Source organism: Pseudophryne corroboree, chromosome 8 (genome assembly GCF_028390025.1).
Source record: "Pseudophryne corroboree isolate aPseCor3 chromosome 8, aPseCor3.hap2, whole genome shotgun sequence".
NCBI lineage: Eukaryota > Metazoa > Chordata > Amphibia > Anura > Myobatrachidae > Pseudophryne > Pseudophryne corroboree.
The window spans coordinates 438,462,453-438,606,631 of NC_086451.1; the positions used below are offsets into that span (position 1 = coordinate 438,462,453).

The window sequence follows — 144,179 nt, forward strand, 5'->3', positions numbered from 1 at the left end:
ACGACAAGCACTGAACTGATCGCACAGGCAGAGTAAGTCTGAAGCTACTCTAAAACTGCTACGAGGTTTGTGATCGCAATATTGCGATTACTTCGGTCGCACTTTTAAGATGCTAAGATACACTCCCAGTAGGCGGAGGCTTAGCGTGTGTAACTCTGCTACATTCGCATTGCGACCGATCAACTCGGAATGAGGGCCAATATTCACTTACAAACATAAGTTAAAAGCGCATGATATATATCCCACTTAGGCAGAGAGCAGCAACAAGGGTGGAGAATCCTTTTTATCCCACGTTGTTATTTAGGGAAGGCTGTACCGAGCTCCGGAACCAGATAACAGCAGGATGTCCACCAAAGTAGCCCAGAGATAGGATGATGTAAAACGGGAGAGTAGTACGCTTAACGCGTTTCAGACAGCATTGTCCTTCGTCTGATTGGGCAGACATAGGTATATTGCTCCCTCCCACTCTTTGTATTGCATTAAATAAACACATATACAGCATTACAGACTCAGTCCCTCAGCACCCCACTGCAGCGCAGTACCCCAGTCATTACCTGCTGACTGACTGCTGCTCATTCTCTCAGCCCCGCACAGCCCGACTCCAACCCCAGTTTTCACCACAGCCTGCCCTACAGCGTCAGTCATTAGATCACTTTTGGAAGATGGGGAGCAATGTGGCTTATGACATCACACCACCATGCCACGTAGAAGAGTCACACCTGGGTAGTGTTTGGGTCACCTGGAAATTCCCAGCACTGCCTGGGCAACAGCTTAGCATGGTATGTGGTCTAAAGCTATGGCTGTGTCGTCCTCCTCCCTATGGACCTCCCATCCTTGCCTAATACAGCCAACACGGCCAGTGTTAGACACTGAGCCTGTGCGGGACACATCTGAGCCGGCCCGGCATGTCTTTCTTCCTGGTGGAACAATATGTGCGTCAGTGGTAGAACTAGTGAGTGATGGGCAAGGTGCAAAAACATGTTTTTTTTTCTTCCAAAAAATGTTCATTAGTTTTAACATACCAAGATAAAACAATCCAGGCAAGCAGGATAGGTTAATACAAGACAACACTTGTGCTCATCATACAGAAAGCAGAGATATACAAAGCAAACCAACATAAGCAGAGTAAATTACCTCAAGTAGCTCAGATGGAATGCCGTATAAACATCGGTGTCAACCAGTACAACATTAAATGCAAACGTATATAACAAAAAAAAAAAGGCAAGAGAAGATTCAAGACAAAGGAGAGAAGAAAAGAGAGAGGGAAGACAAAAAAGGGTAAGAAGAAGGTTTAGAGGGGGGGACGTGTCCATAAATGCTATGCAAACATTTAAGAGGATTTAAAGTCAAGCCATGGATACCATTGGATACCATGTAGCAGCAAATGTCTGAAACCTCTCCGGCGTCACTCTTAATTCTTCCATGGACATAAACTGTACATGTCAAGTCTATTACAACACTCCTTCATAGTAGGCGGAATATCAGACAGCCAGCGCACTGGGATGACCGATTTGGCAGTGCTGTTAAAGAACTTTACGAGGGATTTCTTATAAGTTGTCAAGGAGCCGGGGAAAACATTAAGAAGCCAAAACACGGGTTCAGAGGGAACCTCCAAACCCAATATCAATCTAGAAATGGAGATAACCTTATTCCAGAAAGGGCGGAATGAGCAACAGTCCTACTAAATATGCAATGGAGAGCCCGTATCACTGTTACAGCATCAGCAAGTATCGGTACTCCAATTAACATTTTGGCTAACGTGAGGGGATACCTGTACCAACGAGATAAGAATTTAAACTGAGTCTCAATCACGGAGTAGCTAATCGAACTAACAAAAGTAGCCTGGAAACTACTTTTCCAATCTGCCTCTGTTAGGTTAATCTGCCAGTCCTCTTCCCATTGAATCGTGAATTTGTGAAGATCCGAACACTGGGGGTAATTCCAAGTTGATCGCAGCAGGAATTTTGTTAGCAGTTGAGCAAAACCATGTGCACTGCAGGGGAGGCAGATATAACATGTGCAGAAAGAGTTAGATTTGGGTAGGTTATTTTGTTTCTGTGCAGGGTAAATACTGGCTGCTTTATTTTTACATTGCAAATTAGATTGCAGATTGAACACACCACACCCAAATGTAACTCTCTCTGCACATGTTAAATCTGCCTCCCCTGCAGTGCACATGGTTTTGCCCAACTGCTAACAAAATTCCTGCTTCGATCAACTTGGAATTACCCCCACTGATGTTTAATCAAATGCTTGTAGCACCTTCAGAGAAAATGTAGCGGACGTGAAGAGTCCAGGCCCGTGGTCTCAAAAATAGTCAGAGGTCTAGCAGCAGACAATCTTATTCTACACCCAGCTACAAAGTGCTTCAACTAAAAATACCTCCAAATCTCCAAAGACGGTAGAGGCCATTTAGATTACACTGTAGGGAACAGGAGCAATTCTCCTCCGTCCACCAGCTGGCCAACGCGTGTCACCCCACATAGTTTCCATAGAGCAAAACAACCCCCCAGATATTCCCAGGAGAAAGTCAGGATTGCCAAATAGCGGAGTTAAGGGGGAAAATTTTGAGGACACATACTGAAGAATCCGCAATCTATTCCAATGAGCCAATGTGGGAGCAATGGTGGGGTGGGGAATATTCGGGACCTTAGAACACCAGGGGTATTGGCCTATTGGTGATGGCAGGGATTCATTCTCTGTAAGGACCCATTGTTTATCTGTCGCCCTAGACCATTTTATAATCCTATTTAGAATGATGGCATCGTAGTACAATGAGAAATGCGGTTACTGTAACCCTCCCATATACCTGTGACGGAAAAGGATGCTATGTTGGAAGCGCAGTCTTTTATTGCCCCACACAAATTCCCTGACAACATTATGTAAATCTCGAAACCACGGTTTGGGGATGCGTATAGGTAACATCTGCATAAGGTATAAGACCCTGAGCAGAACATTCATTTTAACCACACTGAGTCTACCCAACCATGACAACCTTTTGTTGCCCCAATCTCTAAATTCAGAGAGAAGCGTCCCTTAAAGTTCTCCTCAAACAGGCGAGAAAGATCACTATGTAAAACAACCCTGAGGTACTTAAGACTGGACGGGTGCCAAGTAAATGAAAAATCTTTTTTAAGTCCTGTCAAGGATTAGGAAGGGGCCGACACATTCACTGCTATGGACTTTGAGAAGATAATCTTAAAATTTGATAGTGAGCTGAACCAACGGAATTCAGACATCAGGTTGGGGATGGAAATAACCGGGTTCAACAGGACCTCCAATAGTTCATCTGCAAATAGTACGATCTTATAATCTACACCACCCACTGTGAAGTCAGAGGTGTTTGGGTTAAGCTGAATGGAATCAGAACCGACTTAGATAGGGACCCATTAATTTTAATCCTGGCTGTGGGCAAACTGTAAAGTGCTAAAATATTATGAAGGCTGACAGGACCTAGTCCCAGGTGCCTCAAGACCCCCTCCATGAAGACACTGCTAATCCTGTCAAAAGCCTTTTTGGCATCAGTGGACAGCATCACTACTGGGTTGGGACCTATGGAGGCAAAATGTATTAAATCAATTATTTTGGGTGTGTTGTCACGTGCTTCTCTCCTGGGCACAAAGCCCACCTTGTCTGAGTGAATCAGGTTAGGGAGTAATAGTTTCAACCTATTGGTTATCAATTTGGCATACAACTTGATATCTGTGTTGAGAAGGGAGATTGGGCGATAGCTGGCATAATGAATGCTTCCAATGCCTGAGGTGAAAAACTACACACTTGGGTAACGGCATTGAAAGCAGCCAACATTTTGAATAGGAGAGAGTCTCTAAAAACTTTGTAATAGAAAATAGTGAACCCATCTGGTCCTGGACTCTTCCCAGATTTGGTTTCTTTAAGGGCCTGCTCTAACTCAGGGAGAGAAATGGGAATCTAGCCAAGCACTGTCATTGTCCGTCAACGTAGGGAACCCAGCATCTCGGAGATACTGGTCAACTACTTCACGAGGGTCCGATCGGGGGCTGTATTGCCCTGAAGATCATAATTTAGAGTAGTAAAAGAGAAATGTATCAACTATATCTCTCGTAAGGGTTTTGCGGGCCCCTGTCGAGTCTACCACCTGTTGAATGTATAGAGTGGCTCTCTGAGAGCGCAACACCCTAGCCAAGAGCTTCTCCGGCTTGTTTCCTCATTGGAAAAAATGGTTCCTACAGAGTCTATAATCTATTTTGATGTCCTCAAAAAGTAGAGCAATATGGGCAGTTATAGTCTCATTCAGCTAAGATAGTACTTGAGATGACGCTACCAACTTATGCATCGTCTCCAGAACTTTCAGATGCTGAAGCAAGGCAGCCTTTTTACCCAACTTTTCCCATTTCAAGAGGGAGCCCAATTGAATAAACTTCCCACGTAGGACACATTTATGGGCTTCCCTAACCGTGACTCTGTAAACCTCCAGCATTTCATTAAGTAAAAAGTAGTCATCAATCGTCTCAGATAACTGTGATTTAAATAGCAAATCCATTAGGATTTTTTCATTCAATTGCCACACACATTGTCTGAGGTCTGGACAGGAGGTCTCCAGAATCAAGAAAATGGGCGCGTGATTTGACCACCTCAGTGGACCGGAGTAGGTGTAGGACCCTACAGTATGGGGTAGCAGAAAGCAATCTATCCCAGAATAAACATCATGGGGTCACAAATAAAATGTATAGTCCTTGTCCCCAGGATATTGGAGTCTCCACGTGTTGACCAGCTGGTGGTCATGCAGGGCACGACGTACTCTCCGATGTGGCGCAAGAGTGGGTCTAGCAGGTGAGCCCAAAATGTCGATCTCCAGCTGGAGAGCCCAATTCAGGTCGCCACCTAGTATCGGAACACCCTCGACCAACGGGGCTATCCAATTTAAAACTTTTGCCAGAAACGCGTGCTGGGATTGATTAGGAACTTAAACATTAATAAAGGTGTGTGACTGACCAAACAGTAAATTTGACCAAGAGCGTTCTACCCTCCTCCAAGGCTATAGAAGTCACATTTTGAAATGGCAACCGTTTAAATAAAATGGCAACTCCCAGAGACTTGCTTTTACTGTTGTTATTGTAGAAGGAAAGCGCTTTTGGAGAGTCGACCAGGATAAATCTTGAAAGATCTGGATATGGTGCTCGGCAATCTTTATTACATCCAAACAATTGACTTTGCGGATGATATCCTTTTTCTGAGAGTAGTAATGTAAGCGACAAATAATATCATTTGGCCAGTCCAACAGAGCACCCCTAGGTCTGAGGGCCCGATGTGCCCTATCAAACTCAATTGCGGAAGTTAGGATCTTGATCCAGGAGGTCATTGAAGACCCTGGTAAGAAAGTCTATGAGAACTTGGGGTGGGATATCTGACATTCCTCTAATTCTCAGATCCACGATTATCCGGATCGTCAAGGCATTTCCTGTATTTGGTGAAGATCAGACGCTTGCCTAAGGACAACTGCACATGTGTTCCAAATGTTTAAAATCCTGCTTAATAGGCATGGAAAGGAGTTATTGTAGAATCTGTGAGACACCACCAGTCTCTGATGCGAAGTATAGATCCATAGTGTTCTCCCCCACACGGGAAGGGGAATAAGAGTCGGGAAACAGCCGTGGAGTATAGGGCGTAGATGTATCTCCTGCAGGGGCAGAACCCTGGAGCAGGTGAAATTGCCTCATATCCGTCGAAGACTGAGTTTACATAGTCAAAGCAGGAGTCCCCTTTTGCGATTTCCAGCCATCACCTTTGGCGTTTTTCTTGCCCCTCACAATGAGATATTACAATAGTAAAAAAAGTCCCCAACGAAATGTTATGTGAGTAGAACAGTCCGTGAGTAAGGCTGCCGAGCGTTCTCTAGAGTGTAGGCGAACCTGCAATATCCCGTCTGCGACCGTCCTCCACCGCCAGAGATCTGGGCAGCAGCAGGGAGATGGTGAGGGACCGCAAAGTGCAGCACACTGAGCCGGTGGCCACGGGAGAAGGGGGGACCTGGGTACCCGCGGTGGTGACGTCGTTCATGGCAGTCTGCAGCTGTAGCAGTGAGTGGAGGCCGCAACCCGCAGGGATCAGAGCAAGTCCCTCAGAACCGCAACCTACAACCCTCAACTGGGGGTGGTCTGAGGGATATTACCGGGCAGTTTGAGAAGTGTTGGCAGCGATTACGACCAGGAAACGAGAGGCTGTAAGCTGCGTGAAGCGGGAGCTAACAGAGAACATGGCTCTCATCTTGCCAGCCAGGCCACACCTCCCAACATGTTTTGACCCCTTCCAACTTCCCCTCTAAAGAAAAACACAATTGGGTGAGTAACTTGTGCATATTATGCATGTGCTGCAGAGATGGCTGAGGTGTCAGAGAATGTGATGCTGGAGAGATGACTGTGGGTGTCTCTTCATGTAATCCCAGACAGACTTCATGAACTTGAGATCAGGGCTCTGTGGGGGCCATATCATCACTTCCAGGACTCCTTGTTCTTCTTTAGACTGAAGATAGTTCTTAATGACATTAGCTGTATGTTTGGGGTCAGATTCCTCCCAGATGGTATTGAATGATGGATAAGTACCTGCCTGTATTTCTCAGCATTGAAGCACAAAGAAACAGGAAACATTGATGACCATAGCTGCAGTGGTCGGCCAAGGAAACGTAGTGCATCAGAAGAAAGATGCATCAAGTTTACTTCCCTTTGAAATTGGAAGATGCCCAGCAGTGCCATCAGCTCAAAACTGTCAGAAACCAGTGGGATCCAGATACACCCATCTACTGTTCAGAGAAGTCTGGCCAAAAGTGGTCTTCATTGAAAAATTGCCACCATCGATGTGGAAACAAGGCCAAGTCACTCAACTATGCAAAATGGCAGCAGGTGCTCTAGACTGATGAGTCCAAATTTTAAATATTTGGCAGAGCCCACCTGAACTTCATGCAATCCGAGAGGATCCAGGATGAGGCTTGGATGTGCCAGTCTGCCTCGGATCCCAAAATGTCCTTCTGCTGTCGGATCTCGTGGATTTTGGATTCAATTTGCTATGCCCATTGAAATAAAAGGGCTGGCCGCTGATTGGCTGAGAGCGCCATCTCTCAGCCAATAAGCGCTTCCCCATACATTTCAATGGGCATAGCAGGACAGAGGGCACCAAAGATTTTGGCCACCCCCGCACTGCCGACACCACTGGAACAGAGGACACAGCCAGCACCCCCACACTGCTGACAATGCTGGCACCCCCACACTGAGGACATCTCCGGCATCCCCTGTCACAGTAAGTGCACTATTGGTGTATCCAACCCGCACCCCATCCCTAATTCAGCATGGATCACTATTCAGAGAAATTGAGCGATTATCGAACGACTGCACATGCGGAGGGGAAATAGCGACAGAAATTGCGTACAGATCCTAAGCGCAATGTAGCTGCTGTTTGACTGACAGGAAGCCAGCGTTTCTGGCGGAAACCTGCCGTTTTCTGGATGTGTCAGAAAAAAGCAGGCGTGACCAGGCGTTTTTGGGGAGGGTCTCTGACGTCAGCGCTGACCACTTCCAGCCCGTCTCTGTCACAGATTAGTGGCAGCCTCAGACCTACTCACATGACAGCAAAGACTCTTCGATGTTCTGCGATGCATTCGCAATTTTTCATGGGGCATTTTTTCTTTCTGTCGGGGCGGCGCCTTTCTACTTGCACACAACTGCAATTTCTCACAATAACGATCAATGCTGAATTAGGCGCTGTATCCGATGTGCACTGTATTATTATTTATTACCAGTTATTTATATAGCGCACACATATTCCACAGCGCTTTACAGAGACTAATTGGCCATTCACATCAGTCCCTGCCCCAGTGGAGCTTACAGTCTATTTTCCCTATCACATGTACACGCACACACTTACACACTAGAGTTAGTTTTTAGTCAGGAGCCAATTAACGTACTAGTTTACTTTTGGATTATGGGAGGAAACTGGAGTACCCGGAGGAAACCCACGCCAGTCCGGGGAGAATATACAAACTCCACACAGTTGGGATCATGGTGGGAATTGAACCCATGACCTCAGTGCTGTGAGACAGTAATGCTAACTATTACACCATTCGCACTGCACTGTAAACTGCACTGTTTCTGACCTGCACTGTATCCGACCTGTACTGTAACCTGCACTGTATCCGACCCGCACTGTACCTGAGGTGCACTGTAGCCAACCCGCACTGTAGCCTGCACTGTATTCAACCCGCACTGTATCCAATCTGCACTGTATCTGACCCACATTGTATCCGAGGAGCACTATATCCAACCCGCACTGTAGTCTGCACTGTATTCAACCAGCACTGTATCCAATCTGCACTGTATCTGACCCACATTGTATCCGAGAAGCACTATATCCAACCCTCACTGTATCCTGCACTGTAGCAGACCAACACTGTATCCAACCTGGACTGTATCCCACACTGTATCTGACCTGCACTGTAGTCGATGCGCACTGTATTCAACCCGCACTATATCCAACCCGCACTGTATCTGACCCACATTGTATCCAAGGAGCACTATATTCAACCCTCACTGTATCCGGCACTGTAACTCACCAACACTGTATCCGACCAGCACTGTAACCTCCTGCACCATGGCCCTCATTCCGAGTTGTTCGCTCGCAAGCTGCTTTTAGTAGCTTTGCACACGCTAAGCTGCCGCCTACTGGGAGTGAATCTTAGCTTATCAAAATTGTGAACGAAAGATTAGCAGAATAGCGAATAGACACTTCTTAGCAGTTTCTGAGTAGCTCCAGACTTACTCCTACACTGCGATCAGTTCAGTCAGTTTAGTTCCTGGTTTGACGTCACAAACACACCCAGCGTTCGCCCAGACACTCCCCCGTTTCTTCAGATACTCCCGCGTTTTTCACAGAAACGGTAGCGTTATTTCACACACTCCCATAAAACGTCCAGTTTCCGCCCAGAAACACCCACTTCCTGTCAATCACATTACGATCACCAGAACGAAGAAAATTCCTCGTAATGCCGTGAGTAAAATACCAAACTTTTGAGTAAAATAACATCGCGCATGCGCAGTAAGCGACTAATCGCAATATAGCGAAATTCGGCAACGAGCGAACAACTCGGAATCACCCCCTATATCTGACCCGCACTGTATCCAACGTGCACTGTATCCAACCCGCAGTGCATCCCACACTGTATCCAACCCAAACTGTATCTGAGGTGCACTGTTTCCAACCTGCACTGCAACCCGCACTGTAGCTAACCTACACTGTATCCAACACTGTATTTGCACTGTAACCTGCACTGTATCTGACCTGCACTGTATCCAACCTGCACTGTAACCTGCACTGTATCCGACCTGCATTGTATCCAACCTGCACTGTAACCTGCACTGTATCCGACCTGCATTGTATCCAACCTGCACTGTAACCTGCACTGTATCCAACCTGCACTGTAACCTGCACTGTAACCTGCACTGTATCCGACCTGCACTGTAACCTGCACTGTATCCGACCTGCACAGTAACCTGCACTGTATCCGACCTGCATTGTATCCAACCTGCACTGTAACCTGCACTGTAACCTGCACTGTATCCAACCTGCACTGTAACCTGCACTGTATCCGACCTGCACTGTAACCTGCATGCAAAAATACTGATCCCAAACCATAATACTTGAGGTGGTTTTGGCAAAACTGAATCCAAAAACCAACGGCACATTAGAACCAAAACCAGCATATATGTAATATGTTTTCTTTTTGTATTAATTTATGTTTACTAAAAATCAATAAATATTACTCAAATAAGATAAAAGAACACATGGCTTTATTCAGAGTCATTCTTAAATGCAATAAGAGACTTTTTGCAGTCTCGACATTTGGGAACTTTCATCTTTTTTTCTTCTTTTTCAAGTCTGACTTCAGACTCGCAGCTACTAGGGGACATAGGGGGTCATTCAGACCCGATCGCTGCTGTGCGTTTTCGCACACAAGTGATCGGGTCTGAACTGTGCATGCACCGGCGTCGCAATATGCAGGCGCAAGGCCCCGCCAGCGCCGGGGAGCGCCGGACTTCGACGGGATGGACGACAAAAGCGACCGCACCGGCGATCGCAGGAAGATTGACAGGAGGAAGCCATTTTTGGGAGTCAACTGACCGTTTCCATGGAGTGTCCATGAAAACGCAGGCGTGTCCACGCGTTTGAACTTGAAGGGAGGGTTCTGGGCCAGATCATCACAGCGGCTGAGAAAGGCCTGAGCTGTGCAGAGACTGCACAAACTTTTGTCTGTGACCTGCTGGCATGCCCCAGTCCCTCTGTCTCCCATTAATAAGCAGAGCAACGAGTAACATGAGCCTCCCAAATCCCCCCCCCCCCCCCACCGCGGGAAACTGCAGCCCTCGGGTGGGACAGCAGGATAGTCCCAAAACAATGGGACTGTCCCTTGAAAATTGGGACAGTTGGGAGGTATGCCAAAGCTACATGGCTGGTAGGTCAGATGAATTCCTGAGTTAGGAGCAGACCAGAAGAAATCCTCAATAGGAAGTGGTGATCATAGGTGGGATTGTGTTAGGATATGGGCCTTAAGATTTACAGTAGGTAGGATCGGTTAGGCTGAGGGCTTTTGTAGGTGAGACAGAAGAATTTGAATTAGGCAGAAAGAAACAGTAGAGGTAGAGCTGAGAGGGAAATTAGGTTGCCAGAAGAGCTGAGGATAGACTGGAAAGGGATGAGGTTGGTGTTAGGAAGGACAGAGATGTGCAGGTTACAGTAATCAAGATGGGAAATGATGAGGGTATGAATGACAGTTTTGGTAGCTTATAGGTTGAGGAATGGCATGATTCTGAAAATATTGCGGAGATTGTGAAAAGGTCTGGATGTGAGGGGAGAATGACAGGACACCTAGATATTGTACATGGGGAACAGAGGAGAGTGAGATGTTGCCAATGCAGAGGGAGTAAACGGGTCTTGGCTGGGGAAAAGACAATGGGGGTAATACAGAGTTGAGCACAGCAGCAAATTTTTTAGCAGTTGGGCAAAACCATGTGCACTGCAGGGGGGGCAGATATAACATGTGCAGAGAGAGTTAGATTTGGGTGGGTTATTTTGTTTCTGTGCAGGGTAAATACTGGCTGCTTTATTTTTACACTGCAATTTAGATGTCAGTTTGAACTCACCCCACCCAAATCTAACTCTCTCTGCACATGTTATATCTGCCCCCACTGCAGTGTACATGGGAAGTCAGGTATGAACTGCGCATGCACCGGCGCATGCCAGTCAGCCAATGGCTGTCTTTAGCTAGCGATCGCCTCTGCCTGATTGACAGGCAGAGGCGGTTGCTGGGCAGGATGGTTGCGTTAGGCTGCCGTTTAGGGGGCGCGGTCCGGCCAATGCAGACGTGGCCGGACCGTGCTGGGTGGTGGGCCGCGTCGGCTGCATGATGTCATACGCAGCTGCTGCAACTTGGGCAGCGATGAGTAGCTCCCGGCCAGCACGCAGGAGCTGCGCTGGCCGGGAGCTACTCCTGAAGTATAAAAGCATCGCCACTGTGCGATGCTTTTGTACTTCAGCAACGGGGCAGGGACTGACATGCGGGGCGGACTAGCCCTAAATTTAGCACAGCTACGATCAACTCTGAACCACCCCCATGGTTTTTTCCAACTGCTAACAAATTTGCTGCTGCAATCAACTCTGAATTAGGCCCCATGAGTTAATGTTTTAAATAGTTGTGCCATCCAGGATGAGATGGATGACAGACAGGAAAGGACAGAGGGAGAGAGGTTCTGTAAATGTGTGTATTGTTGCATACCTCCCAACTTGTCATTAATATAAAGAGGCCTAGGAAAAGGGGGCGTGGCTTCATGGGAGGACCCGCGATCGTGAGCCACGCCCCGTTTTCGTCACTGAGGGGGCATGCCCCCTCTCCCTCTGACTACAATGAATAGACGCTGTGCGCATGTGCACAGTGTCTATTCACTGCTGCTCTGCTAAGCAGGGCAGTGAGTGCAGGAGACTCCCAATTGCCCCCCCCCCACCGCGGGACACTGCGGCCCGCAGGTGGGACAGTCCCCAAAAAACGTCCCCAGACCCCAGTGTCTTTCAGCCCCAGTCCTTAGTGTTTCTTCCAGCACCAGTGTCACTTCCAGCCCCCAGTGCCTCTTTCAGCCCTAGCCCCCAGTGTTTCTTCCAGCCCCAGCCCCATCCCCCAGTGTCTTTTTCAGCCCCAGACCCCAATGTCTCTTCCAGCACCAGTGTCACTTCCAGCCTCAGCCCCTAGTGTCTCTTCCAGCCCCAGACCCCAGTGTTTCTTCCAGCCCCAGACCCCAGTGAATTTACCAGCTCCAACACCAGTGTCACTTCCAGCCCCCAATATCTCTACCAGCACAATTGTCTCTTCCAGCCCCATGTCCAGTGTCGCTTCCAGCCCCAGTGTATTTTCCAGTCCAACCCCAGCACCCAGTCTTACATCCAGCCAGTGTCTTTCCAGTGTTTTCTGTTCCTTAGGCTCTCTGTGTACATGCAGCTCTGCAGGTGCACAGGGTTTGTAATTAGAGTTAACACTCCCAGCCTAGCTTTTTCATTGGTTAGTGTGGCTGTTATAAACCAGCCAGTTTAGCTCTCCAATGCTGGTTATATTATTATTATTTTGCTTCCAGAACTATCTGAATTGCCTACAGTAGTAGCTTTAGTCCAAGCTCCTGTTCATGTCATCCAGCAACTCCTGTCTTTGCCAGTTTGTGTTTTCAGGACTACCTTAGCTAAGTATTTGCAGACTTGCACTGTGCTTTGTGGATTCTCTAAGTATTCATTACTTGTGTTTACATATTACTGTGGACTACATCTATGCCTGCATGCATTTCGGATTAATTGTGCAACTCCTGCAATCCTAGTTCTGTGGATTATAACTCTGGACTCTTGTTCAACTATTTCATTACTTTGCCATTTACACTCTGCTGATGTTGTACCTTGGATTGTTACTGTGATTCCTCTGCTATACATTATCACACCACTTCTTCAATAAAGTACTTGCTCATCTATCCCTTTTTAATAGGATTAATTGAGCCAGGGCAGTCAGACTTAATCCCCTGATGTTTTGTTCTCTCTGTATTGTATTGCAGCTGAGAACAATAGATGAAAGTTTTATGATAATAAACCTAGGTGCAGCAGAGAAGACTAGATAACCATGGCTCCATCTGTAGTATACCCTCAAATCTGTGGACATTCATTACCTGCGACAGTGATTGTGATACATTCTGGTCCTGTATTCAAGCCCTGGCTCATAGCTGTGTAACTACTCATCTGCTATTTATCATAAAGTAAGACTAGAATGTGCACCACCATAAAGTAGAGTCCACAGTCTGCTAAACATTACATCCTGCTACACCTTGCTCAAGACACTTCAGTATTACACAGTCAATTCCAGGTTAACCATTTCTGTGCCACTCTGCATCTGCCTGCACCTCCAGTGTTAATCCTCTTCTCGTAATTCACCTGCCAAACATTTTAGGCAGGTGAATTGTAACAGTTCCAGCACCCGGTGTCTGTTCCAGCCCCAGCCGACCGTGTCTGTTTCCAGCCCCAGCGTATTTTCCAGTTTATCCCCAGCACCCAGTCTTACTTCCAGCCCTCGGTGTCTGTTCCGGCCCCAGACCCTGTATTTTCCAGTCCATCCCCAGCACCCGGTGTCTCTTCCAGTCCATCTCCAGCACCCAGTCTTCTAGCTCCAGGGATGAGGGTGAAGCTACCATAGGTGCAGGGAGTGCAGCTGCTATGGGGCCCAGAGTTGAGAGGGGCCCACCTTCCCTGTCACAGTTACATGTGTTATATACACTTTTTGTCATTGGGTGGTACATAGGGGTCCTTTCAAACTTTTTACTTGGGGCCTGCAATATATCTACATATGCCCCTGGACCAGCTGATTGTAGTGTGGTATAAAATGAACTGGAGGGCATTATAGTGTTATATAATATGAACGGGGGCACTGTAATGAGGCACAATATGAACGGGGAGCACCATATATCATAATATGAATTGGGGGTACTGTGTGGCATAATGTGTACTGGAAGCTCTGAAATGTGACATAGGGTGAACGTAAGCACTACTGCGATTCATAAAAGAAACTAGGGCACTACTATGGGTATAACATTAAATAAGGCTCTACTATGGTTCAGAAAATTAACTAGGGCAATATTATAGGGCATTAGCTTAACAACTGCTGCAAAGAAGTGTCTCCCTAGAAGCATTGTAATGGGGGCCCCTTTAGAATGTTCCTATGGGGCCCACAAAGTTCTGGCTACGCCCCTGTCCAAGGAGATCGATGCCTTTTCATAATTCAAGACTTTGTTCTGCAGCAGTTATGAGGACATGCAAAGTAATGTCTTCTACAGCAGCGATCAGGTCTGAATCGGGCCTTATGTACTAAATTTTGAATAACACTTACCATGCCTTTTTTGTTAACCTTTAAAATCTGGGAGTTTTTTTTTTTTTTGGTCTCACCCTGTCGGGCAGATATGTTAACTATTTTACTAAAATAATGTGAGTGTTTTCCCACCCTTTTTCGCATTATTTTGGTATCACCTGAATGTATTAAAGGGAAAAAATACTTAGAATGGGAAATGCAATCGGGCCGAATTTACTAAAAGAAAATTGTGAAAAAATACAGCAGTCAGCCCTGTAATAATTACACCAGTTTTACTGTAAAAAACAATAACCCAGCAGCCCTCCAGGAGCATCGTCCACTGATACCTGCCTGGTGAGTATGAGCTGCACTGGGGGGGGGGGGGGGCTTGGGAGGCTGGTGCGCTGGGGGAGGGGCTTGGAGGCTGGAGCGCTGGAGGGGAGGCTGGAGCGCTGGAGGGGTCATCACGATGGGAGGAGGGAGAATGTGGTGGCGGTAGCATCGGTGATGTCGGGCAGCGGCGCATGTGCAGCACATAAATGGGGTAATTACATGAAAAATACCCCGATTTGGCTATTGAGTGGCATCATAGGGACAGAGCTTGTATGCAAGCACTGTCCCTGCATACGAATATTGATACATCCATGCAATGTAATCAATAATTGCATTTGCGAATTGGGTCGATTTTATCACATCCGCATTCTCAGATGCGGTTGGTCCTAAAACGGCACCTGTGTGACAGAAGAGGAGAGCCCTGCCAGTGGCGTCGTGCGGGGGTTGCGGCCCGCACCCGGGTGTCACCCTTCAATGGGGCGACACCAAACATGAGCCACACTCGCACCTGCTGGGGTGGGGTGGATGCGATCATAACTGTGCCGCGGTGGAATCTTCTTGTTGCAGGCGGGGGTATATAATTTTGAGTCAGGGAGGGTGCGATCGTAACTGCAGTACTCTATTTGCCATCCGGCACCAAGCACTACACTTACAATCGCACCTCCGCCGACTCAAAATCATACTGCAACAAGAGGACTCCGCCGTGGCACAGTTATGAACGTATTCCCCCCCCCCCCGGGCTGGTTCTGTACGTCATCACTCCGCCGCTTGTACTGCTGGGACTCTAGGAGGGAGAACTGGGAGGAGGCTCTTGCGGGTTGCTATTCTCCTCACCCCCGCCAGCCACATTCTGCAAACTACCGCTGCCCACGTCCTCCGCTGCCCAGGGCTTTCAACTCCGCATCACCACCGACTACACCCCTCCTCCATTGCTCAGGTACTCTTACCCTGCTTCCCTATGTCCCTGTCCCTCTCTCTGTCACTGACCTTGCTCTCAATCTCCCTGGCCCTCAATTGTGGATCATACGGTGTGGCATATGTGAATTTTGTCTTCAGCTATGTTGCGTAATGCGAATTTCGGCTCATACTGTGTGGTGTAACGTCACCCGTCTTCATAGCAGTGCATGCTAATATGGATGAGATTGTCCATATTGGCCTGCATGCGTAAACGACCCGCAGCCAATGATAAACGAGCGCGGGGCCACGCATCGTTCATTGTTGGTGCCTACATACTGAACGATATGAACTAGTTCTCGTTCATTATTGAACGAGAACGTTCATATCGTGCAGTTATATCACCTAATTTGTAGGGCCCAATTACCTGTTTATGGACTTAATTCTGGTCGCATTTCATTTTAGCAATAATCGCAATCGAGGGATTTTTGCAAAAAATGTGTCACGGTATCAGTGCGCATGCAATCAAGGTGCACTTGCATCCCTGACTGCACTTTCATTGACAGCGGTGGGCAGTGCCGTAACTACGTGTGTGTCAGGTGTGCCTGGCACACAGCGCAGTCGCCCTGAGGGCACAACGGCCCCCATTCCCTAAAGTCAGCATCTTGTAATGAGTCAAATTGACTCATTACAAGCCACCTGTGCCAGAAGAGGAGAGGAGCAGCGGAGGAGGGAGGGGGTGGAGGAAAAGAGCCGCAGCAGCGCTATGTAATTGGTGGCAGCGCCGATGCAGCTGTCCCTCTCATTCCACATAGGCTGGCCGCCACCACAGTGAATGCTGTGATGCGCTTCCCTCATCACGGCATGCACAGCAGTGGCAGCCAGCCAATGCGGAAGGATAGGGACAGCTGCGGCTTCGCCGCCGGCAATTACAGTGCACTGCTGCGGCTCCCTCCCTCCTCCCCCTCCCTCCTTTTCCTTCTCCCCTGCCCCCTTTGCCAGCACTGAGGAGTCTGAGTGACTGAGCTAGCAGAGAAATGATAAGTATAATCTATTCTGTCTGCCATAATGTGTAAAAAGGGGGACGCTGTCTGCCATAATGTTTGAAAAGGGGGACGCCGTCTGCCGTATTGTGTAAAAAGGGGCTCTACCTGGTGTAGTGGCGCTACTGTGCGGCATAATTTGAATAATGGAGACTACTGTGCACCGTAATATGAATTGGTATTATTTTGTGGTCACACCCCCTTCCCCACGAAGCCACACCCCTATATATTTTGCACGCACTGCCCCTATTTTACATACAGGTTGGCGCCAATGCCCTATCTTGCACACAGCACTAAAATGTCTAGTAACGCCACTGGCGGCGGGCATTGGGGGGCCGGCGTAGCTGTGAAAGGGGGTCAGTTTTTTGGGGGCAGCTACGTGACATCACACGCGCCCACTGCAACCCTAGTGACTCCTCTGAGCCCTGCTCAATCATAGCAAGTTTCATTTCCATTCTACTGGGACTCGGGCTTGCATATTTTTGTATATTTCCTTTTGCTGCTTGTTTTCTTGGCGACCAGGTGATGTAGGGGATTAAAGATAGAGAAGTTGCAAGTGAGATGATTAAAACACAAAAACCTCGACCTGTGCGGCAGAACAGCGCCCCCTGCCTTGCAGTGCCCTGTGCGGTGGCACATGCCGCACCATTCTAGTTCTGGCCCAGTCCTTTTTACAGCACAATATAATATACACCAACCCCAAGATCTTCCAAATGAGGAGAGAGACATTATAACCCCTAATTTGTATACATATTTATTTTAAGTAACTGCAAGTGAATGACCAGGGATTCTTAGGACAATGACCTTCTGCAATTACGCCTATCACTTACAGCGCAGTCAGCCATTTTGTAGACTGAACTAAGATTCATCCTATCAGTTCCTGAAGACCCAGGAACATCCCGGAACCAAGAGGCACAAAGTTCCTAAGACATTGATAAGGCCACGTAATTTCCTGACATGTGGTCAAGTACAAAAAATGGCTTCCTCCACTGGAGGGGTGTGACAGATATGCTTTAATTAGAGATAAACGTTTAAATCTCGTGTGGGCTCAGAAGAGCCTGGCCACCCACAATGAAAGCAGGACGGCAATGCCGGTTACAATAGACACGGAGGGCATGGCAGCTGAATTGCAGAGGTCAGTAAAACAGCAGGACGGAGTTTCTGTCACGGTTATGCCGAGATATGTGGTTTGAGTTGACCCCACACATTTTGAGGGAGATGAACAAGACTTCTTCTTTACTGGCAATGATGCTGTAACAAAAGACACAACATGTATCCGTTTATATTTTTTCTTATAAAATGCACATTTGTATAGTACATACACAAATTGTATAGACTTTGGTAAAGACTAAACGGAAAGTATTTTGGCACAAAGACACAGACATCCTCTGAGGAATCCTTATATGGGGTAGTGTGTGATCATTCTTGTCCTGTTCAAAAATGAGGCAGCAGGTGCCCACTGTAGGTCACAGACCTCTAAGATATAACAGTCCACTTCCCGATGTACACAGACCTCAATCTACCACCCACTTCTGTAGCTGGAAGTTGGGACTGTTTAAGTATGTATGATGCTGGTGTGGCCATCTTCAGCTCTGACCCGCCAGATATGAACACTAAAAGTGAGTAATTTCATAGTCTATCAGGCTCATGGAACCTCACTAGTATTTTGATGCCCAGCCCATACATTATAAAGGAATCTGTGTCTGAAAAATGCGGTTTTCCCTTGTCCTAACCCCAATTACTGGGGAGCCAGTGTTGGGGGGACGCCTTTTCCAGGACCATTTTATTGTATGTATGTATTTATCACAGTGTCTCCAATAGGAACATACTCCTTGGTTGTCATGGCAGCTAGGGGAATCCAAAGATGGTGACTCACTTACAGCAACTGTCTCCACATCACCTCTTCTGTTACACGTCACACTAACTTTCCTCCAGCACCTAAACCAACTGTCTCCTTCACACCCCTCTTCTGTAGCACCTCACACTACCATACCTCCAGTACATACAGCGACTGTCTTCTTCACATTCCCTCTTCTGTAACATCTCACACTACCTTGCCTTCAGCCCCTACACCAACTGTCTTCTTCACATCCCTCTTCTGTAACATCTCACACTACCTTACCTCCAGCCCCTACACCAACTGTCTTCTTCACATCCCTCTTCTGTAACATCTCACACTACCTTACCTCCAGCCACTACACCAACTGTCTTCTTCACATCCCTCTTCTGTAACATCTCACACTACCTTACCTTCAGCCCCTACACCAACTGTCTTCTTCACATCCCTCTTCTGTAACATATCACACTACCTTACCTCCAACCCCTACACCAACTGTCTTCTTCACATCCCTCTTCTGTAACATCTCACACTACCTTACCTTCAGCCCCTACACCAACTGTCTTCTTCACATCCCTCTTCTATAACACTGCACACCACCTTTCCTCCAGCATCTCCACCAACTTTCTCCTTCACATCCCCTCATCTGTCATGGCAGCTACAGGGATCCAAAGATCGTAACTCACTTATAGCAACTGTCTCCACATTCCCTCTTCTGTAGCACCTCACACTACCTTTCCTCCAGATCCTACACCAACTGTCTCCTTCACATCCCCTCGTATGTAGCACCTCAAACTAACTTTCCTCCAGCCCCTACACCAACTGACTTCTTCACATTTCCTCCTCTGTAGCACCTCCCACTACCTTTCCTCCAGCACCTGCACCAACTGTCTCCTTCACACTCCTCTTCTGTAGCACCTCACACTACCTTTCCCCCAGCACCTACACCAACTGCCTCCTTCACATCTCGTCTTCTGTAACAACTGCCTTTGCTCCAGCACCTATACCAACTGCCTCCTTCACACCCTCTTCTGTAGCACCTCACACTACCTCCACCACCTACACCAACTGTCTCCTTCACATCCCCTCTTCTGTAACACGTCACACTACCTCCTGCACCTACACCAACTGTCTCCTTCACATCCCCTCTTCTGTAACACGTCACACTACCTCCTGCACCTACACCAACTGTCTCCTTCACATCCCCTCTTCTGTAACACGTCACACTACCCTTCCTCCAGCATCTACACCAAATGTCTCTTTCACAGCCCTCCTCTGTAACACCTCACATTTCCTTTCCTCCAGCACCTTCAGCATTTGTCCCCTTCACATCCACTCTTCTGTTTCATCTCACACTACCTTTCCTCCAGCAGCAGTAACTCCTCACAATATCTTTCCTCCAGCACCTACATCAAATGTCTCCTTCACACCCCTCTTCTGTAACACCTCACGCTACCTTTCCTCCAGCACCTGTAACACCTCACACTACCTTTTTCCTTGAACACCTACACCAAATTGCCCCTTCACACCCCTCTTCTATAACACCTCACAATACTTTTCTTCCAACACCTACACCAACCATCTCCTTCACATCCCCTCTCTGTAACACCTCACACTTCCTTTCCTCGAGCACCTACACCAAATGTCCCCTTCACACACCCTTTACTGCAGCACCTCACACTAGTTTTCTGCCAGCAGCTACACCAACCGTCACCCTCTTTTTCATCGAGCACCTCCACTGAGTATTTTCCCATTTGGGAATAGTGGAATAGAAATGAATGTCTATGTTGTGTTGGTCTCACAGATTAGCTGCACGGTGGCAGCATCAGCAATATGGGAACAAACGGCTCTGACAACATGGACTGTAAACCTTGGAGGCTGTCACTATACCTAGGGGTAACAGTGGACTCATTGTTATTATAAGCCTCAAGTTTCATTGCCATTAGCAGTGTTGTATCTATAATGAGTGTAGTGTTTGCAGTGCACTTGAGTCCAGGGGTTCAGTACTTACCTCTGTGGAGTCCTGCAGTAACAGGACTTCAAAATCACCAGGAAAATGGTGCAACGGCCATTTTCTCAGCATTTCCTATATGTGCTGTACAGAGATCACTGGGAAAAGTGCCACCATTTTCCTGGAGACCTACGCATGCGCAGTAGACTATAGAGCGTAGGGCCTAATTCAGGCCTGATTGCTAGCTGGCGATTTTTGCACTGCTGAGAACAGATAGTCGCCGGGGGAGTGTATTTTAGCTGTGCAAGTGTGTGAACGCATGTGTAGAAGAGCTGTACAAACAGATCTTGTGCAGTCTCGGCGCAGCCCAGGACTTACTTAGCCGTTGCAATCACATCAGCCTGTCCGGGACCGGAATTGATGTCAGGAACCCTCCCTGCAAATGCATGGACACGCCCGAGTTTTTCCAACCACTCACAGTAGACGGTCAGTTGACACCCACAAACGGCTTAATCCTGTCAATCTTCTTGCGCATGCCCGTGCGAATGGATTCTTCGCATAAACCCATCGCTGAATGGCGATCCGCTTTGTACACGTGCAAAGCGCCTGCGAATTGCGGTGCATACGCATGCGCAGTTTAGACCTGACCTAGCAATCAGGTCTGAATTAGGCCCATAGTTAGAATCCACTAGCGCTCACACAGGTTGCGCTGCTGGCTAGGGAGAAGAGAGCCCAGACAAAGACTGCACACGGCCCCCTCATCTATTAATATGCTCCCGGCCATTAGGTAAAATATTCATCAAAGACATAAAAAATATTTTTAATGATTTATAATAGATGGGAACTAGTGATACTTACCTACAGTTATTGTCTGTGTCAGGCATACTTCCAATAATCCACAGGATGTTGTGGAGGGAGTAAGACAGGTACCATATCCACACGTGTAGCAATTCATAGCATGACCTGTAGAAAGTGATCAAAATACAGAGAGTGAGAAACACATGAAATGCAAATACAGTACAGACAGCAGCAGTGCCAGTCTCCTCCTCACACTACTACACCATGACATGTATACACAGCACAGGTACAGTACAGACAGCAGCAGTGCCAGTCTCCTCCTCACACTACTACACCATGACATGTATACACAGCACAGGTACAGTACAGACAGCAGCAGTGCCAGTCTCCTCCTCACACTACTACACCATGACATGTATACACAGCACAGGTACAGTACAGACAGCAGCAGTGCCAGTCTCCTCCTCACACTACTACACCATGACATGTATACACAGCACAGGTACAGTACAGACAGCAGCAGTGCCAGTCTCCTCCTCACACAAAACTACACCATGACATGTATACACAGCACAGGTACAGTACAGACAGCAGCAGTGCCACACTCCCCTCACACACTACTACACCATGACATGTATACACAGCACAGGTACAGTACAGACAGCAGCAGTGCCAGTCTCCTCTCACACACTACTACACCAATGACATGTATACACAGCACAGGTACAGTACAGACAGCAGCAGTGCCAGTCTCCTCCTCACACACTACTACACCATGACATGTACACACAGCACAGGTACAGTACAGACAGCAGCAGTGCCAGTCTCCTCCTCACACACTACTACACCATGACATGTATACACAGCACAGGTACAGTACAGACAGCAGCAGTGCCAGTCTCTCCTCACACACTACTACAGCATGACATGTATACACAGCACAGGTACAGTACAGACAGCAGCAGTGCCAGTCTCCTCCTCACACACTACTACACCATGACATGTATACACAGCACAGGTACAGTATAAACAGCAGCAGTGCCAGTCTCCTCTCACACACTACTACACCATGACATGTATACACAGCACAGGTACAGTACACACAGCAGCAGTGCCAGTCTCTCCTCACACACTACTACAGCATGACATGTATACACAGCACAGGTACAGTACAGACAGCAGCAGTGCCAGTCTCCTCTCACACACACTACTACACCATGACATGTATACACAGCACAGGTACAGTACACACAGCAGCAGTGCCAGTCTCTCCTCACACACTACTACAGCATGACATGTACACACAGCACAGGTACAGTACAGACAGCAGCAGTGCCAGTCTCCTCTCACACACACTACTACACCATGACATGTACACTCAGCACAGGTACAGTACAGACAGCAGCAGTGCCAGTCTCCTCCTCACACACTACTACACCATGACATGTATACACAGCACAGGTACAGTACACACAGCAACAGTGCCCGTCTCCTCTCACACACTACTACACCATGACATGTACACACAGCACAGGTACAGTACAGACAGCAGCAGCGCCAGTCTCCTCCTCACACACTACTACACCATGACATGTACACACAGCACAGGTACAGTACAGACAGCAGCAGTGCCAGTCTCCCCTCACACACTACTACACCATGACATGTATACACAGCACAGGTACAGTACAGACAGCAGCAGTGCCAGTCTCCTCCTCACACACTACTACACCATGACATGTACACACAGCACAGGTACAGTACAGACAGCAGCAGTGCCAGTCTCCCCTCACACACTACTACACCATGACATGTATACACAGCACAGGTACAGTACAGACAGCAGCAGTACCAGTCTCCTCCTCCTCACACACTACTACACCATGACATGTACACACAGCACAGGTACAGTACAGACAGCAGCAGTGCCAGTCTCCTCTCACACACTACTACACCATGACATGTATACACAGCACAGGTACAGTACAGACAGCAGCAGTGCCAGTCTCCTCCTCACACACTACTACACCATGACATGTACACACAGCACAGGTACAGTACAGACAGCAGCAGTGCCAGTCTCCTCCTCACACACTACTACACCATGACATGTATACACAGCACAGGTACAGTACAGACAGCAGCAGTGCCAGTCTCCCCTCACACACTACTACACCATGACATGTATACACAGCACAGGTACAGTACAGACAGCAGCAGTGCCAGTCTCCCCTCACACACTACTACACCATGACATGTATACACAGCACAGGTACAGTACAGACAGCAGCAGTGCCAGTCTCCTCTCACACACTACTACACCATGCCATGTATACACCGCACAGGTACAGTACAGACAGCAGCAGTGCCAGTCTCCCCTCACACACTACTACACCATGACATGTATACACAGCACAGGTACAGTACAGACAGCAGCAGTGCCAGTCTCCTCCTCACACACTACTACACCATGACATGTACACACAGCACAGGTACACTACACACAGCAGCAGTGCCAGTCTCCTCTCACACACTACTACACCAAGACATGTATACACAGCACAGGTACAGTACAGACAGCAGCAGTGCCAGTCTCCTCCTCACACACTACTACACCATGACATGTACACACAGCACAGGTACAGTACAGACAGCAGCAGTGCCAGTCTCCTCACACACTACTACACCATGACATGTATACACAGCACAGGTACAGTATGGACAGCAGCAGTGCCAGTCTCCCCTCACACACTACTACACCATGACATGTATACTAGAGATGAGCGCCGGAAATTTTTCGGGTTTTGTGTTTTGGTTTTGGGTTCGGTTCCGCGGCCGTGTTTTGGGTTCGACCGCGTTTTGGCAAAACCTCACCGAATTTTTTTTGTCGGATTCGGGTGTGTTTTGGATTCGGGTGTTTTTTTCCAAAAAACCTAAAAAACAGCTTAAATCATAGAATTTGGCGGTCATTTTGATCCCAAAGTATTATTAACCTCAAAAACCATAATTTCCACTCATTTTCAGTCTATTCTGAATACCTCACACCTCACAATATTATTTTTAGTCCTAAAATTTGCACCGAGGTCGCTGTGTGAGTAAGATAAGCGACCCTAGTGGCCGACACAAACACCGGGCCCATCTAGGAGTGGCACTGCAGTGTCACGCAGGATGTCCCTTCCAAAAAACCCTCCCCAAACAGCACATGACGCAAAGAAAAAAAGAGGCGCAATGAGGTAGCTGTGTGAGTAAGATTAGCGACCCTAGTGGCCGACACAAACACCGGGCCCATCTAGGAGTGGCACTGCAGTGTCACGCAGGATGTCCCTTCCAAAAAACCCTCCCCAAACAGCACATGACGCAAAGAAAAAAAGAGGCGCAATGAGGTAGCTGTGTGAGTAAGATAAGCGACCCTAGTGGCCGACACAAACACCGGGCCCATCTAGGAGTGGCACTGCAGTGTCACGCAGGATGTCCCTTCCAAAAAACCCTCCCCAAACAGCACATGACGCAAAGAAAAAAAGAGGCGCAATGAGGTAGCTGTGTGAGTAAGATAAGCGACCCTAGTGGCCGACACAAACACCGGGCCCATCTAGGAGTGTCACTGCAGTGTCACGCAGGATGTCCCTTCCAAAAAACCCTCCCCAAACAGCACATGACGCAAAGAAAAAAAGAGGCGCAATGAGGTAGCTGTGTGAGTAAGATAAGCGACCCTAGTGGCCGACACAAACACCGAGCCCATCTAGGAGTGGCACTGCAGTGTCACGCAGGATGTCCCTTCCAAAAAACCCTCCCCAAACAGCACATGACGCAAAGAAAAAAAGAGGCGCAATGAGGTAGCTGTGTGAGTAAGATAAGCGACCCTAGTGGCCGACACAAACACCGGGCCCATCTAGGAGTGTCACTGCAGTGTCACGCAGGATGTCCCTTCCAAAAAACCCTCCCCAAACAGCACATGACGCAAAGAAAAAAAGAGGCGCAATGAGGTAGCTGTGTGAGTAAGATAAGCGACCCTAGTGGCCGACACAAACACCGGGCCCATCTAGGAGTGGCACTGCAGTGTCACGCAGGATGTCCCTTCCAAAAAACCCTCCCCAAACAGCACATGACGCAAAGAAAAAAAGAGGCGCAATGAGGTAGCTGTGTGAGTAAGATAAGCGACCCTAGTGGCCGACACAAACACCGGGCCCATCTAGGAGTGTCACTGCAGTGTCACGCAGGATGTCCCTTCCAAAAAACCCTCCCCAAACAGCACATGACGCAAAGAAAAAAAGAGGCGCAATGAGGTAGCTGTGTGAGTAAGATAAGCGACCCTAGTGGCCGACACAAACACCGGGCCCATCTAGGAGTGGCACTGCAGTGTCACGCAGGATGTCCCTTCCAAAAAACCCTCCCCAAACAGCACATGACGCAAAGAAAAAGAAAAGAAAAAAGAGGTGCAAGATGGAATTGTCCTTGGGCCCTCCCACCCACCCTTATGTTGTATAAACAGGACATGCACACTTTAACCAACCCATCATTTCAGTGACAGGGTCTGCCACACGACTGTGACTGATATGACGGGTTGGTTTGGACCCCCACCAAAAAAGAAGCAATTAATCTCTCCTTGCACAAACTGGCTCTACAGAGGCAAGATGTCCACCTCATCATCATCCTCCGATATATCACCGTGTACATCCCCCTCCTCACAGATTATCAATTCGTCCCCACTGGAATCCACCATCTCAGCTCCCTGTGTACTTTGTGGAGGCAATTGCTGCTGGTCAATGTCTCCACGGAGGAATTGATTATAATTCATTTTAATGAACATCATCTTCTCCACATTTTCTGGATGTAACCTCGTACGCCGATTGCTGACAAGGTGAGCGGCGGCACTAAACACTCTTTCGGAGTACACACTTGTGGGAGGGCAACTTAGGTAGAATAAAGCCAGTTTGTGCAAGGGCCTCCAAATTGCCTCTTTTTCCTGCCAGTATAAGTACGGACTGTGTGACGTGCCTACTTGGATGCGGTCACTCATATAATCCTCCACCATTCTTTCAATGGGGAGAGAATCATATGCAGTGACAGTAGACGACATGTCCGTAATCGTTGTCAGGTCCTTCAGTCCGGACCAGATGTCAGCATCAGCAGTCGCTCCAGACTGCCCTGCATCACCGCCAGCGGGTGGGCTCGGAATTCTGAGCCTTTTCCTCGCACCCCCAGTTGCGGGAGAATGTGAAGGAGGAGATGTTGTTGACAGGTCGCGTTCCGCTTGACTTGACAATTTACTCACCAGCAGGTGTTTGAACCCCAGCAGACTTGTGTCTGCCGGAAAGAGAGATCCAAGGTAGGCTTTAAATCTAGGATCGAGCACGGTGGCCAAAATGTAGTGCTCTGATTTCAACAGATTGACCACCCGTGAATCCTTGCTAAGCGAATTAAGGGCTCCATCCACAAGTCCCACATGCCTAGCGGAATCGCTCCGTGTTAGCTCCTCCTTCAATGTCTCCAGCTTCTTCTGCAAAAGCCTGATGAGGGGAATGACCTGACTCAGGCTGGCAGTGTCTGAACTGACTTCACGTGTGGCAAGTTCAAAGGGCATCAGAACCTTGCACAACGTTGAAATCATTCTCCACTGCGCTTGAGACAGGTGCATCCCACCTCCTATATCGTGCTCAATTGTATAGGCTTGAATGGCCTTTTGCTGCTCCTCCAACCTCTGAAGCATATACAGGGTTGAATTCCACCTCGTTACCACTTCTTGCTTCAGATGATGGCAGGGCAGGTTCAGAAGTTTTTGGTGGTGCTCCAGTTTTCTGTACGTGGTGCCTGTACGCCGAAAGTGTCCCGCAATTCTTCTGGCCACCGACAGCATCTCTTGCACGCCCCTGTCGTTTTTTAAAAAATTCTGCACCACCAAATTCATATGTGCAAAACATGGGACGTGCTGGAATTAGCCCAGATTTAATGCACACACAATATTGCTGGCGTTGTCCGATGCCACAAATCCACAGGAGAGTCCAATTGGGGTAAGCCATTCCGCGATGATCTTCCTCAGTTGCCGTAAGAGGTTTTCAGCTGTGTGCGTATTCTGGAAACCGGTGATACAAAGCGTAGCCTGCCTAGGAAAGAATTGGCGTTTGCGAGATGCTGCTACTGGTGCCGCCGCTGCTGTTCTTGCGGCGGGAGTCCATACATCTACCCAGTGGGCTGTCACAGTCATATAGTCCTGACCCTGCCCTGCTTCACTTGTCCACATGTCCGTGGTTAAGTGGACATTGGGTACAGCTGCATTTTTTAGGACACTGGTGACTCTTTTTCTGAGGTCTGTGTACATTTTCGGTATCGCCTGCCTAGAGAAATGGAACCTAGATGGTATTTGGTACCGGGGACACAGTACCTCCAACAAGTCTCTAGTTGGCTCTGCAGTAATGATGGATACCGGAACCACGTTTCTCACCACCCAGGATGTCAAGGCCTCAGTTATCCGCTTTGCAGTAGGATGACTGCTGTGATATTTCATCTTCCTCGCAAAGGACTGTTGGACAGTCAATTGCTTGGTGGAAGTAGTAAAAGTGGTCTTACGACTTCCCCTCTGGGATGACCATCGACTCCCAGCAGCAACAACAGCAGCGCCAGCAGCAGTAGGCGTTACACGCAAGGATGCATCGGAGGAATCCCAGGCAGGAGAGGAATCGTCAGAATTGCCAGTGACATGGCCTGCAGGACTATTGGCATTCCTGGGGAAGGAGGAAATTGACACTGAGGGAGTTGGTGGGGTGGTTTGCGTGAGCTTGGTTACAAGAGGAAGGGATTTACTGGTCAGTGGACTGCTTCCGCTGTCGGCCCAAGTTTTTGAACTTGTCACTGACTTATTATGAATGCGCTGCAGGTGACGTATAAGGGAGGATGTTCCGAGGTGGTTAACGTCCTTACCCCTACTTATTACAGCTTGACAAAGGGAACACACGGCTTGACACCTGTTGTCCGCATTTCTGGTGAAATACTTCCACACCGAAGAGCTGATTTTTTTGGTATTTTCACCAGGCATGTCAACGGCCATATTCCTACCACGGACAACAGGTGTCTCCCCGGGTGCCTGACTTAAACAAACCACCTCACCATCAGAATCCTCCTGGTCAATTTCCTCCCCAGCGCCAGCAACACCCATATCCTCCTCATCCTGGTGTACTTCAACACTGACATCTTCAATCTGACTATCAGGAACTGGACTGCGGGTGCTCCTTCCATCACTTGCAGGGGGCGTGCAAATGGTGGAAGGCGCATGCTCTTCACGTCCAGTGTTGGGAAGGTCAGGCATCGCAACCGACACAATTGGAGTCGGACTCTCCTTGTGGATTTGGGATTTCGAAGAACGCACAGTTCTTTGCGGTGCTACTGCTTTTGCCAGCTTTAGTCTTTTCATTTTTCTAGCGAGAGGCTGAGTGCTTCCATCCTCATGTGAAGCTGAACCACTAGCCATGAACATAGGCCAGGGCCTCAGCCGTTCCTTGCCACTCCGTGTGGTAAATGGCATATTGGCAAGTTTACGTTTCTCCTCCGACAATTTTATTTTAGGTTTTGGAGTCCTTTTTTTACTGATATTTGGTGTTTTGGATTTGACATGCTCTGTCCTATGACATTGGGCATCGGCCTTGGCAGACGACGTTGCTGGCATTTCATCGTCTCGGCCATGACTAGTGGCAGCAGCTTCAGCACGAGGTGGAAGTGGATCTTGATCTTTCCCTAATTTTGGAACATCAACATTTTTGTTCTCCATATTTTAATAGGCACAACTAAAAGGCACCTCAGGTAAACAATGGAGATGGATGGATTGGATACTAGTATACAATTATGGACGGGCTGCCGAGTGCCGACACAGAGGTAGCCACAGCCGTGAACTACCGCACTGTACTGTGTCTGCTGCTAATATATAGACTGGTTGATAAAGAGATAGTATACTCGTAACTAGTATGTATGTATAAAGAAAGAAAAAAAAACCACGGTTAGGTGGTATATACAATTATGGACGGGCTGCCGAGTGCCGACACAGAGGTAGCCACAGCCGTGAACTACCGCACTGTACTGTGTCTGCTGCTAATATATAGACTGGTTGATAAAGAGATAGTATACTCGTAACTAGTATGTATGTATAAAGAAAGAAAAAAAAACCACGGTTAGGTGGTATATACAATTATGGACGGGCTGCCGAGTGCCGACACAGAGGTAGCCACAGCCGTGAACTACCGCACTGTACTGTGTCTGCTGCTAATATAGACTGGTTGATAAAGAGATAGTATACTCGTAACTAGTATGTATGTATAAAGAAAGAAAAAAAAAACACGGTTAGGTGGTATATACAATTATGGACGGGCTGCCGAGTGCCGACACAGAGGTAGCCACAGCCGTGAACTACCGCACTGTACTGTGTCTGCTGCTAATATATAGACTGGTTGATAAAGAGATAGTATACTCGTAACTAGTATGTATGTATAAAGAAAGAAAAAAAAACCACGGTTAGGTGGTATATACAATTATGGACGGGCTGCCGAGTGCCGACACAGAGGTAGCCACAGCCGTGAACTACCGCACTGTACTGTGTCTGCTGCTAATATATAGACTGGTTGATAAAGAGATAGTATACTCGTAACTAGTATGTATGTATAAAGAAAGAAAAAAAAACCACGGTTAGGTGGTATATACAATTATGGACGGGCTGCCGAGTGCCGACACAGAGGTAGCCACAGCCGTGAACTACCGCACTGTACTGTGTCTGCTGCTAATATAGACTGGTTGATAAAGAGATAGTATACTCGTAACTAGTATGTATGTATAAAGAAAGAAAAAAAAACCACGGTTAGGTGGTATATACAATTATGGACGGGCTGCCGAGTGCCGACACAGAGGTAGCCACAGCCGTGAACTACCGCACTGTACTGTGTCTGCTGCTAATATATAGACTGGTTGATAAAGAGATAGTATACTCGTAACTAGTATGTATGTATAAAGAAAGAAAAAAAAACCACGGTTAGGTGGTATATACAATTATGGACGGGCTGCCGAGTGCCGACACAGAGGTAGCCACAGCCGTGAACTACCGCACTGTACTGTGTCTGCTGCTAATATAGACTGGTTGATAAAGAGATAGTATACTCGTAACTAGTATGTATGTATAAAGAAAGAAAAAAAAAACACGGTTAGGTGGTATATACAATTATGGACGGGCTGCCGAGTGCCGACACAGAGGTAGCCACAGCCGTGAACTACCGCACTGTACTGTGTCTGCTGCTAATATAGACTGGTTGATAAAGAGATAGTATACTCGTAACTAGTATGACTATAAAGAAAGAAAAAAAAACCACGGTTAGGTGGTATATACAATTATGGACGGGCTGCCGAGTGCCGACACAGAGGTAGCCACAGCCGTGAACTACCGCACTGTACTGTGTCTGCTGCTAATATAGACTGGTTGATAAAGAGATAGTATACTCGTAACTAGTATGACTATAAAGAAAGAAAAAAAAACCACGGTTAGGTGGTATATAAAATTATGGACGGGCTGCCGAGTGCCGACACAGAGGTAGCCACAGCCGTGAACTACCGCACTGTACTGTGTCTGCTGCTAATATAGACTGGTTGATAAAGAGATAGTATACTCGTAACTAGTATGACTATAAAGAAAGAAAAAAAAACCACGGTTAGGTGGTATATACAATTATGGACGGGCTGCCGAGTGCCGACACAGAGGTAGCCACAGCCGTGAACTACCGCACTGTACTGTGTCTGCTGCTAATATAGACTGGTTGATAAAGAGATAGTATACTCGTAACTAGTATGTATGTATAAAGAAAGAAAAAAAAACCACGGTTAGGTGGTATATACAATTATGGACGGGCTGCCGAGTGCCGACACAGAGGTAGCCACAGCCGTGAACTACCGCACTGTACTGTGTCTGCTGCTAATATATAGACTGGTTGATAAAGAGATAGTATACTCGTAACTAGTATGTATGTATAAAGAAAGAAAAAAAAACCACGGTTAGGTGGTATATACAATTATGGACGGGCTGCCGAGTGCCGACACAGAGGTAGCCACAGCCGTGAACTACCGCACTGTACTGTGTCTGCTGCTAATATATAGACTGGTTGATAAAGAGATAGTATACTCGTAACTAGTATGTATGTATAAAGAAAGAAAAAAAAACCACGGTTAGGTGGTATATACAATTATGGACGGGCTGCCGAGTGCCGACACAGAGGTAGCCACAGCCGTGAACTACCGCACTGTACTGTGTCTGCTGCTAATATAGACTGGTTGATAAAGAGATAGTATACTACTAATATTATATATACTGGTGGTCAGGTCACTGGTCACTAGTCACACTGGCAGTGGCACTCCTGCAGCAAAAGTGTGCACTGTTTAATTTTAATATAATATTATGTACTCCTGGCTCCTGCTATAACCTATAACTGGCACTGCAGTGCTCCCCAGTCTCCCCCACAATTATAAGCTGTGTGAGCTGAGCACAGTCAGATATATATATACATTGATGCAGCACACTGGGCTGAGCAGTGCACACAGATATGGTATGTGACTGAGTCACTGTGTGTATCGTTTTTTTCAGGCAGAGAACGGATATATTAAATAAAACAAACAACTGCACTGTCTGGTGGTCACTGTGGTCGTCAGTCACTAAACTCTGCACTCTCTTCTACAGTATCACAGCCTCAGGTCAATCTCTCTCTCTCTCTCTCAACCATAATCTAAATGGAGAGGACGCCAGCCACGTCCTCTCCCTATCAATCTCAATGCACGTGTGAAAATGGCGGCGACGCGCGGCTCCTTATATAGAATCCGAGTCTCGCGAGAATCCGACAGCGTCATGATGACGTTCGGGCGCGCTCGGGTTAACCGAGCAAGGCGGGAGGATCCGAGTCTGCTCGGACCCGTGAAAAAAACATGAAGTTCGTGCGGGTTCGGATTCAGAGAAACCGAACCCGCTCATCTCTAATGTATACACAGCACAGGTACAGTACAGACAGCAGCAGTGCCAGTCTCCTCCTCACACACTACTACACCATGACATGTATACACAGCACAGGTACAGTACAGACAGCAGCAGTACCAGTCTCCTCCTCCTCACACACTACTACACCATGACATGTACACACAGCACAAGTACAGTACAGACAGCAGCAGTGCCAGTCTCCTCCTCACACACTACTACACCATGACATGTACACACAGCACAGGTACAGTACAGACAGCAGCAGTGCCAGTCTCCTCCTCCTCACACACTACTACACCATGACATGTACACACAGCACAGGTACAGTACAGACAGCAGCAGTGCCAGTCTCCTCTTACACACTACTACACCATGACATGTATACACAGCACAGGTACAGTACAGACAGCAGCAGTACCAGTCTCCTCCTCCTCACACACTACTACACCATGACATGTACACACAGCACAGGTACAGTACAGACAGCAGCAGTGCCAGTCTCCTCTCACACACTACTACACCATGACATGTATACACAGCACAGGTACAGTACAGACAGCAGCAGTGCCAGTCTCCTCCTCACACACTACTACACCATGACATGTACACACAGCACAGGTACAGTACAGACAGCAGCAGTGCCAGTCTCCTCCTCACACACTACTACACCATGACATGTATACACAGCACAGGTACAGTACAGACAGCAGCAGTGCCAGTCTCCCCTCACACACTACTACACCATGACATGTATACACAGCACAGGTACAGTACAGACAGCAGCAGTGCCAGTCTCCCCTCACACACTACTACACCATGACATGTATACACAGCACAGGTACAGTACAGACAGCAGCAGTGCCAGTCTCCTCTCACACACTACTACACCATGCCATGTATACACCGCACAGGTACAGTACAGACAGCAGCAGTGCCAGTCTCCCCTCACACACTACTACACCATGACATGTATACACAGCACAGGTACAGTACAGACAGCAGCAGTGCCAGTCTCCACCTCACACACTACTACACCATGACATGTACACACAGCACAGGTACACTACACACAGCAGCAGTGCCAGTCTCCTCTCACACACTACTACACCAAGACATGTATACACAGCACAGGTACAGTACAGACAGCAGCAGTGCCAGTCTCCTCCTCACACACTACTACACCATGACATGTACACACAGCACAGGTACAGTACAGACAGCAGCAGTGCCAGTCTCCTCACACACTACTACACCATGACATGTATACACAGCACAGGTACAGTATGGACAGCAGCAGTGCCAGTCTCCCCTCACACACTACTACACCATGACATGTATAGACAGCACAGGTACAGTACAGACAGCAGCAGTGCCAGTCTCCCTCTCACACTACTTCACCATGACATGTACACACAGCACAGGTACAGTGCATACAGCAGTAGTGCCAGTCTCCCCTCACAAACTATTACACCATGACATGTATACACAGCACAGGTACAGTACAGACAGCAGTAGTGCCAGTCTCCTCACACACTACTACACCATGACATGTACAAACAGCACAGGTACAGTAGAGACAGCAGCAGTGCCAGTCTCCCCTCACACACTACTACACCATGACATGTATACACAGCTCAGGTACAGTAAAGACAGCAGCAGTGCCAGTCTCCTCCTCTCACACACTACTACACCATGACATGTACACACAGCACAGGTACAGTACAGACAGCAGCAGTGCCAGTCTCCCCTCACACACTACTACACCATGACATGTATACACAGCACAGGTACAGTACAGACAGCAGCAGTGCCAGTCTCCCCTCACACACTACTACACCATGCCATGTATACACCGCACAGGTACAGTACAGACAGCAGCAGTGCCAGTCTCCCCTCACACACTACTACACCATGACATGTATACACAGCACAGGTACAGTACAGACAGCAGCAGTGCCAGTCTCCTCCTCACACACTACTACACCATGACATGTACACACAGCACAGGTACACTACACACAGCAGCAGTGCCAGTCTCCTCTCACACACTACTACACCAAGACATGTATACACAGCACAGGTACAGTACAGACAGCAGCAGTGCCAGTCTCCTCCTCACACACTACTACACCATGACATGTACACACAGCACAGGTACAGTACAGACAGCAGCAGTGCCAGTCTCCTCACACACTACTACACCATGACATGTATACACAGCACAGGTACAGTATGGACAGCAGCAGTGCCAGTCTCCCCTCACACACTACTACACCATGACATGTATACACAGCACAGGTACAGTACAGACAGCAGCAGTGCCAGTCTCCTCCTCACACACTACTACACCATGACATGTATACACAGCACAGGTACAGTACAGACAGCAGCAGTACCAGTCTCCTCCTCCTCACACACTACTACACCATGACATGTACACACAGCACAGGTACAGTACAGACAGCAGCAGTGCCAGTCTCCTCCTCACACACTACTACACCATGACATGTATACACAGCACAGGTACAGTACAGACAGCAGCAGTACCAGTCTCCTCCTCCTCACACACTACTACACCATGACATGTACACACAGCACAGGTACAGTACAGACAGCAGCAGTGCCAGTCTCCTCTCACACACTACTACACCATGACATGTATACACAGCACAGGTACAGTACAGACAGCAGCAGTACCAGTCTCCTCCTCCTCACACACTACTACACCATGACATGTACACACAGCACAGGTACAGTACAGACAGCAGCAGTGCCAGTCTCCTCTCACACACTACTACACCATGACATGTATACACAGCACAGGTACAGTACAGACAGCAGCAGTGCCAGTCTCCTCCTCACACACTACTACACCATGACATGTACACACAGCACAGGTACAGTACAGACAGCAGCAGTGCCAGTCTCCTCCTCACACACTACTACACCATGACATGTATACACAGCACAGGTACAGTACAGACAGCAGCAGTGCCAGTCTCCCCTCACACACTACTACACCATGACATGTATACACAGCACAGGTACAGTACAGACAGCAGCAGTGCCAGTCTCCCCTCACACACTACTACACCATGACATGTATACACAGCACAGGTACAGTACAGACAGCAGCAGTGCCAGTCTCCTCTCACACACTACTACACCATGCCATGTATACACCGCACAGGTACAGTACAGACAGCAGCAGTGCCAGTCTCCCCTCACACACTACTACACCATGACATGTATACACAGCACAGGTACAGTACAGACAGCAGCAGTGCCAGTCTCCTCCTCACACACTACTACACCATGACATGTACACACAGCACAGGTACACTACACACAGCAGCAGTGCCAGTCTCCTCTCACACACTACTACACCAAGACATGTATACACAGCACAGGTACAGTACAGACAGCAGCAGTGCCAGTCTCCTCCTCACACACTACTACACCATGACATGTACACACAGCACAGGTACAGTACAGACAGCAGCAGTGCCAGTCTCCTCACACACTACTACACCATGACATGTATACACAGCACAGGTACAGTATGGACAGCAGCAGTGCCAATCTCCCCTCACACACTACTACACCATGACATGTATAGACAGCACAGGTACAGTACAGACAGCAGCAGTGCCAGTCTCCCTCTCACACTACTTCACCATGACATGTACACACAGCACAGGTACAGTACATACAGCAGCAGTGCCAGTCTCCCCTCACAAACTATTACACCATGACATGTATACACAGCACAGGTACAGTACAGACAGCAGTAGTGCCAGTCTCCTCACACACTACTACACCATGACATGTACAAACAGTACAGGTACAGTAAAGACAGCAGCAGTGCCAGTCTCCTCCTCTCACACACTACTACACCATGACATGTACACACAGCACAGGTACAGTACAGACAGCAGCAGTGCCAGTCTCCCCTCACACACTACTACACCATGACATGTATACACAGCACAGGTACAGTACAGACAGCAGCAGTGCCAGTCTCCCCTCACACACTATTACACCATGACATGTATACACAGCACAGGTACAGTACAGACAGCAGCAGTGCCAGTCTCCCCTCACACACTACTACACCATGACATGTATACACAGCACAGGTACAGTACAGACAGCAGCAGTGCCAGTCTCCTCTCACACACTACTACACCATGACATGTACACACAGCACAGGTACAGTACAGACAGCAGCAGTGCCAGTCTCCCCTCACACACTACTACACCATGACATGTATACACAGCACAGGTACAGTACAGACAGCAGCAGTGCCAGTCTCCCCTCACACACTATTACACCATGACATGTACACACAGCACATGTACAGTACAGACAGCAACAGTGCCAGTCTCCCCTCACACACTACTACACCATGACATGTACACACAGCACAGGTACAGTACAGACAGCAGCAGTGCCAATCTCCCCTCACGCACTACTACACCATCACATGTATACACAGCACAGGTACAGTACACACAGCAGCAGTGCCAGTCAACTCTCACGCACTACTACATCATGACATGTACACACAGCACAGGTACAGTACAGAAAGCAGCAGTGCCAGTCTCCTCTCACACACTACTACACCATTACATGTACACACAGCACAGGTACAGTACAGACAGCAGCAGTGCCAATCTCCCCTCACACACTACTACACCATGACATGTATACACAGCACAGGTGCAGTACAGACAGTAGCAGTGCCAATCTCCCCTCACACACTACTACACCATGACATGTATACATACTATAGCACAAGTACAGTATAGACAGCAGCAGTGCCAGTCTCCTCCTTACACACTACTATACCATGACATGTACACACAGCACAGGTACAGTACAGACAGCAGCAGTGCTAGTCTCCCCTTACACACTACTACACCATGACATGTATACACAGCACAGGTACAGTACAGACAGCAGCAGTGCCAGTCTCCTCTCACACACTACTACACCATGACATGTACACACAGCACAGGTACAGTACAGACAGCAGCAGTGCCAGTCTCCCCTCACACACTACTACACCATGACATGTATACACAGCACAGGTACAGTACAGACAGCAGCAGTGCCAGTCTCCCCTCACACACTATTACACCATGACATGTACACACAGCACATGTACAGTACAGACAGCAACAGTGCCAGTCTCCCCTCACACACTACTACACCATGACATGTACACACAGCACAGGTACAGTACAGACAGCAGCAGTGCCAATCTCCCCTCACACACTACTACACCATCACATGTATACACAGCACAGGTACAGTACACACAGCAGCAGTGCCAGTCACCTCTCACGCACTACTACATCATGACATGTACACACAGCACAGGTACAGTACAGAAAGCAGCAGTGCCAGTCTCCTCTCACACACTACTACACCATGACATGTACACACAGCACAGGTACAGTACAGACAGCAGCAGTGCCAGTCTCCCCTCACACACTACTACACCTTGACATGTATACACAGCACAGGTACAGTACAGACAGCAGCAGTGCCAGTCTCCTCCTCACACACTACTACACCATGACATGTATACACAGCACAGGTACAGTACAGACAGCAGCAGTGCCAGTCTCCCCTCACACACTACTACACCATGACATGTATACACAGCACAGGTACAGTACAGACAGCAGCAGTGCCAGTCTCACCTCACACACTACTTCACCATGACATGTACACACAGCGCAGGTACAGTACAGACAGCAGCAGTGCCAGTCTCCCCTCACACACTAGTACACCATGACATGTACACACAGCGCAGGTACAGTACAGACAGCAGCAGTGCCAGTCTCCTCTCACACACTACTACACCATGACATGTATACACAGCACAGGTACAGTACACACAGCAGCAGTGCCAGTCTCCTCTCACACACTACTACACCATGACATGTATACACAGCACAGGTACAGTACAGACAGCAGCAGTGCCAGTCTCCCTTTCACACTACTTCACCATGACATGTACACACAGCACTGGTACAGTACATACAGCAGCAGTGCCAGTCTCCCCTCACAAACTGTTACACCATGACATGTACACACAGCACAGGTACAGTACACAAAGCAGCAGTGCCAGTCTCCTCTCACACACTACTACACCATGACATGTATACACAGCACAGGTACAGTATAGACAGCAGCAGTGCCAGTCTCCCCTCACACACTACTACACCATGACATGTATACACAGCACAGGTACAGTACAGACAGCAGCAGTGCCAGTCTCCCCTCACACACTATTACACCATGACATGTATACACAGCACAGGTACAGTACAGACAGCAGCAGTGCCAGTCTCCCCTCACACACTACTATACCATGACATGTACACACAGCACAGGTACAGTACAGACAGCAACAGTGCCAGTCTCCCCTCACACACTATTACCCCATGACATGTATACACAGCACAGGTACAGTACAGACAGCAGCAGTGCCCGTCTCCTCCTCACACACTACTACACCATGACATGTATACACAGCACAGGTACAGTACAGACAGCAGCAGTGCCAGTCTCCTCCTCACACACTACTACACCATGACATGCAGGGCCGTAACTACGTGTGTGCCAAGGGGGCTTGGCACACAGCGCAGTTGCCCTGGGGGCGCATGGCCAGCGGCATATAATGAGTCAAATTGACTCATTACATGCCGCCTCTGAACTGCGCCGTGCGCCGCACTGTGAAGAGAGAAGACAGGAGCGCCGGGCAGCGGAGGAGGAGGGAGGGAGAGCAGGAAGCCGCAGCAGCGCTATTTGATTGGTAGTAAGCGCCGCTGCAGCATCCCCCTTACTACCAATCAAATAGCGCTGCTGCGGCTCCCTGTTCCCCCTCCCTCCTCCTCCTTCTCATCTCACTGCACTGAGGGAGCTGCACGAAGAGCCTGTCAGCGGGGAGAAGGTAAGTATGTCTCTCTCTCTCTCTCTCTCTCTCTCTCTCTCTCTCTCTTTCTCTCTCTCTTTCTCTCTCTCTCTTTCTCTCTCTCTCTTCTCTCTCTCTCTCTCTCTCTCTCTCTCGGACACCGTCTGCCGCAATGTGTAAAAAGGGGTCCCATCTGCCGCAATGTGTAAAAAGGGGTCCTGGCTGCCACAATGTGTATAAAGGGGTCCCGTCTGCCGCAATGTGTAAAAAGGGGTCCCGTCTGCCGCAATGTGTAAAAAGTGGTCCTGTCTGCCGCAATGTGTAAAAAGGGGGACTGGCTGCCGCAATGTGTAAAAAGGGGTCCCGGCTGCCGCAATGTGTAAACAGGGGGACTGGCTGACGTAATGTGTAAAAAGGGGTCCCGGCTGCCACAATGCGTAAAAAGTGGTCCCATCTGCCGCAATGTGTAAAAAGGGGTCCCGTCTGCCGCAATGTGTTAAAAGTGGTCCTGGCTGCCGCAATGTGTAAAAAGGGGTCCCATCTGCCGCAATGTGTAAAAAGGGGTCCTGGCTGCCGCAATGTGTATAAAGGGGGCCTGGCTGCCGCAATGTGTAAAAAGGGGTCCCGTCTGCCGCAATGTGTAAAAAGTGGTCCTGTCTGCCGCAATGTGTAAAAAGGGGGACTGGCTGCCGCAATGTGTAAAAAGGGGTCCCGGCTGCCGCAATGCGTAAAAAGTGGTCCCATCTGCCGCAATGTGTAAAAAGGGGTCCCGTCTGCCGCAATGGGTAAAAAGTGGTCCTGGCTGCCGCAATGTGTAAAAAGGGGGACTGGCTGCCGTAATGTGTAAAAAGGGGTCCCGTCTGCCGCAATGGGTAAAAAGTGGTCCTGGCTGCCGCAATGTGTAAAAAGGGGGACTGGCTGCCGTAATGTGTAAAAAGGGGTCCCGGCTGCCGCAATGTATAAAAAGTGGTCCTGTCTGCCGCAATGTGTAAAAAGTGGTCCTGGCTGCCGTAATGTGTAAAAAGGGGGACTGGCTGCCGCAATGTGTAAAAAGGGGGATGCTGTCTGCTGTAATGTATAAAAGGGGCTCTACCTGGTGTAGTGGCGCTACTGTGCAGCATAATTTGAATAATGGAGACTACTGTGCACCGTAGTATGAATTGCTATTATTTTGTTGCCACGCCCCTTCCCGTGAAGCCACGCCCCTATATATTTTTCACGCGCCTACGACGCGCACTGCGCCTATTTTGTACGGGGGGGGGACGCCAATGTCGGTTCTTGCACACAGCGCTAAAATGCCTAGTTACGGCACTGATGACATGTACACAGCACAGGTAAAGTACAGACAGCAGCAGTGCCAGTCTCCCCTCACACACTACTACTCCATGACATGTATACACAGCACACGTACAGTACAGACAGCAGCAGTGCCAGTCTCCCCTCACACACTACTACACCATGACATGTATACACAGCACAGGTACAGTACAGACAGCAGCAGTGCCAGTCTCCCCTCACATACTACTACACCATGACATGTACACTCAGCACAGGTACAGTACAGACAGCAACAGTGCCAGTTTCCCCTCACACACTACTACACCATGACATGTACACACAGCACAGGTACAGTACAGACAGCAGCAGTGCCAATTAGAGATGAGCGGGTTCGGTTCCTCTGAATCCGAACCCGCCCGAACTTCAGTTTTTTCTTCACGGGTCCGAGCGACTCGGATCTTCCCGCCTTGCTCGGTTAACCCGAGCGCGCCCGAACGTCATCATCCCGCTGTCGGATTCTCGCGAGGCTCGGATTCTATCGCGAGACTCGGATTCTATATAAGGAGCCGCGCGTCGCCGCCATTTTCACACGTGCATTGAGAGTCATAGGGAGAGGACGTGGCTGGCGTCCTCTCCGTTTAGAGAAGAGAGAGACACAGTAGAGATGAGAGAGACACAGTAGTAGTAATTTTGGGGAGCATTATTAGGAGGAGTACTACTATACTACTATACTACTTGCTGAAGTGATATAGATTAGATAGTGTGACTGTAAGTGTATTGTATTAATTATCTGACTTGTGGGGGAGACACTGACAGTGGGGAGCAGTCTGAGAGCAGGACTCAGGAGTACATATAACGTACAGTGCACACTTTTGCTGCCAGAGTCAGTGCCACACTGCCATTGTTGACCACACTGACCACCAGTATAATAATATATTTTGTGATTGTCTGCTTAGGACTCGGAGTACTAGTTGCAAGTTGCAATGTGACCTGACCACCAGTTTAATAATCAATCACCACCAGTTTAATATATATATATATATATATATATATATATATATATATATAATTGTATATAATATATATATATATATAATATTGTATACCACCTACCCGTGTTTTTTTTTTTTTTTTCATTCTTCTTTATACATATTACTATAGTAGCTTACTGTAGCAGTCTGCGGTGCTGCTGACCTGACAGTGTCCAGCAGGTCCGTCATCAGTCATTACATAATAAATATATATAGTACCTGTCCGGCTGCAGTACTAGTGATATTATATTGATTTCATCTCATTATCAATAATTTATCATCCAGTCTAGACTCTATATTAGCAGCAGACACAGTACGTTAGTCCACGGCTGTAGCTACCTCTGTGTCGGCACTCGGCAGTCCATCCATAATTGTATACCACCTACCCGTGGTTTTTTTTTTCTCTTTCTTCTTTGTACATACTACTATAGTATAGTAGCTTACTGTAGCAGTCTGCGGTGCTGCTGAGCTGACAGTGTCCAGCAGGTCCGTCATCAGTCATCATTACCTAATAAATATATTATCTACCTGTCCGGCTGCAGTACTAGTGATATTATATATACATACATATATATATTGATTTCATCTCATTATCATCCAGTCTATATTAGCAGCAGACACAGTACGGTAGTCCACGGCTGTAGCTACCTCTGTGTCGGCACTCGGCAGTCCATCCATAATTGTATACCACCTACCCGTGGTTTTTTTCTTTTCTTTCTTCTTTGTACATACTACTATAGTATAGTAGCTTACTGTAGCAGTCTGCGGTGCTGCTGAGCTGACAGTGTCCAGCAGGTCCGTCATCAGTCATCATTACCTAATAAATATATTATCTACCTGTCCGGCTGCAGTACTAGTGATATTATATATACATACATATATATATTGATTTCATCTCATTATCATCCAGTCTATATTAGCAGCAGACACAGTACGTTAGTCCATGGCTGTAGCTACCTCTGTGTCGGCACTCGGCAGTCCATCCATAATTGTATACCACCTACCCGTGGTTTTTTTTTTTCTTTCTTCTTTGTACATACTACTATAGTATAGTAGCTTACTGTAGCAGTCTGCGGTGCTGCTGAGCTGACAGTGTCCAGCAGGTCCGTCATCAGTCATCATTACCTAATAAATATATTATCTACCTGTCCGGCTGCAGTACTAGTGATATTATATATACATACATATATATATTGATTTCATATCATTATCATCCAGTCTATATTAGCAGCAGACACAGTACGGTAGTCCACGGCTGTAGCTACCTCTGTGTCGGCACTCGGCAGTCCATCCATAATTGTATACCACCTACCTGTTAGGCGCCGGGGTCCGCTCGGAGGTGCGGCCCGGCGCCTAGCAACCAGGGACGCCGTGCGCGTTCAGCCGCCGGCTCCCTGGCAACGCTAGACGCCGGGCGCACTGAGCCGCTCTGACCTTAGCAACGGGGACGCCACGTTCAGCCGCGTTCCCCGTTGCTGGGTCTGGTTTTGATTACCTGATTATGTGCTGGCCGTGCAGCATACAAGCTGCACGGCATGTCAATTGATTACCCTGTCTGGATCTTGATTGGAGGGTTCCTGAATAAAGGCACCCTCAGGACTTCCTACAGACGCTGGTGATAGCTTCCTGTTTGCTTGTATCTGCTACAGAGAGTTCCAGTCCTGCTCAGTCCGGTCGTTCCTGTCCTCAGAGGTCCTTACTCTGAAGTTTGTCATCTGTTCCTGGAGACTGACCGAGCACCTTTAACATCCTGTGGTGTTCGTGAGTCGCGGCTCAGCCGTGTGTTGCGGCTTGTCCGCTTACTGCTTATTATTTTGTGTCTTGTGTTCTGGAGCTTTTGCGGAGGTTTCCGCTCCCACAGATCCACTCTGGTATCCAGCGGTGTTGGATAGGAGTAACGGATCAGGGGATCTTTGGTTGTCCTTTTCCCTGGCGGCTAGTCTGCACATACCTTTGGTTTAGTTAGTTAGCTTGTAACCCCTGGCCTGGTTGCTTAGTCAGAGGGCCCCTTGTTATCACCCTGTCTCGGATTTCCCCTTGTCTCCCATTAAGACCTGCGGGGGCATCGGGGTTGGGCAGACATAATCCGCCCTTCGAACGCGGCTGCCATGGGCTCAAGCAACCATAGTCTCGCAGGGGATTTCTGATAACACGGGCGAGACAACGGAGTTAGGGTGCCAGGGGTTACTAGGCTTTCCTGCTCCCACAACCAGCATATCTTTCTTGTACTCAGACCTCTGCCACAAGATCTCCTCTGGTCTGGAGTACAGGAATCATAACATTATCACCGGCCAGACAAAGAAAAAATTGTTATTAACAGGAGTTAATTTTTTTTCACTTATTCAGTTGGGAGATTTTTGTCGGCCTTTTGAATCCCGCCGGTGTTGGGCCAAACCCTGGCCAGCTTCTAGTTAGTCAGATTCAAGAACTTACTCAGATGGTTCAGGATCTGTCCCTCCGGGTGAGGTCACAGGAAGATCTGTTACGGACTTCCCCGAGGGTCATCCCTGAACCAAAGATGCATCTGCCTGACCGTTTTTCTGGGGATAGAAAACAGTTTTTTAATTTTAAAGAGTCTTGTAAACTTTATTTTCGGTTGAGACCAGTCTCCTCAGGTACAGAGGCTCAGCGGGTTGGAATTATTATTTCTCTGCTTCAGGGGGATCCTCAGACCTGGGCTTTTGGTTTAAAGACAGACGACCCGGCCTTATCGTCTGTAGACGCCTTTTTAAAATCTTTAGGGCTATTGTATGACGACCCTGATAGAGAGGCGTCCGCTGAGAGTCAGTTGCGTGCTCTTAGACAGGGTAGGAATCCCGCAGAGAATTATTGTACGGAGTTTCGCCGTTGGTCGAACGACTGTGGATGGAATGATCCTGCCCTGCGCAGTCAGTTTCGCCTCGGCTTATCTGAATCTATAAAAGACAGTCTCCTTCAGTATCCCGCTCCTGAGACTCTTGATAAACTCATGGAGCTCTCTATTAAGATAGATCGTCGGCTCAGAGAGCGGAGGGCTGAAAAAGGGGCATCTGTCGGGCCTGCTCCTTGTGTTCTTTCCATTCCTGTAGACATGGAGGAGCCTATGCAGATTGGTCTCTCCAAATTGTCTCCGGAGGAAAGAACCAGGAGGCAAAATTCTGGTCTCTGTTTATACTGTGGAGGTAAGGGACATTTTGCCCGTAGTTGTCCGAACAAGTCGGGAAACTTCCTGACCAAGTGAGTTGTGAGGGGGTTCACTTTGGTCTGCAGCTCATCTCCTCAAATAATTCACTGTTAGTTCCTGCTAAAGTTTCCTTTGGCAGCCTCTGTTCCTCGGTCTCTGTTTTTGTGGACAGTGGAGCTGCAGGGAACTTTATGGACTTAACGTGGGCCAAGGCCTTAGGTATTCCTCAGTTAACCTTGGGTAGGTGTGTCACCATGCATGGTTTAGATGGGAGTCCCTTGTCCAATGGGATAATTTCTCTATGTACACCTCCTGTTTTACTCTCGGTGGGAGCTCTGCATTCGGAAAAGATTGAGTTTTTCCTTACCCATTGTCCAGCAGTTCCTGTAGTTCTGGGTCACCCTTGGCTGGCCTTTCATAATCCCATCATTGATTGGCAGTCAGGGGAGATCTTACAATGGGGTACCATCTGTAGTAAAGAATGTATTACACTTCCTATCCGAGTAGCTGCCGCCGTTCCCGCACCTATTCCTGAGGAATACCAGGATTTCGTTGATGTATTTTCCAAGGGCAATGCGGATATTCTGCCTCCCCATAGGCCTTATGATTGTGCCATTGAGCTAATTCCTGGTGCCACGTTGCCTAAAGGAAGGTTATATGCATTGTCTGGTCCTGAAACTGTGGCCATGAATGAGTATGTGAAAGAAAGCCTTGAGAAAGGATTTATCAGGCCATCTAAATCCCCTTTAAGTGCAGGTTTCTTCTTCGTAGAGAAGAAGGATGGCTCTCTTAGACCCTGCATTGACTTTAGAGCTTTGAATAAAATCTCAGTAAAGAATACTTACCCTCTGCCGCTGATCTCTGTCCTCTTTGATCAGCTACGTTCGGCTGTGATTTTTTCTAAGATTGATCTTAGAGGAGCATATAACCTCATCAGAATCAAGTCAGGGGATGAGTGGAAAACGGCATTCAGTACTCAGTCAGGCCACTATGAGTATCTGGTTATGCCATTCGGCCTGTCTAACGCTCCGGCAGTTTTCCAGGATCTCATTAACGATGTGCTTCGTGAGTTTCTGGGAAGGTTCGTTGTAGTCTATTTAGACGATATTTTGATATACTCTGACTCTGTAGAACAACATGTTACCCAGGTGCGTCAGGTGCTAAAGAAATTACGTGAAAATCACCTTTATGCCAAGCTGGAGAAGTGTGAATTTCATGTCACGGAGGTATCCTTTTTAGGGTACATTATTTCCCCTCGGGGATTCCGTATGGAACCAAAGAAGCTCCAAGCCATCCTTAGTTGGGCGCAACCCACCAATTTAAAAGCAATTCAGCGCTTTTTAGGGTTTGCGAACTACTATAGAAGATTTATCCACTCTTTTTCTGACCTAGTAGCTCCCATTGTGGCTCTGACCAAAAAGGGAGCAGACCCTACCAATTGGTCACGTGAAGCTGGGTTATCTTTTCAGGCCTTGAAACAAGCCTTTGTCTCAGCCCCCGTCCTTAGACATCCTAACCCAGAATTGCCTTTCATTGTTGAGGTTGATGCCTCGGAGGTTGGAGTAGGGGCTATCCTTTCTCAGAAGGATCCTAATTCCCTCGAATTACATCCTTGTGCCTTTATGTCCAGGAAATTCTCATCTGCAGAATCCAACTACGATGTTGGTAACCGGGAATTGCTGGCTATTAAGTGGGCTTTCGAGGAGTGGAGGCATTGGCTTGAAGGAGCGACCCATACCATTTCAGTTTTGACTGATCACAAAAATCTTCAATACATTGAATCAGCTAAACGGCTGAATGCCCGGCAGGCTCGTTGGGCTTTATTTTTTACTCGTTTCAAATTCATTATCACCTTCAGGCCAGGTTCCAAAAATACTAAGGCAGATGCACTGTCACGCAGTTTTCTTCCAGTTCAAGACAGCAGTCCTGTTACTCCCATACTTCCGTCTTCAGTCATTCGGGCAGGCCTCACACAGGATGTATTTACCCAGTTAAAACTGCTTCAACATCAAGCTCCTGGAAATACTCCTGCTGGTCGTCTTTTTGTCCCTGAGTTTTTGAGAGCAACTGTGTTGACGGAGTTTCATAATAGCAAAGTTGCCGGGCATCCGGGAATCGCTAAGACTTTGGAATTAGTCTCCCGCTCAGTATGGTGGCCTGGTCTTTCCAAAGACGTTAAAGAGTTTGTTTTTTCGTGTCAGGTCTGTGCACAGCATAAAGTTCCCCGTTCTTTGCCCATAGGTCAACTTATGCCCTTGAATGTTCCTCTTAGGCCATGGTCGCATATCTCCATGGATTTTGTGGTGGACCTCCCCCTGTCAGCCGGATGCCGAGTCATATGGGTGGTAGTGGACCGTTTTAGCAAAATGGCCCATTTCATTGCTCTTCCCCGATTGCCTTCTGCCCAGGGATTGGCAGTCTTGTTCCTCCGCCATGTTTTCAGACTCCATGGCTTACCCACTGATATTGTCTCAGACCGGGGTCCACAATTCATTGCACAATTTTGGAGGTCTTTTTGTGCTTCATTGAAGATAAAATTATCATTAACCTCCGGCTATCATCCTCAATCCAATGGACAGACTGAGCGAGTTAACCAATCTCTTAAACAATATTTGCGTTTGTACTCGGCCAAACTCCAAAATGACTGGTCTGAGTTTCTTCCATTGGCGGAGTTTGCTTATAATAATGCCTGTCATTCCTCCACCAATGTGTCTCCATTTTTTACAGTTTTTGGTTTTCACCCCAGAGCTAATTCATTTTTTCAACATTCCTCTGTTTCCTCTCTGGCCCTGACCTCTCATCTCAAACTTATTTGGAAAAAAGTGCACCTGGCTCTCAGAAAAGCAGCTTTCCGGGAAAAAAAAAATTCTGACAGGCTCCGGCGGCCGTGCACTTTTAAAGTAGGAGACAAGGTGTGGTTGTCGACTCGCAACATTAAACTTCGACAAACCTCAGCCAGATTGGGTCCTAGATTTGTTGGACCATTTCTCATTATCAAAAAAGTCAATCCAGTTGCTTTCCGGTTACGTTTACCAAAAACTTTACGGATCGGAAATACCTTCCATTGCTCTTTGCTTAAACCATATGTTTCGTCCAGTAGATTTCCTCGTAAAATATCTCAGGGGAGATCACCTGTAAATGTACAGGGTCAGCAGGAGTTCTTGGTGGAGAAGGTTCTCGATTCCAAGTTGTCTCGGGGTCGGCTTTATTTTTTGGTACATTGGAGAGGTTATGGGCCAGAGGAAAGGTCTTGGGTCCTGGATGAGGATCTTCATGCCCCAAGGCTCAAAAGGGCATTTTTTCGAGAGTTTCCTCAGAAACCTGGCTTTAGGGGTTCCTTGACCCCTCCTCAAGGGGGGGGTACTGTTAGGCGCCGGGGTCCGCTCAGCGGTGCGGCCCGGCGCCTAGCAACCAGGGACGCCGTGCGCGTTCAGCCGCCGGCTCCCTGGCAACGCTAGACGCCGGGCGCACTGAGCCGCTCTGACCTTAGCAACGGGGACGCCACGTTCAGCCGCGTTCCCCGTTGCTGGGTCTGGTTTTGATTACCTGATTATGTGCTGGCCGTGCAGCATACAAGCTGCACGGCATGTCAATTGATTACCCTGTCTGGATCTTGATTGGAGGGTTCCTGAATAAAGGCACCCTCAGGACTTCCTACAGACGCCGGTGATAGCTTCCTGTTTGCTTGTATCTGCTACAGAGAGTTCCAGTCCTGCTCAGTCCGGTCGTTCCTGTCCTCAGAGGTCCTTACTCTGAAGTTTGTCATCTGTTCCTGGAGTCTGACCGAGCACCTTTAACATCCTGTGGTGTTCGTGAGTCGCGGCTCAGCCGTGTGTTGCGGCTTGTCCGCTTACTGCTTATTATTTTGTGTCTTGTGTTCTGGAGCTTTTGCGGAGGTTTCCGCTCCCACAGATCCACTCTGGTATCCAGTGGTGTTGGATAGGAGTAACGGATCAGGGGATCTTTGGTTGTCCTTTTCCCTGGCGGCTAGTCTGCACATACCTTTGGTTTAGTTAGTTAGCTTGTAACCCCTGGCCTGGTTGCTTAGTCAGAGGGCCCCTTGTTATCACCCTGTCTCGGATTTCCCCTTGTCTCCCATTAAGACCTGCGGGGGCATCGGGGTTGGGCAGACATAATCCGCCCTTCGAACGCGGCTGCCATGGGCTCAAGCAACCATAGTCTCGCAGGGGATTTCTGATAACACGGGCGAGACAACGGAGTTAGGGTGCCAGGGGTTACTAGGCTTTCCTGCTCCCACAACCAGCATATCTTTCTTGTACTCAGACCTCTGCCACAAGATCTCCTCTGGTCTGGAGTACAGGAATCATAACACTACCCGTGGTTTTTTTTTTTCTTTCTTCTTTGTACATACTACTATAGTATAGTAGCTTACTGTAGCAGTCTGCGGTGCTGCTGAGCTGACAGTGTCCAGCAGGTCCGTCATCAGTCATCATTACCTAATAAATATATTATCTACCTGTCCGGCTGCAGTACTAGTGATATTATATATACTTACATATATATATTGATTTCATATCATTATCATCCAGTCTATATTAGCAGCAGACACAGTACGGTAGTCCACGGCTGTAGCTACCTCTGTGTCGGCACTCGGCAGTCCATCCATAATTGTATACCACCTACCCGTGTTTTTTTTTTCTTCTTTCTTCTTTGTACATACTACTATAGTATAGTAGCTTACTGTAGCAGTCTGCGGTGCTGCTGAGCTGACAGTGTCCAGCAGGTCCGTCATCAGTCATCATTACCTAATAAATATATTATCTACCTGTCCGGCTGCAGTACTAGTGATATTATATATACATACATATATATATTGATTTCATATCATTATCATCCAGTCTATATTAGCAGCAGACACAGTACGTTAGTCCACGGCTGTAGCTACCTCTGTGTCGGCACTCGGCAGTCCATCCATAATTGTATACCACCTACCCGTGGTTTTTTTTTTCTTCTTTCTTCTTTGTACATACTACTATAGTATAGTAGCTTACTGTAGCAGTCTGCGGTGCTGCTGAGCTGACAGTGTCCAGCAGGTCCGTCATCAGTCATCATTACCTAATAAATATATTATCTACCTGTCCGGCTGCAGTACTAGTGATATTATATATACATACATATATATATTGATTTCATATCATTATCATCCAGTCTATATTAGCAGCAGACACAGTACGGTAGTCCACGGCTGTAGCTACCTCTGTGTCGGCACTCGGCAGTCCATCCATAAGTATACTAGTATCCATCCATCTCCATTGTTTACCTGAGGTGCCTTTTAGTTGTGCCTATTAAAATATGGAGAACAAAAATGTTGAGGTTCCAAAATTAGGGAAAGATCAAGATCCACTTCCACCTCGTGCTGAAACTGCTGCCACTAGTCATGGCCGAGACGATGAAATGCCAGCAACGTCGTCTGCCAAGGCCGATGCCCAATGTCATAGTACAGAGCATGTCAAATCCAAAACACCAAATATCAGTAAAAAAAGGACTCCAAAACCTAAAATAAAATTGTCGGAGGAGAAGCGTAAACTTGCCAATATGCCATTTACCACACGGAGTGGCAAGGAACGGCTGAGGCCCTGGCCTATGTTCATGGCTAGTGGTTCAGCTTCACATGAGGATGGAAGCACTCAGCCTCTCGCTAGAAAAATGAAAAGACTCAAGCTGGCAAAAGCAGTAGCACCGCAAAGAACTGTGCGTTCTTCGAAATCCCAAATCCACAAGAAGAGTCCGACTCCAATTGTGTCGGTTGCGATGCCTGACCTTCCCAACACTGGACGTGAAGAGCATGCGCCTTCCACCATTTGCACGCCCCCTGCAAGTGCTGGAAGGCCACCCGCAGTCCAGTTCCTGATAGTCAGATTGAAGATGTCAGTGTTGAAGTACACCAGGATGAGGAGGAAATTGACCAGGAGGATTCTGATGGTGAGGTGGTTTGTTTAAGTCAGGCACCCGGGGAGACACCTGTTGTCCGTGGGAGGAATATGGCCACTGACATGCCTGGTGAAAATACCAAAAAAATCAGCTCTTCGGTGTGGAAGTATTTCAACAGAAATGCGGACAACAGGTGTCAAGCCGTGTGTTGCCTTTGTCAAGCTGTAATAAGTAGGGGTAAGGACGTTAACCACCTCGGAACATCCTCCCTTATACGTCACCTGCAGCGCATTCATAATAAGTCAGTGACAAGTTCAAAAACTTTGGGTGACAGCGGAAGCAGTCCACTGACCAGTAAATACCTTCCTCTTGTAACCAAGCTCACGCAAACCACCCCACCAACTCCCTCAGTGTCAATTTCCTCCTTCCCCAGGAATGCCAATAGTCCTGCAGGCCATGTCACTGGCAATTCTGACGATTCCTCTCCTGCCTGGGATTCCTCCGATGCATCCTTGCGTGTAACGCCTACTGCTGCTGGCGCTGCTGTTGTTGCTGCTGGGAGTCGATGGTCATCCCAGAGGGGAAGTCGTAAGACCACTTTTACTACTTCCACCAAGCAATTGACTGTCCAACAGTCCTTTGCGAGGAAGATGAAATATCACAGCAGTCATCCTACTGCAAAGCGGATAACTGAGGCCTTGGCATCCTGGGTGGTGAGAACCGTGGTTCCGGTATCCATCATTACTGCAGAGCCAACTAGAGACTTGTTGGAGGTACTGTGTCCCCGGTACCAAATACCATCTAGGTTCCATTTCTCTAGGCAGGCGATACCGAAAATGTACACAGACCTCAGAAAAAGAGTCACCAGTGTCCTAAAAAATGCAGCTGTACCCAATGTCCACTTAACCACGGACATGTGGACAAGTGGAGCAGGGCAGGGTCAGGACTATATGACTGTGACAGCCCACTGGGTAGATGTATGGACTCCCGCCGCAAGAACAGCAGCGGCGGCACCAGTAGCAGCATCTCGCAAACGCCAACTCTTTCCTAGGCAGGCTACACTTTGTATCACTGGTTTCCAGAATACGCACACAGCTGAAAACCTCTTACGGCAACTGAGGAAGATCATCGCGGAATGGCTTACCCCAATTGGACTCTCCTGTGGATTTGTGGCATCGGACAACGCCAGCAATATTGTGTGTGCATTAAATATGGGCAAATTCCAGCACGTCCCATGTTTTGCACATACCTTGAATTTGGTGGTGCAGAATTTTTTAAAAAACGACAGGGGCGTGCAAGAGATGCTGTCGGTGGCCAGAAGAATTGCGGGACACTTTCGGCGTACAGGCACCACGTACAGAAGACTGGAGCACCACCAAAAACTACTGAACCTGCCCTGCCATCATCTGAAGCAAGAAGTGGTAACGAGGTGGAATTCAACCCTCTATATGCTTCAGAGGTTGGAGGAGCAGCAAAAGGCCATTCAAGCCTATACAATTGAGCACGATATAGGAGGTGGAATGCACCTGTCTCAAGCGCAGTGGAGAATGATTTCAACGTTGTGCAAGGTTCTGATGCCCTTTGAACTTGCCACACGTGAAGTCAGTTCAGACACTGCCAGCCTGAGTCAGGTCATTCCCCTCATCAGGCTTTTGCAGAAGAAGCTGGAGACATTGAAGGAGGAGCTAACACGGAGCGATTCCGCTAGGCATGTGGGACTTGTGGATGGAGCCCTTAATTCGCTTAACAAGGATTCACGGGTGGTCAATCTGTTGAAATCAGAGCACTACATTTTGGCCACCGTGCTCGATCCTAGATTTAAAGCCTACCTTGGATCTCTCTTTCCGGCAGACACAAGTCTGCTGGGGTTGAAAGACCTGCTGGTGAGAAAATTGTCAAGTCAAGCGGAACGCGACCTGTCAACATCTCCTCCTTCACATTCTCCCGCAACTGGGGGTGCGAGGAAAAGGCTCAGAATTCCGAGCCCACCCGCTGGCGGTGATGCAGGGCAGTCTGGAGCGACTGCTGATGCTGACATCTGGTCCGGACTGAAGGACCTGACAACGATTACGGACATGTCGTCTACTGTCACTGCATATGATTCTCTCAACATTGAAAGAATGGTGGAGAATTATATGAGTGACCGCATCCAAGTAGGCACGTCACACAGTCCGTACTTATACTGGCAGGAAAAAGAGGCAATTTGGAGGCCCTTGCACAAACTGGCTTTATTCTACCTAAGTTGCCCTCCCACAAGTGTGTACTCCGAAAGAGTGTTTAGTGCCGCCGCTCACCTTGTCAGCAATCGTCGTACGAGGTTACATCCAGAAAATGTGGAGAAGATGATGTTCATTAAAATTAATTATAATCAATTCCTCCGTGGAGACATTGACCAGCAGCAATTGCCTCCACAAAGTACACAGGGAGCTGAGATGGTGGATTCCAGTGGGGACGAATTGATAATCTGTGAGGAGGGGGATGTACACGGTGATATATCGGAGGATGATGATGAGGTGGACATCTTGCCTCTGTAGAGCCAGTTTGTGCAAGGAAAGATTAATTGCTTCTTTTTTTGGTGGGGGTCCAAACCAACCCGTCATTTCAGTCACAGTCGTGTGGCAGACCCTGTCACTGAAATGATGGGTTGGTTAAAGTGTGCATGTCCTGTTTATACAACATAAGGGTGGGTGGGAGGGCCCAAGGACAATTCCATCTTGCACCTCTTTTTTCTTTAATTTTTCTTTGCGTCATGTGCTGTTTGTGGAATGTTTTTTGGAAGGGCCATCCTGCGTGACACTGCAGTGCCACTCCTAGATGGGCCCGGTGTTTGTGTCGGCCACTAGGGTCGCTTATCTTACTCACACAGCTACCTCATTGCGCCTCTTTTTTTCTTTGCGTCATGTGCTGTTTGGGGAGGGTTTTTTGGAAGGGCCATCCTGCGTGACACTGCAGTGCCACTCCTAGATGGGCCCGGTGTTTGTGTCGGCCACTAGGGTCGCTTATCTTACTCACACAGCTACCTCATTGCGCCTCTTTTTTTCTTTGCGTCATGTGCTGTTTGGGGAGGGTTTTTTGGAAGGGACTTCCTGCGTGACACTGCAGTGCCACTCCTAGATGGGCCCGGTGTTTGTGTCGGCCACTAGGGTCGCTTATCTTACTCACACAGCTACCTCATTGCGCCTCTTTTTTTCTTTGCGTCATGTGCTGTTTGGGGAGGGTTTTTTGGAAGGGACATCCTGCGTGACACTGCAGTGCCACTCCTAGATGGGCCCGGTGTTTGTGTCGGCCACTAGGGTCGCTTATCTTACTCACACAGCTACCTCATTGCGCCTCTTTTTTTCTTTGCGTCATGTGCTGTTTGGGGAGGGTTTTTTGGAAGGGCCATCCTGCGTGACACTGCAGTGCCACTCCTAGATGGGCCCGGTGTTTGTGTCGGCCACTAGGGTCGCTTATCTTACTCACACAGCTACCTCATTGCGCCTCTTTTTTTCTTTGCGTCATGTGCTGTTTGGGGAGGGTTTTTTGGAAGGGACATCCAGGCGTGACACTGCAGTGCCACTCCTAGATGGGCCCGGTGTTTGTGTCGGCCACTAGGGTCGCTTAGCTTAGTCATCCAGCAACCTAGGTGCAAATTTTAGGACTAAAAATAATATTGTGAGGTGTGAGGTATTCAGAATAGACTGAAAATGAGTGTAAATTATGGTTTTTGAGGTTAATAATACTTTGGGATCAAAATGACCCCCAAATTCTATGATTTAAGCTGTTTTTTAGTGTTTTTTAAAAAAAACACCCGAATCCAAAACACACCCGAATCCGACAAAAAAAATTCGGTGAGGTTTTGCCAAAACGCGGTCGAACCCAAAACACGGCCGCGGAACCGAACCCAAAACCAAAACACAAAACCCGAAAAATTTAAAGTGCACATCTCTAGTGCCAGTCTCCCCTCACACACTACTACACCATGACATGTACACACAGCACAGGTACAGTACAGACAGCAGCAGTGCCAATCTCCCCTCATACACTACTACACCATGACATGTACACACAGCACAGGTACAGTACAGACAGCAGTAGTGCCAGTCTCTTCCTCACACAATACTACACCATGACATGTACACACAGCACAGGTACAGTACAGACAGCAGCAGTGCCAGTCTCCTCTCACACACTACTACACCATGACATGTATACACAGCACAGGTACAGTACAGACAGCAGCAGTGCCAGTCTCCTCTCACACTACTACACCATGACATGTACACACAGCACAGGTACAGTACACACAGCAGCAGTGCCAGTCTCCTCACACACTACTACACCATGACATGTATACACAGCACAGGTACAGTACAGACAGCAGCAGTGCCAGTCTCCTCTCACACACTACCACACCATGACATGTACACACAGCACAGGTACAGTACAGACAGCGGCAGTGCCAGTCTTCCCTCACACACTACTACCCCATGACATGTATACACAGCACAGGTACAGTACAGACAGCAGCAGTGCCAGTCTCCTCTCACACACTACTACACCATGACATGTATACACAGCACAGGTACAGCACAGACAGCAGCAGTGCCAGTCTCCCCTCACACACTACTACACCATGACATGTACACACAGCACAGGTACAGTACAGACAGCAGCAGTGCCAGTCTCTTCCTCACACAATACTACACCATGAGATGTATACACAGCACATGTACAGTACAGACAGCAGCAGTGCCAGTCTCCTCCTCACACAATACTACACCATGAGATGTATACACAGCACAGGTACAGTACAAACAGCAGCAGTGCCAGTATCTTCCTCACACAATACTACACCATGACATGCACACACAGCACAGGTACAGTACATACAGCAGCAGCACCAGTTTTCCCTCACACACTACTACACCATGACATGTATACACAGCACAGGTACAGTACAGACAGCAGCAGTGCCAGTATCCCCTCACACACTACTACACCATGACATGTATACACAGCACAGGTACAGCACAGACAGCAGCAGTGCCAATCTCCCCTCACACACTACTACACCATGACATGTATACACATCACAGGTACAGTACAGACAGCAGCAGTGCCAATCTCTCCTCACACACTACTACACCATGACATGTACACACAGCACATGTACAGTACAGACAGCAGCAGTGCCAGTCTCCTCCTCACACACTACTACACCATGACATGTACACACAGCACAGGTACAGTACAGACAGCAGCAGCACCAGTCTCCCCTCACACACTACTACACCATGACATGTATACACAGCACAGGTACAGTACAGACAGCAGCAGCACCAGTCTCCCCTCACACACTACTACACCATGACATGTATACACAGCACAACCATGACATGTATACACAGCACAGGTACAGTACAGACAGCAGCAGTGCCAGTCTTCCCTCACACACTACTACACCATGACATGTATACACAGCACAGGTACGTACAGACAGCAGCAGCAGCACCAGTCTCCCCTCACACACTACTACACCATAACATCTATACACAGCACAGGTACAGTACACACAGCAGCAGTGCCAGTCTTCCCTCACACACTACTACACCATGACATGTACACACAGCACAGGTACAGTACAGACAGCAGCAGTGCCAGTCTCCTACTCACACACTACTACACCATGACATGTATACACAGCACAGGTACAGTACAGACAGCAGCAGTGCCAGTCTCCCCTCACACACTACTACACCATGACATGTATACACAGCACAGGTACAGTACAGACAGCAGCAGTGCCAGTCTCCTCCTCACACACTACTACACCATGACATGTACACAGCACAGGTACAGTACAGACAGCAGCAGTGCCAGTCTCCTCCTCACACACTACTACACCATGACATGTACACAGCACAGGTACAGTACAGACAGCAGCAGCGCCAGTCTCCCCTCACACACTACTACACCATGACATGTACACAGCACAGGTACAGTACAGACAGCAGCAGTGCCAGTCTCCTCCTCACACACTACTACACCATGACATGTACACACAGCACAGGTACAGTACACACAGCAGCAGTGCCAGTCTCCTCCTCACACACTACTACACCATGACATGTATACACAGCACAGGTACAGTACACACAGCAGCAGTGCCAGTCTCCCCTCACACACTACTACACCATGACATGTACACACAGCACAGGTACAGTACAGACAGCAGCAGTGCCAGTGTCCTCACACACACTGCTACACCATGACATGTACACACAGCACAGGTACAGTACAGACAGCAGCAGCAGCGCCAGTCTCCCCTCACACACTACTACACCATGACATGTATACACAGCACAGGTACAGTACAGACAGCGGCAGTGCCAGTCTCCTCTCACACACTACTACACCATGACATGTATACACAGCACAGGTACAGTACAGACAGCAGCAGTGCCAGTCTCCTCCTCACACACTACTACACCATGACATGTATACACAGCACAGGTACAGTACAGACAGCAGCAGTACCAGTCTCCTCTCACACACTACTACACCATGACATGTATACACAGCACAGGTACAGTACAGACAGCAGCAGTGCCAGTCTCACCTCATACACTACTACACCATGACATGTATACACAGCACAGGTACAGTACAGACAGCAGCAGTGCCAGTCTCACCTCATACACTACTACACCATGACATGTATACACAGCACAGGTACAGTACAGACAGCAGCAGTGCCAGTCTCCTCCTCACACACTACTACACCATGACATGTATACACAGCACAGGTACACTACACACAGCAGCAGTGCCAGTCTCCCCTCACACACTACTACACCATGACATGTATACACAGCACAGGTACAGTACAGACAGCAGCAGTGCCAGTCTCACCTCATACACTACTACACCATGACATGTATACACAGCACAGGTACAGTACAGACAGCAGCAGTGCCAGTCTCCTCCTCACACACTACTACACCATGACATGTATACACAGCACAGGTACAGTACACACAGCAGCAGTGCCAGTCTCCCCTCACACACTACTACACCATGACATGTATACACAGCACAGGTACAGTACAGACAGCAGCAGTGCCAGTCTCCCCTCACACACTACTACACCATGACATGTACACACAGCACAGGTACAGTACAGACAGCAGCAGTGCCAGTGTCCTCACACACACTGCTACACCATGACATGTATACACAGCACAGGTACAGTACAGACAGCAGCAGTGCCAGTCTCCCCTCCTCACACACTACTACACCATGAGATGTATACACAGCACAGGTACAGTACATACAGCAGCAGCACCAGTTTTCCCTCACATACTACTACACCATGACATGTATCCTATATTTGCCAACTTTTGAAAACTAGTTTCAGGGAGATTTTAGCCGGTAGTAGAATGCGCTGCGCCGCTGAGAGAATGTGCTATGCTCCGTCCAAAAGGGATTTCTAAGTCCACTTATGGGCGTATCTTTAACCACTAAGGCAGGGCTTGACAATTTTTTTTCTCAAATCCAGAGCCAGAATGAAAGTGTAGGGGCCAGGACACTGTCCTACCCCCCACCCACCAAAAAATTAAAAAATACATACACACACACACACACACACACACACACACACACACACACACACACACACACTCAACACTAACCCCGTCCACCTAAACATTTAAAAAATCTAGATCCACATCGACTATTTTGAAAAAGCCAGACACACATTATAAAAACAAAACAAAAAAAACACTGAAAAAGCCACATTGAAAAAATCGGATTTTAATTACTTACTGGTAAATCCTTTTCTCGTATTCCGTAGGGGATACTGGCAATCCATTTAGTACCATGGGGTACAGATGGGTCCACTAGGAGCCATGGGCACTTTAAGAAATTGATAGTGTGCACTGGCTCCTCCCTCTATGCCCCTCCTACTAGACTCAGTCTAGAAAACTGTGCCCGAGGAGACGGACATACTTTGAGAGAAGAATATAAAAGTAAAGTGGTGAGATTCCGAACCAGCACACACAAAACAAGATGAAAGCCATGCTAACCAAACTTGAAACATGAACAGCAATAGCTGAACAAACCAGAATACTTAACCAAGTAACAGTGCAGGAAGAACGAATCACCGGGCAGGCGCCCAGTATCCCCTACTGACTACCAGAAAAGGATATACTGGTAGGTAATTAAAATTCTATTTTCTCTTGCGTCCTAAGGGATACTGGGAATCCATTTAGTAGCACGGGGAAGTACCAAAGCTCCCAAACTGGGTGGGAGAGTGCTGAAGTTCCTGCAGAACTGATTTACCAAACTGAAGGTTTGCTAATGTGTTCGAACCTGACCAAGTAGGTGCTCGGCAGACACCCCGGGCAAGAACCCACCGACCTAGTAGAGTGGGCCTGTACAGACTTTGGAACCAGCAAACCTGCCGTGTAGTAAGCATGCTGGATAGTGAGCCTGATCCAGTGTGCAATTGACTGCTTTGAAGAAGGACACCCAATTTTATTGGGATCATAAAGAACAAACAGTGAGTCCGATTTTCTTTGATGAGCTGTTCGCTTTACATATACCTTCAAAGCCCTCACAACATCCAAAGACTTTGAAGTAGCAGAAGTGTCCGTAACAACCGGAACCACAATAGGTTGGTTGATGTGAAACGCAGACACCATCTTGTGAAGAAATTGCTTACGAGTTCAAAGTTCAGCTCAGTCCTCATGGAAAATTAGGTAGGGGCTATTGTGAGACAACGCCCCTAACTCTGACACACATCTTGCTGAAGCCAAGGCTAACAGTGTGACGGTCTTCCATGTAAGGTATTTTACGTGAACCTCCTGTAATGGTTCAAACCAGTCCAATTGGAGGAACTGCAATACCAAATTGAGATCCCAAGGTGCCGTAGGTTGGATGTGCAGAACACCTTTCAAGAACGTCTGGACCTCAGGGAGAGAAGCAAATTGCTTCTGAAAGAAAATAGACAAGACCGAAATCTGGACTTTTATGGATCCTAGACATAGGCACACATCCACACTCGACTGCAGAAAAAGCAGGAAACGTCCCAGATGAAATTCCACCACAGAATATTGTCTGCTCTTACACCAAGACGTACTTCTTCCAAATACGGTGGTAATGTTTAAACATTACCCCCTTACTGGCTTGGATCATAGATGGGAAGACCTTGTCAGGAATCCCTTTCCTGGCTAGAATCAGCCGTTCAACTTCCTTGCCATTAAACGTAGCTGTGGTAAGTCTTGATAGACGAACGGGTCCTGTTGCAGAAGATCCTTGTGAAGAGGTAGTTGCCACGGGTCTTCGAGGAGCATCTCCAGAAGATCAGCATACCAGGCCCTTCTTGGCCAGTCCGAAACAATGAGGATTGCTTAAACCTTTTCCCTTTTTATTCTTTTTAGAATTCTTGGGATCAGAGGAAGTGTAGGAAACATGAACACCATCTGGTAGACCCATGGAGTCACCAGAGCATCTACCGCCACTGCCTGTGGGTCTCTCGACGTGGAAAAATACTGCTTGAGCTTCTTGTTGAGACAAGAGGCCATCACCGATGTGTCAACCCCCTGAACACCTCCGGGTGAAGGCCCCACTACCCCGGTGCAGGTCATGTCTGCTGAGGAGATCTGCTTCCCAGTTGTCTACCCCCAGAATGAAGACTGCCGATGTGTTATTCCGGCCAGAGGATAATTCTTGACACCTCTGACATTGCGACTCTGCTTTTCGTTCCGCCCTGTCGGTTTATGTATGTCACCGCTGTCACATTGTCCGACTGGACCTGAATGGCCTGATTTTGAAGAAGAGATGAGGCCTGCCGAAGGGCATTGTATATAGCCCTGAGTTCAAGGATGTTGATTGGAAGGACGACTTCCTGACTTGACCATCTTCCCTGAAACTGCACCCCCTGGGGCTTACATCTATGGTTAGCAGAATCCAATTCTGAATCCCGAACCGTCGACCCTCGATTAGGTGAGAAGTCTGTAGCCACCACAGAAGGAAGATCCTGGCTTTTGGTGACAGACGGATTATCTGGTGCATGCGAAGATGTGATCTGGACCATTTGTCCAACAGGACGGGCTGGAAGGGCCTTGCATGAAACTTCCGTACTTGGACAGCCAAAACCTGGCTGGATTACCATTGCCTTTTCCAAGGGAAGGAACACCTTTTGAGACTCTGTGTCGCGTATCATTCCCAGGAAAGGAAGCCTCCATGTTGGCTCTAGGTGAGACTTCAGAAGGTTCAGAATCCACCCGTGATCCAGGAGTAGTCTGGTTGAGAGGCCAATACTATCCAAAAACTGCTTCCTGGACGGTGCCTTTATCAGAAGATCGTTCAGGTAGGGAATTATGTTCACTCCCCGTTTGCAGAGTAGAAACATCATAATCTCTGCCATCACCTTGGTGAACACCATCGGTGCAGTGGAGAGACCAAATGGCAGGGCCTGGAATTGGTAGTGACAGTCCTGCAGTGCAAACCATAGATAAGCCTGATGAGGCAGCCAGATCGGAATGTGAAGGTACGCATCCTTGAATTCCAGAGACACTAGGAATTCCCCCTCCTCCAGACCTGAGATCACCGCTCTCAAAGACTCCATCTTGAATTTGAGCACTCTTAAGTACAGGTTCAACGACTTGAGGTTCAGAATCTGTCTTACCGAACCGTCCGGTTTCGGTACTACAAACAAGTTGGCATAGTACCCCTTGTTTCGCAGGTGGGGTAGAACTGGAACAATGACCTGAGTGTGTACCAGTTTGTGAATGGCATCCTGTAATGTTATACTTGCCTGTTGTGAAACTGATTTGAAGAATCTGTGAGGTGTAAGCTCCTGGAACTCCATTCTGTAGCCCTGGTGTCACGGTCAGGCGGGAGACTGTGCAGAGGAGCCGGCTCTTACCTGTCCGGTCCCTTTGGAGAGGACCAGCTGGCGGAGGTGCTGGCTGCTGGCGTCGGGCAGGGTGTGCTGGGAGGACAGACAGGGGCACTGTTTGGCAGCTCAGCAGACTGGCAGCATGTTCCTCCAGCAGGGGTTAGCAGTGCTGCTGTGGAGCAGGGCTTCTGTGAACAGGCTGGGCTGTGTTCCTGGTGGCCATCTTGGATGTGAGCAAAAAGCCTGTCTTGCCAACACTTCACCAATTTATCACTTCCCTGTGGGCAATTAGCGAGGCGTCTGGAGGGATTGGAAAATTCACAGCGACATTTGGCGCAGTGCCTCCAGGAGATAGCCACTCGGCAGGATTCCATCCAAGCCTCTCTAGCGAATACTACTCCTGTCCGTCGACCGGAGTCACAAGTTTCTCAGGCCGTTCCGGCATTATTGGGGTCATCACCGTCCTCTCTCCGTTTGCCAACCCCCAACAAGTTCGACGGGAACTCTAAACTCTGTTGTGGATTCCTTAATCAGTGCGATGTGCACTTTACATTACAGTCAGCCAATTTCCCAACGGAAAAGGCGAAGGTGGCGTACATAGTCTCCTTACTCTCAGGGGCAGCCCTGGAATGGGTCTCACCGCTCTGGGAAAGAGATGATGCTCTGCTGAGTGACTATCCAAAATTCCTAGCCACTTTTAGGAAGATCTTTGATGAACCGGGACGCTCGACATCAGCATCCATTGAGATTATGCGTCTACGCCAAGGGAATAGGCCAGTCGGCCAGTATATCATTCCGTTTCAAACCTACACGTCTGAACTGCAATGGAATGAGGAAGCTTTGGTTGCAGCGTTTTGGAGTGGCCTTTCTGACCGTTTGAAGGATGATCTAGCGACTCGAGACTTACCACCAAAACTGGATGACCTCATTTCATTATGTAACAAAGTCGATCTACGATTCCGGGAGAGGCAGGCCGAGGCCGAAAAAAGCAAGGGCGATCGCTATCGTTTCCGCCCTGTACCTCTGGCACCCCCTCCGCTAGCAGTAGATTCTCCTGACGAACCCATGCAGCTGAACCGGGCCCGACTTACTCCTGAGAAGCGCCAGAAACGGCGGTGAGAAAATTTGTGTCTTTACTGTGGAGCACCGGGACACATGGTCGCATCATGCCCGCAGCGTCCGGGAAACTCCCGCTCCTAACTGGGCTAGGAGACACCAGGTTAGTAGTCTTGTCTCTGTCTCCAAAATCCTCTGAACCTACTCTACCAGTCACTATTGAACTCTCGTAAGGTACTAAGTCCATTCTCTCTCTTTTAGATACAGGAGCAGCAGAGAATTTCATCACAGCCCATCTGGTTCAGCAGCTTCAGATCCCTCTGCGAGATTTGTCCCGTTCCATTTCTTTATCTGCGGTTGATGGAAGCCGTATTCCTGGTGGAGTAATTTCTCAACGGACTCTTCCTATTTCAGTTGGTATCGGTGCTCTTCATAAAGAGCAATTGGAACTTTTAGTTATACCCAAGGCATCACATGAAATTGTGCTGGGTTACCCTTGGTTTAGTAGGCATAACCCGCATATCGATTGGCACTCCATGCAAATCTTATCCTGGGGGAAGACTTGTTTGACCTCTTGTTTGCCGTGTATCAAACCACTCAATAAAACCCTTGTCACATCACCCCTGCAGATTCCGTCTCAGTACGCTTCCTTCTCCGACGTCTTCAGTAAACAGGGAGCAGATATCTTGCCACCCCATAGGAAATGGGACTGTCCTATAGACCTCGAACCAGGGAAAAATCCACCCAGAGGTCGGACCTACCCTTTATCAATTCCAGAAACTAAGGCTATGTCCGAGTGTATCCGAGAAAACTTGGCCAAGGGGTTCATTCGGTCATCTACCTCACCAGCCGGAGCTGGCTTCTTCTTTGTCCAGAAAAAAGATGGGGGGTTAAGACCGTGTATAGATTACCGGGGCCTGAATAACATCACGGTAAAAAATCGTTACCCTCTACCCCTCATTTCTGAATTATTTGATCGAGTCAGGGAGCGTCCATCTTCTCCAAACTAGACCTAAGAGGAGCCTACAATCTGATCAGGATACGAGCAGGCGACGAATGGAAAACCGCGTTTAATACCAGGGATGGTCATTTTGAATATCTCGTCATGCCTTTTGGTCTGAGTAACGCCCCTGCCGTATTCCAAAATTTTGTCAATTAAATTTTCCGAGACCTTCTATATCAATCTGTCATGGTCTATCTGGTCGACATCTTAATCTTTTCCCCAGACCTTGGCACACATCGACGACACGTCCTAGAGGTTCTACGTAGACTACGGGAGAATCATCTGTATTGCAAGCTAGAGAAATGCATCTTTGAGCAGGTTTCAGTTCCCTTTCTAGGGTATATAATTTCAGGCTCCGGATTACAGATGGATCCAGAGAAAGTACAAGCCATATTGAACTGGTCAAGACCTTCCTCTCTTAAAGCGGTGCAGCGTTTCCTAGGGTTCTCTAACTACTATCGGAAATTTATTAGAGGATTCTCCGCCTTGGTAGCCCCCATCACCGTTCTTACTCGGAAAGGAGCAGACCCGTCTCATTGGTCCCCAGAGGCAAAGTCCGCTTTCCATCTGCTTAAACAAGCATTCATATCAGCACCAGTATTAAGGCAACCAGATATAAATAAACCCTTTTTTCTCGAAGTGGACGCCTCCTCAGAAGCGGTAGGAGCAGTACTCTCTCAAAGGTACGAAGATCATAAGTTCCATCCTTGTGGTTACTTCTTGAAGAAGTTTCTCCCCGCCTAGAAGAACTACACTATCGGGGAGCAGGAGTTGTTGGCAGTCAAGCTAGCCCTAGAGGAATGGTGATACCTCCTGGAAGGAGCTAACTTCCCTATTACCATTTATACAGATCATCAGAACTTAACCTTCCTGAAAGATCTACAATGTCTGAGTCCGCGTCTTGCTCGTTGGACCATGTTCTTCTCCCGCTTTTCGTTCATCCTGACTTATCGGCCCGGTTCACAGAATCTAAAAGCAGATGCTCTGTCACGGTCCACTACCTCCATTGAATCTGAAGAACCTCCTCAAACACACCCCGTCCTAGATGCAAAAGTTTTTGCCCCCACTCGTCTACAACCTCCTGCAGGGAAAACTTTTGTCACTCCCCAACTACGGAAGAAACTCATATCTTGGGCTCACACATCCCGATTTTCAGGTCATCCAGGTGTTCACAAGACAATGGAATTTCTGCAAAGATCCTATTGGTGGCCCACGCTGAAAGCAGATGTGACAGCCTTCATTTCCTCCTGCGTTAAGTGTGCCCAACACAAAGTCTCTTGGCAACCTCCAGCTGGGAAGTTACTGCCTCTTTCTGTACCCTTTCAACCGTGGTCCCATTTATCAATGGACTTCATAACAGATTTACCATCTTCTAGAGGCTACACTACAATCTGGGTGGTGATAGACCGATTCTCCAAAATGGTCCACTTTGTACCATTGAAGAAATTACCAACATCATCTGAATTGGCCCATCATTTCATTTCCGAGATTTTCAGGCTTCACGGTCTTCCCACCGAAATAGTGTCTGATCGAGGGGTGCAATTTGTAGCAAAGTTCTGGAAATCCCTTTGCACAGCCTTACAAATCAAATTGCAGTATTCCACAGCCTATCATCCACAGTCCAACGGTTCCACGGAACGAGTTAATCAAGATTTGGAGACCTTTCTACGCATTCACCTTTCCTCTTCTCAGGATGATTGGGTAGAACATTTACCTTGGGCTGAGTTCGCCCAAACAATACTTACCATTCTTCTACTGGGCTTACACCCTTCCTCATTGTTTACAGAGCCCTTCCTAAAGTTCCAGCATTTCAAAGTCTACCGGCACTCGATTTACCAGCAGTGGAAACTTCCCTTAAGCGTTTTTTGAACATCTGGAATCAGGTTCATACCAATCTTCAAAAGGCTTCTCTTCGTTACAAGAAATGGGCTGATAGAAAACGAAGAACAATTCCTAGTCTCAATTCCAAGTTACCAGCAGTGGAAACTTCCCTTAAGCGTTTTTTGAACATCTGGAATCAGGTTCATACCAATCTTCAAAAGGCTTCTCTTCGTTACAAGAAATGGGCTGATAGAAAACGAAGAACAATTCCTAGTCTCAAGGTAGGAGACCAAGTTTGGCTTTCTACAAGGAACTTACGCTTACGAGTTCCTTCAATGAAGTTTGCCCCCCGCTTTATAGGTCCTTTTCCAATTGTGGGAATAATTAATCCAGTGGTTTATAAACTCAAACTACCCCCTTACCTCAAAATTCCTTCTTCTTTCCATGTTTCCTTGCTAAAACCTTTAGTTTTGAACCGATTTCGGAGACTGTTACCACAACCACCCAAAGTACTCACCCAGAGTGGAATAGAGTTTGAGGTTAAAAAGGTACTTGACTCCCGAATTCATTATGGCCGGTTACAGTACCTATTGGACTGGAAAGGATATGGTCCGGAGGAACGGTCCTGGGAGTACGCAACAGATGTTCATGCCCCAGCATTAGTTCGCAAATTTCATTCTGAACATCCAGAGAAGCCGAAATTGTGTCCAGGGGCCACTCTAAAGAGGGGGGGTAATGTCACGGTCAGGCGGGAGACTGTGCAGAGGAGCCGGCTCTTACCTGTCCGGTCCCTTTCCGGTCCCTTTGTAGAGGACCAGCTGGCGGAGGTGCGGGCTGCTGGCGTCGGGCAGGGTATGCTGGGAGGACAGGCAGGGGCACTGTTTGGCAGCTCAGCAGACTGGCAGCATGTTCCTCCGGCAGGGCTTAGCAGTGCTGCTGTGGAGCAGGGCTTCTGTGAACAGGCTGGGCTGTGTTCCCGGTGGCCATCTTGGATGTGGGCAAAAAGCCTGTCTTGCCAACACTTCACCAATTTATCACTTCCCTGTGGGCAATTAGCTCTAGCAGCTGCTATAAGACAGGAAGGCCTGGAGGAGGGAAATTGCCAGTGCAACGTCTTTCACAGTATCTGTGAAGCTAGTTCTCTGTGCTCCTGCAGCATCTCCAGTGTCAGGTTCTTGTTACAGCAAATTACCCAAGCCTCCTGATTTAGCTTTACGCAGACTGCCGACTCTGTTCCCGTGTCCTTCCCAGCTACCTGTTCTGGACACCGCAGTAACCAGCCTTCGGAATTTCTCCTTAAAGTACTGGGTCACGGTTCCGGTATCCTCAGCCACCCGCTAACCTACAGTAGTAAATCTATTCACCTGTCTTTGGCAATCCTGGCACGATCCCGTCCAGACGTGACCGAAGAATTTTAGCCGGGCTCCCACCTGACAGTCTTCCAGGTGTCGCTGTACACCGTTATACAGAAGGCTTTGAGGAAGCAGATCTGGAGCTCTGTTCCTGTGAACCGGCAGATGCTGGCTTGCATGGTTTACCTCTAGTGCCTCTGATTGCAGTAGAAGAACCTCTGTCTTTGCCCTTAAACTTGGCTGTCCGAAAGGACTGCAAATTAGATCCTGAGTAGGCCTTCCTAGTTGGGGGACCTGCAGAAGGAAGATATGTGAACTTACCCGCCGTAGCTTTGGAGATCCATTTGTCTAGTTCATCTACAAATAAGGCCTAACCCTGTGAAAGGTAGGCCCTCCGCGGCTTTCCTGGAGTCTGCATCCGCAGTCCACTGGCATAGCCATAGACCCCTGCATGCAGACACTGCCATAGCCGTAGTACGTGCATTAAGCATGCCTATTTCTTTATGGCTTCCACCATAAAGTTCTCAGAGTCCTGTATATGTTGCAGGAACAAGACAACCTCCTCTTGAGGTAAGGTGTCTAATCCCTCAATCAGATTACCCGACCATTTAGTGATGGTCAGCCGCATCTTTTAGGGAGGCTGCACCCGGGACAGGCAATACAATTTTCCGTGAGAGTCTGGATACCAATGTGTCCTCTATTGGTGGACTTTCCCATTTCTTCCTACTGTCAAGAGGAAAAGGGAAAGATGATAAAAAACCGTTTAGGGATTTTACATTTTTTATCAGGTTTAACCCACGTTTCTTCAAGCAGGGTAATTAGTTCCTTTGACGCAGGAGAAGTGGCTGAGGATTTCTTTATATTAAAATAAAATTCCTCACTGTCCTCTGTCACTTTATCAGTAATATGCAGAACCTCTCTTATAGCCTATATGAGAGCCTCTATTCCCTGTGACAGAGTACCATCCCCCACCTCTGAGTCTGCCTTGCCCTCCTCCCTGTCTGACCCCTCATCATCAGGGTCAGATTGCAGGACATGGGACAAAGTGTGTTTTTGCGGACAAATGGCGATGGACTGAGACGCTTGCTTGGGTACTGAGTATGTTTCATCAACTCATCCATAGACTGCTTTAAGTATTGTGTCTCTTTCTCATTGCGGGACAATTTAATAGAAATGTTTGAAATCATTCCCCTATTGGAGTCCAGCCATGCTGATTCTGCCCCACTAGCCTGGGAAGGGACACTACACTGAGTACACACTAGTGTACCCCCTGGGGAAGAGGAGCACCGCGCCTTACATCAAATCCACTCTTTGCCTGACATAATGTAACAGTGACAGCAAACACACACAGGAAAAAGTTAAATGCACAATTAACCCACAAACAGCTCTTCCAGGGAGACACAAAGAGACTCTGGAGCCAGCACACGGCACCCTTATCGCTAATGCCAAGCTTAGCCGGGTCGCAGACTAAGTACCTAGTTTATGGACTTATGCCCTCATTCCACGTTGATCGCTCGCTAGCTACTTTTAGCAGCCGTGCAAACGCATAGTCGCCACCCACGGGGGAGTGTATTTTCGCTATGCAAGAGTGCGAACGCATGTGCAGCAGAGTGGTACAAAAACATTTTGTGTAAAACAAGACTAGTCCTGTAGTTACTTATCCTGTGCGATGATTCCAGTGACAAAGGTCCCGGAATTGACTTCAGACACCCGCCATGCAAACGCCTGGACACGCCTGCATTTTTCCAACCACTCCCAGAAAACGGTCAGTTGACACCCATAAACGCTCTCTTCCTGTCAATCTCCTTGTGATTGGCTGTGCGAATGGATTCTTCGCTAGGACCAGTGCACAGCAACCATGCTCTTTGTACCCGTATGATGCGCGTGCGTGCGCATGAGCAGTTTTGCCATTTTATTTACCTGATCGCTGTGCTGCAAAAATCGGCAGTGAGCGATCAACTCGGAATGACCCCTTAGTACACTAATAATAACTCCCCCCCCCCCCCCGCTATGACCCCCCTGGTACCGCTGAGGTAATCTTGAGTCTCTCCGGAAGAGCTGCGCGTCCCTGTCAGTCAGCGTCTGTGTCAGCTGCAGAGGGAAAATGGCGCTGGTGAGCTGCTGGATCCGCTTATAGTGAAACTCCTCCCCTTCAATGGCACGCAGTCTTTTTGTTCTTCTTTATACTGGCTGTATGTGGTATGTGCATAAAATGGAAACAGTCTCCTTTTATAGCTTTGTTGCCAGTCTGGGTACTGTGTCCGCTGTTCAGCATATGTGTCTGTACACAGGCGGGAGACACAGTCCGCCCGGTTAGAAGCCATGTGTCTCTATACCCTCATGCCGCCATAATGTCTGGTGACCCCGCTAACCGGGACGCCGGTTTAGGGAGTCATTCTGACCTGATCGCTCGCTGCAGTTCATCGCATCGATCAGGTCAGAACTGCGCTGGCGCCGCAGTGCGTCAACGCATGGCTGACAGCAGACGGCTGTCATTGTCTAGCGATTGCCTCTGCCTGATTGACAGGCCGCCGCATTTGACCGCCATTTTGTGGGAGCGGTCCGGCTGAAGCTACGATCAACTCGGAATGACCCCCTTAGTAGTCACCACTCTTCATTCTTCTCCCCATGGTGGGGCTTGCGAATAGTTCCCTCAGGAGCTAGTGTCCTGTCCGCGGGGAACGGGACCATTAACCCTGAGAGAGGTTGGGCCGTTCCTCCCCCTAAGTCCCACGAAGCAGGCAGGCTGGTGCCATCCAGTCCTGCCTTAAAATAACAAACTCAGAAAATAAATGCAGACAACTACTTCAGGAGCTTCCAGAGACGTGACCAGCTCCTCCGGCACATTTTCTAAACTGAGTCTGGTAGGAGGGGCATAGAGGGAGGAGCTAGCGCACATAATCAATTAAAGTGCCCATGGCTCTTAGTGGACCCGTCTATACCCTATGGTACTATATGGATTCCCAGTATCCCCTAGGACGTAATAGAAATAACATTGACAGTGATGCTACAGTACTGGTACTCACTATGGGCTGAGGACTTCTTATGCGAGTACCTCATGGTGGAGGCTGCAGTAGGAGGGCAACAGAAGCCACTCTGAAAGATTAAAGCAGCCCATTCACAGGGGAGATACAGGGGAGTGCAGCTCCCAGTGCGGCTCGTAGACAGTCAGACTACGGAACAGCTTCCAGGTGTGGGCCCAGCAGCATGAACGCAGGGCACTAGCGGTCGCGATCAGGAACCAGGCAGCAGTGTATGGGCAGGATGGGGACAGCCGGGCAGAGCAGTAGAAGAGCCAGGAGCAGGATGGCATTCATTTTAAATATAGCGTCAACTTGCAATCTAATTGGTGCTCGAATTGGCTGCTGGTCCACGAGCCCTGATTGGCAGGCGGCCAGCTCCACATTTGAAATGTTGCACAGTCCGGTCTTTATCGCTGCCCGGCGTCCTCACCGTGTAAAGGGACACAAACATATCTTCAATTAAGATTCCAAATATTGTATTTCATCTAAATATGTATGTTGCTCAAAGCTACTGGGTTGCAGGTATATCACTAACGAGTCACCTGTTCCATAAATTACATGTGAGGATGGTTTTGAGATATAGGACCTTGGGGCTAATTCAGATCTGATCGTAGATGTGTTTAGCTGCTTCCAGGAGGAGAAGCATTACCCGCACCTCTCCCACTTGCAGCACCTCCGGGACCCCTCCCCCATCCTCTGTACCCCTGCGCCCGCCCCTCCCCCACCCACGTGGCTTCGGACCCCTTCCATACCTGTGGCACACCCGCCCCTCCCGCGCCACCCCCGGACTACCTCCCCCATCCGCGTCTCCCCCGCCACTCCTCCAACCACAGCACCTACTAGGTGATTCATCGTGCCCTCCATGCGCTGTTCATGCTGTCGCAAGGGGCTACGGCCCCTTAACCATCGCACGCCCTTTGTCCGTGCAATATTTAACCACGCACAAAATTACGATTGGAGGTAATACTCCATATAATAAAAATATTGCATATTCACCCTGAGCGTACAAGGGTTAAGGGGGCGTAGCCCATTGTGACAGTGTAAAGATCAACCATAGGGCGCGATGAATCACCTAGTGTAGCATCTTCACAAATATTGGAAGATGGCACAAAATAGGGGGGGGCTCCATATGGAGAGGGAGGCTGGAGCACACATGTCCCCCACTTCTGATTTCCATGCATCAATTAATAAGGTTGATAAACCTCCTAATGATAATGTGTGGACCCCTTATTCAAAAGTAAAGCATTCAGTCCCTTTAATACCAAGAAATAATGACACGGAGACTTGAATTTGGCAGAAAATTGTTAGCTATTTATTGTACCCTAAACGGCTATATTCAACTGACGATAACCTCAAAACATAAAATTTCCAAACGATCCTAATTTAACACAAACTATAAAATAGGTAATAGGTGCCCGACTCAGACCCCCATGGTGACTACCCACCCTGATGGGTGATGACGCTGCCCCCGGACGGGTGGTCAAGAGGCCTTAAAAGTCAATGGAGGTGAGTGCACCTAAACCACACCAAACTGTAAATCACTGCAACTAACAAGACAAACTACAACCTGACATTCTTTTCCGCCAACAAATAGCCAACGATAAAACCATACTAACAATTCAAAGCCAAGGCACTCCGTGCCAGAACCTCTATCAAACAGGGTGGGAGGGCGGGAAGGCAATTCAGCAGCAACAGAGACCAAGCTGGCCTAGCAATCCCTATATATACTGAACCCTCCCCTCTCTAACATGTGCTGTACTTTTCCTCACAGTTAGGTCCACCCCTCACAGGAGGTTTAACTCTCTCTATTCCTATGCAGTCATTTCGCTCTCCTAAACCTCCTAATGATAATGTGTGGACCCCTTATTCAAAAGTAAAGCATTCAGTCCCTTTAATACCAAGAAATAATGACACGGAGACTTGAATTTGGCAGAATTGTTAGCTATTTATTGTACCCTAACCATTAGAAAACCTGTAAAATGAAAATTTTAGGTAACATGCCGATTCAGCCGGCATATGATGGCAGAAAAAAGAACGGCTATATTCAATTGACGATAACCTCAAAACATTCAATTTCCAAACGATCCTAATTTAACACAAACTCAGACCCCCATGGTGACTACCCACCCTGATGGGTGATGACGCTGCCCCCGGACGGGTGGTCAAGCGGCCTTAAAAGTCAATGGAGGTGAGTGCACCTAACCCACACCAAACTGTAAATCACTGCAACTAACAAGACAAACTACAACCTGCCGTTCTTTTCCGCCAACAGCGAAAGACTCCTCCCCAGAGTCTTCGCACCGCCACCATACCCTCAACCTAACTCCTGCAATACCAGAAACAGATCCTCCAGGAAAAGCATCATCCCCTCTTTGGACAGATGCACACCATCAGGCCGAAAAAGGTGACTGTCACGAAACTGAATCCTAGGGTGGCGAACCACTTTGCCTCCGTGGGTCAACACCGACTTCACCACCGCCCCATTCACCTTTTGCCTGGCCTCATCAATCAGGCGACCATCCGCCACACCTCGCCAACTCAACCTTGGCACCATCATAGAGAACACCAAGACACAATTGGTCCACGCTGCGGCCACACTGGCCAGATCCTTCATCATGGCCCACCGCAGCTCCAAAGATGTCCTCTTCCCCAGGTCGTTGCCACCTAAATGGACAACCAGCACCCTAGGGACTCCATGCTCGCTGACCTGACTGACCAATCTATTCTTCAGATCTTTCCACATCATCCCCCGCCAACCAAGCCAACGAACGCCATGAGCCCTAGGAAACATCTGTGCCCCCTCCGAGGCCAAAAACCTGGCTGCCCAGTATACGTAAGAGTGGCCAACCACCCAGATTGCCAAATCATCTTCTACCCAACCTGAAGAGAAGGAAAGGGGTAAAAAATCGGTTAATAAGAATCTAAAACAGAGTTTATGAAACGCATTAACCTGTAGGATCTGCCAAAAGAAAAAATAGGGTTTTCGTGTCTTTCAGAAGTCACGGCCTAGCCGATCTGCACAAGCTTCCAGCCAATTGAAGCAGAACATAAACACAAGACGGGAAAAATCAAAATAATATAAGGAAAATAAACGGGGGGGAGGTATAAAATGGGAAAAAACATGTAAGTACTCAGCTGGAGTTGAAAGCGTAAAAACCTGCTGAGGGACTTTGATTTGAACTGATCAGCCGAATTGTAGATTAGAATTCAGTCCGTCAAGTCAGGCAAAAAATCGCAAAGGAACTCCAGACCCCCGCTGCCAGCAGCGGCGAGTAGCTAATTCCTGAGTAGGATAAACAGGGGAGACAAACAGACACACTACACAAGGACGTAATGAACTTTACGATAGGAATGTGCACTTGAAATTTTTCGGGTTTTGTGTTTTGGTTTTGGGTTCGGTTCCGCGACCGTGTTTTGGGTTAGACCGCGTTTTGGCAAAACCTCACCGAATTTTTTTTGTCGGATTCGGGTGTGTTTTGGATTCGGGTGTTTTTTTCAAAAAACCCTAAAAAACAGCTTAAATCATAGAATTTGGGGGTCATTTTGATCCCAAAGTATTATTAACCTCAAAAACCATAATTTCCACTCATTTTCAGTCTATTCTGAATACCTCACACCTCACAATATTATTTTTAGTCCTAAAATTTGCACCGAGGTCGCTGGATGACTAAGCTAAGCGACCCTAGTGGCCGACACAAACACCTGGCCCATCTAGGAGTGGCACTGCAGTGTCACGCAGGATGGCCCTTCCAAAAAACACTCCCCAAACAGCACATGACGCAAAGAAGAAGAAAAGAGGCGCAATGAGGTAGCTGTGTGAGTAAGCTAAGCGACCCTAGTGGCCGACACAAACACCTGGCCCATCTAGGAGTGGCACTGCAGTGTCACGCAGGATGGCCCTTCCAAAAAACACTCCCCAAACAGCACATGACGCAAAGAAGAAAAAAAGAAGCGCAATGAGGTAGCTGTGTGAGTAAGCTAAGCGACCCTAGTGGCCGACACAAACACCTGGCCCATCTAGGAGTGGCACTGCAGTGTCACGCAGGATGGCCCTTCCAAAAAACACTCCCCAAACAGCACATGACGCAAAGAAGAAAAAAAGAGGCGCAATGAGGTAGCTGTGTGAGTAAGCTAAGCGACCCTAGTGGCCGACACAAACACCTGGCCCATCTAGGAGTGGCACTGCAGTGTCACGCAGGATGGCCCTTCCAAAAAACACTCCCCAAACAGCACATGACGCAAAGAAGAAAAAAAGAGGCGCAATGAGGTAGCTGTGTGAGTAAGCTAAGCGACCCTAGTGGCCGACACAAACACCTGGCCCATCTAGGAGTGGCACTGCAGTGTCACGCAGGATGGCCCTTCCAAAAAACACTCCCCAAACAGCACATGACGCAAAGAAGAAAAAAAGAGGCGCAATGAGGTAGCTGTGTGAGTAAGCTAAGCGACCCTAGTGGCCGACACAAACACCTGGCCCATCTAGCAGTGGCACTACAGTGTCACGCAGGATGGCCCTTCCAAAAAACACTCCCCAAACAGCACATGACGCAAAGAAGAAAAAAAGAGGCGCAATGAGGTAGCTGTGTGAGTAAGCTAAGCGACCCTAGTGGCCGACAAAAACACCTGGCCCATCTAGGAGTGGCACTGCAGTGTCACGCAGGATGGCCCTTCCAAAAAACACTCCCCAAACAGCACATGACGCAAATAAAAATGAAAGAAAAAAGAGGTGCAAGATGGAATTGTCCTTGGGCCCTCCCACCCACCCTTATGTTGTATAAACAGGACATGCACACTTTAACCAACCCATCATTTCAGTGACAGGGTCTGCCACACGACTGTGACTGAAATGACGGGTTGGTTTGGACCCCCACCGAAAAAGAAGCAATTAATCTCTCCTTGCACAAACTGGCTCTACAGAGGCAAGATGTCCACCTCATCATCATCCTCCGATATATCACCGTGTACATCCCGCTCCTCACAGATTATCAATTCGTCCCCACTGGAATCCACCATCTCAGCTCCCTGTGTACTTTGTGGAGGCAATTGCTGCTGGTCAATGTCTCCACGGAGGAATTGATTATAATTCATTTTAATGAACATCATCTTCTCCACATTTTCTGGAAGTAACCTCGTACGCAGATTGCTGACAAGGTGAGCGGCGGCACTAAACACTCTTTCGGAGTACACACTTGTGGGAGGGCAACTTAGGTAGAATAAAGCCAGTTTGTGCAAGGGCCTCCAAATTGCCTCTTTTTCCTGCCAGTATAAGTACGGACTGTCTGACGTGCCTACTTGGATGCGGTCACTCATATAATCCTCCACCATTCTTTCAATGGTGAGAGAATCATATGCAGTGACAGTAGACGACATGTCCGTAATCGTTGTCAGGTCCTTCTGTCCGGACCAGATGTCAGCATCAGCAGTCGCTCCAGACTGCCCTGCATCACCGCCAGCGGGTGGGCTCGGAATTCTGAGCCTTTTCCTCGCACCCCCAGTTGCGGGAGAATGTGAAGGAGGAGATGTTGACAGGTCGCGTTCCGCTTGACTTGACAATTTTGTCACCAGCAGGTCTTTGAACCCCTGCAGACTTGTGTCTGCCGGAAAGAGAGATCCAAGGTAGGTTTTAAATCTAGGATCGAGCACGGTGGCCAATATGTAGTGCTCTGATTTCAACAGATTGACCACCCGTGAATCCTTGTTAAGCGAATTAAGGGCTCCATCCACAAGTCCCACATGCCTAGCGGAATCGCTCCCTTTTAGCTCCTCCTTCAATGCCTCCAGCTTCTTCTGCAAAAGCCTGATGAGGGGAATGACCTGACTCAGGCTGGCAGTGTCTGAACTGACTTCACGTGTGGCAAGTTCAAAAGGTTGCAGAACCTTGCACAACGTTGAAATCATTCTCCACTGCGCTTGAGACAGGTACATTCCACCTCCTATATCGTGCTCAATTGTATAGGCTTGAATGGCCTTTTGCTGCTCCTCCAACCTCTGAAGCATATAGAGGGTTGAATTCCACCTCGTTACCACTTCTTGCTTCAGATGATGGCAGGGCAGGTTCAGGCATTTTTGGTGGTGCTCCAGTCTTCTGTACGTGGTGCCTGTACGCCGAAAGTGTCCCGCAATTCTTCTGGCCACCGACAGCATCTCTTGCACGCCCCTGTCGTTTTTTAAAAAATTCTGCACCACCAAATTCAAGGTATGTGCAAAACATGGGACGTGCTGGAATTTGCCCATATTTAATGCACACACAATATTGCTGGCGTTGTCCGATGCCACAAATCCACAGGAGAGTCCAATTGGGGTAAGCCATTCCGCGATGATCTTCCTCAGTTGCCGTAAGAGGTTTTCAGCTGTGTGCGTATTCTGGAAAGCAGTGATACAAAGCGTAGCCTGCCTAGGAAAGAGTTGGCGTTTGCGAGATGCTGCTACTGGTGCCGCCGCTGCTGTTCTTGCGGCGGGAGTCCATACATCTACCCAGTGGGCTGTCACAGTCATATAGTCCTGACCCTGCCCTGCTCCACTTGTCCACATGTCCGTGGTTAAGTGGACATTGGGTACAACTGCATTTTTTAGGACACTGGTGAGTCTTTTTCTGACGTCCGTGTACATTCTCGGTATCGCCTGCCTAGAGAAGTAGAACCTAGATGGTATTTGGTAACGGGGGCACACTGCCTCAATAAATTGTCTAGTTCCCTGTGAACTAACGGCGGATACCGGACGCACGTCTAACACCAACATAGTTGTCAAGGCCTCAGTTATCCGCTTTGCAGCAGGATGACTGCTGTGATATTTCATCTTCCTCGCAAAGGACTGTTGGACAGTCAATTGCTTACTGGAAGTAGTACAAGTGGGCTTACGACTTCCCCTCTGGGATGACCATCGACTCCCAGCAGCAACAACAGCAGCGCCAGCAGCAGTAGGCGTTACATGCAAGGATGCATCGGAGGAATCCCAGGCAGGAGAGGACTCGTCAGAATTGCCAGTGACATGGCCTGCAGGACTATTGGCATTCCTGGGGAAGGAGGAAATTGACACTGAGGGAGTTGGTGGGGTGGTTTGCGTGAGCTTGGTTACAAGAGGAAGGGATTTACTGGTCAGTGGACTGCTTCCGCTGTCGCCCAAAGTTTTTGAACTTGTCACTGACTTATTATGAATGCGCTGCAGGTGACGTATAAGGGAGGATGTTCCGAGGTGGTTAACGTCCTTACCCCTACTTATTACAGCTTGACAAAGGCAACACACGGCTTGACAAATGTTGTCCGCATTTCTGGTGAAATACTTCCACACCGAAGAGCTGATTTTTTTGGTATTTTCACCAGGCATGTCAACGGCCCTATTCCTCCCACGGACAACAGGAGTCTCCCCGGGTGCCTGACTTAAACAAACCACCTCACCATCAGAATCCTCCTTGTCAATTTCCTCCCCAGCGCCAGCAACACCCATATCCTCCTCATCCTGGTGTACTTCAACACTGACATCTTCAATCTGACTATCAGGAACTGGACTGCGGGTGCTCCTTCCAGCACTTGCAGGGGGCGTGCAAATGGTGGAAGGCGCATGCTCTTCACGTCCAGTGTTGGGAAGGTCAGGCATCGCAACCGACACAATTGGACTCTCCTTGTGGATTTGGGATTTCGAAGAACGCACAGTTCTTTGCGGTGCTTTTGCCAGCTTGAGTCTTTTCAGTTTTCTAGCGAGAGGCTGAGTGCTTCCATCCTCATGTGAAGCTGAACCACTAGCCATGAACATAGGCCAGGGCCTCAGCCGTTCCTTGCCACTCTGTGTGGTAAATGGCATATTGGCAAGTTTACGCTTCTCCTCCGACAATTTTATTTTAGATTTTGGAGTCCTTTTTTTACTGATATTTGGTGTTTTGGATTTTACATGCTCTGTACTATGACATTGGGCATCGGCCTTGGCAGACGACGTTGCTGGCATTTCATCGTCTCGGCCATGACTAGTGGCAGCAGCTTCAGCACGAGGTGGAAGTGGATCTTGATCTTTCCCTAATTTTGGAACCTCAACATTTTTGTTCTCCATATTTTAATAGGCACAACTAAAAGGCACCTCAGGTAAACAATAGAGATGGATGGATACTAGTATACTTATGGATGGACGAGCGACTGCCGACACAGAGGTAGCTACAGCCGTGGACTACCGTACTGTGTCTGCTGCTAATATAGACTGGATGATAAGGAGATGAAATCAATATATATATATATATATAATATCACTAGTACTGCAGCCGGACAGGTATATATATTTATTATGTAATGACTGATGACGGACCTGCTGGACACTGTCAGCTCAGCAGCACCACAGACTGCTACAGTAAGCTACTATAGTAGTATGTATAAAGAAGAAAGAAAAAAAAACCATGGGTAGGTGGTATACAATTATGGATGGACGAGCGACTGCCGACACAGAGGTAGCTACAGCCGTGGACTACCGTACTGTGTCTGCTGCTAATATAGACTGGATGATAAGGAGATGAAATCAATATATATATATATATATATATATATATATAATATCACTAGTACTGCAGCCGGACAGGTATATATATTTATTATGTAATGACTGATGACGGACCTGCTGGACACTGTCAGCTTAGCAGCACCGCAGACTGCTACAGTAAGCTACTATAGTAGTATGTATAAAGAAGAAAGAAAGAAAAAAAACCACGGGTAGGTGGTATACAATTATGGATGGACGAGCGACTGCCGACACAGAGGTAGCTACAGCCGTGGACTACCGTACTGTGTCTGCTGCTAATATAGACTGGATGATAAGGAGATGAAATTAATATATATATATATATATATATATATATATATAATATCACTAGTACTGCAGCCGGACAGGTATATATATTTATTATGTAATGACTGATGACGGACCTGCTGGACACTGTCAGCTCAGCAGCACCGCAGACTGCTACAGTAAGCTACTATAGTAGTATGTATAAAGAAGAAAGAAAAAGAAAAAACCACGGGTAGGTGGTATACAATATTATATATATATTATATACAATTTTATATATATATATATATATATATATATATATATTAAACTGGTGGTGACTGGTGGTCAGGTCACTGGTCACACTATCAGCAACTTGCAAGTAGTACTCCTAAGTAGACAATCACAATATATATTATACTGGTGGTCAGTGTGGTCACAATGGCAGTGTGGCACTCTGGCAGCAAAAGTGTGCACTGTACGTTATATGTACTCCTGAGTCCTGCTCTCAGACTCTAACTGCTCCCCACTGTCAGTGTCTTCCCCACAAGTCAGATAATATACAGTCACACTATCTATCACTTCAGCAAGTAACCTAACTAGTACTCCTCCTAATGCTCCCCAAAATTACTACTGTGTCTCTCTCTACTGTCTCACTCTCTTCTCTAGAAACGGAGAGGATGCCAGCCATGTCCTCTCCCTATGAATCTCAATGCACGTGTGAAAATGGCGGCGACGCGCGGCTCCTTATATAGAATCCGAGTCTCGCGATAGAATCCGAGCCTCGCAAGAATCCGACAGCGGGATGATGACGTTCGGGCGCGCTCGGGTTAACCGAGCAAGGCGGGAAGATCCGAGTCGCTCGGCCCCGTGTAAAAAAACATGAAGTTCGGGCGGGTTCGGATTCCGAGGAACCGAACCCGCTCATCCCTACTTTACGACATGAACTTATACAACTACAATTAAACAGAACCGTTAGTCAAACAAACAAATCATGTAACGGGGCGAATATATCGTCTGTAACTCGACGACTTCCATCACCCCATGGCCTGGATTTCCGCCGACGTCGCAGCCCTGATGCGGAAGGAATGCGTCCTGAAAGCAGCGGGTGGAAGGCCCAAGCTCGCCAGACAGCGACCCAGCATCCAACGAAACTGATATTTCGTCAAGGGCAGACCGTCATAATGCAGCAACCACGACCCCCGCCCACCGGGCCGAACTGCCGCATATTTCGATGCCAACCTCACCGGGCAAATGCTCTCCTCCAGCGACGAAACCAAGGTGACCCAACGACCTCTACCTACTTTGGTCCTTCTTAGAGCGACGCAATCTGTACAGCAAGGACCTCTCACCCACTACCACGTCCTCGAGAAGCATGCACGAATCTGCTCGCTTAGATGGCGCTACCAGCTCCGAAACCCGAAAGGCTCCGTGGTAAGCCATGGAGAACGCCAACCAGAACAGAAGCGATTCAAAAATAGACGACGCGATACCGCCAACCGCCTTGATGACAGCCGGTAGCAAGGCCGCGTCGATGGGCCGCTGCCTATCAGGCGGCGTTGGCGTCATGCGTGCCCACCCCTTCATCGCCTTAAGCAGAAGCCCGCTCTTTGTCATGTCAGGGACACCCTTGATTTTATTAAAGAACGAAATTCCGAAGTACCGGGACACCACCGCTCTGGACCTACCCGTAACAAACAGCTGCCAAATAAAAGAAAGCATCATCCGATGCCCGCTCTTACCTTCTTGACTTCGTCCTCGGACAAACTCCTCCCACTCGCTCCAAGCTTGTCCGTAAGCCTTGAGCGTGTTCGGAGCCACTGACCGCATCGCTAGACCCTCCAGTCCGGCCCGATCACCTGCCAGACATAACCGGGACATTGAAACCCCTGCTCATCGGCCTCGGGTGCCAACAAACGAAATCTCTTCCACTGACCTCTGGACAACGCGTCAGCAATTCCGTTCTCCAGACCAGTCACATGCTGCGCGCGGAACCATACATTCTTATGCAAGCATGTCAGCAGCAACCGCCCCAGCACCCTCAGAACCACCAGCGACTTCGCCCTCTGGTTATTGATCACATGCACCACGCCCAGATTGTCACATCTAAACAAGATGCTGCGATGAGCCAGACGATCGCCCCAAACCTCCAGCGCCACCATAATGGGGAAAAGCTCCAGCAGCAAAAGGTCCTTAGTTAAACCCTCGCAATGCCATTCCTCCGGCCACGAGGCTACGCCCCAAGATCCCTCAAGGTAGCAACCGAACCGAGAGGAAACCGCTGCGTCGGTAAACAGCTGCAGTCGAGCACTGTTGACCGTTGGGGCCTGCCAGATACGCACCCTGTTGAAGTCCCCCAGGAACTAGGCCCATACGGCCAAGTCCCTCTTAATCTCGGAGGACAAGCGAATGAAATGATGCGGCCTGGCACACCCCGCAGTCACCCTCTCCAGCTTCCGGCAGAAAACCCTGCCCATCGGGATTACCCGACAAGCAAAGTTCAAAAGGCCCAGCAAGGACTGCGCCTGCCGCTGCGTGACTTTGCGCGACCTTACAAACTGGCAGTTAGCTTCGCAACCTTGGCCTGAGGCAGGCGACACGATCCCGCTACCGTGACGATTTCGATCCCCAAGAATGACAAACAGGAAACCGGCCCCTCCATTTTATCCTCGGCCACAGGAACGCCAAAGTGAAAAAACAGAGCTCGGATGCTGAACAGCAAGTCGCTGCAGCGTGGCGAATTTGCCGGACCCACACACAGGAAATCATTGAGGTAATGCGCAACTCCATTACGAAGACTCCACGCACCAATGTAAAAATGTGCTAAACCGTTCAAAAAACGAGCAGGAAACGGAAAATCCCATCGGCAAACATTTGTCGATTAAATACTCCGCTCCGATCCGAAAACCCATAAAACGGAATGAGTCTGGATGTAACGGTAGCAATCAAAACGCGGATTCCACATCGATCTTAGCCATCAGGGTCCCGGGGCCGTAACTACGGACCAACTCTAGCGCCTCATCAAACGACTGGTACACCACCGAGCAATGAGCCGGTGGTATCGCGTCGTTGACCGACGACCCTGACGGGTAAGAAAGATGCTGAATGAGCTGAAAGGCACCTGGAGTCTTCTTGGGGACTACCCCCCACTGGGGAGATGACCAAGTCATCCACCGGGGGGTGAGCTAAACGGGCCCAGCCGTACCTCCTTATCCACTTTCTCGCGCAGAACCGACGGCAAGGTGCGAGCAGACTGGAGGTTCCGGTGAGCCCGGACTGATACCTCGCTCGCAACAGGCAAGTGAAAACCAAACTGAAAACCCTGAAACAAAAACTGAGCGTCTGCACTATTTGGATACCAATCCAACCATTTGGCCATTGCATCCAAATTAATTGGCGTTGGTACCCTGCGGAGCGCTCCCGCTTGCGCCGGGTCTTGCGTAACTTTGCTTACCCCGCGCACCCTAGCGACTGCCTTTAAAACAGGTAGAGGCTGGGTGGGAGCCGCCACATTGCAAGCACAAATGTCGAAACCGACACTGCTTGCCGACGGAACAGGACACATTGTTAAATGCGAAGCACTTCCCTTTCGTGGCAGCCTGCCCCCCCCCCCCCCCCCCCACGGACGGCCAATCTACCTGTCTTGCCCGGTTCGCCGTCCGCGCCGGTCCCTTGGGCCGACGACCCTGCGCGGTGCCCGTCAGCCCCCGGATTCCGGGGCTCCCTAGCGGGTTGAGAAGTCTGGGTGACCTGGAGCCAGACTTCCACGTCCTTGCAACCAAAGTCAATCACCTGCAAGCAGTCCTGTTTCTCCCGGAATTTCTCGTCATACATCCGCCATTCGATGCCTGACGATGTGCGCTGCATATCGTGTATTAAGTGCAGGTATCTATCTAATGACGTTCATATGCTCGTCAGGCCTATCTTCTAGGTAACAAGCCGCAAAGACGCAGAATCCGGCCAGCCAGTTGTCGAAGGTACGGAAAGCCTCAGCTCCGATGCCCTTCTTAGCTGCCGCTGACTTATAGTCCTTCTTTGCGTCCTTCGTCAGGACGAACATATCAACGTAATCGCCCCTGCAGATCTTCCTACGGCAGCTATCCCGCAACCCCCGCAGCACGGCAGTGTAATCGCAGTGGACTACCCCAGGCAAATCCCGGCGCTTCTTGGCCCTGCGAGCGTCCTCGTTAAGCCGCTTACGTCTCTTCCGCCTCTCCTGCTGCCCCGCCGCCCTCTTGGCGTATTTTGTCGCACGCTTTTTCGCCCTAGTTGTGCTACTGACTTCGGACGCCAGCGACAACAAGGAAGAAGAAGAGGAAGAACTGAGAGAACTGGAGCGCGTGCTGGAGCCAGACGCCGACTGCTCAACCTCACCTGATGCTGTCGACTGCTCGGACTGGGAATCCTCCGGTGTGGAAACTGCGAAATCCTCCTCGTCACTCCCAACCACCTCAACTTCATCGCGATCACCTGAAGAAGAAGACGGAGCAAAGGACCCAGGAACCACTTGGGGCGCATGCCTAGCACTCCGGGGCGAAGGTATCCCCACCTTGCGCCCCCGCTCGTCCCGCACGGGATGGTGTCCCAGCTGCGCCGCGGCCGCCCCCAGATCACGGCAAGTGCGAGCAATTCGCTGAGCCGCCGACCCCTGGCGCGCACCGGACACGCCCGCTACCGCGCCCGCTACCGCGCGCGTGCCGGAATGCCTTTCCGCCCCCGGGGATGCGGCAGCGGCCAGCGGGACCAATGCCGCCACCATCGTTGACAGGGCCGACGCCAACTATCCGGAGGGGTCCTGACCCACCCCAAAAGTCACTGCCGCCACCACCGTTGACAGGGCCGACGCCAACTCTCCGGAGGGGTCCTGACCCCCCCAAAAGTCACTGCGGTGGTGGCGGCCTGCCGGGCGCCTCCTTGCCTGGCAGGCGCCAACACGGGGCCCGATGGCCGAAGCTCCGACTGGCCCGCTGGGGAACCGCTGGCGCCCCTCACCACAAGCGGCGCGGTCCCCCACCAGTCATTGCCCCCAACTTGTGCCTGCTGCTCGTCGCTAGCGCTGCTCCTGCCGGACTCCGCCTGCAAGGGAGGCAGCAGGGGAGATGAGGATACCAGTGGCGCCGCTGTGCGCCCACGTGCGTGAACGGCGCCACCTGTTGAGAGCACGGGCGTGCGCACACCCTGTGCGCGCAGCCCACCGCTTCCTGCCACTAACCCTCCACTACTGGGCCCCGCTGAGAGGACCGTCGGACGAGACCCCGCGTCAGGCCTCGTCCGACTCACCACCGCCGTCCGCCCGCTCCGCCCCCCTCGCCCGGCACCACCTCGTGGCCGCGACAAGGGGGAAGAGAGGGGAGGTGAACCGGCAGCCTCCGTCGGCCGCCCAACTTGGCGCGCATGCGCGCGCCCGCGGGCACCTGAAACCAGCACCGGAGCCGCAAAGACTGCACCCGGAGGTGAGGGCCGAAGCCCGGCCACCTCCGGGCGTCTTGCCCGTGCCCCCAGCCCTCCCTGCCGCCCGCGCCCGGCCGGTAACACCGGACCGGAAACCAGCGGCAAGGAGGACCGAGTCCGCTGAGCCACCGCTGCACTGGCGCCCGCGTCGGCCCCGGAAGATGGGTAGCCGGCAGCAGGGCCAGCCAGTCCATCCTCGGGCCCAGCCCCACCGCCTGATGAGCGGTAGCGAGCTGGGGTCCCGGCGGCTCGGTGAGGGCGAGAGGCGGCCATCTCAAGCAGTGTGTGAATTGAAGGAGGGTGCAAAAGAGAACACAGTGTAATGCAAAGCTAAAGTAAAACTAGCTAAAAGTCTAGTGATTCTGCAATGCAGCACTCACCAAGGCAATTCAGCAGCAAGAGAGACCAAGCTGGCCTAGCGGTCCCTATATATACTGAACCCTCCCCTCTCTACCATGGGCTGTACTTTTCCTCACAGTTAGGTCCACCCCTCACAGGAGGTTTAACTCTCTCTATTCCTATGCAGTCATTTCACTCTCCAAAGCAATAAAGGAAATAAGCCTACCCAAATTACCCAACTTCTGCTGAATCCCTTGCGCTGTGGCTTTTCACAATCATTTATTAAACCTCACACGTCAGATGCATCCACGCGCCACTCAAGCACACTTATCTTATAAAATAAAGACACAACAACTGTAATTTGCGTGAAAGGGGTCAGCTTTTATTTTCTGACTGAGAGGAAGGCCTATTAAATACTAAAACTAAAATGCAGACTTCCCTCTCTAACTAAGGTGGCGGGGAGAAGAACGGTTAAGCATGATAAACGTAACATGGGTGATCAATGTTATAATACAGAAAAACAAGCAATAAAAAACATATGTGTGAGGGAGCCTTCTGCCCCAGATGTTCCGGGATCGGCCTCCTGCCTCCATCCCAGACATCGAAAATCAAAAATCCAAGGACAGGGGTCGGCCTTCTGCCACTACCCCTGCCCACCAACAGTTGCAGGGACGGAGGTACGCTCCGCCCCTACATGGTAAAAATTGGGCCACCGGCCCCGCCATCCACATATGTTTATACCAGTTATATGGACCCACTTGGTAAAGCGATGCCCGTAAACTAATTATAAAACTATAAAATTTACCTAAAAGTACACCCAAACTTACTAACCTTGAACTCAAAATTAAGTAACCGTTCAGAAACCGGCCAACTGCCAGGTTACCAACCTGCCACCGCCACCTACTCCGAAAAGACTAACTAAAGGGACCTAAGAAGCAGAACAAAACTAACTAAAGAGACATAAAAGTAGAATACGGACTAATGCAACGAAACCCAAGAAAAACTACCTAAAGGTACCTAAGAATGTGAATAAGGTCCCCCAAGAAGATCAGTATACCAGCCGGCCGTGGGTGCCGCCCGGAGTCAGTCCCGCAGGCCATCACCGGCGGAGGCCTCTACGCCCCCACCAGCGAACAGACCGCAGCTTTGGCCGGGCCAGGCCAGACACGAACAGCCCGTAGATGTATGAATGGCCATCAAATCATATAAAGTGCGGACCTAACCGCCGTCCTGCAAAAGAAGGGTGTGACGCGGGTTAATAAGCAAAATAAATATAGTATGAGTAGTAGATGGGCAACCTAACTGCGTCCCTAACGGGGAGGGGGTTTTGGGGGGAAGGGTTGCCCAATTTGACTTGAGGCAAAAACACAAAACTTCGTTAGCCGGCAAAAGCCGTAATTAAAACCAACGATAAAACTAAAATTCCTCAAGGCCCCCGCAATCGCAAAGTGCAACTGCGGCGAGCGGCTAGTCCTCAAAGGGGCGCACTGGGAGGAAAAGGCCTGATATAGCGTATGACTGCACCAGACCTCCACCTACCCAGTGCCCGGACTTCGACTTCGGACCAACCCGCCGCAGCGGCTGCTGGCGCAGCGCCGATGCGGAAAGAGTGAGTCCCAGTGTCGGCCGGAGATAGACCCAGGTACAAAAAACAACGTTCCAAAACCGACCGGGAGTGATATCTGGACAACGGGGAACCGTCACGATGGACGAGCTACCCGGTGGGCGTTGGAGGCCGAAGGGACGAACAAGCCCGGGCCGCGGGCACTGGACAAATGCCCCGCGCATGAGCCTGACACATTCGAACCCACAGCCCCCTGCCGACTACGTCCGTCTTGGAGCGCTGAATCCGACACCACAAACAGTCGGGGCATATGACGACGCAGGCCGCCAGCACGGGTGAGGCTGAAGTCCGAGAGACGGACCCCAGCTCACCCACCCTGAACGTACCGTGGAAAGGACATCGTAAAGGCCACCATGAAGAGGCGAACCCGTATCCCCAATATCGTATCCCCGTATCGTGCGCGCTGAATCCAAAATCCCAAACCTTCGGGGCGTGCGTCGACGGCCTTTATTGACTGAAAGGAAGGCCTATTAAATCTAAACTTGTATTAAAAAACTCCCTGTCTAACTAAGGGACGGTTGAAAATATTTATCACACATAGCAGGAAGCAGACAGCTCAGGAAAATAAAATATCTCAAATCATAGTTGAAATAATAACCTAAATGTTGGAGGGCCTTCTGCCCCGATGTTCTGGGATCGGCCTTCTGCCACCATCCCTAAGGGCCTGCTACCCAAATGTTATGGGATTGGCCTTCTGCCACCATCCCTGAGGGCCTGCTACCCAGATGTTATGGGCCACAGAGCAGACAGCAGACATCTCAGGCAAATAAGATATCGCAAAATCATAATTGAAATAATAACCTAAATGTTGGAGGGCCATCTGCCCCGATGTTCTGGGATCGGCCTTCTGCCACCATCCCTGAGGGCCTGCTACCCTAGATGTTCTGGGATCGGCCTTCTGCCACCATCGCCAAGGGTCTGCTACCCCGATGTTATGGGGTCGGCCTTCTGCCACCATCCCTGAGGGCCTGCTACCCAGATGTTATGGGATCGGCCTTCTGCCACCATCCCTGAGGGCCTGCTACCCAGATGTTATGGGCCACAGAGCAGACAGCAGACATCTCAGGAAAATAAGATATCGCAAAATCATAATTGAAATAATAACCTAAATGTTGGAGGGCCATCTGCCCCGATGTTCTGGGATCGGCCTTCTGCCACCATCCCTAAGGGCCTGCTACCCTAGATGTTCTGGGATCGGCCTTCTGCCACCATCGCCAAGGGTCTGCTACCCCGATGTTATGGGGTCGGCCTTCTGCCACCATCCCTGAGGGCCTGCTACCCAGATGTTATGGGATCGGCCTTCTGCCACCATCCCTGAGAGCATGCTACCCAGATGTTATGGGATCGGCCTTATGCCACTATCCCTGAGGGCCTGCTACCCAGATGTTATGGGATCGGCCTTCTGCCACCATCCCAGCCATCCCGAATCCAAAGCAACTATGGGCCATCTGCCTTGTGAGGGGTCTTACCCACTATGGCCCCTCTCCAGAAGGTAGCGCAGGAGCCAAAGACCTGTGGGTTAAATCCTCCAATCCGCACACAGAAGCAGGACAGAAGTCCCCCTGGATTAAAGTTGCAGGAGCTAACTGCCGAAACCACTGCCAGTCGCCGCGAGAAAGGGTATCATCAATTTAGTTGCGCTCGGCTGGGACATGCTGGTCTCACAACGTAATGTTGTTCACCCAGCATAGCAAGACTATCTGCGCGAAGACCCGCAGTCCAGCAAGGATGTGGACTCCTGCCTAATGATGGCAAAAAAAACACGCCCAAATGGTCGCACCAGAAGGCCACCTGTCTGTTATGCAGGGCATAGCGCCAGAGCGCCACTGTGCCCAATATGGGAAAAAACATCCAGCAACAGCAAGAATCGCAAGCACCAGAGGCGTCCGTGAAAACTCCAGAGAGGAGGGGAAACGAACTAGAAAACCGTCCAAATACGTAAATCCCGTGGGTGCTAACTAAGAAAATGATGAGGGTGTCCAATCCAAACTGTCGCCCATTCCAATTTCCCACAGCAAAACTCTACCCATTGGGATAACGTTCCAAGCAAAAAGAAACAGGCCCAAGAAGGATTGCGCCTGTTGTAGAGTAAGCTTGTCCACGGTGAGCTCATAAAGGAAGCCATCGGGAAGACGCAACACCGTGTCCCCAAGGAGCCTTCGAGACCCCCGACCGTATCCTTCTGAATCCTGAGGTAAACGGAGGGACCCTGCCAACGGCCACCGCAGCAAGACGACGCAGCGAACAGAGCCAGGTGGGCCGAGCAAAGAAATCATCCAGGTAGTGCGACATACCCCGCTGGCCCGCCGCTTGCTGCGGCCCCAGTGGAGGAAAGATCTGCACCTTGCAAAGTCAGCGCACGAGAGAGAAAAAACCCCACAGGGAGGCAGCGATGGATATATTAGCCATCATCCAGTTGAAAACCCATAATCGAAAGGCGGAAGGGTGCAGCGGAAGGAGCGAAATGCTGACGCGATGTCCAATTACACATAGCCGCCCCCGGACCAAACGACCGAATGGCATCTATGGTCGAATCAAACTTACAAATAGGTAAATGACCCTACCTGATAATAGGGATAGCCGTATTAACAGATGACCCGAGAGGACAGGTAAGATGGATGACGAAGCCTATCATCGGCCGCAACCTTAAGCCGGAGCACACCCGGAAACTACCGAGCCGAATGCAAGTTCGTACTAGCCCCGTGATCCGCCAGACCATGTATCGGCAATAGGCAACTAGGTGCGAAAACCCGAGGTAAGAATAGGGCGTCCACCGGCCGCGTGAGCCGTCACAGCCAGGGTATGAGCGCTCGAAGTCTAATTGGGGAGGGGGCTGTGGCCAACGCTTGGGGCCGCAGGAGCGCGGCTCAGCGGGCCGGAATTACCCCTGTGCCGTGTACTGGGGCAGTCCTTGATCCCGTGCCTTACGCCACAGCTGATGCAGGAGTGACGAATGCGACACCCCCGCCCCAAACCGCAGTGGGCAGGATTGAAAGTGAAGAATTAACCACGCCCCCGCGCGCCATGAACCACCGCAAAAGCTGGCAGAATGAGATGCCGGTCGTGGAACCCGTTGTTCCTGCTGTACTCCCACATCCTTTTTACCGAAGGTATAGATCTGCCGCCCATGCTGTTTGCCCCGGAAGTTCCAGTAGTAACGCCGCCAAGTATGGTACAGCACGTGTATAAGGAATTGAAGGCGCACAATGTTCATGTGTTCGACCAGGCGCGACTCTGAGTAACACGCCGACAAGATCAACATGCACCTAACTCAAGTCGTGTAGGAGCGCAAAGCGTCCTCGCTGTTCCGGCCCTTTTGCTTAGCCGAAAGCAAGGCTATACGAGCATCACTAGTAAGAGCAAAATATAAGCCGATAGGCCCTTACGGATCCGGTCCCAGACCGGAGACCACGGTGCACTGCCGTGTTGGCACAGAGAACAGTGTACTACTCCCCCGACACTGGCGAGGCGGAATAGGTTGAATGCCGTAGCTCGCTGCGTTTTTGACCCTGCAAACTGTCGCAGGAAGGGGACACACCCTCCGAGGATGTGGAGGCAAGGGAAGAGTACGTGCCACTGCGCCTATCGCGCTTGCCGGTACCCCAGCGCACACTGTTGCTGCTGCGAGAGGAGCGGGACTGAGTACTAGTTCCCCCCCCCCCACTACCGGGGTAACTGCGCTCCCGTCGGACCAGTCAGGGCCCGATGAAGACTCACCAGTAAGAGGGGGAACTCCGTCCGTCCCAGCAGCCGCCGTACTCTTGTAGATGCGTCGACTGACTCCATTCCTGGCCCGGCGTCTGCGGCTGGGGAAACAAAAGCGACAATGTTCCCCCGTTCCCCAAACGGACCCGCAGCCGTGGGGAGTGGGTCAGGCGGGGCGACCGTCACGCCAGAGGACAGGAGAGATTGCGCATTGTTATCTGTCAAAAGGCGGCGGCCCATCCCGGTCTCCCGGGTACGGAGGATAACAAGGGAGCTACCGTCGACACGGCAGCAGCACAAATAGCGGACAAGGTGGTGGCGTTCACCACGGGATCAGCCGCCGTGACAGGGGCTCTAAAATGAGAAGCGTCACATGATTCGCGCGCCCCACGGGAGGTACACAAACCTCCCGTCGGGAGAAAGGCCCCTGGAGGCGAAGCCGGAGAGTCGCCAGAACTAGAAAGAGGCGGCTCAACGTCGGCTGAGTGCTGTCCGCTGCAGCTACGGAATTAGACATCTGGACGCGGGGAGGGACTGATCGCTCGCCACTGTCGTCGCCCGCCGCCCCCGTATGAAACCGGTAGGGCTGCAAGTTGACGGCTGGCGGCAGTACAAAGCGGGCCACTAGCCGGCGGGAGGGGCCGGCATCACGAGTCCAACCACGACAGGAGAGGTCAGGAGGGCTGCAGAACGCCCTCTTCTAACCGGCCCTGCCCTATCCGCAACTGGCAACGGGGGATGTAAAACCGCAGAGCGGGGGCGACACCCCGCTCTGTCGGGGGAGGGCGCAGGCCGGACCTGACTGGCCGAAGGGGGGGGCGGCGGCCAGATGTGTCTGGCCTCATCGAGCCCCCCAGCTGGCAGTATGAGAAGCCGCACACAGTCGCTGCCTAGACTGCATGTGTCAGGCAGCCACGAGACCCCCCGCCCGGCCAGTAACCCCAGTAGTGGAGGTCCGTGGGTTCCCCCCCTTTTTATTTATTTATTTATTTCATTATTATTATTTATTTTTTTGATTTTATTTATTTTTATTTTATTTTATTTAAAATAAACATTTCGGGCACAGTAGCGCCCCCTGGTGGCAGCCAGCCGCCGATCCACGGGCCGGGAGCTCCGTCCCGGCCCCACGTGATCGGAGCTGCTGCTGGTGGCGCCTAGCGACGGGCTCAGGGACAGCAGAGCACCGTCCCTGGCAAGCCGCCGCGTGCGCCCTCTATCCCCCGCGCTCCGTCCCCCGCCGCGGCTAGCAGCGGGGACGGAGAGCGCACTCGCGGGGGAGCACGGGCGGGCCGCTGAGGCCGGCCGCACACGCCCAAAACCTCTCCGGCAGCCGCAGCAGGCACTCCCCGGGCTGGCTGGACCTCAGGAAGTCCAGGAGCCGGGCGGGGGACAGCGGTGCGAGCTGACATTCTGGCGGCCATAGGGGAGGCACAGAGCAACTATTACCCAGGTAAGAATAGAAGGGTAAAGAAGGAGAAGTGGGAATATAGACAGTAAAAGAACAGAGGAGAGGGAGTGAAAGAAGTAGAAAGGGATATGTTAGAAGTATGAGAGAGAATAAGGGTGTAGGATATATTAAATGAGATCAATACTTACAGTCAAGAGAAGAGCTGAAAAGAGGGAGGAAGTATCCTGTCAGCAGCCTATATGTATGACAGGCCAGCCCCTATACATGATCCAGCCAATCAGCCCCTCGGACCCTCTCCACGTTCCTCCCACCACAAAACATTAACCCCTTCCAAGCCAAGGTGATGCATTGAGCAGCGCTGCGGAACCCCCGACGGTGCGTTTATGCCGCTATGGTCACAGTATGTTCCCTACGCGGTCTTTCTTTTAAAGTAGTCAGAGAATTGCTTTGTAGCCTAGGCACACACATCTGATCTTGGGGGTAATTCTGAGTTGATCGTAGCAGAAAGTTTGTTAGCAATTGGGCAAAACCATGTGCACTGCAGGGGGGGGGGGGGGGCAGATGTAACATGTGCAGAGAGAGTTAGATTTGGGTGGGTTATATTGTTTCTGTGCAGGGTAAATACTGGCTGCTTTATTTTTACACTGCAATTTAGATTTTAGTTTGAATACACCCCACCCAAATCTAACTCTCTCTGCACATGTTATATCTGCCCCCCCCTGCAGTGCACATGGGAGGTCATTCCGAGTTGTTCGCTCGCAAGGCGATTTTAGCAGAGTTGCACACGCTAAGCCGCCGCCTACTGGGAGTGAATCTTAGCTTCTTAAAATTGCGAGCGACGTATTCGCAATATTGCGATTACAAACTTCTTAGCAGTTTCAGAGTAGCTTCAGACTTACTCGGCATCTGCGATCAGTTCAGTGCTTGTCGTTCCTGGTTTGACGTCACAAACACACCCAGCGTTCGCCCAGACACTCCCCCGTTTCTCCAGCCACTCCTGCGTTTTTTCCGGAAACGGTAGCGTTTTTTCCCACACGCCCATAAATCGGCCTGTTTCCGCCCAGTAACACCCATTTCCTGTCAATCACTCTACGATCGCCGGAGCGATGAAAAAGCCGTGAGTAAAAATCCTAACTTCATAGCAAAATTACTTGGCGCAGTCGCAGTGCGGACTTTGCGCATGCGCACTAAGCGGAAAATCGCTGCGATGCGATGAAATTTACTGAGCGAACAACTCGGAATGACCACCATGGTTTTACTCATCTGCTAACAAAATTGCTGCTGCGATCAACTCAGAATTAGGCTCCTTGTTTGATAAGCTACACTATGTAGACCATGGGCCTTTAACCTGTGCCCTTCCAGCCTCTGTGGAACTACACATCCCAGCATGTCCTGCCTCAGTTTTAGCATGTCTTAATAGCAAAACTGTGGCAAGGCATGCTGGGATATGTAGTTCCACAGTAGCTGGAGGGCCGCAGTTTGAAGACCCATACTGTAGACAGAAGTGATTGTACACCCCTGCATGTGCTCCTGCCGCCGACACCTGTTTGTGGCGGGTTTCGACAACAACAGTTCGTAAGGAGGCCCGTGCATTTGGATCTTATGGGCGAGCAGCTGCTCATAATCTAAAAGAAGAATGCAACCCAGTGCTTACGATGGTGTAAAGAGCGCAAAAACTGAACAGTGTAACAATGGCGCCAAGTGTTAGAGTGACAAATCACAATTTACACTTTTCAGATCAGATGGGCATGTTTGGATTTGGGGATTGCCAGGAGAGCGTCTGATGCCAGAGCGTACAGTACCTACAGTAAAGCATGGAGGTGGAGGTGTTATGCTGCGGGACTGTGAACAGATTCGGTACGATGGACGGGATGCCTCCTCCCCCCCCCCCCGTGGCAGGACGCGAGTGCACCCCACTAAAAGAACGTTCCAGGTGTTGGTGTTTTGATGCCGGAATCCTGAGCTCCGTCTGGATTTTTACACCGGCCTCATGCCGTCGTACGGGATTCCGGCATCGGTACTGTATTTCGACCGCCAAGATCCCGTTCGTCTGCATTTTAACTGCATGTGGACAGTCTGCCAAGAAGGGTGCTTGCAGTAATCACTACATGTGGTGGACCTAAAAAGTACTGACAGCAATTCTGTCTCATTGATCTATTTGCTGTCACTGTCCAATCACTTTTGTCTACATAGTGTATTAGTAGATTTCCAATTCCTTGCAGAAGGTTACCTTCACAAAGTAATACATATACTCTTAGAATTGTCCAGAAAAGATTCTTCCAGGGGTAAAGTTAGGCTTGGTGGGTACCCTGAGAGGCGGAGGGCTTTGGGGCACCAGCAGGGGAGAGGTGGTGCAATCGTCCAAATGAGGAGTGCAAACGTGGACAAGTGGAGTGCTGCCCCCCCCCCCTCCCAACCTACATTGCTTCTCTCTTATAGCTAATTTGCTAGTTTTATTAAAAGGAAACCAGGTGTTCTTAGTTGCAGTAGTTGGACACACAAACAATACATGTAAAGGTAAGGTACTTTTATTAATCAGATTTCAGATAGATATGAAATATCACTTACAATACTTAAGGAGGGTACTGACGGGAGAGATGTGTGCTGAGCGATCTTAACACAGACATCTCTCCCGGCGCTCAGCACACATCTCTCCCGGCGCTCAGCACAGCGCGATGTGCTGAGCGAGGGGGAAAGCCGACGGGTGGCCGCTCACTTCACACAACGGTGAAGTGAGCGGCCCACTAGATTGAGCCTGCATGCAGGCTCAATCTAGCACCGGCGATAGCGATGTGCGGGGCCGCGCATCGCTATCGCTGGCGGCATACACACGGCAGATCCGTGCTTAAAATCTAAGCATTCTAGCAAGATTGCTTAGATTTTAAGCACGGATCTCTCCGTGTGTACCCCCCTTTACAGTACATTGACAGAACATGCCAGATTTAGGTGTCTATGTACTAAGTAAGCCTTGGAGAGAGATAAAGTGGCCGGAGTTAAAGTACCTGAAAAATGACAGGAGCTGACTGGTTGGTACTTTATCTCCATCCAAGTTATCTGCCTCCAAGACTGTTTACTAATTGTAATACAATGTATATATCAGCACTAGGGAGGGTTGACACTTACACAATAGATGGAAAGTTAACCATAGCGTGATTCAGGATCTTAAAGCGGAAAAAATCTAAGACTCACACGGTAAAAATAAATAGTCCTTTTGTATTATGGAAATCTTTTCTGAGCTTCCCTTAGTGCTGATGTTTTACCAAACAAGATAAATCCCAAGACCAATTTTCACACCCTAACACCACCCATACTCAAACATGCATCACACGGAATAATTACTAACATTACAGTTTATATTCACAAACCCTTAGGAGATGTTTCATGCCTTGGAGAGAGCCTATCAGCTTCTGTCACTTCACAGGGTATGCTTGAAAAATTAAAATTAGAAGCCGATTGGTTGGTACTTTATCCATACTTGTCTACCTGACCCTCTCCATGAGGGAGAAAATGCTCTGTTCCTGGACTTTCCTGGTAATGTATGATTGCCATCACCTGTGGTGAGCTAGGTAATTGATAAGAAAGGTGTTTCACCACAGGTGATGGCAATCATACATTACCAGGAAAGTCCAGCAACAGAGCATTTTCTCCCTCATGGAGAGGGTCAGGTAGGCAAGTATGGGTAAGGTGTAGTGTAAACGGATTACCCGTGTCAGCCGACACGGGACCCATTTACAGCATGTGAAGATCCCATACCTTCCTGACCACAGGGTCTCGCAGGCGGTCGGGAGGTTGGGCGGGGACAACGCATGCTGTCAGCGCTGCTGTCTCTCCTGCTATGCAGACAGCAGTGCTGGCCGGGAAAGCGTGTGCCGGAGGCTGGGGGCAGCCCAGCAGCTTCCAGAGTGCTGGGCTTCCCCCAGCATGACAGTGGGCAGCATGGAATTGGGGGCGTGGCCTAATGGACCAAGGTCATGCCCCGGGGGTCCCAATCTGCCAGTTTTCCCGGCGCTTGGAGATGACGTCATCTCCAAGTGCTGGGCAGAAGACACTGTACCCGGGGGCAGAGTAAACGGTGCCTACAAGGGATATTCCCGGTTCGGCGCCGTAGTGGAAAAGGGGTCCGTCTCGGGTCTGACCTGGCTTGGAACCGTGTTCCAAATCCCGGGTCAGACCCGAGACTTCTAGTGGAAAAGGGGTATTACACACAATATATGTAGCCAAGGGCTCATGTGGGCATTATACACAGGTGCAGCAGTATATACATGTGGGTATTAGACACAGGTGCAGCAGTATATACATGTGGGTATTAGACACAGGTGCAGCAGTATATACATGTGGGTATTAGACACAGGTGCAGCAGTATACACACGTGGGTATTAGACACAGGTGCAGCAGTATATACATGTGGGTATTAGACACATGTGCAGCAGTATATACATGTTGGCATCATACACAAGTGCAGCAGTATACACATGTGGGCATTATACACAGGTGCAGCAGTATATACTGCTGGAAATTTGGTGAGTTTTTATCAGATGTGTGGTAAAGATAGTCAGGGAAGGCACTGCTTCACCTGCTATAGAGTTTTCACTCCAGAGTTTTGACTATAAAAATAATTAGAATAATACAAAAAAAGATGTTTCTTTCTAATATATATAATTTTCCAGGTCTCCTCACAGAATCACAAGTGAAATAATTTGCTCCACTTGTGGATCTTATAAAATGCATCAGTGAGTAATGGGTACACCTGTGCACCTGCTAGGTAGCAAAATTTTGTCTGTTGAATGCAGAATTGATTTTTCTTTGGATCTCCAATATTGGACAATGATGGAAAAGTATGGTACGCTATCATCGACTTCTATATTTAAACGGTGAAGGGTCTTCTATCAACACACCTCCCCTTTACAGAAACTATCACTGGGACTATTGGTGTGAACATATTACACTATTGTGTTCTTTATTTTATTTTCATGTCCAAAGAAAAATCTATTTTGCATTCAAGGCACAAAAGTGTGTGCCACTACCCGGTGGATCACCATCACAAAAGTCATTTTTTTTGTTATTGATAGGAAAACATCAGCTGTCTGGGGTCCTGAGGACTGAGGGGGTTATTCAGGGACCGCAATTTCCTCCTATGCGGCGATAGTGTGCACGCGCTGGTCCCATCCTGCATTTGTGCGGTCAATCGCATTGGCTGCGAACGCCTCTACCTAATTAACTGGAAGCGCAGACGGACCATTGCAAGGGCGGTGGGGGGGAAAATGGGGGTGGGTCAGTGGCAATATTTGGGGAAATTGCATGACATCACACACAGCCGCTCTGAAGGAAAAGATGGCGGCAGTGCGCCTGCTTTAGCAGCCGCACTGCGGAGGCAGGGGGTCGTCCACATTTGCTGCGACTGCAATTAAATTGTGGTCACAGCCACTGGGCAGCCTGGTCAACATGCTGGTCGCCCCCAGCATGCTAAAAAAAAGGATTACAGCAGAGTCTGCAATCCAACCTAAATAACCCCCTGAGTCCGACTGAAACCCACTTCAGTATAACAATGTTAAACTTTTATCTCATTATGAGAACGTTTCTATGTTCACTTCACTATTTTCCTCCATTCTCACAAACGTAATTGATTAGTGCAGTGGTTCTCAAACTCGGTCCTCAGGACCCCACACAGTCAGTGGCGTCACAAGGCGGGTGCGGGGGGTGCGGCCCGCACCCGGGTGTGACAGCTGGAGGGGGTGACACCAAATGTCAGCTCCTCCGCAGTGACAGGAGCCAGGTGCTGCAGTGTGAAATTCCGCTACAGCACCCGGCTCCTGTCATAGCAGAGGAGCCGACAGCACACTGAGACCGTCTCTGGGGGAAGCCCAGCATCTCCGGAGATGCTGGGCACGCCCCCAGAGTGACGATGGCAGTTTCCCTGTGAAGCCACGCCCCCTAGCTGGACGGCCACGCCTCCTTTTTGCTATCAGGGGTGCGCACCGGGTGTCACCACACCTGGTGACGCCTCTGCACACAGTGCATGTTTTGCAGGTAACCCAGCAGGTGCACAGGTGTATCAATTACTCACTGACACATTTTAAAAGGTCCACAGGTGGAAATAATTATTTCACTTGCGATTCTGTGAGGAGACGTGCAAAACATGCACCGTGTGGGGTCCTGAGGACCGAGTTTGAGAACCTGTGGATTAGAGCATACTGTAGGTTCTCAAACTCGGTCCTCAGGACCCCAATCAGGTTACATGTTCCAGGTCACCCAGCAGGTGCACAGGTGTAGTCATTACTCACTGACACATATTAAAAGGTCCACAGGTGGAGCTAATTATTTCACTTGTGATTCTCTGAGGAGACCTGGAAAACGTGAACTGTTGGGCGTCCTTGAGGACTGTGTCTGAGAAACTATTGATTAGAGCACAGGTTCTCAAACTCGGTCCACAGGACCCCAAACAGTTCATGTTTTCCAGGTCTCCTCACAGAATCCTGTGAAATAAACAGCTCCAGCTGCGGATGTTTAAAAATGCGTCAGTGAGTAATGACTACACCTGTGCACCTGCTGGGTGACCTGCAAAACATGAACTGTGTGGGGTTCTGGGGACCGAGTTTGAGAAACACTGGATCAGCGCATATATCTACAATTTAGAGGTGTAATCTATTGCCACTCACAGAAATGTAGATTTTCTTATAATTAAATTAAAAACAATCAGATTTTAGATATTTTTTTTTTTTTAAGTTTACGTGATCAATTTTATTTTCCTATGTTCACTTACCCAAATGAAAAGTCAGAAGGGCTAAAAGCGTAATTGCAATCTTGTTCATTCTCAGTGGGTTCTGGAGTAACTGCAGTATACAGCAAGTCTCTTATCCGCTGTGCTCTCCCTCCTATGTGCTAGATCCTTTTTAACCAAAGTCCCTCTGCTAGCAAAAAACGTTCCACCCAGTTGTTAGCCATAGAAAGCAAACAAACTATATGCCAATCCTGGAAATACATTGTACAGTATTTGCTCTGAGTAACTCAGTATATATATATATATATATATATATATATATATTTATTTATTTTTTTTGTATATGTAAAAGCACTCACTCACTGACTCATCACTAATTCTCCTACTTCCCGATATGTTAGGATGCTGATATGTAACATAGATATTCTGCAGGTGGGAAATAGGAAAACTACGAAATCAGAATTTAAAAAACCTCCCCTTTGGGGATGAAAAGGGGGTTGACATAGTGACGTCATTACCGATGAGTGGCTTGTGTTGTGTGAACGATAACGCCCAAACGGACAATCGGATCAAAATCGCATTTATAATTTTATATATAGAGATTATTGTATTATTTATAACACACTACAAAGGATCCATAGTACTGTACTCAGGGGTGAAATATACAACAAATTGCATAGTTACAGACTAATATAGACAAGTACATAACTTTACTAGTCTACTCTCCCGGTGCGGGCCGGAGGCTCCCGAAAATCAGGAGGTGATAAAAGTGTTAAAGACTCCCGCAGCCGGCGCTACCTGTTACTTAGCTGGGCAATGATGTGATTCCTGCTGAACTGGGTCATCATAGCTATACCCCCTGCTGTGTAATGCTGATAATCTCGATGGGGTGGGGGGTTCTTCCATGATAATGTTATTGCAAAAACCACATCCTCCGTACAACCTCCTGTGCCCTTTTTGATGACACGCCCCGTGCACTGCCCCTGCTGTACTGACCTGACTGCCCTTTCCTGGAGGGGGCAGCCAGAACGTCAGCAAATATAAACTTTACATATATAATTACCATATACTGTCCTCAAGGAACATAAATTCAAGTGGTGTACCCCAGGGATCTGTACTTGGACCAGTGCTACTGCTTATTAAAATCTTGGAGTGGCCGGGTGCCGCGTTAGCTCCCCCTGCATGGCTAACTACCGTGCAGGGCCTGGTCCAGGTCAGTGATCAAGTGATCCTGGAGTCAACTGACACAGGAGGTGTGCCAGCAGTGTGTCCACGCATACACAGCAGCAAGTGTTTTCAGGTGCCGGAGGGAGGAGCCTGGTGGTGGCCGCAAAATACCCGCCCACTGCACAGTAAGGTAGAGTCAGTACAGGCGGTTACTGATGGTAAGAGGGAATCCCCTATTGGCCAGGTCCCGTGAGACTCAAAACCAATCTGTAATCGCTTGGCACGGGCAGCGAGGTGCATCTAGTCACTTTGTTAGGAACATTGCAAATAGTATCAAAGGGAAAGTATGCCTTTATGCATGTCACGATCCGGGTATCTGGACGCCATTACTTACCCTTCAGATGCCTCCTAAGGCTGGCTCAGCGTTCCAGGACCGGATCCCATCTGTTATACTGATGTTCACATTCCTGCCTCCTCTCCTGTCACTCTGAGACGCGGTCACCGCGGCGCCATGTTACATCCGGAATGGCGTCTCCCGCGGCCTCCGCCGCTGTCCCTGAGTTTCTGCATGCAGGATGTCAGAGTGGCGATTACGTCAGCAGCGGCCTCCGCTGTGCCCGCGTGGTTTGGATGTGCACTCATCAGTCTGGCGTCTCCTGTTTACTGTTAAAGTTCCCACATGGATTACAAACCAAACTTCCCTCCAAGTGTCTGCATGGGTGCAGCCATCTTGGATTCTGTCATCTGTTCATTTCCACCAATCTGCTGTCTGCATTGTTAATCTGCATAATTGCCTAGCCAATCCCTTCCTTGCTGTAGGTATAAATAATCTGTGCCTGAGCAGGGAAGGCGTCAGTGCTTTGGTTGTCAAACCTAGTTCCAGTTTGTCTCTCTCCTGTGGTTGTTTTCCAGGTTCCAGCTCCTATCTTCACACTTCCACTAAAGAGACCCGCACCAGCATTCCACCTGCGGTGTAGCCTGACTCTCCTATCCATTTGGATTCATCTGCTTCCAGCTACAGATCCACCTGCTTTCAGCATCCAGCTTCCAGCAGAGGTCAGCTCTTCTTAAAGTGCCGGTACCCTTTTCTGCAGATTATCATTTATCACCGGCATTATAATTTCACCGCTCTCAAGCTCCAAACATCACTTCATATTTCATCGCTCTCAAACTACATTTATTATTTAACTGGTTCCAGCCAGTATCCACTCCGTGCCAACATCAGTCTGGTTCCAGCCAGTACCCACAGCAGCCGTTTTATCCACAGCAGCCCAGCTTTTCCTGGAACACCAGCTGGTACGATCCTGGGCTATCTCCATTGCTACAGTCGGGCCTGGTAAGGACTTTCCAACTAGAAGATTATAAGAACTATCTCACACTACCAGAGCCCTGTGGCCCTTGCCACCCTGTAGTACCCAGGAACTGTATTTATCCTCTGCTGATTTTTATGTTTTCTTTTACTGCTGCTGTGTTACGGAGTTTGTCATAAATAAACATCATTGACTTTTACCCTGGTTGTCGTGGTCACGCCTTCGGGCAGTTCTTCTACATGTTACTTACATGTCTAGGGGTCTGATACAACCTCCCAGGTTCCGTTACATCTCAACCCCTACAACTGAGGCTGCCTCCCGTCAGCTCAGGCCCTCAGTTGTGACAGTAAGCACTGACCATATGAATCCAGCCGGAGACCAGGATCAAGCGGCCAGGCCGATGCAAGAACTGGCAGCCCGACTTGAACATCAGGAGGCTGCACAGGGCCACATCATCCGCTGTCTCCAGGATCTCTCTACTCGGCTGGATGGGATTCAGACAACCCTCCGTGGATCAGACGCGTCCGGTGCGTCAACCACAGTGACTCCAGCTATAACCCCACCCACCTTACCCATTTCTGCTCCACGTCTTCATCTTCCAACGCCAGCAAAATTTGACGGATCTCCAAGATTCTGCAGGGGATTTCTCAACCAGTGTGAGATTCAGTTTGAGCTACAACCTGGCAATTTTCCCAGTGACCGTACAAAAATTGCCTACATTATCTCTCTTCTCAGTGGCTCAGCCCTTGATTGGGCATCACCGTTATGGGAGAGGTCCGACACCCTGCTATCCTCCTACACTGCTTTCGTGTCAACATTCAGGCGTATCTTCGACGAGCCAGGCCAGGTAACTTCAGCTTCATCTGAGATTCTCCGTTTACGCCAGGGATCACGTACTGTAGGACAATATCTTATACAGTTCCAGATCCTGGCATCCAAACTGGCATGGAACGACGAGGCCCTGTATGCTGCATTCTGGCATGGCTTATCTGAGCGTATTAAAGATGAGTTAGCTACCAGAGACTTACCTTCCAAGTTAGATGAGCTAATCTCACTCTGCACGAAAGTTGATTTACGTTTCAGAGAGAGAGCAACTGAGCGTGGAAGAACATCTGCTCCAAAATCTTCTGCTCCTCCTCCTCCTCGCCAACTGTCACCATCTAAAGACGAGCCCATGCAAATTGGCCGTTCCCGTTTAACTCCTGCTGAGCGCCGAAGACGTCTCTCTGAGTCTCTTTGTCTTTACTGTGCAGCTCCATCTCACACCATCAATGCCTGTCCCGAACGTCCGGGAAAACTCCAAACCCTAGCTCGCCCAGGAGAGGGCCGGCTAGGAGTAATGATCTCCTCTCCATCTCCTCATGATTGTAATCTCCCAGTCTCGCTTCAAGTTGCTCAACGTTATCGGAAACGTCATTGCCCTCCTTGATTCCGGAGCAGCTGGGAACTTTATTACCGAAGCCTATGTTAAACGGTGGTCCCTACCCACCGAGAGACTTCCTTCGTCCATCTCCTTAACTGCCATGGATGGCAGCAAGATTTTTGATGCAGTTATTTCCCTAAGGACTCTACCAGTTCGTCTGAGAGTGGGAGTTCTTCATTCCGAATTTATTTCTTTTTTAGTGATTCTAAGAGCCACACATCCTGTGGTCCTGGGCCTTCCATGGCTCCGTCTTCACAATCCATCTATTGATTGGACGACTACGCAGATTCTGGCACGGGGTCCCTCCTGTGCTGAGACATGTTTGTTTAAAGTATTGCCTGTCTGTTCTTCCTCCCCCAGGTTGTCTGATGTTCCACCTCCTCCATATCAAGATTTCACGGATGTGTTCAGTAAAGCTTCTGCTGATATCCTTCCTCCTCATAGAGAATGGGACTGCCCGATTGATCTCGTTCCAGGGAAGGTTCCACCTCGAGGCCGAACTTACCCGTTGTCTCTGCCTGAGATGCATTCTATGGAGGAATACATTAAAGAGAACCTAGCAAAGGGGTTCATTCGACCTTCCTCTTCTCCAGCTGGCGCAGGCTTCTTTTTCGTAAAGAAAAAAGATGGTGGTCTGCGGCCGTGCATTGACTACAGAGGTCTGAACGACATTACCATCAAGAACCGCTATCCACTACCCCTGATTACTGAGCTCTTTGATAGAGTTAGCGGAGCTACCATCTTCACAAAGCTGGACTTGAGAGGTGCATACAATCTCATCCGGATCCGTGAGGGTGACGAGTGGAAGACCGCCTTTAACACCCGTGACGGACATTATGAGTACCTCGTCATGCCCTTCGGATTGAGCAATGCTCCAGCTGTCTTCCAGCATTTTGTCAATGAGATCTTCAGAGACATTTTATACCGTCATGTCGTGGTCTATTTAGATGATATCCTCATTGTGAGGATACGGATTCTCAGATCACTCAGGTAAACAGTTTAGTAAAGTGGCAAATGCCTTTTATTGTAAAAATACACACACAGTACACAAAACAGTAACTATTACATGCCAGGATGGTATCTTACTTACTAGGTCCCCACAATAGTATAGGATTACAGATGTATGAGGGAGTATCTATACAGCAGAGCCACCAAGTCTGCACTCCCAGGAAAAGCTTGTCATCCAGTGTCCACAATGCATCCAGACACAATCCTCACTCAGCACACTGGCTGCCTCGTCCTCAGTGCACGTCCAGTAGCCTTTTTGAAACGAGATAATAACAACAATGCTTCTAGGCCTCAGCACACTGGCAGCACTATCTCACCAGTAGCTTTCAGAAGCCAAACACATCACTCCTCTCAGGCAGGAACTTCTGTGCACTCTCTCTGACCTTCTGTCCAGAACTCTCTACACTTACGCACTGAATCCAGAAACAGGCTGGCAAAAAGTACTCCTCAAGAGCCAGCTGCAGCTGCATCCGTTACATACCTCCCCTACTTTTTCCAGCCGCTGTGATTCAGTGACAAGAGTAACCCATTTGGGATGGGCAGACATCACATCTGGACCGCCTGGGTCAAACAGGTGTGGGCTTACATTTCCATCTGGCGGTGGAGGGTCTGGGCTCAGCAGTTCACAGTTTTTAAGACCCCCTCCAGTATCCCAGGCACTGTGTTTAAACAGCCTGATTGGTGGTGGGTAACCCCTATCATCAGAGGTGCTTCCCTCGCCACCCTCCTTTTTGGGTGACAATACTCCCTTTATCTTTTGTGCATCAGAGGGGAGAGTAATCTGCATCAACAAGATCTGGTCTCTGGGGTCCTCACTCTCCCTCCCCAACACTATATTCCCTGGGAACTCCACCTCCATCACCTCTGGTGCATCTGGACAGCAGTTTGCCTCCCCCTCCCCCATTTTGAGTGACGTTACTCCCTCTACTTCTGAGATATCACAGGGTAGCACAATCTGCATCACCAGCCTTGCATCAGAAAACCTGACAGGGATAGTCAGTGGCTGGGGCCCTTCTTCTGTACTTAACCGCTGGGATGAATTTGGCTGCAGGGGAGCAGTGAGTATCTGTAATTCTTCTCCACGTGCTCCCCCCTCAAAAGCCTCTACCCCCTCCCTTGGGTCTGAAATGTCTTCTACGCCCTCAATTGATAATTTCTGGGCCTCCCCTAGCATAGCAAACTGGGCAGCTGGTTCAGGTGCCACTGGCAGACTAGACCTCACCTGCAGCAGTGAATCCTCGGCCCTTATCAGCTCCTTGGTACCCATGACACCATCTTCTTGGAACTGGCATTCATTCACCATTTCTTCATTTTCCACCTCTGAAAATGGGAAGGCATAGTGCATCTCCTCCTGGGGTATCTGAATGACAGATCCCACATCCTTCTCATTTTCAGTAGCCTCCCCCAGTATAGCACATGGGACAGCTAAAAGCCCAGCAGATACACAACTCATCCGTTCCTCGGAATTTCCTGGTATAGGGTAGTGCAGGGTAGCATTCACTGCACTTACCTGCTCGGTATGACCCAGACACCCCCGTCTCCTGGGGTGGTCCAACATGACCTGCTCCCTGGTCTGCTCACGCCATCTCAGTGTGGATTCCATCAGCCAACTGCTCGAGCTCTCCATCCTCTGACCCAGTCGCTGGCTCTGCGAATCTCCTCTGTATGAAACTTCAGGCGCCCGGTTGCGTCGCTGACAACTTCTCAGGGGCACATCCTGACGGGACAGGGCAGTCTGTAGAATGGTGGCTGCTGGTGCAAGAGTCCGCACTGTAGGACTGTCATGTGGTAATCCCAGCACTTCCTTTATTACCCACATCCGATCCTCGGGTGTCGCACCATCTCCCAGCGCTTCTAGATGGGCCTGTAATACCTCCGGTGTCCTTTCAAACGTTTTTCCAACCTTTCCCTCTCCAAGGGCTTTCAGACGGGGTTGTACTAACCCTCGGGATCCCACCTCCGATCCTCCGCTATCCCTGCGGTTACCGGCATCGAATGTCCCGGCTGAAGGTCTCAACCACTCCGTCACTTGTTCCTCATCGTCCGACTCCTCAGAGTCCTCTTCTTCATTATCAGGATGTTCTCGATCCCATAGAACCAATCTTGCAATTAGGGATTCCTTTACATCCATTACGGTCACCTTAATACCGCGCGCTCGGCAGACCATATGCAGGAATCTCTTGTTGAGGTTTTTGTACACCTCTGTTTCTACCTCCATACTGCTGACTTTCCAAACGTACTAACAACTTTTCAGCAAGATACCTGGCTACTGTGTGCCAAACTGTTTACAAGGCTCTTAGGTGCCCTCCGCTGACACCTCTCGCAGCCTTACCCAGGGTAAACTGGGACTGAGTGACCCCACTGCTTGCCACCAATTGTGAGGATACGGATTCTCAGATCACTCAGGTAAACAGTTTAGTAAAGTGGCAAATGCCTTTTATTGTAAAAATACACACACAGTACACAAAACAGTAACTATTACATGCCAGGATGGTATCTTACTTACTAGGTCCCCACAATAGTATAGGATTACAGATGTATGAGGGAGTATCTATACAGCAGAGCCACCAAGTCTGCACTCCCAGGAAAAGCTTGTCATCCAGTGTCCACAATGCATCCAGACACAATCCTCACTCAGCACACTGGCTGCCTCGTCCTCAGTGCACGTCCAGTAGCCTTTTTGAAACGAGATAATAACAACAATGCTTCTAGGCCTCAGCACACTGGCAGCACTATCTCACCAGTAGCTTTCAGAAGCCAAACACATCACTCCTCTCAGGCAGGAACTTCTGTGCACTCTCTCTGACCTTCTGTCCAGAACTCTCTACACTTACGCACTGAATCCAGAAACAGGCTGGCAAAAAGTACTCCTCAAGAGCCAGCTGCAGCTGCATCCGTTACACTCATTTTTGCCAACAATTTAGAGGAACATCGTTTTTGGGTAAAAGAGGTTCTGTCCCGTCTCCGTGTCAATCATCTCTATTGCAAATTAGAGAAATGCGTCTTTGAAGTCAAGTCCATTCCGTTTCTGGGTTACATTGTGTCCGGTTCCGGACTAGAGATGGATCCTGAGAAACTACAAGCAATCCAGAATTGGCCGATACCCTTAACCCTCAAAGGGGTCCAGAGGTTCTTAGGGTTCGCCAATTATTACAGAAAGTTTATACGAGACTTTTCCACCATTGTGGCGCCTATTACTGCTTTAACTAAGAAGGGTGCTAACCCGTCCAAGTGGTCTGAAGAAGCTACGCAAGCTTTTCATCTTTTAAAACAACGGTTCATCTCTGCACCAGTTCTGAGGCAGCCCGACGTCGACTCTCCTTTCATCTTAGAGGTGGATGCCTCCTCCGTTGGAGTGGGAGTGGTGTTGTCTCAGAGGGCTAAAGATGGTCATTTACACCCTTGCAGTTTCTTCTCCCGGAAGTTCTCCCCAGCTGAGCGCAACTATGCCATTGGCGACCATGAGTTGCTAGCCATCAAGCTCGCTCTAGAGGAGTGGAGGTATCTGTTGGAGGGAGCTTCTCATTCAATCACCATACTTACGGACCACAAGAATCTTTTATATCTGAAAGGCGCACAATGTCTCAATCCTCGTCAGGCCAGATGGGCACTTTTCTTTTCCAGGTTCGACTTTAAACTCCAGTTCTGTCCGGGCTCTCAGAATCGCAAGGCCGATGCCCTTTCCCGCTCATGGGAGCAAGAAAATGAGTCGGAGTCTTCAGACAAGCATCCTATTATTAATCCGTTGGCATTCTCCACAGTAGGGATGGACGCTACGCCCCCACTAGGGAAAAGTTTTGTGAAGCCGGTACTGAGGAAGAAGCTCATGCATTGGGCCCATGCTTCCCGTTTTGCTGGACATACAGGTATCCAAAAAACCCTGGAGTTTATCTCTAGGTCCTATTGGTGGCCAACTCTGAAAAAGGACGTCACAGAGTTTATTGCATCTTGCCCAAAGTGTGCCCAACATAAAGTATCCCGCCAGTCACCTGCGGGGCAACTGGTTCCACTATCCGTTCCCCGTCGACCATGGACCCATTTGTCGATGGATTTCATTACAGACTTACCCATGTGCAACAAGTTCAATACCATCTGGGTGGTAGTTGACCGGTTCACCAAGATGGCACACTTCATTCCTCTCACCGGTCTTCCGTCAGCTTCCAAGTTGGCTCAAGTGTTCATACAAGAGATCTTCCGACTTCACGGTCTTCCAGAAGAAATTATCTCAGATCGAGGAGTCCAATTCACAGCCAAATTCTGGCGAAGTTTATGTCAAGTCCTCCAAGTCAAACTAAAGTTTTCCACGGCTTACAATCCTCAGAACAATGGTCAAACTGAGAGGGTGAATCAGGACTTGGAGGCCTTCCTCCGCATCTATGTGTCTTCCTCTCAAGATGACTGGGTTCAATTACTTCCCTGGGCCGAGTTCTGTCATAACAATCAGTATCATTCCTCATCTTCTTCAACACCATTCTTCACCAACTTTGGATTCCACCCTAAAGTCCCTGAATTCCAACCGCTCCCAGCAACTTCTGTTCCAGCAGTGGATATCACCTTGCATCAGTTTGCAAACAACTGGAAGAGTGTACGAGCAGCTCTGTTCAAGGCATCGTTCAGGTATAAGAAGTTTGCGGACAAGAGGCGTAGAGCGGTTCCTGCTCTCAAGGTGGGTGATCGGGTATGGTTATCCACAAAGAATTTGAGGTTAAGAGTTCTCAGTATGAAGTTTGCACCTCGCTACATTGGTCCTTTCAAAATTGAGCAAGTCATCAATCCTGTTGCTTACAGACTTCAGTTACCTCCCTTCTTAAAGATACCCAGGACATTCCATGTTTCCCTGTTGAAACCGCTGATCCTGAATCGGTTTCATTCCTCACTTCCTCCAACTCCGAAAGTGAAGTGGCCAAGATCCTGGACTCACGTAACCGTTACGGTCAACTACAGTATCTTATTGACTGGAAGGGTTACGACCCTGAGGAACGCTCATGGACCAATGCTTCTGATGTCCATGCTCCTGCCTTGGTCCGGAGATTCCATTCCAAGTTTCCTCAAAAGCCGTAGAAGTGTCCTGGGGCCACTCCTAAAGGGGTGGGGGGTGCTGTCACGATCCGGGTATCTGGACGCCATTACTTACCCTTCAGATGCCTCCTAAGGCTGGCTCAGCGTTCCAGGACCGGATCCCATCTGTTATACTGATGTTCACATTCCTGCCTCCTCTCCTGTCACTCTGAGACGTGGTCACTGCGGCGCCATGTTACATCCGGAATGGCGTCTCCCGCGGCCTCCGCCGCTGTCCCTGAGTTTCTGCATGCAGGATGCCCGCGTGGTTTGGATGTGCACTCATCAGTCTGGCGTCTCCTGTTTACTGTTAAAGTTCCCACATGGATTACAAACCAAACTTCCCTCCAAGTGTCTGCATGGGCGCAGCCATCTTGGATTCTGTCATCTGTTTATTTCCACCAATCTGCTGTCTGCATTGTTAATCTGCATAATTGCCTAGCCAATCCCTTCCTTGCTGCAGGTATAAATAATCTGTGCCTGAGCAGGGAAGGCGTCAGTGCTTTGGTTGTCAAACCTAGTTCCAGTTTGTCTCTCTCCTGTGATTGTTTTCCAGGTTCCAGCTCCTATCTCCACATTTCCACTAAAGAGACCCGCACCAGCAATCCACCTGCGGTGTAGCCTGACTCTCCTATCCATTTGGATTCATCTGCTTCCAGCTACAGATCCACCGGCTTACAGCATCCAGCTTCCAGCAGAGGTCAGCTCTTCTTAAAGTGCCGGTACCCTTTTCTGCAGATTATCATTTATCACCGGCATTATAATTTCACCGCTCTCAAGCTCCAAACATCACTTAATATTTCATCGCTCTCAAACTACATTTATTATTTAACTGGTTCCAGCCAGTATCCACTCCGTGCCAACATCAGTCTGGTTCCAGCCAGTACCCACAGCAGCCGTTTTATCCACAGCAGCCCAGCTTTTCCTGGAACACCAGCTGGTACGATCCTGGGCTATCTCCATTGCTACAGTCGGGCCTGGTAAGGACTTTCCAACTAGAAGATTATAAGAACTATCTCACACTACCAGAGCCCTGTGGCCCTTGCCACCCTGTAGTACCCAGGAACTGTATTTATCCTCTGCTGATTTTTATGTTTTCTTTTACTGCTGCTGTGTTACGGAGTTTGTCATAAATAAACATCATTGACTTTTACCCTGGTTGTCGTGGTCACGCCTTCGGGCAGTTCTTCTACATGTTACTTACATGTCTAGGGGTCTGATACAACCTCCCAGGTTCCATTACATCTCAACCCCTACAACTGAGGCTGCTTCCCGTCAGCTCAGGCCCTCAGTTGTGACAATGCAGATGACACAAAAGTATGCAATAGGGTAGATACACCAGGAGGGGTGAAACAAATGATTGAGGATCTAGGTAGACTAGAGGAATGGTCATGAATGTGGCAACTACAGTTTCATGCAAAATCATGCACTTAAGTCTCAAAAACCCAAAGGCTAAATATAGTATTAACGGCGCTATAATGGAAACTACTGAGGAGGAAAGGGATCTAGAAGTCACTGTTTCAGGTGACTTAAAGGCAGGTAAGCAATGTCACTAAGCAATGAGGAAGGCAAGTCATATACTTGGCTGCACAGGAAGAGGAAAGTAATAATGCCACTGTGTAGGCCATTGGTACAGTCTCATCTAGAATAACATACCTCCCAACTGTCCCTATCTTCGCGGGACAGTCCCGTTTTTTGTGGACTGTCCCGCTGTTCCACCCGCGGGCCGCAGTGTCCCGCGGTGGAGGGGGGCAGTTGGGAGGCTCTGTCTCTCGCTGCCCTGCTTAGCAGCTCAGTGGTGAATAGATGCTGTGCGCACAGCGTCTATTCACTGGAGTCAGAGGGAGAGGGGGCATGCCAGCGGCTCACAGAGCGCTGGGCATGCCCCCTCAGTGACGAAAACGGGGGCGTGGCTCACAATAGCGGGTCCTCCCATGAAGCCACGCCCCTTTCTACCTTCGCCACGTATGTGTCCCGCTTATAACAAGTTAAAAGTTGGAAGGTATGGAATAATGTGTTCAGTTCTGGAGACCATATCTCCAGAAGGATAGAAATACATTAGAGACTGTACAAAGAAAGGCAACTAAAATGGTGCAAGGTCCACACTACAAAATTTACCAGGAAAGACTAAAAGATGTATATAGTTTGGAGCAGAGAAGAGAAAGGGGGGACAGAATGGAAACTACAAATATATCAAAGGCAAGGTACTGGAGGAGGGGGACATTCTACAAAGGAAAAGAAGTACAGTATTAGAACACGTGGACACATGCTGAAACTGGAGGGAGGTAGTTCAAAGGAAACGTGAGGAAAAAGTACTTTACAGAAAGGGTAGTGGATAGGTGAAATAGCCTCCCATCAGAGGTGGTAGAGGCTAAGACAGTACAGTAATTTAAATATACTTTGGAGAGACATATACCGTATATACTCGAGTATAAGCCGACTTTTTCAGAACATTTTTTTTGTGCTGAAAAAGCCCCTTCGGCTTATACTCGAGTGAGTATTTAGGAGGGACACGGAGGGCACAGCGCACGGTTCTCCTATGTCCCTCCTGCGTCTCCAGCGGCAGCGCCGTGTGTGTGTTAAAGGAAGTGCACGAAGCGTCACTTCCTTTAACACACACACGCCGGAGACGCAGGAGGGACACAGGAGAGCCGCGCGCTATGCCCTCCGTGTCCCTCCTTCAGAAGACAGCGCATGAGCGACGGATGGGTAAGTAACTGGCACAGTGGGGCACATCTGGCACTGTGGGGCATATCTGGCAGCATGAGGGCACATCTGGCACTGTGGGGCATATCTGCAAGCATGAGGGCATATCTGGCACATCTGGCATTGTGGGGCATATCTGGCAGCATGAGGGCATATCTGGCACTGTGGGGCATATCTGGAAGAATGAGGGCATATCTGGCATTGTGGGGCATATCTGGCATTGTGGGGCATATCTGGCACTATGAGGGCATATCTGGCACAGTGGGGACATATCTGGCAGTATGAGGGCATATCTGGCACAGTGGGGACATATCTGGCAGTATGAGGGCATATCTGGCAGTATGAGGGCTGTGTACGGCTAGAGCTGCATTTCCCACCCTAGGCTTATACTCGAGTCAATAAGTTTACCCAGGTTTTTGTGGTAAAATCAGGTGCCTCGGCTTATATTCGGGTCGACTTATACTCGAGTATATATACGGGTAAATATCATTACAAAGAACTAAGGACTAAATAGAGTTGAGTTTACCAAAAGATGAAAAAACGGGGTAGACTAGATGGGCCAAGTGGTTCTTATCTGCCGTCACATTCTATGTTTTTCTGTAAGTACCTCCGCTGTCTATGTTAAACAGGTTCCCCATACAGTACTTTGCAAGTGGAAACTATTGCTGCAGGAAGCCAGATGAGGAGATCACTGGCAAGGTGTCTTCTTAAATAGGGAGAAGCCCTATCTCTAGAGGAAGCACTTTTGCTGGATTTAGGACTGTGCTCCCCATGAAAAATAGACCCCTAAATCATTAGCCTGATTATAACCCTCAGAATATACAGACTGGTGTGATCTTACAATTGGACATAGGAGTAAGAGCTAAAATAGTACAGCTGCCCAATCAGGCCTATGCAGGGAAATAACATTGGGTTTAAACTTCTCCAGATAATGTTCCACTGCACACAGCACCATGGAGACACCAACTACCAGGGAGGATCTACTGTATAGGGGTGTAGGAGTACAGCAGCTACGGTACTGAAGGCAGAGGTGGATTAAGGCTTTGGGGGGCCCGTGGCGCTTAAGACTGGGTGGACCTAAAAAACAACATTTGGGACTCAGGGATTGGGTTCTTGCGCATAAGCCTTTAGCACATACTGTGACAGGGACAGCATGATTCCACATGCGGTTAATGTGGAATGGCAGGATTATGCAGGATTGGAGTAGCAGCAATAGGTCTCATGGAATCCAGCTGGGCTAATCACTACAACTTGTCTGCTACCTTTAATAATGTGTTTGTTCAGTAGGTCATTGCTCCTGACGCCACCAAGTGGCCAGGCGATAGGTTGGGGGTCTGGTGTTACGTTAGGACACATTGGAATCTGTATTGCTTGTGCTTATTAGAACTTGTTATGTTGTGCTGCTGTTTAAAGACTGCCTGTAAAACCTGACCTGCAAATCCTGCATGTACTGTGTAACCTGCCTGAGGTAGAAATAAAGTGAGTTGGACTGTACTTCATCTATGTGGTGCTGTCACAGTACATAAAAAGGGGACAACCCCATTTCATGCCCACAGGTTTCTACAGCCTACACATACAGTGACATACATACATACATACATACATACCAGTAGCGGATCTTGCCACGGGCAAGCAGGACTTTTGCCCGGGGCGCCGCCTTCCGGAGGGCGCCGCACCAGGGCAAGATCCGCTGCTGCTGTGTTGCCCGCTGTGTCCAGCTGCCGCTGCCCGCTGTTAAGGGAAACTAGGTGCTACGCGTCTAGTTTCCCTTTGTGGAGAGGACCTTTGCTGTGCGGTGCGCGATGACATCATCGTGCACCGCACATCATTTCAGCTGCGCTACTACTGTACAGGGGGTGTGACTGACCACGCCCCCTTATGAAGCGTTGGCAGCGAAACGCGTTGGTGGGCACCTTCATACCCCTATTTACAGAACCATTTTTTCACTGTGCATGCCCGTGACTTTCTGGACTGGACTTTTCCATACGGATTTCTCCTTGGTATGTACCCAATATAGACTGATGCAATCAAGACACCCGCAGATCTGGTGAGGATTTGGATCATCAATTCCCAATTGGGAGTACCTACCAGCGGATGTTACAGTCAGATTTGGCACATAGGACTGAGCCTTCAGTTTCATAGGAGTAATAACTGTCCGTTTACAAATTCAAGTGGTCCAGCCTATAGTGGCAACATTTTGCACAGCTAATCTTGGGGTATTAGTTTATTATTGTTTCTTTTAAATATAAGTTTTTTAGCATGTGTGTATTTTATACCCATTAAATTGTTCACACCGCACAGAACATCCATTTTAATTAATTATTCACTATTAGCGCTGTCATTCTTTGTATGGTTTTTGACATACATACATACATACATACATACATACTGTCATACTGTCATACAACTACAGTACACACAAATATCCATATTGACACATATACAGGGGCGTCGGAACCTGGGGGGCAAGGGTACAGCTTGTCCCCCCCCCCAAATATGACAGAGGCACAGGGGAGCTGGCTGCTCGCTCAGCAAGGGTATACAATGCAGGGAGGCGCTCTCCCTGCTTTGCTACCCTGCTGCTGCGCCTGTCAAACTGGATGACATGTAGTGGCAGCGCTGGCCCCGTGTAGCGCCGCTCACTCCCCCAGTGTGCGGCCTCTGCCCACACACAGCTACGCTGCTGTCGCTGACTTCCCCTGCTGCCGAGACAGGTTTTTTTTTGGGGGGGGCCTAATCGCGGGAGGCGTGGCCACGCCCCTTTATGGGAAAAGTGGTGGTGGTAGGGGAATCTGTGCAGTGCCTGACCCCTGACTGAGTCCCCAGCCCTGGCTCAGCCCCTCAGCCAGGGTCAATTCGATGGGGGGAATGTAATCAGTGTGAGCACCCCCCACCCCCCACCTACACAGGAAAAGGCAGGGGCAGATAAAGAACAATAGCCTCTCTGCCTGACTGCAGCATGTGCTGTGCTGCCAACATGAGAGCTTATGCTGCTGCCCAGTAAGGAGGGAGAGGGGTGGGAGAGCAGTGCACCAGGGCCCTCGGCAGACCCCTCTATCAGTCCCAGGTCTGGGTAATTAGTACCTGCTCCCCCCCCCTCCTCTCGGCATCACTGACGGCATAGGATGGAGCCGCTGCTGCTGGAGTAACGGAGCCTCCGAGAAACCGGAGGGGAAGAAAGGAGAGGAGGAGCAGCGCCCGAGCCAGGACCTCCTGCAGGTATCGGGGCCGCACTGTGGAGGGAACGAGGGCTGTACCTAGCATAGGGGGTTATTCAGAGATGAAAGCAGATTGCTGCATACGCAGCCAGATCTGCATTCATCCCTGCACATGCTGAGGGCCACCCAGCATGTGTAAGGCCGCCTCCCGATGCATCCGCAATTAGATTGTGGACACATCTGATCTAAGGATGTGTTGGCTGGCTGCGCTGTCAGGCGGTCAGCAGACTTTTTTATTATTGGGGGAGCGTCTGTGTGTGACGTCATGCAGTCGCCCCAAAAATGGTCGCCGTTTTTCCGTCACCACCCTGCCTTAATCCCGCTACGCTGTCACCTGTCAATCACATTGTGGTTGCATCCATCGGAGAAGCGACCACAATGTGTATGGCCTCACGCCCACTGCGCATGGGCAGTTTGCTGCCACCAACAAACTGCGCTGCGGGCCGCTTTTGCGGCGGGGTCTGAATGACCCCTATAATGTGTATAATGGGCTGTACCTGGTATAAAGGGCTGTACCTGGCAAATGTGTTTAATGGGCTCTATCTGGATAACGTGTATAAGTGACTCTACCTGGCATAAGTGTATAGGCAGCTCTACCTGGCATCAGGGGTGTATCTAGCCATTGGCCAGGATGGCACTCGCCAGGGGTGCCAGCTGAGCAGGGGGCGCCGCCTGACGGTCCCACCCTCGGCCAATGGGTAGAATCCCTTAAGCCGTAGTGTCTGGCAATACCTGCTGTGCCAAGCTGCATGTGCATTGCCTGGGATGCTGGGTGGAGGATTGCTCAGCTGGCAGGAGCTGGTGCTGGTGTGCGGCACAGCAATGCACTACAGGGAAGCAACTGAAAATAAACTACAACTCCCAGCAATTCTTGCTTTTGGAAGCTCCCGGCAGCAAGGGCTGCTGGGGGCTGTAGTTTTTTTTACAGTTTCTTCACGTAGTTTGGTGCGGTGCCCAACACCGGCGCCAGCTCCTAACTGCAGAGCGATCCTCTGCCCTCCATCCCAGGCAGCTCGGCACAGCAGGTATTGCCAGACACTGCGGCTATCTGCTGGGATGTTGTTGGGTTGTTGTGGGGGATGGGGACTATGGCTATGTGCTTGGGGAGGTGAGGGGCTATGTGCAGGTAGGGGGGACTATGGCTATCTATGCTGGCAGGGAACTATTGTTATGTGATGGGAGGAGGGTGGGGACTACTGTATGAAGGTGTTGGGACTCGGAGAGGTGGAGACTACGGCTATGTGCTGGGGGGACTACGGCTATTGCTTAGGGAGGTGGGGACTATGACTATTTAATGGGTGGGGACTATGGCTATGTCCTGGGAGGAGGATGGGGACTATGACTATATGACTGTGGGGGCATATGTGTATCTGGCACTGTGGGGGCATATGTGTATCTGGCACTGTGGGGCATATCTAGCACTGTGGGGGCATATCTGGCACCATGGAGGCATGTGTGTATCTGGCACTGTGAGGGCATATCTGGCAACGTGGGGGCATATCTGGCAATGTGGGGGAATGTGTGTATCTGGCACTGTGGGGGCATATCTGGCACTGCGGGGGCATATCTAGCACTGTGGGGGCATATCTGGCACTGTGTGGGGGCATGTGTGTATCTGACACTGTGAGGGCATATATGTATCTGGCACTATTGGGGGCATATGTGTATCTGGCACTGCAGTATTGGGGTCATATGTGTATCACGCCCCCTTTTTCATTGGCCACGCTTATTGTTTTTCTACTTGCGCCAATGGGTAGTGCGCTGCACTGCACTTCTTTCCACTACTATTTGATTATACTACCTGGCCTTGGGTGGTATTGCATCCTCAGCCAGGCCAGGCATTGCTGATATCTCCTCAGTGTTATAAGAATTACTGAGTGGGCATAATGTGTAAAGGGAACTGCTACTGTGTGGGCATGATGTATATAAGGGTTACTACTGTGTAGCGTAATTTGAATTGGGGGAACTATTGTATGGTCATGCCCCTTTCCCAAAAGATCATGTCCCTTTTTTGCACATGCACCTTTCCTATTTCAAATATGGAGGGCGCCAGTCCCTTACTTTGCCAGGGGCGCTCGGACCCCTAGATACACTCCTGCCTGGCATAACATGTATAAGGTGCTCTACTGTGGCGTAACGTGTATAAGAGGCTTTACTCTGGCATAACTTGTATAAGCGGCTCTCCTGTGTGGTGTAACGCGTATAAGGGTACTACTGTGCAGTGTAATGTGAATAACGGAAACTTCTGTGAGGTGTAATGTGACTAACGGACACTAATGTACAGGGTAATGTAAATTGGTACTATTCTTTGGCCCTATATTTTTTTCGAGCACTGTTCCTGTTTTCAGCATAACAGGTACCAAAGGAAACTTTCGCCCTGAGCTCCTCATGGTCTAGAACTGGCCCTGTTATCGATTATTTTTTTTTATTGTTTTTTTAAACTATCTTTTTCTTTTCAAATGCAAGATGCCCCCAATTCAATACAGAGGAGGTGGTGCTGAAACATACCTTTGCTCAGGGCACCCTGGCACCTAGCTATACCTCTGATAAGGAGCACTACTGTATGTGGGCATTGTGTATAAGGGATAGTACTGTGTGGCGTAAAATGTATAAGGGGCATTACTGTGTGACATAATGTGAATAAGGGGCACTATTTTTTGGCATAATATAAATTAGGTGCACTACGTTTGGGGTAATGCGAATAAGATTGTAATACTGTGTGGCATAAATTGAATTGCCTGCAGATCAACGCGGGCGGCATCTCCTTTAAAAACAGCCTGCTACCGCAGGGTGCTGTGTTCTCCTATCTTCGTTCGTTGTGTCCTAGCCGCCGCCGGCTGTCTCTCCTTCACATTTGCATTACTGGGAGTGGGCGTGGCTATGGTCCCGGGATGTCCCCGCCTGGCCACGCCTCCTCCCAGTAATGCATCTGTGAAGGAGAGACAGCCGCCGGCGGCTAGGAAACAACGGAGATAGGAGGACACAGCACCCTGCGATAACAGGCTGTTTTTAAAGGAGATGCCGCCCGCGTGGATCTGCAGGTAATCGCTCAGCGGTGGGGGGCTAAAAAGGTAAAGGAGGCTGGCATCAGGGGGCGCCAAAATATTTTTTTTCTACGCACCCCCCCCCAAACTAAAACATTCCAGGGCACCGCACAGCAAAGGTCCTCTCCACAAAGGGAAACTAGACGCGAAGCGTATAGTTCCCTTCACAGCGGGGAACCAGGGGGACACAGCGGGCAGCGGGAGGCACAGCAGTAGCGGATCTTGCCATGGTGCGGCGCTCTCCGGACGGCGCCCTCCGGAAGGCGGCCCCCCGGACAAAAGTCCTGCATGCCTGTGGCAAGATCCGCTACTGCCTGTGTAAAATGACCAGATGTACGTTTTGGCTCATATTTTGCATGTAAATCTGGCTCTGGTGCTAGTCAGTGCCTCCTGAGCTGTTTAGCCCACCGCACGTCCCTGACTGCAGGGGCATTACCACTGGGGGCTAAACTACTGGGGGCATAACTACTGTGCTGTTTGGGGAGTATATTTTTGAAGGGCCATCCTGTCTGACACTGCAGTGCCACTCCTAGATGGGCCAGGTGTTTGTGTCGGCCACTTGTGTCGCTTAGCTTAGCCATCCAGCGACCTCGGTGCAAATTTTAGAACTAAAAATAATATTGTGAGGTGTGAGGTGTTCAGAATAGACTGGAAATGAGTGTAAATTATGGTTATTGAGGTTAATAATACTATGGGATCAAAATGACCCCCATATTCTATGATTTAAGCTGTTTTTTTGAAAAAAACACCCGAATCCAAAACACAACCGAATCCGACAAAAAAAATTCGGTGAGGTTTTGCCAAAACACGGCCGCGGAACCGAACCCAAAACCAAAACACAAAACCCGAAAAATTTCCGGTGCACATCACTAGTATATAAAGTAGTAGGCCATTGCTATTGATATATTACTGGCATATAATTCCACACATTAAAAAATGGAGAACAAAAATGTGGAGGGTAAAATAGGGAAAGATCAAGATCCACTTCTAGCTCATGCTGAAGCTGCTGCCACTAGTAATGGCCGGCCGAGACGATGAAATGCCATCAACGTCATCTGCCAAGGTCGAACCCAATGTCATAGTAGAGAGCATGTAAAATTCAAAAAAATAAAGCTCAGTAAAATAACCCAAAAATCTAAATCAAAATCGTCTGAGGAGAAGCGTAAACTTGCCAATGTGCCATTTACGACACGGAGTGGCAAGGAACGGCTGAGGGCCTGGCCTATGTTCATGGCTAGTGGTTCAGCTTCACATGAGGATGGAAGCACTCATCCTCCTGCTAGAAAACTTAAAAGAGTTAAGATGGCAAAAGCACAGCAAAGAAATGTGCGTTCTTCTAAATCACAAATCACCAAGGAGAGTCCAATTGTGTCGGTTGCGATGCCAGACCTTCCCAACACTGGACGGGAAGAGGTGGCGCCTTCCACCATTTGCACGCCCCCTGCAAGTGCTGGAAGGAGCACCCGCAGTCAAGTTCCTGATAGTCAAATTGAAGATGTCACTGTTGAAGTACACCAGGATGAGGATATTGGTGTTGCTGGCGCTGGGGAGAAAATTGACAAGGAGGATTCTGATGGTGAGGTGGTTTGTTTAAGTCAGGCCACCTGTTGTCCGTGGGAGGAATATGGCCATTGACATGCCTGGTCAAATTACAAAAAAAATCACCTCTTCGGTGTGGAAATATTTCAACAGAAATGCGGACAACTGGTGTCAAGCCATGTGTTGCCTTTGTCAAGCTGTAATAAGTAGGGGTAAGGACGTTAACCACCTAGGAACATCCTCCCTTATACGTCACCTGGAGCGCATTCATCAGAAGTCAGTGACAAGTTCAAAAACTTTGGGTGACAGCGGAAGCAGTCCACTGACAACTAAATCCCTTCCTCTTGTAACCAAGCTCCTGCAAATCACACCACCAACTCCCTCAGTGTCAATTTCCTCCTTACACAGGAAAGCCAATAGTCCTGCAGGCCATGTCACTGGCAAGTCTGACGAGTCCTCTCCTGCCTGGGATTCCTCCGATGCATCCTTGAGTGTAACGCCTACTGCTGCTGGCGCTGCTGTTGTTGCTGCTGGGAGTCGATTGTCATCCCAAATGGGAAGTCGCAAGACCACTTGTACTACTTCCAGTAAGCAATTGACTGTCCAACAGTCCTTTGCGAGGAAGATGAAATATCACAGCAGTCATCCTGCTGCAAAGCGGATAACTCAGGCCTTGGCAGCCTGGGCGGTGAGAAACGTGTGTCCGGTATCCACCGTTAATTCACAGGGAACTAGAGAATTGATTGAGGTACTGTGTCCCCGGTACCAAATACCATCTAGGTTCCATTTCTCTAAGCAGGCGATACTGAAAATGTACACAGACGTCAGAAAAAGAGTCACCAGTGTCCTAAAAAATGCAGTTGTACCCAATGTCCACTTAACCACGGACATGTGGACAAGTGGAGCAGGGCAGATTCAGGACTATATGACTGTGACAGCCCACTGGGTAGATGTATTGCCTCCCGCAGCAAGAACAGCAGAGGCGGCACCAGTTGCAGCATCTCGCAAACGCCAACTCGTTCCTAGGCAGGCTACGCTTTGTATTACCGCTTTCCATAAGAGGCACACAGCTGACAACCTCTTACGGAAACTGAGGAACATCATCGCAGAATGGCTTACCCCAATTGGACTCTCCTGGGGATTTGTGACATCTGACAACGCCACCAATATTGTGCGTGCATTACATGTGGGCAAATTACAGCACGTCCCATGTTTTGCACATACATTGAATTTTGTGGTGCAGAATTATTTAAAAAACGACAGGGGCGTGCAAGAGATGCTGTCGGTGGCCCGAAGAATTGCGGGCCACTTTCGGCATTCAGCCACCGCGTGCCGAAGACTGGAGCACCAGCAAACACTCCTGAACCTGCCCTGACATCATCTGAAGCAAGAGGTGGTAACGAGGTGGAATTCAACCCTCTATATGCTTCAGAGGATGGTGGAGCAGCAAAAGGCCATTCAAGTCTATACAGTTATCTACGATATAGGCTAAGGAGGGGGAATGCACCTGACTCAAGCGCAGTGGAGAATGATTTCAACGTTGTGCAAGGTTCTGCAACCCTTTGAACTTGCCACATGTGAAGTCAGTTCAGACACTGCCAGCCTGAGTAAGGTCATTCCCCTCATCAGGCTTTTGCAGAAGCAGCTGAAGAGATTGAAGGAGGAGCTAAAATGGAGCGATTCCGCTAGGCATGTGGGACTTGTGGATGGAGCCCTTAATTCGCTTAACCAGGATTCACGGGTGGTCAATCTGTTGAAATTAGAGCACTACATTTTGGCCACCGTGCTCGATCCTAGATTTAAAACCTACGTTGTATCTCTCTTTCCGGCAGACACAAGTCTGCAGATGTTCAAAGACCTGCTGGTGAGAAAATTGTCAAGTCAAGCGGAACGTGACCCGTCAACAGCTCCTCCTTCACATTCTCCCGCAACTGGGGCTGCAAGGAAAAGGCTAAGAATTCCGAACCCACCCACTGGCGGTGATGCAGGGCAGTCTGGAGCGAGTGCTGACATCTGGTCCGGACTGAAGGACCTGCCAACGATTACTGACATGTCGTCTACTGTAACTGCATATGATTCTGTCACCATTGAAAGAATGGTGAAGGATTATATGAGTGACCACTTCCAAGTAGGCTCGTCAGGCAGTCCGTACGTATACTGGCAGGAAAAAGAGGAAATTTGGAGGCCCTTGCAGAAACTAGCTTTATTTTACCTAAGTTGCCCACCCTCCAGTGTGTACTCCGAAAGAGTGTTTAGTGCAGCCACTCACCTTGTCAGCAATCGGCGTACGAGGTTACTTCCAGAAAATGTGGAGAAGATGATGTTCATCAAAATGAATTATAATCAATTCCTCCGTGGAGACATTCACCAGCAATTGCCTCCAGAAAGTACACAAGGACCTGAGATAGTGGATTCCCGTGGGGACGAATTAATAATCTGTGAGGAGGGGGATGGACACAGGTAAAGGGGTGAGGAATCGGAGGATGAGGAGGAGGTGGACATCTTTCCTATGTAGAGCCAGTTTGTGCAAGGAGAGATTGATTGCTTCTTTTTTGGTGGGGGCCCAAACCAACCAGTTATTTCAGTCACAGTCGTGTGGCAGACCCTGTCGCTGAAATGATGGGTCTGTTAAAGTGTGCATGTCCTGTTTATACAACAGGGTGGGTGGGAGGGCCCAAGGACAATTCCATCTTGCACCTCTTTTTTTCTTTCATTTTTCTTTGCATCATGTGCTGTTTGCGGACAATTTTTTTGAAGTGCCATCCTGTCTGACACTGCAGTGCCACTCCTAGATGGGCCAGGTGTTTGTGTCGGCCACTTGGGTCGCTTAGCTTAGTCACACAGCTACCTCATTGCGCCTCTTTTTTTCTTTGCATCATGTGCTGTTTGGGGACTATTTTTTTAATCTGCCATCCTGTCTGACACTGCAGTGCCACTCCTAGATGGGCCAGGTGATTGTGTCGGCCACTTGGGTCACTTAGCTTAGTCATCCAGCGACCTTGGTGCAAATTTTAGGACTAAAAATAATATTGTGAGGTGTGAGGTGTTCAGAATAGACTGGAAATTAGTGGAAATTATGGTTATTGAGGTTAATAATACTATGGGATCAAAATGACCCCCAAATTCTATGATTTAAGCTGTTTTTGAGGGTTTTTTGTAAAAAAACACCCGAATCCAAAACACACCCGAATCCGACAAAAAATTTTCAGGGAGGTTTTGCCAAAACGCGTCCAAATCCAAAACACGGCCGTGGAACCAAATCCAAAACCAAAACGCTAAACCCGAAAAATGTCTGGTGCACATCACTAATATATATATATATATATATATATATATATATATATATATATATTTATAATGTGTGTAATAAGGTGTAGACCAGAGGTTCCCAGACGCTGTCCTCAAAGCACCCCAGTAGTTCTGCTTTTAAATGTATCCATGCAGGTGACTTAATTAGCACCTTAGTCAATTAGATTTAACCATCTGTCCTGAGCCATGGCTATACCTAAAACCTGGACTGTTGGGGAGCCTTGAGGACCGTGTTTGGGAACCTCTGGTCTAAATAGAGCAAATAACTTAAAAGTGGATCCGTATCATTAAAAAAAATAAGAGTTATGGTAAAAACTTACCTTTGTTAACGCTTTTATCTTCAAGGTCCATAGGATCCACAGGGAACATCGGGGTGTAAGTCGTATAGAGGATCTGGGCACCAGACAGTAAAAGCTTTCGACTTCCCAGAATGCTCCAGTCCTCTCTTCCTATACCCTAGCTCAGGGACTTCAGTTTTGTTAGCAAGCCCAGGGCAGGAGCAGGATCAGAGAGAGAAGGAAGACTGGTACACACAAGAAATACAATCTGACACAGGAAAGAAGGAAACTTGTGACCAAGATAAGAACCCATAGAAGCCAGGTGCATCAGGGTGGGCACCCTGTGGATCCTATGGACCTTGAAGAAAAGGTACTTTTTACCATAACTCTTATTTTTTTCTGCCGGGTCCATAGGCTCCACAGGCAACATCGGGGATGTCCTACAACAGTTGTTCAAGGAAGGGAACGCTCCTGAGCAGAGAGGAGTATCCAACATCCAAATGAAGCAGCTTGGGAAGCAAATGTATGAAAGGCATACAATCTTAGGAAGGTGTGTACAGAGGACCTTGCAGAGTTGTTCAGCAGATGCCCCACAGGGAGGGGAGTCTGCTGAACTCTGTATGGAGAGGTAAGAAGTCTGGGGGCTATATGGGTAACTAACTGTCCAGCTGTGTTGAGAGTGAGCCTACAAGTCTCAGTGTCCTTGCCCTCCCTGTATTTCCTTTCAGTGTCTCTGCCTGCACACTCCTCGGTGTCCCTACTCTCAGCCTCCCTGTAACTCCCCCCCTGTGCCCCTGCACCTCCCTCTCTGAGTCCCTAAGGGGGGCGCCAGTCTCTAACTTTACCAGGGGTGCTCCAATCCCTAGATATACCCATCCTATTAAATTCCCAGCTCCAGTATTTATATTGACCTGGCGGACTAGTGTGGTCACGAACGGACCAGTGCCCACATCAGTGACTCTGGTCCATTTTTGCGACCGGAAGAGAGACCGCACATAAAGATGTGGGTACCCGCTAACGAAGACCTGCCTTACTTGTCCCCCTGATTTCCGACTGCAGTCTTTGGGTCTCCGGGAGCCTTGCTTGCTGTCAGCTGCCCAGCGTCCACCAAAATCGCTAGACCACTCACTGGTGTTGCGGAGTCGGTGGAGGGTTGTAGAAGTAGCAGCGCTGGCACCTGTGGGATAGCCTACCACTGCTACTCTGCTATGAGAAAAGTACAAAATAAATGGAATCATAAAAGTAAGCTTGTGGCTGCTTAAAAGCAGCTTCCCCTGTCTAATGGTGCATCCAGGTCCTGCTGCCACCAGAGCAAAACTGAAGTCCCTGAGCTAGGGGCGGGGTATAGGGAGAGAAGACTGAAGCATTCTGTTGAGTCGAAAGCTTTAACTGGTGCCTGGGTCCTCTCCATGACCTACACCCCGATGTTTCCTGTGGAGCGCCCGGACCCAGTAGTATGTGTCCGTATTTTAATATGACTCCAAAATGCATAAAAAACAAACATACATATAGTGTAATCTTGTTTACATAAATGGAACTCTGAAAACATAGATGAATGCTTGTACTATGTATAGGAGAAAAAAAATCGCTTATCTGAACTCACAAATGTAACCACCTTCCTCTTTCCTTCTCTGCAGCATGGTGTACAGGTCCGGCTCTGCAATTCTGCAGCTGTGATAAAAATATGGACGGACCCCCTGAGAGAGGGGGGGCCTGGGGTACTCACCCCCTGTGCCCCCCTTAAACCGACTCTGACAGTTTGTCAAATATTAGTTCACACCGCCACCTCCAAAGCCACTGCTCCCTCCCTTAGCCCCAGCTCTGTTTATAGGCCTCTTCTGAACAAATGCCAGCCCAACAAATGCACACTGGTCACATGGGTAGAAGAGACCAATTAATGAACTGTTTTGCCCCTGAGAAGACCTAGCACTCCCCTATCCTGGGAAGCTCGGTCCTAGGAGTGTAGAGATAAATGTGGTGGAACCATTGTGTGGGGCAGTCAAATGCTTCCTCAGGCAATGGAAACTTTAGCAATGAGCCCACCATTTATTGAGAGTGTGGGATAGGAGCGTATGTGTAGCAATGTAAAGCTATTTTTATGGTAGAGGATGGTGGTTGTGGATGGTTAAGCACTTCAAAAGCCCTAGGCACAGCCCCGGGGTATAGCCACATTTATGATGTGTACACACTCCTAATGTGACATGGACATGCCCCACTTTTAGAGAAGGGCTGGTAATGTCCCGATTTAGATATAATTTTAATGTAAGCAGCTATGAAGTATGCTGGGGTATCTAGCTGAGGTATACTAACATCCAGGATGCCAACAAGCCCAGTCTATAATGTACAGTAGTTTATTGTTCTCTGTTGAAATGTAATGAAGGTACTATTCAATCTAATGGGGAAAATTGCAGCACATGTAACATATTCCAGGCTGTATGATCCATTAAAATGAGAACAGACTTTGCATACCAGTGCCAGCAGATCAGTGTTATATATTGGTGGATTTTACCTGGGGGCTGCAGGGCTGACAGCCCCCTCGCCCAGTAAAATCCGCAACCTCAGTGAGCTAGTTGCAGTCTGTGACTACACAGTGACTCTGGCAACTACTTCCCATTGGAAGTGCTACCTTCCAATCACACACTGGACAGGCAGTCCCATTGGGAGATATGTTCTGTCTCTTGGGCTGCCAGTCCGGGCTGCAATTAACAGAGAGGGTGCTTGCAGTAGGAACCCACTCTCTGACTTTCGGGTAGCCTTACCTGGCTTCTATGGACTGCAGCCGAAGCAGTCCTAATGGGCCCTACAGACATGGCGATATGCCGCCGAGTTGCCCAACTGCTGATACGTCAGACGGGTGACCTGGCGGCGGGGGGGCAGTGATGGGGGGAGTGAAGTGTCTTCACTCCCCCGTTACCCGGCTCCATTAAAGTGTAGGCAAATATGAACGAGATCGTCCATATTGGCCTGCATGCACACCGACGGGGAACCAGCGATGAACAAGCGCGGGGCCGCGCATCATTCATCGCTGGTGACTCCACACTGAAAGATACTGTATAAACGTTATCACGTTCAATAATGAACGAGATCGTTCATGTCTTTCAGTTACATCGACAAGTGTGTAGGGCCTATTAGATGCCAGTGTTTTGTGCATGCACAGTCCCACAGCCGCTTGTGCAGGTCCCAGGTCCTGTCAGATCCATGGCCGCTTCTTTCTTCCTGCAGCCAGCATGGACAGCGTCAGCCCCCCTCCTTCAAACAGGTAGGAGCCGCTGCTGATACTCACCATTTGGAATGTTAAAAATAATGTCAGCTTATTGAACATTAATTTGCAAGTTTAAAACTGCGGTGATATAGGAAACTGCCAATTAATCAGCATAACCATGGATGCCAGGCTATTGAAAACAAAGGTTATGCCTGCTTGGCATCCCGCTGCCAACACTCATTAGACAGGTGATGTATTTGTGTTATGTTAGACATGTATTTTAATGTTATGGTTACCAGACAGTTTGTTCTTTAGGCACGGCTAGATTTCCTTAACAGTCCATAAGTCAGTGGTTCCCAAACTTTTTTGAGCCAAGATGACCTAGAGCAGGGCTGGCCAAACCGGGTGTGGTTCGTTTTATCGACAGTATCTAGGTCGACAATGTTTAGGTCGACCACTATAGGTCGACAGTCACTAGGTCGACATGGATGGAAGGTCGACAGGGTTTCTAGGTCGACATGTGCTAGGTCGACAGGTCTAAAGGTCGACATGAGGATTTTTTTTTTTTTTTGGTGTAGTTTTCTTCGTAAAGTGACCGGGATCCCAAATTAGTGCACCGTGTCCCCTCGCATGGCTCGCTTCGCTCACCATGCTTCGGGCATGGTGCCTTCGCTCCGCTACCGCTTCACTCGGCACACTTTATCGTTCCAATCGTAGTTCACGTGGATCGGTAAGTATGAAAAAATTCAAAAAAATTATTTTTTTTTTAAAAACTCATGTCGACCTTTAAACCTGTCGACCTAGCACATGTCGACCTAGAAACCCTGTCGACCTTCCATCCATGTCGACCTAGTGACTGTCGACCTATAGTGGCCGACCTAAACATTGTCGACCTAGACACTGTCGATCTTCAGACCGGATCCCAGGCCAAACCGGTCCTCGAGATCTACCAACAGTTCATGTTTTCTAGGCCTCCTGGAGATCTGTAGAATTGTCAGTTAGGAATGAATGCAGCACACCTTAATTAGTAATGACTACACCTGTGCACCAGAAGGGAGGTCTGGAAAATGTTTACTGTTGGTAGATCTCGAGGACTGGTTTGGCCAGCTCTGACCTAGAGTATCAGAATTTTTTTCATGTCACCCCTAGGCCAAAAGTTTCTTATTGAGAAATTTAAAAAAAACAACATATTAAATTAAGTAAATTGTGTTTATATATCATCCTCAGGGTCAGTTGTGTGATGAGGGACAGGATTTTCTTCTGTTTGTCCACATATTATATGATGGGAAGCCACAAGCACTGGTTTTGCCTATTACATTGACAATCATTTTTATTGGTCCTGGACCACCAGCCTACGGCACCCAGTGTGGGAACCACCGCCATATGCCATACTCTCTGGAGAAAAACTACTAAGGGGTAGCTTGGGTCAGGATCTGTTATGTCTAGTTCCTAATACAATTGTGCCCTTTTGGTTATGTCATACGTGTATCTATTGGTCTTAGCCGAGGGGATTGTTCTCCAATATCTGTCCTTTGATGCCACACCATTCTGGCAATCATACTAAGGTGACTATGGGCCTAATTCAAGGTTGATTGCAAAACAACATTTTCCTCTAATGGACAAAACCATGTGCACTGCAGGTGGGTCAGATGTAACATGTGCAGAGAGAGTTAGATTTGGGTGGGTTATATTGTTTCTGTGCAGGGTAAATAGTGTTCATTCTAGCACCCTGCACCTTTCAAATCCTGTGCAGTTTCCTGCCAGGGGTGTCGCTCTCTGCTCTGGTGCTTCTCAGCACACACAGGTCTGTATCACAGCACTGAGTAATAGATCATAGTGTGCTGGAAGCATCACAGAAGAGAGTGACACCCCAGGCAGGAAAGAGGAACTGCATGGATTTTGAAAGGTGCAGGGTGCTAGAATGAACACAAGTAAATACTGGCTGCTTATTTTTACACTGCAATTTAGATGTCAGTTTGAACACACCCCACCCAAATCTAACTCTCTCTGTACATGTTACATCTGCTCCCCCCCTGCAGTGCACATGGTTTTGCCCATTAGAGGAAAATGTTGTTTTGCAGTCAACCTTGAATTAAGCCCCATATACCACCAGCTCTCTTCTCTGCTGTTCAGCACTGACTAGGAATTATGGCTTAGAATGAGCTGGTCACCAAAATGCTACACTGTACTAATATATACTCAGAGGCAGAATTCTGGGAGGCAACGGAGTCATCTGCCGCCGGGCTCCTGCTCTGAAGGGGGGGCACCTCTCCTCCCATTCTGTGACACCATTAAATTAAGTTAATTGATAGCTGTTGCTATCTCTTCAGTGGCCGACTTCCTCACTGGTCCCTGCTCCTTACAAATCACACCCTCTTTATTATACAGAATATACACATTTTACAAGTATCACACCCAGAATTAGAAACCACAGCCTATTACACTGGAAGCAGACACCTTACTGATGACGCTGTTTGCTCCTATAACTATATGAAGATACTTCTCTGACAATTACACGTAAATTCATATAGTAAGAATTCTCATGCTTCCTCTACAGGAGCAAATAACTCCATCAGTAAAGTGTCTGCTGTTAGTGTAACAGGTCATGGGTTCTAATCCTGGGTATGACTGCTAAGAAATTTGTGATTTAAAATCAAAGATAATTAAATGTATAAATACAGTATATACATTTTTGCATATATACACACACACACGCGCACACAAAAATACATATATTTATCTTAATATAGGAAATAGGGGGGCACAAATATTTATCTTGCCTCCGGGCGACTGTGACGAACTTACGCCACTGAGCTGGTCTAAGATCATGTGCATGTGATCAGGTCTTTGAAGCCCCAGCAGAGTGTCACACTATGCACCCACCAAATGCTGGAAGACTGGTCTTGGTCACTAAATTATTGGCAGAGAAGCAGAAGGGTATCCGGTCTCTAGGTTGACCACACTTAGGTTGACCACTATTGGTCAACAGTAAGTAGGTCGACATGGTTTCTAGGTCGACATGACAAAAGGTTGACATGAGTTTTCACTTTTTTTTTCTTTTCATTTTTTTGAACTTTTTCATGCTTTATGATCCACGTGGACTACAATTGGTGGCGGTAACCTGTGCTGAGCGCAACGGTAGCGGAGCGAGGCACCTTGCTTCGCTCGCCATGCAAGGGGACGCGGTGCACTAGTTGGGGATCCCCGTCACTGTGCGGAGAAAACAACACCAAAAAAAGTGCAAAATCTCATGACGACCTTCTGTCATCTCGATCTAGAACATGTCGACCTATCTACTGTCAACCAATAGTGGTCGACCTAGACACTGTTGACCTAAGTGTGGTCGACCTTGTATACCACACCTAAGCAGAACGCGGGATTCCGCTGCCGGACCACAAGCAGGGTCGGTTCAAGGGCGCTCTGCGCCCCGGGCAGGAAATGGGGCGTGGCCTAATACAGGGGGCGTGGTCAATTACGCCCCCTGTACATTAAAAGCGCCGCTTGAATGCTGAGCGGTGCGCGATGACGTCATCGCGCACCGCACAGCAAAGTTACTCTCCAGGAAGGGAAACTAGACGCATAGCGTCTAGTTCCCTTCAGGAGGCGGACGGGGACGGGGACGGCAGCGGGCAGCGGAGGCGGAAGGGGACACAGCGGGCAGCAGTGGCGGATCTTGCCACGGTGCGGCGCCCTCTGGAAGGCGGCGCCCCGGGCAAAAGTCCTGCTTGCCCGTGGCAAGATCCGCCACTGACCACAAGAGAAGGGTCTTTGTGCTGTGCACTGATAATTCCTCATTGCGGTGGTTTTCCTGTGTGATTGTATTGTACTATAAAGTGCAGTCATACTTTCTACCTGTTTGTGTGATTTTTAACCCATGAACGTACTAGTTGTCCTCAGCACATAAGGTTGCCTTGGAGCTGAACAGCATAAAAGCTAGACATTACCTGGGTAACCTCACAGTATAATGTAAACTACATTAGTATTTATTTTATTTGCAAACAGCCAGTGCCAATAGAAAAGCAGTTTCCATGAAGCCTATAACTTTGGTGGCAATCAGAACCAATAGTATAAGTTGTGGTGTAGGTGGATGTAGACTTAAATCAGGGATGGGGAACCTTCGGCCCTCCAGCTGCTGTTGAACTACACATCTCAGCATGCCCTGCAACAGCTTTAGCATGGCCAAATAGCAAAACTGTAGCAAGACATGCTGGTATGTGTAGTTCAACAAGAGCTGGAGGGCCGAAGGTTCTCCATCCCTACCTTAAATGAACCCTTAGTGGTATAGTTGATGATGATTTTGTTTGTAGTTCATCAAGAGTTGGACATATGCATGTATGGGCATTCACCTGTCTGCAGCTTTATGCAAATGCCACTACAAAGTCCTTCCCTGGTGTACATCCCTGTGTCCGACTATGCAAGGGCTGACGTGCCCACTGCCAGTGTCTGTAATAGTCCCTGAAATTCCGAGTCCATCGGTGGCACCATGGAAACTTGCAGCAGCCTCACGGCAGGTGCAGTTTCTCTGTCCGTATCTGGCCTCCTGTGTGAGCATTTGAATGCCTGTGTAGTTTCAGCTACACGTCCGCGCCACTCCTGTAACACAGCCATCTCTCTGCATAGGCTAAGCCACCTCCCAGTCTCTGCCCAGGCGATTCTGTTACACTGCGCCTATATCACACTGCCACTGAGCGGGCATATTGTGTAACTGGTTAAGAACTTGGAGGTCCATTTACTAAGCCTGTCCACTTTTTCTCTTTCCAAGGCTTAGTAAAGATGGAGCCACACTTATATAGGCTTCTTTGCTGCACCTAGGTGCACCAAGGTTTATTAGCATAAGCCTTTCATCTATTGTTCTCAGCTGCAATACAATACAGAGAGAACAATACAGCAGGGGATTAAGTCATTACAGCAGGGGATTAAGTCCGACTGCCTTGGCTCAGTTATTCCTATTAAAGGCATAGATGATAAGGGTTCCATCTGTACATAGACCCCTCAGACACGTATCCCCTTGCAGCGCAGGCCGTACTCCGACAGATAATCCGCACCAAGCATGGCTGCATTTAAAGACGTACAAAACGGGATTGTTGGCTCTAAATACACTGAATGTGGGCATCTCAGTCCTTGCACAATTTTGTTGCATGGTTGTACTTTATTTCCATATAAATAAAATAATAATAATCATAATAATTATAATACGCTGTTGCATCATAATTGCTATATAAAAACACTGGTGGGGTTTTCAGTTGAGTGAATAATATTTCCCAGTATGAGATCATATTGTTTTAATATTTTTATTTACCAAACCACAACAGACTTTAACTCCTTGTTATCCTTGGGGCACTATATTCTCTGTATACCTTTATCTTGTTTTATTAACTGTTTGAATTATTTGCCTGTGTAGAATCCTTTAGATAATCTCCTGCACATTCCACAGACTTTAGTTTGAATATCTGGGATGGTCCTGCACAAGGAAATGTCAGTGCTTCCCTTTAGGGCTCCGAGACTTGGGTGTGGCGAGTTACGCTGAGAGTATTCGTCAGTCATTATCTGCTGCTATATGATGTGGAGACAAAGCACTTCATCACCATACCTTCATGTCGGAGAAAAACTTGTGGTCTGTCTTTATAGATGTAAGAAGTTCTCTTTCTGATACGTTTCTCCTACAGATGTACTTAAAACGGTGGTGCCTCCTCTACTTTATTGGTCAACCAATCACAAATGTTCTCACACGGTGGCCAATGAACTTCCAGAATTGTGAAGTATTTTTTTGAAAACGTTTCAGGTGCACAATCATCTCCAGCGGTACCAGTCTCAATCAGTATCCCTTATCCAGACTTTCAGGGAGGAACCCTAGTACTATATATTGGGGCCTTACTGTTCCCATAGGGGCACAGGCCTAAACTGACCGGTTTGTGGATGATTTTACAATGACTGGGGATCCTCATTCTGGGTTTGACTCTATTCCCAGACTCTAAGGGGTAAATGTACTAAAGATCGATTTTTTATGATTATCTGTGGTGTCCCGTCGATTTTGAAATATCTGAGATTTACTAAAGACAAAATTGCGGGCAAATTGCATGTGAAACATGACTTAACAAGCCAATAGACAGCAATACACTATCGGATCAAACGTTGTATCCTTTACTTCAGGGGTGGGGAACCTCCGGCCCGCGGGCCGTATGCGGCCCGCAAAGCCGCTTGTTCCGGCCCACCCGCTTGTTTGTCAGCGAGACACACCGCCGCTCAGTCCGGCGGCGGTGTGTCTCAGCTGTTAGGGCAGGGAGGAGAGCGTAGCTGATTGGCTCACGAACTGGCGGCTGGTTTGAAGTCCTACACGCCACCGCAGCCTGACATAGCCGCGCTCTCCTCTCTGCCCTGACCTAACAGCTGAGACACGCCGCCGCTGTAGCAACGGTGAGCGGTATGGCACTGTGGGGGCATTTGTATATCTGGCACTGTGGGGGCATTTGTGCATCTGGCACTGTGGGGGCATTTGTGTATCTGGCACTGTGGGGGCATTTGTGTATCTGGCACTGTGGGGGCATTTGTGTTTCTGGCACTGTGGGGGCATTTGTGTATCTGGTACTGTGGGGGCATTTGTATATCTGGCACTGTGGGGGCATTTGTATATCTGGTACTGTGGGGGCATTTGTGTTTCTGGCACTGTGGGGGCATTTGTGTATCTGGTACTATGGGGGCATTTGTATATCTGGCACTGTGGGGGCATTTGTATATCTGCTACTGTGGGGGCATTTGTGTATCTGGCACTGTGGGGGCATTTGTGTATCTTGAACTGTGGGGGCATTTGTATATCTGGCACTGTGGGGGCATTTGAATATCTGGTACTGTGGGGGCATTTGTGTATCTGGCACTGTGGGGGCATTTGTGTATCTGGTACTGTGGGGGCATTTGTATATCTGGCACTGTGGGGGCATTTCGAAGGTGCGCGCAGTCAGTACCTCTAAGGGGCATAACAAATGGGGGCATAACTACTGGGGGGCAGTGTAGTTTTTAAGTTTATAATTTTTGTATGGCCCCCGAAGGATTTTATAAGTATCTAAATGGCCCTTGGGAGAAAAAAGGTTCCCCACCCCTGCTTTACATAGACACAAATAGAAATCATGTTTGTAAAATGAGTCAAAATTAGACAAAAATCGCGCCAGAATAGTAGAATGAAAAAGACCCGTCAATGAGCTGCGGGTTTCTCCAAAGCACTGCACAGAACTCTGTCTAGGCCATGGTGCATTATAATAAAAGGTTACATTTTAGGGAAAAAATTGGATGAAATTCCGACCCAGGTACAAAAGGTTGACACGATCAATAGGTCAACATGTAAAGCGTTGATAATACTTTAGGACAACAGGTTCAAATAGTTGACACACATGGTCGACACAAGTTGTTTTTTGTATTTTTTTTTACAGTTTTTAAAACTTTTTCATCATTAACCATCCACGTGGACTACGATTGGGAATAGTAACCTGTGCCAAGTGCAGCGGTAGCGGTGCGAGGCACCTTGCCCGTAGCGGTACACAAATTGGGGTCACATGTGCTTGGCCGAAGCTTGGTGACCAAATCGAGCATGCGAGGTTACCAGGGCCGGTTCTACACCTTGTGGCGCCCAGTGCGAAAGTTTTCACTGGCGTCCATCCCCCCTCCGCGCAAAGCAGGCGTGGCCACAGTTATGCCCCCCAGTGGATTTGCCCCCAGTAGATATGCCCCAGTAGTTGTGCCCTGTTGCTGTGCCCCCTGTTGCTTTGCCCCCAGTAGATTTGCCCCAGTAGTTGTGACCCCAGTAGATTGGCCCCAGTAATTGTGCCCCCGTCGCTGTGCCTCCAGTAGTTGTGCCCTCTGCTGCTGTGCCCGCAGTAGTTGTGCTCCCTGCTGCTGTGCCCCCAGTAGTTGTGCCCTCTGCTGCTGTGCCCCCAGTAGTTGTGCCCTCTGCTGCTATGCCCCCAGTAGTTGTGCCCTCTGCTGCTGTGCCCCCAGTAGTTGTGCCCTCTGCTGCTATGCCCCTAGTAGTTGTGCCCTCTGCTGCTGTGCCCCCTGTCGCTGTCAAACACACAAAAACACAACAAATACTTACCACTGCCCCGCTCCTGATTCCCGACCGCTGCTGCTGCTCCTGCTCTGTCTGGCCGCTGCGGCTCCTCTCTATGGGAGAGACGTCATGACGTCTCTCCCATCGCAGCGTCGCACAGACACTAGAGGTCAATAATGACCTCTAGTGTCTGTCGCTGGGGCCGGCTGCAGCGGACGCCCACACAGCCCACAGCGTCTGCTGCAGCCGGGAAGCGGGGTGCGGGTAGGTGGCGGTGCCTGCGGGGTGATTGCGGCTGCGCCCCCTAGCCGCAGCGCCCCGGGCACAGGCACTGCTTGCCCGCACCAAGAACAGCTCCTGGAGGTTACACATTTCCATTAATTTGGCTTACACGTGGTTAAAATACAAAATGACTTTAAAAGAAAAAAATTGTCGACTTGGTTTCGTGTCGACCTTTTGTACCTGTTGACCTTTTGCGGTGTCTACATTTTTTCATGTCGACCTATTGACTCTGCTGTCATTTTGACCCAGTCGACTTACTGCATGTTGACTATATGGGGTCAAGCTATTTCTGGTTGACCCATTGATCCACACCTGCTGCGGTTCCGCAGAGGATATCCCTGATTTCTGCTGCAGACTTTATTACTACTTATGGGGAACCTTATGTATTGCGGCAAGCCTCTGAAAACATACCTCAACTTCAGACTCTGATCTGTAGATGTTCAGCCTTTTGATTTAATACACCCATTGAAACAAGCATTCCCTCTAACAATCCATGACATTGGTAACGCTAAGAAAGAATAAACTATGAGGCACCCAGAACAAGCATTTACAAAGTTGCTTACATCCACTGCAACATTACAGATTCATGGGTTGGAGCTTGGAGCAGTAGATGGGTGTCAGGCTGATGCATGTTCCCTCATGTTGCCGATACAGGTCCCATGGGTGTTCCGACTTTTCACTGAAAAATGATGGGTGCCCTAGTTAAAACTAGTTTCCCTCTTACAGTGAAATGTAGCATTCCTGAGCCCTACCTCTGATGTGTTCCTGAAGAATCCTCCCTACTACAGAACTTCATGACTCATGAACTGAAGCCATAATGGATTATTCAGTATTATTCTTCAAAGCTTATCCGTAATCCTATGTCTCATGAACTTCTCTGAAATAGTAAACCAAACATGGTAAAGCCTGGATGCCTTGCAGCAGATTATTACAGCGATACCACTCTTTGCAGTACTTTCAGCCTGCCCATTCTTGCTTTAAATTGGGAATGACGAGCATACGAACCATTCATATTTACTTATAAGCAATGGCCCAAAAAACAAAGATGTGAGTGTGGGGAGCTCTACAAATGGGATGTAGTGAAAAGGTCAACAATGGCAATGGTGACACCACAATATCGTCATTGTGACTGTTGACATTGTGGTGTTGACATTCCCAGGCTGCAGGTGGGAGGGTTATGCTGAGGTTAGGTTTGGGCACTAGAGGGAGGGTTAGGATTAGGAGTACGGGAGAAATACTGACCCAAACTCTGGAAGGCGTCGCTGTAGTCATCGGGAGCAGGTAAGTCACCACTGATCCACCAGGGATTATTGTCGACATTCTAACCTGTTGACATTTCGTCATTGTCTACATGATGCGTGTCCACATTATGACAGTCCACAAATAAAGAGCAATGAAGGTATTTTTTTCGTTTTCAAGGTATTTGCATTGAGCGAGCCAACCGCAATCTAAATATCAACATCTTTTATTGTCCCCTTGGTGTGAAGATAAATCAGTGGAGGTCAGGAGATGCAACTTGTATGGTGTAAAATGCTTCACTGAGTAACTACAATTATCTAGATCAGTGGTTCCCAAACTGTGTGCCGTGGCACCCTGGGGTGCCGCGGGACAGTTGCAGGGGGTGCCTCAGATTGGTGCTCCAGGACCGATTCAAACTATTTATTGTCTATGTAACAGGCAAAACTAGTGCTTGTGGCTGCCAATCATAAAATATGTGAACAAACAGAAGTGAATCTTGTCCCTTGCCACAGAACTGAACCTAAGGATGACATCTAAACATAATTTACGTAATTTAATATTTCTTTCTCGATAAGAAACGTTTGGGCTAGGGGTGCCGTGAAAAAAAAAATCTGTTACTCTAGTGCGCTGTGATTCAAAAAAGTTTGGGAACCACTGATCTAGATGGTCCATCCTGCACACATCCAGGTGCACGCATACTCTAAAGTGTAAATAAATAAGAGGTGCAACCATCTCAAGAGAGGTGCACAGGAGCAACCGTCCCAATTAATGTCCACGTAAGGAAAGTGTAGATAAGGCAAGTTTGCAGGAAACTACGACACGGAACCTTGCTTTGTTCTAGGGAAATAGGATGGTCACCTAGCAACAGCTGGTGGCTACTTGTCAAAGCTCCAGAAATGTGGCACGCTCATGATCACATATATGTTGCTAATCCAGTGTACGTTCACATTAGTGTGCATGCACCCTGCAGATCTATCACCTCTTCAGAGGGGAAAAGAGAATGAAAAGCTGGTACCACCCTGAGTGGTGAAGAAGGCAACTGCCACAAAAGGCTGATTCAGAGCTGACTGTACATAGGCCTTTATGGCATGTACGGAACTTAATGGGGGTTTTCTCCCATATGCAGAGCACAGAATATGTATCGCTGGGAGGGGACTGACCCTATCTGTACGCCCATTATATTCATTATCTCGTCATCATCATCATCAGAGTGCACTAGGTGTAAAAGATAAATCTGAAAGCAGGCAGCATGACCTCAGTGAATGTTACCTACGTAAAACCAGTTATGCCCCACAATCACAGTCAGAAGCACTTGAAAAGTGAACGATTCTTCATCGCCATAGTTGCGTGCGTTCAATTCTTGAACATGCTCATGCATCATGCCCAAAGGGTCTTGGAACCACCGCTGGATGTGTACTGTATTATTACAAGACCCCTCCCCCCCCCCCACACACACACACACACAACTCCCCAGTGAATCTGGCGTTGGTGAAAGAGGAAATGCAAGTGTCTCCCAGGCAGCAGCCACCTGCAATGAAGATTCGGTAACCCCCTCTTAACCTCTTGCAAAACTGTTGCGCCGTCCCAGAATAATGTCAATTTCACCATCATTTTAGCAAGTTTTAAAATACACTATAATTAGAATGAACTCTGACTTCATACACACACACACACACACACACACACACACACACACACACACACACACACACTCATTGTGCAGTTTAATGGGGCACAATGTTGGAGTTCATTTCATCCTTGTTCATTCTGAATCTGAGATACAAAGAGTCATAGAAACTCCCTGCTACTGTTGCCTTGGAGCCAATTCCCAGAACTCAAACCTGGTTGCTTTGGCTGCACTGCCAAGTTTTTGTCTCCCAGAGCATGCTAATCGGAAGCCTCGTCTGCTAATTTGCTGTGACTTACAAAGGCACCACAAAATACAACAATAAATGTTAACCAGGCTTTTTTCCCCAGAGTAAACAGCAGACCCAGCAACACATACTGTACAGGGTGGAAGATGTTGCTAGGTGTCCGTACTATTTGATTTCCTTAGAACAAAGCACGTTTGTTGGTCAAAGATCCCTGCAAACTTGAAACTTGTTCATCGAGCAGCTTGCCACCTAACAACAGCTGCTGTACAGACTACCGCATACTAATCTGACAAACTCAAGGGTCTGTTTACTAAGCCGTGGATGGAGATGAAGTGATGGAGGTAAAGTACCAGCCAATCAGCTCCTGCCATGTCACAGGCTGTGTTTAAAAAATGACATTTCGGTACTGATTGGCTGGTACTTTGGGGGTTATTCAGACCTGATTGCATGCTAGCTTTTTTCGCTTCTCGTGCATATGCACCACAATGCGCAGGCGCGTTGCACGGATACAAAGTGGATCATTGCTGTGCAATGGGTTTTACGAAGAATCCATTCGCACAGCTGATGGCAAAGAGAGTGACAGGAAGAAGGCGTTTATGGGTATCAACTGACCGTTTTCATGGAGTGGTTGGAAAAACGCAGGCGTGACCATACATTTGCAGGGCTGGTGTCTGACGTCAGTTCTGGGCCCGGACAGGATGAAGTGATGGCAGCGGCTGAGTGAGTCCTGGGCAACTCAGAGACTGCACAAAGTCTTTTTGTACCGCTCGGCTGCACATGCGTTCGCACACTTGCAAAGCAAAAATACACTCCCCTGTAGATGGCGACTATCTGATCGCAGCAGTGTAAAAAAACCCTAGCGAGCGATCAGGTCTGAATTAGGCCCTTTATCTCCATTCACTTCATCTCCATCCCAAGGCTTAGTAAATAGATTTTTTTTAAAAATCAGATGGTTTTCGGCACGATCGGACTGGCAATTCTGGTAAATGCCGCACGTGCCAGTGGACAGATGGCTGGCTGTGTGAAGGCCTGGCCGAGCAGTTCCGCCTCCCAACACTCTGCTTGCCTGCCATGCCCCTGTGACGTGCAACACTCTCCTGTGACACGTGACCACTCCTGTTCCCTTTGTGCCCGTGAGGAGGCAGGCCGTATTAATGAGAAGCTGCTGGCCCACCCCTCACTCTGCTAGTCCACTAAATACTGTACTCAAGGCCGAATTAAGGGGTCTATTTACTAAGCCCTGGATGGAGATAAAATGGACGGAAATAAAGTACCAGCCAATCACTTTTAACTGCCATGTCACAGGTTGGGTTTGAAAAATGACAGTTATGAGCTGATTAGTAAATAGACCCTTAAGGCTGATAGGAGCCCAGGGGCAATGACGTTGTGCCCCCCCCCCCCCATGTGTACAAACATAAAAAATAAAAAACGACACATTCACACACATTACCTAGACGTCTTGAGACAGAAGCCTGGGCAGGGACAGCTCTCTGGAACTGCAGATGTGGGCAGCTCGGGGTCAGTGTATCACGGGAATTTACACTTCACTATCCCGCAAGACTGACTGGAGACAGAGGAGCCCCTCGAGAGCCGCTGTTAACGAATGGCTGAGCTGCCGCAGGGGAGCTGCTCCATCTGAAATTGCAGTGTGTGGGGGTCCCTAATGTGTGGGGGTCCCAGGACAATCTTCCCTTTTGCCCCTTTAATCCGGGCCTGACTGTAATTTTCAATCTTAAAGTTGGCAAGTATGTAGTGGGAGCTTTCAAGATAACATGATAACCCCTGGAGTTTGTGTTAATAAGGGGTACAGTATATAGAATATATATGTGTGTGTAGTGTGCTCCCATACTTTTGTGCAAGACAGGGTATGCTGCATTATGGTGCTGATCTTTTTCTGTCCTCAAATCTGATATAAAAGTAGTGGATGCACCAAGGCACAAATACAGCACCTCTCTGTTTATGATAACTGGGTGTGAGCAGGGCCGGATTAAGGGCCACATGGGCCTGGAGCTGAAAATATTCAAGGGCCTATTGACAGAAAACAGGATTTTGATACCACCGGTAAATCCTTTTCTCCTATTCCGTAGAGGATGCTGAGGTCCACTTCATGACCATGGGGTAAAGACGGTTCCGCAGGAGCCATGGGCACTCTTAAGACTTTTCAATGGGTGTGAACTGGCTCCTCCCTCTATGCCCCTCCTCCAGACCTCAGTTATAGGAACTGTGCCCAGGGAAACGGACATTTCGAGGAAAAGATTTACTTTAAACTAGTGGTGAGATACATACCAGCTCACACCTCAACCATGCCGCACAACATGGCATTCAACATAACACACGCCAACAGGCATGAACCAATTACAGCAACATGCTGAAACTAATATAACACAACTTGTGTAACTCTAATAACAAAACTGCAGGTAAAGTACGCACTGGGACGGGCGCCCAGCATCCTCTACGGACTAGGAGAAAAAGATTTACCGGTAGGTATGAAAATCCTGTTTTCTCATACGTCCTAGAGGATGCTTGGGTCCACTTCATGGCCATGGGGTTTATACCAAAACTCCAGTACAGGCGGGAGAGTGCGGATGACCCTGCAGCCCCGATTGACCGAACTTGAGGTCTTCATCGGCCAAGGTGTCAAACTTGTAGAATTTTGCAAATGTGTTTGACCCCGACCAAGTAGCTGCTCGGCAAAATTGCAATGCGAGACCCCCTGGGCAGCCGCCCAGGATGAGCCCACTTTCCTAGTGGAATGGGCCTTCACCGATGTCGGTAACGGCAATCCAGCCGTAGCATGAGCGTGCTGAATTGTACTTCTGATCCAACGTGCAATAGTCTGCTTGGAAGCAGGACACCCAATCTTGTTGGGAGCATACAGAACAAACAAAGACTGTTTTCCGTATTCGAGCTGTTCTAGCGACATAAATCTTCAAAGCCCTAACCACATCTAGAGACTTTGACTCAGTGAACATGTCAGTAACTACTTGCACCACAATAGGTTGGTTTATGTGGAAAGATGAAACCACCTTCGGAAGAAAATGTTGACGAGTCCTCAGTTCTGCCCTATCTTCATAGAAGATCAGGTAAGGGCTCTTGTGAGACAAGGCCCCCAACTCATACAGCCGCCTTGCGGATGCCAATGCCAAAAGCATCACCACTTTCCAAATGAGAAACTTCAACTCTATCTCTTGTAGAGGCTCAACCAATCTGATTGAAGGAACTGCAACACCACATTAAGGTCCCATGGTGCCACTGGAGGCACAAATGGAGGCTGGATGTGCAGAACCCCTTTCACGAAGGTCTGAACCTCTGGAAGAGAGTCCAATTGTTTTTGGAAGAACACTGACAAGGCCGAAATCCGGACCTTGATTGATCCCAATCGGAGGCCCGCCTCCACACCAGCCTGCAGAAAATAGAGATAACGTCCCATTTTGACGTTACTACTTTCCAGGCCTGAATAAGGGTGGGGACGACTTCCTTGGGAATACCCTTTCGGGCTAGGATCCGGCGCTCAACAGCCATGCCGTCAAATGTAGCCGCGGTAAGTCTTGATACTCGCACGGCCCCTACTGCAGCAGGTCCTCGCGAAGAGGAAGAGGCCAAGGATCTTCTATGAGCAACTCCTGAAGATCTGGGTACCAAGCCCTCCTTGGTGTTACGTTCACTGTACTTAGTACTCCTGAAACTGGGCGGATGAGCCCCAAGTACAGGAACGTAATGCTGGAGTGGGAAGGGAGTTCAGCAGCAAACCCCTACAGAACCCTGACTCCGTTGTTCCACCCGCATGGTCAGTCTACACCTGCGAGACTATGTTTGCTTTGGCCCATGGCAGCCAAGTTTGAAGGGCGGATTATGTCTGCCCAACTCCGATGCCCCCCGGTCTTAGTTGGAGACAAGGCGTAAACTGAGACGGGGCAATAACAAGGGGAACCTCTAACTGAACAGAAACCTGAGTTAGGTGCAACTACAGAACTCAAACAAAAGTATGTGCGGTACAGCCGCCAGGACAAACTACAACAAATGAAATGCTATCCACACGCCGACACAATACTACTGTGTACCGGCGATGACAGCATACGCAGAACCCTCTGCAGAAAATCCAAAGCAAATATAATGGACAGATACGGTCAAGGCCGTAAGGTGCGGCAAAGCCGCTTCTCACGAAACCGGTGTGAATACAGGCGGACGGACAAGAACTCTCAAAAGCTGCAGACACAGACTCACATAACAGGAAAGCCAGACAGATATCTTTAACAGGCTCCGGACACCAGGACTCAGGGCTACTGGATCACAGGTACACACCAGGGCAGGAACAGCTCACAGGAAGCTCTGCACTCTACCAGAGCTGAGTACACCGGATTCCAGTATCAGACAGGGCCTGGACACAGATGCAATACTGGACAAGACTCTATTCAGGAACATACAGGTATCTTAACAGAACGTCTATCACCAGCTCAGAACTGCATAGCTAGCTAGGTAATAAGGGAACACGCCCCAATCAGGATGGCTGGAAGCCAGGCACAAGATAATGACCAGAATAGCTGCAGGTGAGAGTAACACAGACAAGAGCCAGATTGCAGTACAGAGACTCACCACATAATGATCAACTATCAGACAGGTGAGGCTAAATACAGAAACAGGTTGTAATTACACCGACTCACTACCGGCGGCCAACAAGAGTCTTCTAAACCAGTGTAATGGAAATCCTGGCATGCGAACAGAACTATTATACAAAATACATAAACGGAAAGCAAACAGGAATGAACCACTGCTTGTGGTTCATAACAGTACCTTCTCCTTAAGGGTGGACTCCAGACACCACACAAATGCCAAGGGGAACAGAAACAGAAGTACAACATAAAATACATAACCAAAATGCAAAACAGGAATGAGCCCCTGCCGTGGCTCATAACACTTGTCCAGTCTGGGACAATGAAGATTGCTGGAACTCTTGTTCTTATTATGATCCTGAGCCCTTTTGGGATCAGCGGAAGTGGAGGGAAGACATACACCTACCGGAACACCCACTGGGCCACTAGCGCATCCACTGCTATTGCTTGAGCGTCTCTTGACCTGGAACAATATTTCTGAAGCTTCTTGTTGAGACAAGATGCCATCCTGTCTACTTGAGGAACTCCCCAAAGACTTGTCACCTCTGTGAAGACTTCTTGTTGGAGGCCCCACTCTCCTGGATGGAGATTGTGTCTGCTGAGGAAGTCTGCTTCCCAGTTTTCTACTCCCGGAATGAAAATTGCTTTACATGTCTTTCTGCCCAGAGGAAAAACTTCGTCACCTCTGCCATTGCCGCTCTGCTTTTCATTCCACCCTGCCTGTTTATGTACGCGACTGCTGTTACATTGTCTGACTGGATCTGCACGTGATGATCTTGAAGAAGATGTACCGCTTGTTGAAGGCCGTTGTAAATGGCTCTCAATTCCAGCACGTTTATGTGAAGGCAGGCTTCCTGACTTGACCATTTTCCCTGGAAGCTTTCTGCCTGAGTGACAGCTCCCCAGCTTCGGAGACTTGCATCCGTGGTTACCAGGAGCCAGTCCTGAATCCCGAACCTGCGTCCCTCTAGTAGATGAGAACTGTGTAGCCACCACAGGAGCAAAATCCTGGCTTTTGATGACAGGATTATCTTCCGGTGCATGTGAAGGTGGGATCCCGACCACTTGTCTAACAGGTCCCACTGGAATACTCTGGCATGGAACCTGCCAAACTGTATAGCCTCGTAGGCTGCCACCCTCTTCCCCAACAACCAAATGCACTGATGGATCGACACACTTGATGGTTTCAATATTTGTTTTACCATTTTCTGGATTTCCAGAGCCTTTTCCGCTGGAAGAAAAGCGCTCTGAACTTCTGTGTCCAGAATCATCCCGAGAAAAGACAGTCTTGTCGTCGGTTCCAACTGTGACTTTGGATAATTTATGATCCAACCATGTTGTTGGAGTATCGACAGGGAGAGTGTGATGTTTTGTAACAACTGCTCCCTGGATCTCGCCTTTATCAGGAGATCGTCTAGATAAGGAAATATATTGACTCCTTTTTGACGCAGAAGAACCATCATCTCCACCATCACCTTGGTGAATAACCTTGGCACCGTGGAGAGACCGAAAGGTAACGTTTGGAATTGGTAATGGCAATCCTGAACCGCGAATCTCAGATAAGCCTCGTGTGGAGGATAAATGGGAACATGCAGGTAAGCATCATTTATGTCTACAGACACCATGTAGTCCCCCTCCTCCAGACTGGAAATCACTGCCCTCAGCGATTCCATTTTGAACTTGAATCGTTTCAAGTAGAGATTCAGATTTTTTAGGTTTAGGATCGGCCTGACGAGCCGTCCAGCTTCGGAACTACAAAAAGGCTTGAATAAAACTCTTCTCCTTGTTGTGACAAAGGTACCAGGACTATGACCTGATCCTGACATAATTTTTGGATTGCCGCTGTTACTGCTTCCCTTTCTGGAAGAGAAGCTGGCAAGGTCGATTTGAAAAATCGGCATGGGGGAACGTCTTGAAACTCCAGCTTGTATCCCTGGGACACTATTTGCAACACCCAGGGATCCAGGCCAGACAGAATCCAACCTTGGCTGAACAGTTTGAGACGTGCCCCCACCCGAGCGGCCTCCAGCAAAGGAGCCCCAGCGTCATGCTGAAGATTTGGCAGAAGTAGGGTTAGACTTCTGCTCCTGGGAACCTGAAGTCGCTGTGGACTTCTTTCCCTTTCCCCTTCTCTTTCCTGCAAAGAAGTGGGAACCTCTTGCTTTTTTGTATTTATTTGGTCGAAAGGACTGCATGTGTGGGTGATATGTCTTTTTTTGCTGGTGCAGGTGCAGAGGGCAAAAATGGTGACTTACCTGCGGTAGCCGCCGAGACTAACGCATTCAGTCCATCGCCAAATAAGGCCTCACCTTTATATGGGAGAGCCTCCATATTTCTTTTGGAATCTGCATCTGCGTTCCATTGGCGAATCCACAACGCCCGCCGAGCCGATACTGCCATGGTAGCGTCTTGTGAACTCAAGAGTCCAATATCTTTCATCGCTTCTAGCATGTATGCGGCAGTGTCTTTGATATTCCCTAACTTAAGGAGTATATCATCTTTATCAATCGTGTCAATTTCTGATGACACGCTTTCTGACCATTTTTCAATAGCGCGACTCACCCATGCGCAAGCAATTGTGGGCCTGAGCAGTGTACCATTGGCAACATAAATGGATTTCAATGTAGTTTCCATCTTTCGGTCTGCCGGCTCTTTTAGTGAAGTTGTGCCAGGTGCAGGGAGAATTACCTTCTTTGTCAACCTGGACAGTGCACTGTCTAACATGGGTGTCTCCCATTTTTTCCTGTCCTCCACCGGGAAAGGACAAGCTATCTGAATTCTCTTTGGAATACAAAATTTCTTTTCGGGATTTACCCACATCCCTTCAAAGACATTATTAAGCTCGTGGGAAGGAGGGAAGGTGACCTTGGATTTCTTTTATTTATAGAAATAAGCCTTCTATTGAGGTACAGGAGTGGCTTCCGTGACTTCCAGCACTTCCCTTATAGCTACAATCATATATTGTATATTTTTTGCCAATTTATGATATATTTCTCTGGAGTCACTATCGTCGACACAAGAATCAGTGTCCGTGTCGGTATCAGTATTCACAATATTCGCAAATGGTCTCTTATGTGACCCAGAGGGGTCGCCTGTGGATGGAAGAACAGAGCCCTGAAAAATCACATCTTCCACAGATTTTCTCCAGCACTCAGCATGAGATTCAAACTTATCTAATCTCCTATTGATATGATGCACGTATTTCTTTCACCCATGCAGGCTCTTGGT

The 144,179-nt window shown here is 48.8% G+C and overlaps 1 protein-coding gene across 1 annotated transcript; it reads right to left on the bottom strand.

The window, feature by feature from the left end:
• Nucleotides 1–17,394: 17,394 nt before the first annotated feature.
• Nucleotides 17,395–97,828, bottom strand: LOC134947937 (lymphocyte antigen 6B-like). The gene is made up of 3 exons (XM_063935741.1): nt 97,689–97,828; nt 21,303–21,407; nt 17,395–17,907 (listed from the first exon to the last, which is right to left on the bottom strand). Exons 1-3 carry the CDS (start codon nt 97,735–97,737, stop codon nt 17,705–17,707), a joined length of 357 nt encoding a protein of 118 aa, XP_063791811.1. The 5' UTR covers nt 97,738–97,828; the 3' UTR covers nt 17,395–17,704.
• Between the last annotated feature and the right edge of the window lie 46,351 nt (nt 97,829–144,179).

Excerpts from the sequence above, each read along its gene's own strand:
- LOC134947937 (XM_063935741.1), bottom strand. The coding sequence starts at position 97,737 with ATGAACAAGATTGCAATTACGCTTTTAGCCCTTCTGACTTTTCATTTG. Across the intron at positions 21,408-97,688 it reads CCTTCTGACTTTTCATTTGG|GTCATGCTATGAATTGCTAC; the intron begins GTAAGTGAACAT and ends CACTTTCTACAG. Across the intron at positions 17,908-21,302 it reads GACACAGACAATAACTGTAG|CATCATTGCCAGTAAAGAAG; the intron begins GTAAGTATCACT and ends CTTTTGTTACAG.